At 40.7% G+C, this 121,896-nt stretch overlaps 11 protein-coding genes across 22 annotated transcripts in view; 5 read left to right on the top strand and 6 right to left on the bottom strand.

Moving 5' to 3' along the window:
• Positions 1–237: 237 nt before the first annotated feature.
• Positions 238–19,596, bottom strand: mapk14b (mitogen-activated protein kinase 14b). Of its 4 annotated transcripts, none has more exons than XM_029431149.1 (12): positions 19,165–19,596; positions 12,323–12,452; positions 8,918–8,976; positions 7,409–7,520; positions 6,629–6,658; positions 6,395–6,442; positions 6,155–6,269; positions 5,144–5,248; positions 4,114–4,193; positions 3,000–3,078; positions 2,565–2,738; positions 238–2,433 (listed from the first exon to the last, which is right to left on the bottom strand). In XM_029431149.1, exons 1-12 carry the CDS (start codon positions 19,281–19,283, stop codon positions 2,366–2,368), a joined length of 1,119 nt encoding a protein of 372 aa, XP_029287009.1. In that variant the 5' UTR covers positions 19,284–19,596; the 3' UTR covers positions 238–2,365. The 4 variants fall into 4 exon arrangements, 3 of the variants coding, with proteins under 3 accessions (XP_029287009.1, XP_029287011.1, XP_029287010.1); XM_029431151.1 differs by having other exon boundaries at positions 5,177–5,248; XM_029431150.1 differs by lacking the exon at positions 4,114–4,193 and adding an exon at positions 3,546–3,625 and having other exon boundaries at positions 5,177–5,248.
• A 1,395-nt stretch (positions 19,597–20,991) lies between these two features.
• tmem167b (transmembrane protein 167B) lies at positions 20,992–25,084 on the bottom strand. The gene is made up of 3 exons (XM_029432707.1): positions 24,888–25,084; positions 23,620–23,751; positions 20,992–22,626 (listed from the first exon to the last, which is right to left on the bottom strand). Exons 1-3 carry the CDS (start codon positions 24,895–24,897, stop codon positions 22,544–22,546), a joined length of 225 nt encoding a protein of 74 aa, XP_029288567.1. The 5' UTR covers positions 24,898–25,084; the 3' UTR covers positions 20,992–22,543.
• Positions 25,085–29,994: 4,910 nt separating this feature from the next.
• Positions 29,995–33,715, bottom strand: b3galt6 (UDP-Gal:betaGal beta 1,3-galactosyltransferase polypeptide 6). Of its 2 annotated transcripts, none has more exons than XM_029432679.1 (2): positions 33,411–33,715; positions 29,995–32,852 (listed from the first exon to the last, which is right to left on the bottom strand). In XM_029432679.1, the coding sequence occupies exon 2, from the start codon at positions 32,840–32,842 to the stop codon at positions 31,823–31,825; it is 1,020 nt and encodes a 339-aa protein (XP_029288539.1). In that variant the 5' UTR covers positions 32,843–32,852; positions 33,411–33,715; the 3' UTR covers positions 29,995–31,822. The 2 variants fall into 2 exon arrangements, with proteins under 2 accessions (XP_029288539.1, XP_029288538.1); XM_029432678.1 differs by having other exon boundaries at positions 33,391–33,713.
• Positions 33,716–33,756: 41 nt separating this feature from the next.
• On the top strand, positions 33,757–45,305 carry dnajc16l (DnaJ (Hsp40) homolog, subfamily C, member 16 like). The gene is made up of 15 exons (XM_029432677.1): positions 33,757–35,196; positions 35,465–35,531; positions 35,707–35,852; positions 36,615–36,790; positions 38,168–38,352; positions 38,587–38,691; positions 38,977–39,135; positions 39,289–39,419; positions 39,527–39,704; positions 39,985–40,167; positions 40,291–40,367; positions 40,625–40,705; positions 40,977–41,066; positions 42,917–43,087; positions 43,365–45,305. Exons 1-15 carry the CDS (start codon positions 35,009–35,011, stop codon positions 43,852–43,854), a joined length of 2,427 nt encoding a protein of 808 aa, XP_029288537.1. The 5' UTR covers positions 33,757–35,008; the 3' UTR covers positions 43,855–45,305.
• Positions 45,285–47,932, bottom strand: cdab (cytidine deaminase b). The gene is made up of 4 exons (XM_029432680.1): positions 47,496–47,932; positions 46,530–46,641; positions 45,897–45,954; positions 45,285–45,746 (listed from the first exon to the last, which is right to left on the bottom strand). The coding sequence occupies exons 1-4, from the start codon at positions 47,629–47,631 to the stop codon at positions 45,615–45,617; spliced, it is 438 nt and encodes a 145-aa protein (XP_029288540.1). The 5' UTR covers positions 47,632–47,932; the 3' UTR covers positions 45,285–45,614.
• Positions 47,933–51,460: 3,528 nt separating this feature from the next.
• LOC115008918 (anionic trypsin-1) lies at positions 51,461–54,605 on the bottom strand. Its single transcript, XM_029432818.1, has 5 exons — positions 54,554–54,605; positions 54,248–54,398; positions 53,754–53,895; positions 52,763–53,017; positions 51,461–51,877 (listed from the first exon to the last, which is right to left on the bottom strand). The coding sequence occupies exons 1-5, from the start codon at positions 54,603–54,605 to the stop codon at positions 51,728–51,730; spliced, it is 750 nt and encodes a 249-aa protein (XP_029288678.1). The 3' UTR covers positions 51,461–51,727.
• A 2,799-nt stretch (positions 54,606–57,404) lies between these two features.
• On the top strand, positions 57,405–64,019 carry LOC115008561 (trypsin). Of its 3 annotated transcripts, none has more exons than XM_029432241.1 (6): positions 57,405–57,487; positions 57,720–57,883; positions 59,168–59,327; positions 61,060–61,201; positions 61,948–62,214; positions 63,680–64,019. In XM_029432241.1, exons 2-6 carry the CDS (start codon positions 57,826–57,828, stop codon positions 63,851–63,853), a joined length of 801 nt encoding a protein of 266 aa, XP_029288101.1. In that variant the 5' UTR covers positions 57,405–57,487; positions 57,720–57,825; the 3' UTR covers positions 63,854–64,019. The 3 variants fall into 3 exon arrangements, with proteins under 3 accessions (XP_029288101.1, XP_029288100.1, XP_029288102.1); XM_029432240.1 differs by having other exon boundaries at positions 57,435–57,566; XM_029432242.1 differs by having other exon boundaries at positions 57,481–57,566; positions 57,724–57,883.
• A 3,367-nt stretch (positions 64,020–67,386) lies between these two features.
• camk2n1a (calcium/calmodulin dependent protein kinase II inhibitor 1a) lies at positions 67,387–70,324 on the top strand. Its single transcript, XM_029432640.1, has 2 exons — positions 67,387–68,193; positions 69,002–70,324. The coding sequence occupies exons 1-2, from the start codon at positions 68,025–68,027 to the stop codon at positions 69,073–69,075; spliced, it is 243 nt and encodes an 80-aa protein (XP_029288500.1). The 5' UTR covers positions 67,387–68,024; the 3' UTR covers positions 69,076–70,324.
• Positions 70,325–84,972: 14,648 nt separating this feature from the next.
• ddx19b (DEAD-box helicase 19b) lies at positions 84,973–89,991 on the top strand. 3 transcript variants are annotated; one of them, XM_029432141.1, is made up of 12 exons: positions 84,973–85,213; positions 85,592–85,631; positions 85,776–85,949; positions 86,087–86,222; positions 86,562–86,654; positions 86,870–86,972; positions 87,149–87,263; positions 87,434–87,611; positions 87,755–87,992; positions 88,471–88,633; positions 89,219–89,410; positions 89,603–89,991. In XM_029432141.1, exons 1-12 carry the CDS (start codon positions 85,157–85,159, stop codon positions 89,662–89,664), a joined length of 1,551 nt encoding a protein of 516 aa, XP_029288001.1. In that variant the 5' UTR covers positions 84,973–85,156; the 3' UTR covers positions 89,665–89,991. The 3 variants fall into 3 exon arrangements, with proteins under 3 accessions (XP_029288001.1, XP_029288000.1, XP_029287999.1); XM_029432140.1 differs by having other exon boundaries at positions 85,755–85,949; XM_029432139.1 differs by having other exon boundaries at positions 85,734–85,949.
• A 1,797-nt stretch (positions 89,992–91,788) lies between these two features.
• On the bottom strand, positions 91,789–105,401 carry pusl1 (pseudouridine synthase like 1). The gene is made up of 8 exons (XM_029432142.1): positions 105,156–105,401; positions 105,008–105,068; positions 103,854–104,041; positions 99,686–99,835; positions 97,403–97,573; positions 92,576–92,630; positions 92,204–92,366; positions 91,789–92,006 (listed from the first exon to the last, which is right to left on the bottom strand). The coding sequence occupies exons 1-8, from the start codon at positions 105,380–105,382 to the stop codon at positions 91,942–91,944; spliced, it is 1,080 nt and encodes a 359-aa protein (XP_029288002.1). The 5' UTR covers positions 105,383–105,401; the 3' UTR covers positions 91,789–91,941.
• Positions 105,398–121,896, top strand: part of LOC115008492 (arf-GAP with coiled-coil, ANK repeat and PH domain-containing protein 3-like) — a 62,482-nt gene continuing 45,983 nt past the window's right edge. For all 4 annotated transcript variants that reach the window (XM_029432137.1, XM_029432136.1, XM_029432135.1 and 1 more), the window contains exons 1-2: positions 105,398–105,508; positions 106,678–106,962. In XM_029432137.1, the coding sequence (XP_029287997.1) occupies positions 106,916–106,962 (47 nt within the window). In that variant the 5' untranslated portion in view covers positions 105,398–105,508; positions 106,678–106,915. The remainder of the gene's footprint in view (positions 105,509–106,677; positions 106,963–121,896) is intronic.

The following is a 121,896-nucleotide window of genomic DNA, read 5'->3' as shown; positions in this document are numbered from 1 at the left end:
ACTCTCTCATGGCGACCGGGTCTTCATCCAAAATCAGATGGGGCAGCACCCAACCAGATTCTTCTTCAGTGAGTGTTTTTTTATTGGTTAAGTGATCCTTGGTCTGAAAAAGTTTCAGAAACACTGCCCTACAGGTTTGGTCATCCTACATGTAGGCAGAGGTTTTGTTCTACTTGTGCTGTGCTGCCACCCAATGGTGACATAATGAAAGCTAAAATAACATACAGTACACCGTTACAGGTTTGAAAAATAGTAGCCTTTATTTTCTAATGGTGGTATTTACAGTTGGCGTGCTGTCTTGGTACATGTGATAAAGCACATAGTAATAAAAAGATATGAACACATCTCAGGCAAAGAAAGCATAACCAATAACCAAATTAACTACTGACATTTGGATATGGAAAAGATAAATATCCTATCTAACGTATGAAGTCGTTTTAAAACGACAAAGAACGAGGCTTCAGCATTGCCCTTCAGCATCCAGTGAGTAAACGTACACTCTTTCTTACAAACATGTGCCCTGCTAAATTATTTAAATGAATGACAAATATAGTTCTAGCATTGCTATAAAAACAATCAATATTATAAGAATCACAGAATAACATCAAATCTTGATTTAACACACAAAGAATAAAATAATACATAGGAAAAAGCGATACATTAAAACAAGCTGTTGCAAATGAAATTGTAAAGACACTGATGTTTGGTTGAGATTAGCCAGAGTAACTGAGGATATAGCTTGTATGTCACAAGGTTATCGGACTCCTAAAATAGTTCACATAGAAAAAACATTTGGTCAATAAATGTTTGAAGTACACTTCAGAACAGGGAGTCTACGGTTTAGTGGTTCTGATGTCAATACAAAATCTTGTAATATATATTTTGGCTTTGATGTTTTTTTTATTAATTTTCTTTTTAAAAATAGGATACTTTGAGGGCAGTACCTCAGGGAACACAATAAGATACCTTAATGTTCAAGAACAGCTTTAAACTAAAGAAATTAACTCCAAAATGAGCAAAGTTGATCAAACTAATTAAAACTATATGGTTGTCCGCAACATCTTGATGATATTGTTTGCTCTGATACACAAGCGGTAACTGTAGTCACCGCGGCTTAACTGACGTTTGAGATTGACGATACGTTTGGTTTCTGATACAGTAAGCTTTCCATAAATAATAAAAAGAACCTTAAATTTTGACAAATAATATTCTCTTTACATCGATATACAAACAACATAACAAAAGATCATAAATACAGGGCAGACTGGTGCCCCAAACATTCAATAAACATTAATAGTACTGTGTTTTGTAAATGCAATATGATTAAAGTACATTGTCAGTTGGTGTTGAGGTGGGAAACATCACATTTCAATAAACTAACAAGCCAAATCTGACTTTATCATGCAAAAGTGTAGGTTGTGATAATGGGGACTGTAACATTCCTCTGAAACCGCAGAACAGAAGTGCTTGAAGAAGAATTGATATGGAGAAAAGAGAAGGAACTAAACAAATGTTAAGTAGGTGAAATGGATGAACTCATATTTTGGTAAAAGAAAAAGGGATACTGTAAGCCTTTAAATCCAACAACAAATATGAAGCTTTGAATTTTCCATGTAGAGGTAAATATTTTATATTTAAGCCTATCCTAGACATACTTGTATTAAATTACATACTGTATCTTTTTATATGGCATTTCAGGCTAAACTCTAGTAATAAAATTCATACTGTCAAAGGGGTCGGCTGAGCCGTGACTCAGCAATTATGACTATTACACAAATACGGTAACTAGTTTGTCTGAAGTACTTCTGTACAAATACGGTTTGTCATATTTACACAATTCTATGTGATGACAGAAATAAAATTGAATTTTAATGTGTGAAAAATAAACTTTAGACGCTTGAAAGCTTTCCATCAAACCTTTCCGATAATATTAATTACTGCCAAGTGGTTTTATAAAATACGTATTAGGAGTTACATTGTTCCTACTGACTGACATGTAGTTTCTAGTTTTCTTAGTCAAAGAGGGGATCAATATAAATAATAAATATCTGAGGTAAAAACTCACTAAAAATATGAGGAGATTTTAAAGTCTGCCTCGGCGCCTTGGGATGCAGAGTAACGAAAACAGCAAAGTGGGGGACAAAAGGAACAGGATGTCGAGTTTTATCCCTGATAAAAACAACGTCCCCCAGAGATGAATTACGGCAGGCACTTGCATGTCATGATTGTGTGTGCGTGTGCGTGTGTGTGTGTGCGTGTAGAAAGTGGTGGATAGTCACAAGAGACTCATAGTCCTTAAAGAGTGTTTCTTGGAAAACAAAAAGATGGAAGAAAAGGTGCCTCCTGCTCCTCCTCCTCCTCCTCCTCAGGATTCCATCTCGTCTCCATCGAACGACGGCGGCTCAAAACTGAGTACCTCCTCATAGGTTAACCCTGAGAGACAATAAATAATGTTTGAGGTTATTTATAAATTATTTCTGAAGCAATCTATTGGATACACAACTTGCATCTATCCATTTTCTTCCCAGCTAGTTCAAGTTATAACCCACAATCTGCCAACTTACTCTTCCATTCCTCAATCTCCAGCTCGCGACTTTCAAAGCTCTGGTCGTAAGGCTCTGCTTCAGGCTCGTCATCTGGATCGTGGTACTGAGCGAAGTACGGGTGGGCCAGAGCCTCAGAAGCCGTGATTCGCTTGTCTGTGTCCAGCACCAGCATTTTCTCCAGCAAGTCCACCGCTTAAACACAGCAACGAGAGAACGATGAATATGTGAAAGGCAAAAAAAACATCCATCGAAACATTTATTTTGATTTAATTGAATAATTATTGGTTAGATGTTAAAACTGTTATTACATAGCTGCGGTCAGTATTTTTCATAGTGTATTATTTGAATTGGACAAACATGTATAGTAATTGAGGACTTTACTGATACCACTAGAGGGACTCAGTGAGCCAGGAGGAGTGACAGCCAGAGTATCATGCTGAAAAGGGAACTTACCAAGAGGGTTGGCACCAATAAACACATCAGCAAAGTTCCTCTTGGGCATGTGGGGAAGTGAGTTAATGTAGTTCCTTGCCTGTGAAAAAGATTACCAAATTATCAAAACTATAATGTAACACAGTGGCACTTTGTCGCTCTGCAGCTTATAATGGAAAATCTTTTGACATACCTAACATTGATGTAATACATTTGCCTGGTGCAAAAACTATTATTGCCTTACATCCTTCCAGTAAGGCATGCTTCAAGCACTTAAACTACCACCCAGATCACACTCATTACACAAACATTAGGCCCTAATTGTCAGAATCAATACATGTTACCAATGCCACAGATAGCCTTGCTGAGACAAGCACAGTGAGTCAGAGAGGAAACAGGGAGGAAGTGGAGTGAGAGCAGAGGCTAACACGCAGATGCAAAATATAAAGGCATACTTAAAAACTACACATCAGGTCTAACAGTATCTGCCTGCAAACAGGACTGTGGCTTGGCCCTGATTCCAGCTGGGAGGGGGGCTCGTGGGATGGTGGAGGGCACGTGTCTCACCTCGTGGCTGGGCATCCTGCTTATGAGGGAGGCTGGGGGCGTCCCCGTCAGGCGCATTATCTGCTGCAGCTGGTTTATATCTATAGCTTGCGAGTCAAGGGGCATCATCACATGGTGGTCAGCATGTCAAAGAGCATGGGTGGTTGTGTATGGAGGGGTGGAAACACACGCAGGGTGAAGATCAAGAAGATGTAAGAGGATGAAGACAGTTTCGTAGCTTCGATGTGCAGCAACCCTCGCCTGACTATAACCTATAATGAAGTCTCCAGGTATTTAAAGAGAGATTTGAAAGCCGTATCCCAGCACTTCCCTAGAGGCCTCTCACGGTGTCATGTGGAGAGGTTAGAAGACTGTTGGAGTTCATAGGACATGCTTGAAAGAAGTGTGAATCAAAGCCTTGAGCTAAAGTGCAAGTGAAGCTACACAATTTCAGGGCAAAACAGGTGCAGCTTAGAAGAAGGGGTAGCAGTACAAAGTAGACTGTCTGTCAAACTTTTGCTAAGGCAACAAAAACACAGGCAGGAAGGGCAGCCCCACAGGCCTGGGCGGGATGGTACTGTACACTCACAGACTCCGAAGAGCTTTTCATCAAGAGCTCGGGCCCTGGGGTTCCGACGAGCATCATTATAAGCTTCAACTGATCAATGTCTACCACACACGCATGAAGGAAAACAGAAGGGATGGAGGGTGTTGGATAAGGAGAAAGGGAGGAGAGCTGTCATCGCAGAAGAAAATATTCTTTCATTTAATCAAAAGTAAAAGAAAGAAAAAAAGAGTCAACAACAACTCAAATGCCTTCTGTGTCACACACTGTGATGCATAATTGATGGTTACGGATACAACATGGATGTTGAATGAAGATTGACAGAATCTAAAACTCCCAAATTCATAACCACTGTATCATTTAGTGTGTTAGTGTTAGATTGTTCCGTTTAATCAGGCTAATTTGATTTGATCTACTATACCAAACAAAGCCAGATACATTTAGCTGATCTGTCATTTAAAATATCAGCAATCATTATTAAATTAATACAGGTGTGATTGTCACCATTTGTGTGAGGACACATTCAAAACACACACACACAGTGTTGCAGTGAAAGAGTCAATGGCCTGATTGATCATTCAAAGCAGGAATCACAAACACAATATGCAACAGCTGTGTGAGCAGTTGTATGTGCCAATGTCTGTATTTAAAGGTGTGTGTGTGTGTGTGTGTGTGTGTGTGTTTTAACGTTGTTATGTTCTGCTGCATGGGAAGCTTTGTGGGAGGGAAACATTAAGGTGTACTGCGTCTAAGAGAAGCAGTGGAGACAACAGTGAGTCATCGACTGCCGTGGACTCTTCACTCCGATCACGTACATGCACAAACTCACACACAAACATGCTGCCTTGACTATTCTGGCATGCAGATCACTAAAGTCAATACTTAGTAATGTTTTTGAGTCAGTTTAAAATAGGTGTGTGTGTTCTAACCCCTGTGGTGTTAGACCCTTGAATGCAGGGAACAATAAATCGCTATGCATTCATCTATTTTTCACTACCTCCTCCAGATCTACCAAAAACCTACAGTACATGTTGACTCCAAGGAGCCATTTTACTTTTGCATGGCAATGCCAACGGTGGAAGGATACGGTCTGTGCCAGGGAAGAGCGTCTGTCCAGTAAGTAGTTCGGCCATGATGCAGCCCACTGACCAGATATCCACTATTCCATGTAAGAAAGAAAAACATGCAGCATTGTGAATGGTTAAGAATATGATACAACTTGTCTGTTACATATTCAGTATCAGTTACATTTAATTCATTTCCCCAAGTTCAAGCTTTTCAAAAGCATAGTGCAGACCAATAAAGCGGCTCACGGGACTCGTTAAGGGATTTAACAATAGGTCGTAAAGTTTGTAATGTTCAGTTCAAGGCTCTTCAATACGAATACAACAATTCAGCATGCAATTTGAGAATCTCTGTGTTGAGCTGTGATTGCTGTTTTTGTAAATCTGGTGTTATTTAATTGCGTGCTGTGCATCTGCTGCAAAACCAAAAAGATTAAATCAAACTCCTTTCTTTTATTTGTAATTTTTATTTATTTTTTATTAAGTGCACGAGATAAAAGAAACCAAAACTTGCTGATGAAAAACAAATAAATGCTATTTGGGAAGTATTATTTTCTATTAACAGTGTCTTACAACTGTTGGCAAAGCAAAAAGGCAACATACTGTAACTAATCTATTTATACAAACACCACAAAGCCATGCAAGAAAACATCTTTGGCTGGTGCTGCAACACAACCTTGTGTTGAATCCACCAGAAAATTGAAAAGCTGGCCTATTTTCTCGCCCTCATCATTTCTTATGTGATAAAGTCATAACTAGCGACGCTACAGAAGAAAAACCCAGACATATCTGGTGAAATTATGTTTTTATAAACATAGTAAATCAGTTATGTGTAATGCAGACCAGAAAAACTCTTGGCAACAAGAATTCAGAATTTTGTGAAATACGAGAAGCATTACACACAGATGTCAGCACGCTATTTCAATGTGTGACATTGCACATCATATAATGTAACATTCTGTTTGCAGGCCAAAATATTATGATTAAATCAGTGTGTGCACCTGTCATGTTGTAGTGCATCCAGTTGAGCATGATTTCCGGGGCTCGGTACCACCGGGTGGCTACGTAGCCCGTCATCTCATCATCCGTGTGCCGTGCCAAACCAAAGTCCAGGATCTGAGGGACGAAGTGAATTTAAGAGAGGTAGAGACAGTAAGATGAGGATGATTGAACATCTTCCGCTACACACGAGCATCTAAATCATATACGGTGAACCTTGTTTCAAGTCTACTATATCTCACCTTGAGCTCGCAGTCTTCATTCACAGCCAGATTACTTGGCTTCAGGTCCTGAAGAGAAAGGGAGGCAGGAAGGAAAACTCAAGACGGTGTAACGTTATACTGCTCTCCACCTTTCCCTGTTTATATAAACCAAACACCATATAGGAAGCGAATGACCTCTTCAGGACATTAAGACATGTATAAAATCTGTCAGACTTTGAAGCTGAAATGTATAAAAGGACAGTCAACACTTACTCGGTGGATGATATCTGCAGAATGGATGTACTGTGGGGGAAAGAACAAAATAATGATGATTAAACTTATATTGCCCTCTCATTTTGAACACAGCACAACTGAAAGTGTATTTAATTTGGTACCTACATCAGAGTATGTGTGTGTGTGTGTGTGTGTGTGTGTGTGTGTGTGTGTGTGTGTGTGTGTGTGTGTGTGTGTGTGTGTGAGATACAGTTACCAAACTTCTTTCCCTACTGCTCTCTAGGAACAGGATATGGAAATGTATCTTAAATAATATAATTGTTTTTTCACACATATTGCAAAAGTGAAATAATAAAAGACTGCATATATCAATAACATGTCAATACTAGAAACTAGAAATCAAGTTAAACGATTCAATTATCGTGTCCCATCAGAAATGATGATTTACAGTCACTTCCGTCTCCGGTAACTTCACTTTGGTCCCTCTTACTTTGGGTTACTGTGTCAGATTACAAAGTACAATAGAGATCTTATAATCAGGCACCATAATCTAAACAGGTTACAGAAGGACTTTTAAAAACAGGCCAATTCTCATTCAGTGGGCCAGCAGATGGACTAACACACAACGGTTTCTTAATAAATCTCAAGTGTTTCTACGGCCATGCAACTTTAGATTTTTCAACATACTGACAAAGAAGAAATTAGTATCTTAACTTAAGAACATTACAGATCAGTGTAGTACAACAGCCTACTGATCAACAGTAAGGGGAGTAAGGCACCAGTGTTGAGTTCTAGTGTTACGCTGGGAGCTTCACTGACCTTTAAGCCTCTGAGAATCTGGTAGATGAGGAACTGGACGTGGTCATCGGTCAGCTTTTGGCACTTGACGATGTTGTTGAGGTCTGCACCCATTAGGTGGGTCACCAAGTACCTGCGAAACATACAGTACAGCCAATTAGATGTGCTCTCCAAATGTCTGCACGGCTGTCTTCGTCTTCTGCTTCTTTCTTGTCTTTTCTTTTGTAGCTTTATTTTAATGAACGATTTGGGAAAAGAAATTCTAACAGATTATTTTTGACTGATATTGCGATATGATTCACAATATTGGAAGGAAAGATCATTACTGATCATTTGCATAATTATTCTCATTTTCATTTAAAAATATAAAATGATCATGGTGTGATTTGTTTTACGACAATCTGTACCAAACCGTCTGTAGAATACAATTTGTAGGCCTGGACGTCTCTGCAGCACCACAATACTTAATTCAGAATGGTACTTTGACACATTTCTTTAACAAATATTGCGCCTCCTGCGACTTGGATATTGCACTGGTCCATATTGCGATTTCGATTTGTTTTCTTGCTATCATTACTTATTGTGTTGTTATGTTGAGTTTAGGAAGTTCTTTGTAACTTTTCTTGCGAAAAACTGCTATTAAAATAATGGTATTACTATCCGCAACAATGACTTTATGAAACACTGACTTCATTTACAAGTTGCATTACTATTCTGTGTAACTTTGCAAATATAAAAAAACAGGCAGTGGTTCATGCATAATTCATACACACTAAGATAGGAAGAAGGGGAAAAACTGATGAGTGGGAAAGGGGAAATGTTTCAGTGTTTCACTTATCTTTTCTTGATAGTGGAATGTTTATTTTACAGCCAACAGACGAGCTGAAGAAAATATAATATGTGACGTTTCTGTTGGGCACGTCTGATGGCTGGCCGGTGAACATGTGCACGCTTCTCTTGTAGTGAGATAGGATTGTTTGCACAATTCTTTGCTGTCTTTGTTACTGATCCCATAAAACGAGAAGTGTCACATCTTTCTTGTGCAACTTCAGTGCTGGGGGGGTCTGCTGTGTGTGTAGCTTCATCTCACATTTACCCAAATGTGCAACAAACTGATGATGCCACAGCATGCTGAGAATTCAAGGACTCTAATTGAATATTCTGTGCTCACACACACACGCACATGCACGCGCACACACACAATGCCCACAGACAGTGCCAGATGGCTGTTGCCATGGAGACTAGCTGTGATGTGCATTGTGCACAAGTTGGTCCTACAATCACCTTGGTAAAACCCGACACGTGCTCGACTCACATGCAGTTATGAGCTGCAGGGTTATGATGCGTTTGTAACGGCTTTTGCTTTTGAGTTTTTCTTGAAGTCATCTGCTGATCTGAAGGGTTTCATTGTGTGAGAATGAGGAAAAGGAGCTTAAGACAGAAGTGAGGCAGAGAAAGACAGAAACTAAGGAGACAGAGGCAAAGGAAAAAAGTAAAAGACAGCAGTGAAGGGGTGAGAAAGTGACTTACACATCGTTGAACTCCTCTAAGCTTGTCGCTGGTGTGAAAACGTCTAATAGACCAATCACCTGAAGGGAAAAGGAGAGGTCACAGATCAGAAAACATTCACAAAAACTATTGGATACATTTGAACATCAGCAAGCATGCTTATTATATATTATTATATATGTTTTGAAAACAACCGACATTTCTACCATCTCTATAAAGATGAAGTGCGTGACCTTGATATTATCTGTTCTAAAGTAGAACTTTGTTTCGTCAAACAAGCCTCGCCTTCTTACACTTCTTCACTTCTTACCAGTTTCAAGGACTCATGCTAGATTTTATGCATAGAGAGGTTCACGAGGTTATTCTCACGCTGCTAATAACAACCACAACTGATATGATTTCAGAAGAAGCAGGGGAAATTATCTGTTGAAGTTAGTTCATCACACTGACAGGAAAGGCACCAGCGGTGTTACATGATGTGTCTAAGTGTGAACAAAAGAAGAAAATGTGTCATTCGTTTGGATTACATTTAACTGTCTTCACATGCTTGTTCCAACAATACCAAGTTGTTTCTTATAGCTTTTAAAGTTTGAGAGTGTTGTGTTTGTTTTTATTAACATTTCAACAGCTTTGGAGATTGAATATGTTAAAAGTAGTTTTTAGTTGGTAAACATGTCATTTGCTAGATATTTTTATTACAACGAATAAGACTTGGATTATACGACAGGCAAAACCAAAATGAATATGTAAAAGCGACAGCATGATGGACTTAAATAATAATTCGGTCCACATAGCAGACTTGTTTTTAGGTTTAAACAGCACAAAAAGAGAAAGAGAACAAAGACAGGAAACATAATAGAGGATAATCGTGTGTGTGCGTGTGTGTGCTAGCACACTGGCAGAGAGCAGGCAGCCCAGAGCGCCAACCCTGCCTCCGCCCCCTGGAGAGAGACTGAGGATGATAGGTGTTGTAGAAACACAGGAGCAGCCCGCCCACACAGGGCACACAACCACAGCTGATTGGTGTGCTGATGCCACAACAAACAGCTGATTGGTCCACACAGCCATTCCAAAATCGAAACCTGGGGAGTCTCCTGGCAACAGCGTGAGCACAACACAGAATCCCTCTCTGTAAAGCATAGGTGGGTATTAAAACGCTTTCATGATTTAAGAACACAAAAAAGGCACAGCTTTATGCAATCTCCCCTGTTATGATGAAACAGAACGTGGCAACAACATCCTCATGATCACAAACAGCAATATAACCTTTTAAGGAAGCTGTCTGGACCACCACACTATTTAGATTTTGTTGTGCAAGTCAGTTTTGTACGGACATGTTTATACAACATGGACATCTTGGATTTGACCCATGATATAGGCACTGATTCTGTATAATCCTAGTAAACCCATGTTTGTTTTCTTTTGCCAAATTAATGCACTGAGGTACTTTACCAGTAGTACCCGAGCACCATGCAACGCTAATTCCAAAACTGCTTAACAACAGTGTTCAAGCTGTTCTGGTAGTGAAATAAAACAGGATCCATGAAAATGCATCTACTGTTGGTCTTTAAGGGCTGCTGGGGAGACTTGCCATACTTCTTCGAGCTGCAGTTTCCTTTTTTCCTGTACGTGCGTCAACTAAAACTGCTGTGCTTCACAGTGCCTGCATGTTGACGATACTTGAGAAAGCACCAGTCCATCCTGTCACTCATCAGTTAGCTCTCGTAACAACCTATTTCTACCTATTACAATGGACAACAGCAAACTATTGAGGGAACTCTTTACAATGTAAAATTCCCTATTTTTCCACCACAAAGACCACAGCTCCAATAGAAACTTCTAGTCTTACTCACGCACTCAAACACACCGTTCAGCAGTGCATTTGCACCCACACAGGAACTCATCACCTGAGAAATCGTATCCACTGCTATTACATAACACAAGAGGAGCCAAACTATTTGGTCAAAGTGTTAGCTGGATGCACCAAGAGCACACAGGAAGTAGGCGCTGTGTTTGTGTTTCGTATGTGGGCAAGTGTCTGCATGCGCGGTATCACCTACACATAAACATAGAAAACCAAAACACAAGCAGAGATTGCAAGAGGGGAATTAAAGCCAGTGCCCTAAAGTAGTATAGTAAAATGACATGAGCAGCAACAAAGTGAGAGGACAGGACCAGACAGCTGACGGGACTGCAGTTGTAAACACGCTTTGATCACTTGCAGGACTCTTCTAACAGGATATCACACCGGACACAGACCCCCTTGCTTGAGGCCAGTGTGCTCATGTGTGCGTTTACGCCGCCACACATGAACCAAACACCACAAAAATCACTTTACGTTTCTTTCTTTGGATGTTAATATTTCATAGATCCTCCTATACTTTTCAACTCCTGTTGTCGTGGTGTGTGCAGAAGGGCTTTTACAATCAGCTGGGGGGGGAGCGAGGCATAAGGGCTTTTACAGTCAGCTGGGGGGAGCGAGGCTCAGGGTCGCTGGATGCATGTTTATTGATTTATGCACGTACATGTGGACGATTATATACTGACCTGAATGACTGTCAAATAATGCACACCACTTGTGTATACCATGTATACTTTAGGTCTGTACCGAATATTACGAAGCTTCATTTATAATGTTGACATTCAAATTCAATATTTAAATGCAGTGCAGCTTCTTTTCATTTTGCATTTCTATTTATTGACCACAGTTGCAGATAATAATAATAATAATAATAATAATAATAATAATAATAATAATAATAATAATAATAATAATAATAATAATAATAATAATAATAATAATAATAATACATTAGATTTGTATAGCGCTTTTGGAGAACCTCAAAGACGCTTATAATAATAAAGATTAGGCTACACTCATAATTAGTATTATAATATTTGTAGAATTAGATCCAAACTTTTCCAAATCTCAAGAGAAAGTAAAGTCAAAAAGTCGAAGTCTATTGAAAAGGAGATCAAAATTTAAAAAAATTAAGATAGATAACATTTGCAACATCCCACAAAAATAAGACATTCGGTGCAGCGCAAATATAGATGACATTACAGTGCCTTCAAATAGAGTTGTTTTAACTTCTTCAAAACTGGAAATCTTCCAATAGCACCAAGACCTATTTTAAGTGGATCTCCATGAACATAGCGACAGTCCTGAGGGGAGATCTAAATGAGCTCCAGCTATCATTGTAAGCTTCAAGTCAACAGGGATACAGACATGACACTGTAACCAGCTTCGGCACGTTAGCGCTCACCATGCAAACCTCATGTGCAACTTCATGTGCACATATATACAATCCTTGCTTAAGAGCTTATTTACAGAACAATGCATATCCACACAGGAGTGAGGCCCTGGCCAGAGCTTTAAGTCAGGGCGATGGAGGTGTGAGGGTGCGTTGGTTGCAGGCGACTTACATTCTCGTGCTTCATGTGTTTGAGCAGCCGCAGCTCTCTGTAGGTTCTCTTTGCGTGGATGATGGACTGGAAGGGTCTGGACAACTTCTTCACTGCAATCTTCAGGCATGTCTTCACATCATACACCGAACTGAAAGAAACAGTGTTTACAACTGGTAAGACCTTGATTGTAAGAAGTGCAACGATTGTAAATGCATTAATTCAGGCTTAGAACTGTCATATCAAAACCTTAAACATTTCCCTTTATTTAACTGGAAATGAGACTGCGTAGGTGGACCCAGAAAACAAAGCAAATAAGTACATAACATCGAGCTTTTGGTTTGGTTTCGCTTCTTATTATATTCTGCAGCCTTAGGCAGTATGGGGGAACAGGACTGAACATGTGGCATTGCACCAATTGTTTTGATGACCAAATTAATTGGTCAGTGTATACTTGCTTACAAAAAAAAAAAAAGGAGTTAGACTATCCATTTTTATTTATTGTATCTGTATATGTTCCAGGGCCGTTGGAAATCAGTGATTACGGTTCCATTTGTTAATATTTTATTCTTAACACATTCTAGAAAAAAACTTGCTTGACAAATACAACAGTTGACTTCAGCACATCTTAAATTTGAATCAAAATCAGCACCTGCCCTGCGATTCTGCTGGAGCTGCCATGTGAGTGTGCATGGCCTCATTTAGTCATTATTTACTCGTTTCATTGTAATGATGTAACAGAAAAACATCATTGTCACTTTGGAGGAAGTGTAAAAGAAAAAGAAGGTGTGGCAAAAAGAACATAGACAAAGGAAGTGTAATATAAAAGCTGAGAGTGAAATGTGCTCTACTTCCAATACTGTAAAATAAGCACCGTTACTAAAAACTGTAGAATATATTTAAGATAGATGGTAATTGGTAACCTTCCTTTTGCAAGGATATACAATTGACACCACATGTAAAAATCAACACATTTTGTGAGGGTGGTGGAAAGAGAGGCACATAGGCCTTTCCTCCCCAACAAGTGTGACATTGCTGCATTTCCTGAACACCACCCACTTATAATAAACCACATTCCTTCCAGGTCAATCAGTGAAGCTGCATCGCAAATGGATGATTGCAAAATCAACCCAAAAAAAAGATCTGTGCTCAGCTTTTGCAGAAAAGTATTGTTTCCTCTTCTTGTGGTCTCCCCATGTGGGGAGTGGAAAATGTAACTGAGGTTTTTTCTTTGTTTTTCATAAATGTGATTTTGCAAACCACTGAAGACACAAAATAAATCTGCAGGGAGTTTCTAAAACTCATTCATATATTGGTGAACGCTACAAAACCGATCTGAACCACTGACCTAGTCTCAGCTGCACTGTGCTCCCAGTTAAGAGTTTTGTGCAAGGCCAAGTCAACACTACGTGTTACGGAAAGAGATGACTCATTTTCTTCTGGACATATTTCACAAACTGATCGAGATATTTGAACCGTCGACCTCTCAACCGCACATGACTGGGAATTTTTCAGTGTACAGCGGGATCAATAGTAGCATTAAAAACAAATCTGCGTTGCTGCGCATACATAATAAGAACATTAGGATAAGCAGTGTTTTTTTCTCTCCCACTAAATCAGAGATAATCTCCCACGCCCACTGTACTCCATGTTCTAGGCTTGCAGAACAACTAGTATATGTGTCACTTGTGAGGGAAAACCCACACTCAGTAAACACAGAGTATACCAAAGCTAAATGACAAAACAAGAAGACACACGCACGCTGTCTTTAAAAACTGCTGCTAATTTGCAGGACAAACAAGACGGGTCTAAGCATACACCATCTAATTAGACTGTAATAAATGGAAGTGCAATAACAGAATGGCCATAAAAATGTGGGCTGTAAAAGGAGCAGCGTTATGAGAGCAGGTTCACGGGGAAGGAGTAATGATCGTCAGCAGTATGTTCACTAACAGACAGACAGAGTGAGCACACTGGCAACCGTGTACTTTAAATCACTTGTGGCGATGTCTAAAATAAGTGCCACGTGCTTCCTCCTGCCATCAACTCCCTTTACTTCAGAAATATGGTTAACAAGAGTTTAAAGAGACGGAAATATAAAGGCTGTAGCATCATTTCTCTCTCCTGCAGAAATAAACTTTTACACCAGAGTCAACCAGACAGTGATGCTTATTATCAATATGTATCAAAGTCAGCACCATATTGGAAGCATCAGAATCTGTGTGCACGTTAAAATGATTAATAGTGGGATGAACTAAACCGCAACCTGTTTTACAAGCGTTTAACTTCTTAGACATGTCATACTCAAGTCAAACAAGAATGCCTAACCCCATTAGTGGATTAATAGTCAAACTTCTCCTATGGTCCGACAGAAATAACAACACACTTGATAAGTGATTGTGAAGAGAGAAAAACAAAATCATAAAAATTATCTGTCATCATGGAAAGGACACTAGCAGGTATATGGGCCTGTAGTTATTAAGACTTGTTTTTTTTGTTTTTTTATGGTTATGACAGGAACCAACAAGCCAGTTATGACAGTCAAGTAGAACATCGTGGACTCAAAAGCAACAAGTGGGGAGAAGGGGAACAGTTTTTAATGAGCGGGTTTTTGTCGATAGCTGTAATCAGTTCCGCGTTCCCTGTGGTCACGCAGCTTTCCTGTAGCTATCGTCAGATCTCACCAACACGTTGCAACTTAATCTTCCACAGTAAACATTTTGTTGTGCACACGATGATCTAAAGCACAAGACTTCCGACATAAGGATATTTCAGCTGTTCCACTCACACAGTATTATAAAAAAGTAAACAGGTTTTATTGCTGACCGTTTATCAACGTGCACATGGCACTCATTTATTAATTACGGCTCTGTTTAAAGAAGGCTTATTGTGATTATGACTTTCGTGAAAGTAAGATAACATGCTTAAGATGTTTGCTCGGCAGTACTTTACAGTTTTTGATCATAAAGGCAAAAGGGCAAATTAACACTCGTTTTCCGATCTACTCTGAAAGAAAGCAAACCGCTGGTTCATCGCCCAGATAACCTGGTCACCAATCCTAGCATTCATAAACAACAGGCTACTTACAGAAAAGTTAGTCTGCTAGTGTGTCCACCTACATGTGTTTGTGGACTAATTGTTGGGCTTTTTAAGTTGAAACGTGCACCTGAAGTATTTTACACACTGTAATATATAGAGCTTTTAGGAATACAACTATATATACTAAATTTATATAAAAAAATATCAATTAATTTCATCAACACAGGCTGAAATAGTGAAATTGACTAAATTCAATAACAAGAAGTTGTATTTTGTCTCAGCACCCATGAGATCTATATGCCAAGATGTTTTCGGGCTCTGGTCATGACTCTTACACCAAAATGAATGGTTCTACTCTTCTGACACCACAGATGCATTCAGTCATGCACCTCACATGACTTGCACTAAAGTCATGTAAAATTGCTGGTTTTTAAACCTAAGCCTCCTTTTAGTTTGGAGAGGTGACAAGTCAGTACACACTTCGGAGGTTAAAACCAAGTGCGTCAGCCAGAACTTGTCAGCCAGAACTTGTCAGCCAGAACTTGCCACAATATTGCACCTTTTCACCACATCGCTCTCATCATACAATTATTTCTTAATCATCAAAATACCTAATGCTGTCTCGTAAGACAAAGGTAAAAGGCTTTTATGCGACATGAAGTCCATCACAATCCTGTGAAAGCTGGCAGAATAAACACTTGCTGGGCATGCAAGAAAAAAAGAAGTAGAGAAGTATCACTTTCACTTTCTTGTACTTTCATTCGAGTACAAGACATTTAAGGACACAGAGGAAATAAGCAAAGCACACATTTTTACCATGGTGCCTTAAACTGGGGGCTGTGCAGAGAAAACATTATATTTTATAAATTTGCCAAAAGCTGCAGTTTTAAATGTCAATGTGTTTTGAGAATGTGTTCAAATCCAAAAGCAATCATATGATTGTCTGAGAGAAAACAGGAAAACATGACGTTCTTATAGGAGATGATTTCTGTGTTGCTTACGAAGAAAAGTGAGCTGCTGTAATGACAACATGCAGTGATTATTTCCCCTCTAACATTTGGATTGTAATTATATTTAATATATATGACATTGATTAAAAATGCTTAATAGTGTTCAACAACAAATGTTTTTTATTGGCCTGTGCATATGACACAACATTTGCTAAAGGCTGGGTAATTATTGTTATGGTTTCATCAAAGCCTAAAGTATTTAGACTTTTTTTTTATAGCCATGATTCATTTCCCTGCAGTGAGCTAAAAATGAGCAATTGATTTAATATGCATATATGCCCCCATTGCCCCGTGAGCCTATATGGGTTTTGTGCTTCTTTCATCTCAGCTGAGAAATCTGGACTTAACAACACAAGCACTCAGCACACAGTCCATACTGTAATCCCAGCCAGCACCGCTGTAAACACTTTGTTTCCACACTGACCCTGGATCGCCTCCAAGTCTGACATTTAGAAAATAGAACAAAAACTCAGAAATAAGGAAAAAGCAGACGTCTGTTTTTCTTTAATAGTCTTGTATCTTATACGCGAGTGACAGTTTAATGATTAAGAGCACATAGTACATGCTTTAAATATTAAAACGTTGGGGATGAATTCAAGCCTAGAGCCTGAGGAACGTCATGGCAGCAACAACAAAGACTTTGCCGACTGAGAGCGCGTGTCCAGCTGACCAATAGCTGTGACATACTGGAGCAGGGGCTGTGAGGTTATTTATACATTTCAGATACCTTCTGAAGGCTTTTAATGACAGCCTGATGTTTAGACCTCTTCATTAGCACAATTTATTGTAAGTTCAGGTATTCAAAAGGCTTTGTGATCCTATGATGTTGTTAAGAGATAGGCCGACAGCTCCTTGCCCTGGTAAGGGATCAAATACAGAGAACACTGAGGAATTTCCAAGTAGCTGCAGGTGACCGAGAGAATGATGGTGCTGTAGTGGTGGGACTGAGTATCTTTGGGAATCCTATGATTCGGTTCTGCACTTTCTTGCCTGAAGCAGATTTTTTCATTTTAAAAGGTTAACTGCATTCATTTGAAAGCATGCAACAGTCTGAGGTTGCGTGTAATTTACCAACAAACATCACTGGTTGAATGTTTTTTGCAAAAACAGAAGTAGTTGATGCGTGTGTTCTGGAGTAAGGCAGGGGGGGTGTACGGAAGTATATCAACGACAAAAGATTTAAGTTCTGAGTACTACTCAGTCTGCAAGTCAAGTTGAGAGCAAACGGACAGAAATTTGTGAATGCTTAAAAGTGACAATGAGCCTCCTTCACCCATGTATTTCTTAAAATGGTTTTAATCATTTTTCTCAGTAAAAGTTATTCCTAAAAATTGAAAAAATAAGAAAATCCAAAATCTGGTTGAGAAAAACACACTAGAAATAGAACTTAACAAGAAGCTAACAAGGCCACTATGATAGATGACTAGTAACGACTTTTAAAACAATGTGACTAAAATTACTGTTCCAAATTAGCCAACAAATTCAATGTGATTTTAGTCATTTAGGGTCAACGCATTTAGATTTAATTTAACTTTATTAACAACATACAAAACTAGATTTTTGGCATTTGTAAATAGATTATTTCCTCCACGCCTGCTTTTCTTTTGTAAACTGTGAAGCACCAATGCCAGACATTAAGTTACTAATCAGAGAATTGACCACAGGGTAAATAAACACACTTGTCTTAACTTTTCAGCACTCATTTCGTCTAGATATAAATGCATGTTATTAATATACATCAGAGTATTTAGTCTCACATAGATTTCTATAATAAAGACACTGCATGCATTCATGCCTTACATGTGCAAAGGTAGATGTATGCCCATTCAGTGTTGTCTAAGTACAAAATGAGGTCAACTTCATTCACCACTGATACCTGCAAAAACCACACATACTCAACAGTTGGAGGTGTGGAAGTAGTCAAAACTAACAGTAAAAGTTAAGATGACGGCACAATGCCATCCATGACTTTGGGATGACTAAAAGGCGTCACAGCTGAGGCCACTACCTAACCTCGGGACTATGAGTCATGGGTGTACCACAACGGGAGAAAGGGTGACATCATTCTAGAGTCATCACCGTCGTCGGATAGGCTCCTATAGAAAGCTCTCACTGTGCACGAGGGGGCCTACTTTCTGAAAACCACGTGACCTTCTGGTACTCTGCAGGCTGCACCCTACTGGAAAATGCATAATGTATGCTATGTGCGGTTGTGTAAAGTGCCAGGTTGTACGTGCAGGACAACAATACTATTGTAGTGGAAGGCGATTATTTCGCTAGGTGTTGGTTAACCCTCACAACAAATGAGCACAGATTTTATCTCATGAGGAGGCACACCACTCTGGCAGATGATGCAAGCATAGACATGTTACTGATCATCAGCCTTCTTCTAAAGAAACACTGGCAAACGATTAGGACGCTGCACCTCTAACACTGGGAATCTAGTACAACTTGATCCATGAGCTGTCAGTGTGCTTACTGCAAATGAGCGGTACATACAGGTGTTTACGGGACGAAAGTAAGTAAAACAGCAAAGCAAACATGTGCACAAAAACAAATATAATCCCCACCCTCCGAAGAAGTGCGAGCTACCGCGAAGCGTGCACGATGTGTCATCGGTTCATACCAGCCGTAGTATGAACATGTAAACAAACTGCACAACAGATATTTTCCCTTTCTTCCACCGGCACCCTTTACAGATTGATATGCAGCCCGTGGGGAGGTTAACTCTGACGGGCCTCTGTGGGTGGTTGGAAACCGTTTGGCCGTTGTGCAATCGTGCTGTGTGCTCTCTACTCTGCAACAACTGCTTACCATACAGATCCGTAAGCACCGGAGCCGACGGGAGATAAGTTCTGGTACCGCTCCGGGACCTCCCACACGGTTTTGTTGAGCTCCTGTCGGTAGAAAGTGGGTCTCTCCTTCTGCGACATTCCTACGGATTTACCAGCCGCGCAGCGACACAACAAGCCAGCGGAAACTTCTGCCCTCTCTCCTCTCCTCCCCGTGTGTGGCACGACGTGGTGTGGTGCTGCTCCCTGATAAAAAACTAAAAACTGAGACGGTCCTCAATCACACAAAACTTCAGCCGCCCAGTCGTGCAAATTCGGGGCAGTTGTGCAAAGAAAATCCCCACCTCTCCGTGCACGTCGGGGCGCTTGGAGGCAACTTCCTATACAAAACGCACTCGGGTCAGGAAGCTCAGTCTGGACTATCTTTCGCTGAATTTTTCGCACTGTTCTCGCTTTGCTGGGCGCGCGGAAACGTGAACGCGCACGTCGCTTCGTCACTGCGCACTCCCGGTAATAATGATCTTCTCGCGAGAACTGGGTTGCTATTGGGAAACCAGGGGATGTCCCTGCTGAGGATATGAGTGGGAATCTCCCTCTGTTAGTGAACGCTAAACATATATTACCTATTTTAAATTAAAATAGATACATTAAAATGTAAATTTACAGGTAAATAGGTACATTAATATTTTTAATGTACCTCAGATATAATGAGGTAATACAATACAATCACCCCAGTGTTTAGAAAAAGATATCTGACTGGAGACAAATCAGGTCATGACTGAACAATGCAGCATTAATGCAAAAAGATTATGAGTATACAAAATAATGTACATTGCCTATAATATTAACCCCCTTGGACTTTATATTTTACAACTAAATTACAACGATTTTTTAAATACTGATCAACAAATTATTCAATACCAAAATAATAAATATTAAAATATTAAAGGTAATTGATTGCTCAAGTACCAGTAGGTATATTCACCCATTTATTATTGCACACACCTAAATATGGCCAAGTGTGGTCTTTATTTTAATTAGATGCAACATAATCAGTTGAATCAAAAATCACCTGTGTGTAATCACAGTGTGACAGTGAGTTGATTACAACAGCTGATTAGTCCATTTGTAAAACTACACTATAAGGACAAAGGAACTTTACAAATAGGCCTTTTTCATGGAAGAAAGGTTGATATACCGCAGGAAAAGCACAGGTGTAAATAATAGATGAATGATGGCTGAATTCTTTAAGCTGCTTTCAGTTTCAAGGTCCTGACATTGTCCTTACCAGGACATAACGTTATTAATAACACCTGTGATTTTCTAATGTGACAAATTAAAATGTCTGCAGTGAAAAAGGTCTATCCTAAACAATGACATTGAAAAGCACCAGTCAGGGCTTGGATATTAGATAATTTTCAAAGCAGTAAAGTACAGGGTACAGTAGGGTAAATCATAAACAATGGTAATACAAGTTATAAATCTGCTGATAGCAGGTTGTCCTCAAAAAGAAAGTGTAAAGGAGCAACCGTGTTCATTGGGTGAGCGGGGAGACACTACATACAGATGTTGTTGCCAGCATGCTTCTCCAGTCGCAGTTTGTCAGAAGAACTGTTTGCGAAAAGTATGCGCAAGAATGAACAAAAGGTTTGAATGTGGAAGGAAGTCTTATTGCCTGATGGGACCAAAATATTTTTTACTATTGTGCTACATGCTGTGTTGAGTGGAAGACAAACACAGCATCTCATCAGAAATATATAATGCCCACCACATGTATGGTGGAGACAGACTTATGCTGTTGGAATTTCTAAGGGCTACAGCAGAAATACAGATATCTCGGAGGAAAACCTGAGATGACAATATTTATTTTACAGAAAGAAAACCCCAAACATGAAGTCAATGTTGCACATAAATGGCTTTTAAAAGAACTACATTAGTGACCAAGAATGACTCAGTCCTAATGTGACTTGACTTGAGCGGTTTTGCAGAGAAGCAAAACAGAATGGGGGCTAAATTACAATGATCCCAGGTGGAAATCTGAAGCAGATCTATACACGTGTGACAGACTAGAGGCTTTAACTGCTGTCAAAGCTGCTTCAACTAAATATTAACTGAAAAGGTGAGTTCAGTCAAATACATTCAATTCTTTCAGATTTGTACTTGATTGGTATTGGAGGATTTTTCCCTTTTTGGGGTTCTGTTAATTAGTGTCAAAACAACAACGTAATTACACCCACTTGATTTAAATCAAATCAGTAAATCATGAAAATCTCCAAAGACTGGGGTGAATACATAGTACAGGCACTAAATGTCACATGAGATTTGTTTTTGTGTTTTAAAGACAACACACACAGAAATTGTCTGATTAATGTTTTACTCAAAATTACATTGTATCCCCTCCGAAAAAACAATTTCTTCTTTTAAAAATATAAAATGAGGTGGCAAAATTAAACTTAGAATTACGGTATGTTAAGATGGCATGGGAATCACCATCCCTATTTGGCATTGCATTTACATCTTCAGGCAAGTCTGATATAGCTTTCCACAATATGTTGATATGCCCCTTTTTAAAGTTATGCTTTCTGTGATATTCTACAGTTGTAGTAGAATTTGGGACTCCTACGTGTCTTACAGTTTCATTTGTAACAATTGTAAAACATGTTATCTAGTATTAGTTCAAAGGTAATATAACATACACCTGTGCAAAACTTGTATTTCAAACCTAAAACAAAGCTAGAGATGCCAGCACTGTTGATGAATGGAAAGAGATCCAAAAATAATAATAAATTGTGTACACAAGAACATCTTCATATATATATTAGCTTTGTTTATCTTCCCCTCCACCCTTTTACACAAGAGGTGATACAGAAAAAAACAGCATAACTGGGAGCAAGCACAATTGATCATTTTCAGTTTGATCACACATAACCTCTGGCAAATCTCTATTGGTCATATCTTTTCCAACTATATACAGCTAGGCTAATTTTAAGTTGTATACAGATATAATGTATAAAGCACATACTGCCCTTCAATCTTCTGTATCCTTCAATATAAATATTTATGTGGTGTGGATGGAGACAGCCAACAGTGTTTACCCTACAACAGAATGATACAAAGGGACCTAACAGGCTCTCTCCTCCGTAATAACTATGGAGTAGATTCCGGATGCCCTTCATGTCTGTAGTGCACAAACATTATCGAGGGAGAAGTTATGTACCCATGTCACCAGAAGGGGGCACCACTAGCTAGTCTTTCACATGGGTCCAGAGGGCCTATGGGGTTTCATCACGGCCATGTTATCCAAGAGGTATCCTCCAACAAGGATTAGCACATGGCCACAGGGATGAGTCCATCCCCAGCCTACACCCGTGCAGTATCCTTTCCAGTCCAGTCTGACTCTATCATTTCAAGAAGACAACGTAGAAAGCCATGGCCAAACAGGAAAACGCCACGGCGATGTGAAGCTGCGTCCCGATTACCGCAGCTGAGAAGAGAGATGGAGGTTATGTGGAGAAAATTGCAGGTCAACCAAAAACAAACAGAAAAAGGAGAATATAGCATACCATGTAAACATATGTTATAACCAGCGAGGTGAGTGATGTGGACGAAGACAAGCGTGTAACATTAAGCTGCGGTCTGGAAATATTTGGGCAGTGCCACATTTCCTGTTGTACTGATTATGTATGACAGAACACTACATTTGAAATGAAACAATGACTGAGATTAAAGTTGTTACTTTGAGATTCAAGGGCTTTTACAAGCGTTTACCTTTGCATACATAGGCCATGCATAAAGGGTGGCACACTGGCCATTTTCAAATTCACGATACAAAAATTGATCACATTGTGTATTTTATTTTGTACTTTGAATGTAAATAAGGCGCCAGATTGCATTAAAAGGTTCTATGTGTAGTTTCGAGCCACCTGCTCCAAAGAAATAGGGGGCAGTATTTCACTGCTGCAGGTCCATACAATCTAAATTCATCAATCATCAAAACCATCAGTTATTAAAAAGCCAACTATAGTATTTTAACCAGTCTTAATTTTAGTTTGTTGACAAGTCCAGTGTATGTACTTGCTTCTCCCTCTGTACTGAGGGCAGACTGGCGCTACACTGTCTCATTATCACCTCTAGAGGAACAAGTGGTATTACAAGACAGGACAGAGCGCAGCTAGCTGTTAACATGCTAACTTCAGTAGATATCTCTGCAACACAGAGACGTCAACACTGTTACCTCTTCACATTCTGATGATAATGTTAGTTCATTGTTTTAAGTTAAAATTCTGCCATATCTTACACAGTGAATCTTCAACAAGCATCAACATAGACTAATAGAGCTTGTTTATAAAAATAAAAAGTGCCCACTTTTATATATATATATATATATATATATATATATATATATATATATATATATATATATATATATATATATATATATACATATACATATACATATACACACACACACACACACCTTTGTAAAAGACACCCCACACTCCTTTTTTCTCTGACAGCAGCCAGTTGTTGATACGAGGCACCTTTTTGAGGTATGCACAAGTGCAGATGAACAGCAGCCCAAACACCAGGATGCCATCGAGAGAGTAAACTATGGAATGGAAAATAAAATACATCATTCACGCAGTACAAAACAAAATATGTTAGCTGAATTGAATGAGATTAAAAACTCTTGAATGTGAAAAAACATGTTTGGTTTTTTTACCCACATTGGTTTAGCATCTTAGAACATAATGCAGCTAATGATTCTTTTCATTGTCGATTATTCTGTTTTTCAGTCTATAAAATGGTGAAACATGTTGGTGTTTCCCAAAGCCCAAGATGATGTCCCCCTTGTTTTGTCCACAACTCAAAGTTATTCAGTGTACTGTCATAGAGGAGTAGATAACCCAGACAATATTCACATTTAAGAAGCTGCAATCAGAGAATTTTGACTTAAAAAAATAATAATTACTCAAACCGATTATCAAAAACAGTTGCCAATTATTCCAAGAGTTGACAACTAATCGATTAATCTTCGCAGCTCTATCCAAATGTACTCGGACTACCTTAGAATACACTTCACTCATCCTGTACTACACAGGTTAGTTTGAATTTGTGATCAAATGTTCAGCTTTGAGGGACAGATGTTTCTGATATTGTCTCAACTATTACAGTAATTCAACCAGTAACATATAAACCCTGTCTTGGGATTAATTTGCCATTTACAACCATCTTAACGTTACATGTACAAGTGTTGTTTAGGACTCTGGTATGTCCAGACAGAGCCGCTTGCAGTTGCAGCAACGTTAAACAATCTCGTGCAGCCACATCAGCGGTGGACGAGAACATAACAATGTTGATATTTTTAGGACTAACGTTAGTTAGCTTACTAGCTAACATGTTTGTTGCCTTTTACGATTATTGTTGTGGTCTAGCTATCTGGACTTATTTTAGCATTAGCCACCAATAGCATACGTTAGTCAAAGCTAGTTAGCAAGAAACCTTGTCTAACCTGACAACAGGACAGGGTGTTACCAACATAAGGGGTTTTAAAACACGAACTTTTCACTAAGGATGGCAAAGCGGCGGAATAAATCTATAATAGTAATAAACAAGTGATACAATTCGTACAGACTAACAGTGTTGCTGCCCGGGGCCACGTCTACAGCTAAGCTAGCGTTAGCCTTCCATCCAAGAAGTAGCTAGCCGAACTCCTCCGCTAGTTGCACAACACAGTAAACCTACCATTTGTCATGTTTGCCGTTTGCTCTTTGACGGTGTATTGTGACTGGTTCTTCCTTTAAATTAGCAATCCATCATGTAATATAAAGTGGAGATATAATGCAGTCTACTTTGCTTCGCATTCACTCGGTTGACATTTCCGGTTTCACTGGCTTACGCTCTTCTTTGACGTTTCACGTTTGTTGTTGTCCATCTAGCATTACTACCATCTACTGGAATTTATGAGTTACAGCTCCTCGTACAACAGCCTGACATTGACATGTAGGCCTACCCATAAATCCCTTTATTGATCATTTAAAAAAAATGCACGTCTCAATCATTTGATAGTTGTATGCATCTTCATATACATTTACTTTAACTCAGGCCTTCATCTCTATTTATACAGTATGCTTCAATGTACAGAATTTCCTTTTTGTTGGAAACCTTCCCATGAAATATTTTTGCATGCATGAACGCACACAAGATAGCGAAACAGAGTTATTTGAAAAAAGATTGAAAGTTGTAGCGTTTATGTATATCATATTTCTCCAGGTAATCAATGGCCACGGTCACCATCTATAATGAGGAAATTTAAATTCTGCAGTTATATTGTTGCCAAAAAAATGAACAGGACTTGTTACAGTACAGTATATCTCAAAAGTGAGTACACCCTTTAGATTTTTGCAAATATTCTGTTATATCCTTTCAGGGGATAACATTATCCTACTGAAACTTTGATATAACTTAAAGTAGTCAGTGTGCTGCTTGAATAACAGTATAGATTTATTGTCCTTTGAAAATTACTCAGTACACAGCTGTTAATGTCTAAACAGCTGGCAACAAAAGTGAGTACACCCCATAGTGAACATGTCCTAATTGTGCCCAATGATGTTGTTTTCCCGCCCTGGTGTCATGTGACTCGTTAGTGTTACAAGGATTCAGGTGTAAATGATAAGCAGGGCTGTTAAATTTGGTGTTTTGGGCACAATTCTCTCTGAATGCTGGACAACATGGCACCTCATGGCAAGGAACTCTCTGAGCGGCTGAAAAAAAGGATTATTGCGCTTCACAAAGATGGCCTTGGCTATAAGAAGATTGCCAACACCATGAAAATGAGTTGCAGCACAGTGGCTAAGATCATACAGCGGTTTTCCAGGACAGGTTCCACTCGGAACAGGCCTCGCCAGGGTCGACCAAAGAAGTTGAGTCCACGTGCTCAGCGTCATATCCAGAGGTTGGTTTCCAAAAATAGACGTGCGAGTGCTTCCAGCATTGCTGCAGAGGTTGCAGAAGTGGGATGTCAGCCTGTCAGTGCCCAGACCATACGCCGCACACTGCATCAAATCGGTTTGTATGGCCGTCGCCTCAGACAGAAGCCCCTTCTGAAACCGATGCATAAGAAAGCCCGCAAACAGTTTGCTGAAGACAATGAATCCAAGAACATGAGTTACTGAACCATGTCCTGTGGTCTGATGAGACCAAAATAAACCTGTTTGGGTCAGATGGTGTCCGGCGTGTGTGGCGGCACCCTGGTGAGAGTAGTACCAAGACAAATGTGTTTTGCCTACAGTCAAGCATGGTGGTGGCAGCATCATGGTCTGGGGCTGCATGAGTGCTGCCGGCACTGGGGAGCTGCATTTCATTGAGGGACACATGAATTCAATATATACTGTGACATCCTGCAGCAGAGCATGATCCCCTCTCTTCGGAACTGGGCCGTAGGGCAGTTTTCCAACATGATAATGACCCTAAACACACCTCCAAGATGACAACGGCCTTGCTGAAGAAGCTGAAGGTTAAGGTGATGGACTGGCCAAGTATGTCTCCAGACCTAAACCCAATTGAGCACATGTGGGGCATCCTCAAGAGGAAGGTGGAGGAGTGCAAGGTGTCCAACATCCGTGCGCTCCGTGATGTCATCGTGGAGGAGTGGAAGAAGATTCCAGAAGCAACCTGTGCAGCTCTGGTGAATTCCATGCCCAGGAGGGTTAAAGCAGTGCTAGATAACAATGGTGGTCACACAAAATATTGACACTTTGGGCACAATTTAGACTATGTTCACTATGGGGTGTACTCACTTTTGTTGCCAGCTGTTTAGACATTAACAGCTGTGTACTGAGTAATTTTCAAAGGACAATAAATCTATACTGTTATTCAAGCAGCACACTGACTACTTTAAGTTATATCAAAGTTTCAGTAGGATAATGTTATCCCCTGAAAGGATATAACAGAATATTTGCAAAAATCTAAAGGGTGTACTCACTTTTGAGATATACTGTATATAGACATACTGCACGTGAGAAGGCAGAACAATTTATTTGGGTCACTTAGGTATTTCATTTCTTATTTCTTACAGGATGAGGCCAGCACACTGAACTCTGCCATATATGACATGGAGGCAGCAGAAGGAGGACAAGTAACGGATTAGCAAAGTGGTTGAAAAATGCTGGCTCTGCTGCAGCTCTGAACCTGGGCACACCTTGTGCGGTACATAGGGAAGGATGAGGATTAAGTTCAGCTCCTGCCTATACACTATAATGAGGAGACACCACAGTACGTCCACCCCATTCCCTGAGGTCCACCATGGAGCAATTTGTGCTGACATCAGCCATTCTAGAGGGCTTTCTGTCCAAATAACCTCAGTCTCAGCATACTGAAAGTAAGACCCATTCACCTTTGTATTTACATTACAGGTCATTTAGCAGATGCTCTTATCCAGGGCGACCTACAGTGAACTAACTACAAGGACAGTCTCCCTGGAGCAACTCAGTTGAGTTAAGTACATTGCTCAGAGGCACAATGGTGGCAGCACCTGGTATTGAACTCACAACCTTCTGGTGTTGTATTTGGAAGTCGTACCAGTACAATACTACACCATCACCATCCACTATGTACAGTGGCCCACACGCTGACAAGCACATGGGGCGAGGGCCCTTTCATAGCTGCTTGCAGCTGTAATTTCATGTGTTATCACACTCCCTTCGGTGTGTGTGTGATAACAGTTGGATCCACAAAGCAGAGATGCAAAAGCCATGTTTGTTTTGTTAGTATTTCATGTTGCATTATCCTTATCATTGCATTACATTATCCTAACCCCTCCAAATGATGTTCCTGTCTCAGAAACAACAGAAGTGTTTTCTCCCGCAAGGAACAAGGCTGGAACAAATGATTGTAAGACAGTAAATAAGATTTGATCACAGGACAGTGGAGCACACATGTTCAGATCAGTCTCAGTGTAACAACAGTGAGCTTCTGCTCCTTCTTTTTCTGCATATACTTCTGCAGGAAAACAGACTTTAGCACATCTCTCCTTTAAGCAGGGCGTCTTTACCGTATCACACAGGTAAGACTGGTTTTTATCATTACTTCTGTGGTAAAGTAGTATTTTTTTTTAATCATAACCTGAGAGGGGAAATATTGCCTATTTAGGATTTTAAAAACCTTTATAGGTTTGAAAACTCAACATTTCCAAAGCAGGAAGCTTGCATTACATCACAATAATAATCACAAATAAACAAAAATTCTCTGGTATGACTGTAAATAAGAGAAGTAGAGTCACTAACCTCTTCCTCCTTTTTATCCATTAAACATATCAACTACATAGCTTATTTAAAAAATATATTTATCATCGGGCATGTCTTTAATGTAATACACAACTCCATCCAGCAAGGATTCCTTTTAGTCTTTGTGTGGATGTAAGCGTGTCGATTCCTGTTTGAGAGCGAGTTTTATTTGATAGTTACAATATGCTGATGAGCGGTCCGTGGTCATTTGCATGTTTTGAGCTTCAGAAATGTATATAAGATCTTTGCATCCTTTCAGTTTCCCTCAACCAGGTTCCCAGGAAGTTGCCAAATCTCATCTCAATGTCACAGAGCCTTTCACCAAGAGCTGCTATTCTGTCACAGGTAAGAAAACACTGAGCTCTGTACCTACTGTCTATGATGATCAGGTCTAAGGCAGCAGTAGTCGGGGAATATTTAGTACAGAGCTATACCTTGAATCAATGTAGATGAGAATTTTTATTTTTTATTTTATCAGGACATGTGTGTAGTAAAGACCAGTTGCGACTCGAAAGCTTTAGTATTTCTCCAGATCAGCATTTTCTTCGTCTCCTGCTTCCTGCCAACCGCTTAGGCTTCCTCAGTCCAGCCGACTGAGCAGCAACATGTTTAGGTAGCGTTCAACACTGATCAGTCAAAGGCACCTCACCAGGGGACCAGTGCTCTCACTCGCATGTGTCTGAGAAAGCAAAATAATATGTATATCACTGCAGTTTGTTAGTTTGTGGTTCTTGTAACAGTAAAATATGAATATATGAAAATCCCTGGATTTATCATTAAGCTTCATTAAGAAGTATACACCCGCCTAGTATGTATTTTTGTTTGGATCGCTCATCTTTAGGGATCTATCTTGTTATCAGTGTTTTTTCCACGTGGCCTCAGAGGTCTACTGTGTGCTGGAACACAGACAGAGAGCAGCACAAGCAGAGGTAGCTGTTGGATGTGAAGCTACACATAAAGCAGCAGAGAATACAAGTCGTGAGTGTGTTCGTTCAGAAACAGAAAACCACGCAAGTTTGACTTTTTGGGCAACTTGTGAGCAAGTCTGCAGATATTAGCAAATATACGATCTTATTAAGGAGGAAGTCCAAACACAGATGTTTCCTGTCTTGTAGTACAAGCTGGAGGAGAAGAAGAGGAGCGAGAGCCTGCAGCCTACTGGAGATTGTTTGTGTGAGAAGAACCCCGAAACATACTTAAAACTTTTTCCTAGCGACGACCAGAGCAAAGGAACAAATAAAGACTGTTAACGTAGAGTCCAGACAAGGATTGACACATGCAAATACTTTACATTGGCATAATTAATGTTCATCAGTATTATTGAGACTAAAGTGTAAGAATAATGTATTGTGTAAATTCAGATTGGCAGTTTGGGTTTGGGGTTAAAATTTGTAATAACAGTAAGACAAAAAGCGTATTTTTACACTAGAATATATCATAAATATAATGGCTACACGAGTTACGTTATTGTATTTTGTAGTATTATTGGGGTTAGGGTTAGCAATTCTGACTTTTTAAAGAATCTTACAGCATGTATGCATTTGACTGCGACATATCTTTTCAAGCAATGCATATAGAAGAAGAGAAGTGACAAGAATATATTCTAAATGTTTAATAACACATCCAGGGAACTGAAACTTAGGTTGCATTGAATCGGATGCTGCTAGTGACAACAGTGAGAAATGAGTCATTGTTCACAAAAAATGTAACAGCCGTCGTAAAAACGAGCTCGGACAGATCTTTTTGCAGCATTCCTCAACTGTTGGAGCTCCAACATATCGTACCCTTTAATCAACGGCGTACACATTTCACAAGTTTCGAGATACAGCTACTGACATCACAGGGATGGAGAGCTTAACATCAAAAAAATAACAAGTAATCATTGAGTAATGATTTGTGGACTTTAAAACTATGTTTCCTGTTTAAAAAAAGTGACCAAGTGCCAGCTGGTAGTAGACATCAAGTTTCTCAATCAGAATCTGTGGTGCGCTGCAAACAAACATTCACAACAGCTTGATATCTCCACACAGAAAATGTACTGACCTAACCTCTAAAGTGTGAATGTTACCTTGGAAATGTAAATATCCTCACATGGGCTCCAGTGTAAGGAACAAGGCCTGCTGAATCAAACACATTCAACCATTTTCTCTTACACGCTGTGTGCACCTCCATTGAACCTTGTCGTACCGTTGACCGTAAACAAAAGTTTTACATTTAAAATTGTCCATTAATTCTGTGAATTATACATGACTCCCGCCCAACACGTTTATAAATACAAATTCCACTCACAAGCAGCAACCACAGCCACTGTGCTTCTAAAGTCATGTCAGCACCAGTATGTTGTGTTTCCTGCAGAATAAATTAACAATAAATAAAATACAAATAAAAAAATTGCTTTCACAAAAAGATGTAGACATCATGACAAGGTAAGATTCTCCCGTCTGTGTTTCCCTGTACAATCTACTACACTGAAATAACCTTAAAACATATCTCATAGTGTTGGAAAATATTTAGCAAGAAGTACAGCAGAAGAAGCACAGACAGAGGAGAGAGACAGGCCACCAACGTAGTAAACTGGCGGTAAGCAGAGCACTGACATGAGCACGGGTCCAAATAACAAGGCCAGAGGAGCTTACTGGTCGAAAAGGACACAAGGCTGAAGTTGGCTTCCTGTTCGAGAGTTAAGGGGTAATCTTTTTTACCACCAGTTCCCCATTGTTACATCACTTAAAAGTTGTGAAACTGGAAGTAGACATCATAGTAAAAGCTTTAAACTTTGTAAAACCTCATTCTCTTTGCCAAAACAGAAGAAAGAAAAGTGTGATTTTAATAACTTGTTCTCCATCCAGGTCATAATAAACCAGGTCGAGGTTAAAACAAACAGAACACCGCTTCACTAGATTAATATCAAGACTGTTTAAAGCCCCTTTTCAGATGTGTGAAACTTTAATTATATTTGTGAAAAAAAAGACTCCTAAAAAAAGGTGGACTAGATTAACATGGAGACTTCAGAGACCAAAGGAAATGTCACTGCTTTCCCTCAACGCAGACCATGATGGACCAAGTCTAGCTCAAAAACCAATAACCCTAAATGTGTCAAACCTGTTCTAAATGAACATGAAAACTCTAAAGACTGTTTTAAACCTGATTTCAAATTGGTGAAAACAGAAAAACAATTGAGCTAGACCTGCTCTTAAGTGGTCTACATAACGAAAACATCAGTAACATTTCCCTTTGTTTGTTCCCGCAATAAGAGAAAAGGTTCTCCAAATCTGAAATGGGATTTCCTAGCAACTTTAAGGCACTTACTATGTTGTTGTTGTTGTTTTTACTGACTACTGACTTGAAGACAGGAATAAGAAGCCAACTTCAGGGCCTTAAAAAAAAGCACAAAAATTAAGGAATGCCATCCTTCCTTTGACAACACTGTGAGGGTGGCACACTCCAGTCATACACATAAGACAGTCGCAGCTTGACCTCCTCCTTGCAGAGTCGGCCGTCACGCTGCAGAGTCTGGTGTTTTTCCAACATGTCCTCCAAACTCTGCTTATGTGTCACCAAGTATTTGTTGTTGCAACCACGTGATTTATACTCCGTGTCAAAGCGTGGGTCATGCGTCCGCCGAACATCCACTGGTGCCAGCCAGGCGCCCAGTGACACATCCTCACTCTGCCATGTCTTGAAGTAGCCCCCATTAAGATGCACATAACGTACCAGGTCAGACGAGAGGATGTAGCCCCCACCCAGTGCGTAGGGCAGGTAGTAGTCACACAGCTCCCAAAAGCTTTCCCGCCACTTCCCAGCAGTTTTCACTCGCCCTCTTCCTGAGAAGAAGCCCCAGTATAACCGGTTGGGCTCTTTCACCTTCAGCTCCTCCTTAAGGAGGTCCAAGCGAGCAAATGTGTCATCATCTGCTTTAAGGACAAACTTGAACTCCACATTCTGGTCCAGCCAGGAGTACATGTGCAGCAGCTTGAGTGTTAAATTCTCGTAAGAATCTCGTAACTCAGGCAGTAAGAGCAAGTCCTTGTGCCGCCCTTGCTCTGTGTTAAGGTTTTGAAGGTCCTCGCTGGAAAGCCCCTGAGTTCCTACCACAAACTTGGCCAGAACATCAGAGTCCCGCTTGGCCAGCCAGGTGCTGCGGATTATGCTCCGCCGCTCTGTGTACTTAGGTCCGGTTGTGATGAGGACCACAAGGAATGCTGAAGAGTCTTTGGAGGTGGAAGTGGGGTTATGCTGCTCTGGATGGGATTGCAAAGCATTGGCATGAGGGGCTAGGCCTGGAGGATCCAGGTGGCCTTGTTTCAGCGTTTCTGAGGTACATTTGGCCAAGAAGACCAGAACTACAGCAAAGCTGCACACAGTGCCAATGACCAGGGCTGTCTTATGTCGGCACACCAGACGTATCAGATTCATGGTGCTGAACCTGGGGTGAAAAACACAAAAAACTGTTAGCGTTAATGTAATTCAAAATATTAGGTTAATCACAAAAACACCAAAATTAGACTGCAGCCATGCAAGCATTTTCTGAAAACTTGTATCAGCTGACTGAAAGGGTCAAAGAGTTAGACTTGCCATTTTCGTGTTTCTCATTTTAAGAGAAATGATTAGGTCTGAATGGAAGTTAGTAATCACACAGCACTGTAAGTTTTCTTCAGATCGTTTTTACGGCTGTACAGACAAGTAGACATTTAAGAGCACCAGATAATATATCTAGTGAGTTGTGTATTGTTTATAACCACAAATGGCATTACATACGTCGTAGCACCTTCAATTGCTATGGTATTAAGTTTGGCAGTGAAGTTACCATTATTGCATTTAGCAAAGTAACCTCACCTCAGCTGTACACACACGACTTTGTAGCACCGCCTGCTTGCGAAGATCCACGTTAGTAGTTTAACTGTCCACTACGTGTAGCAGCATTGTTATAAGCAGTAATAAATCAAAGAGGATGTGTTAGTTACCTTAGCTAATTGAGATGTACCTGTCCCGGGAATGATACAGCCGGAGCGGCCCACAGACGGCAGTTTTACAGGGCTAACGCTAGCTACCCAGATAAGACCCTCTGCGCACTTTGTAAGCTGACTCCACTGAATGTAAACACACACAGGCTGCTCATTTTGGTCTAACCCGGAGATGGAAACCACGAAGTTCAGCGGCGTCTGCCCGACAGGTTACAAGGAGCAGGTTAAATCGTTCGCTGACTGAGGTGAAGCCAGGTTGAGTCAGGTATCGATGTATTCATTTTTTGTCTCTTGGTGTAAGTTGTGTGGCAGTGACGAAGAGGAAACGGAAGTGAAGCCCCCGTAAGAAGGTAATTAAAATAACACAAAATGAACACTCATATGACTTGTTTGTTTTCTTTGTATACCCGTTATTGTTATTATTAGAGCAAATTGCATATAACCTACACAAGAGGAAATTAACTAACTCTAAGCCTAACTTTACATTTTTGCCAAAAACTGATATGACAATCACAATTCTGTGTATATATAAAATAACGGAGCAGTAAAAAGTGTATCTTTGTTAAATGTGTCATGCATAATCAGAAAAATCATTTGATAAAGGAGAATGAAAGGAAAGGTGAGCAGTTTGCGGACAGCTGCTGACTGGAGCATGCGCAGTATCGCCAGTGTTGCAGGGTCAAGTTTGAGCCAGAACAAGACCGGACGTTGTATACATTTGCTTCAAATTAAAAGCATAGAAGCCCTTTGGAATGCTGTAAATGTATATAGATTTTTTTATAGGGTAATCATAACCCTGCCAAGTGGCTTGATACGCGTTTTGTTTATCTTTGTACACTAGGTATATTCATAACCAAAAGAATCCACAATAAATGGACAAATTAAGCATTTTAATTAATGCATAATAAAAAGATCAACTTAACAATTCAATAAATAGTACGGATGTCGGGTGTATTTTCTAAACACAATTGTTTTCCTATATGGTGCAAATGATCCATATCAATCATTCATTAAATAACAAATTATTGACACAAGTAGTGTGTAATGTTTGTATTACTGTTATTGTGTACTGTCCAAATATGTGGACACATTGTATTTTTATGCTTTGGCAGCATTGTTCTTGAAACTTTCATGCCATTAAAACTCTTTCAATTTGAATTAGTGGGCATTTCACATATATGCAAATCTGTCATGTGTAACACATTTTAATAGCCCCATATTGTTTGTCTTTCAGAAGTGTGTATATTATCTTACATATGCACATCAGTTATGGCCATTTCATTTCTATTAATTGCCAAAGATAAATCATTCTCAGTTACTTTGACATTCAAAAAGGGTTGAGGAGGATTTTATTGTGAAATATGCAAGCGGAAGCTTAAGGTTTCATTGCGGGCGTGACACTAGCGTATTGCATTAGCTAGAAAAAGAATGGCCTCATCGTAGTAAAATACTAGTATGTCGTCTGTATTTAACGTCATATTCAAGAAGTCAACAGAGCGGACCATGTAAGCTCTTAGCTTGACATAGTTGTCTGATTCAGAAGAGCTTTGTTACATTACTTGACGGGGCAGCTCGGTAGCTAACTGACGTTAGCGTTGGACGAGGACAGCGGCAAGCGATGACGCTCAGGAGGATCCGCCGACATCCTCTGACATGTCCAGTTTTGCTCGCCATCTTTCTGCTCATTTTGAGTGTGCAGTTGGTGAGAGCAGCCTCTGAAAATGACCCCTACAAAATCCTGGGTGTCAGCAGGAGTGCGAGTCAGGCAGAAATCAAAAAGGCATACAAGAACCTCGCCAAAGAATGGTGAGTGACTGACATCAAGTCCCCTAATGGTAGGCCAGCAGCACATCTTGGCTGCAGCAGATCAGCCCTGCTCTTTTACGGCTGTACAGACATGATTACAGATGTAACAAACATATATGAGCACAAGAAAACATGTCTAGTGTGTGTTGGTGTACACCTGAACTGGCGCATGTTATCTTAACCTATCCCAAGCTAGTATAACAGAGCATTTGTAACCCTGTATGACCCAACAGGGATTTATGATGTTCTGTATGGGCTTCTTTTAAAGGCATCCAGACAAGAACAAGGACCCTAAAGCTGAGGACATGTTCATCAAGGTTTCTAAGTCATACGAGGTGGGTGACAGTGCATCACAACATGTCATATACTCTTATTTCATACAAGCTCCAGCTGACATTCATTATGTTTTCTATGTGGCTCACTCAGCCTGTTTCACTTTCTGTGTCTTATAGTCTCTCTGTGGGCATTACAGTCCTTTCACTTGTGCTTTTCATTCTCTGTGGAGAACAGATTCTGTCTAATGAGGAGCGCAGGTCCAACTTTGATCGCTATGGGCAGATGGATGAAAACCAGCCCTTCGGCCAGTCACAGCAACAAGGTTTCCGCGGCTTCCACAACAGCTTTTACTTTGATGAGTCTTTTTTCCATTTTCCCAGGTACAGATTCCAATGTGTGTTGTCTATCATTGAAGTAGATGTCACGGTCAGTTAGTTAGGCTGTCACGTGTGTGTGTGACACTATTGGTAAAGGAGTACATGACTGGTAGACATTGAGCTTAGCTGCTTATTCATGAAGCACCAGAAGGTTGCAAAACATTTCTTCCTCCACATTCCCATAACTGAGTTCCTAAACATTAATTTCCCAGCATGCTGCTGTGTCCAGTCTGTAGTGAGTGGTGTTGGTTGGGCTCCTCCTTGTGTTTAACTTTGGTTATTGATTATAATAAAAAAACAAAACTACTCTCATCCTACAGCCAAGAGTTTTAGTTGCAAGCAGTTACTGTCCCATTCCGAGAGTTAAGCTTAAAGTTGCATAAAGTTCTGTAGTGTGGAAACTTTAAGTTTTCTCCATTTAATACCATTGTGAATGGAATACCTTTTGGATTGTTTGCTTGTTAATCACACATAATAAGCACTTTAAAGACCTCAAATTAAACTCTTCTTACCTAACAGTGGAATTTGAGTAATTAAAAATGAAAATAATGGTTATTTGCAGATGTTATGAGACTAAAAGGAGAAAAACCGATGCACTCTTTTGTGAGTCTAACGAACTAAAGGTTTGTGTTAGTGGAATTTTCTTTTTTCCACTCGGCATGATGCACCAAGACAGTTCACTCTCAGATCATGTCCTGACACCCCTCTGTAGGCCATGTTTTAAAGAAGAAGAAACTTACTGTCTTGCCTCCAACCCTCCTCCAGATCCAGGGACTTTGCGGACAGCAAGTACCTGCTTCACCACGCGCAGTTTAACAGCGATGTCCTTCCAGACAGCCACAAAAGGCCGTACCTAATCAAAGTGACCTCTGAGTGGTGCTTTGCGTGCATCCACATTGAGCCCGTGTGGAAGGAGACGGTGCAGGAGCTGGAGCCGCTGGGTAAGTCTGCTGACACTAGACTCCCATCAGTTCGCCCACAACACTCTCAGGTTCCCGGCTGGTTTTCCGAAAAGCACCATAACATAAGATTTGGTTTGCTCAGTTGCAGGCCATTAGGACAAATGTAATTCCAAGTGTTGAGATGCTTTACAGAGAGAAAGCCATTTAATTAATTATTCATTAGGGTTTATTTGTTCTTCTTGGTTTCCTGGAACAAAGAGTCGAGCCAAGGGAGGAATTCAACCCAATGTACCAATTGTCTGTCACTGGAGATGAATTTAAAGTTGTTGATGTAATTCTGCTTATTAGAAATAAGGTTCCTACAGACTTGGTCTCAGTTTTAGTCTGTGATGGTAATAACTAAGTGGCCTGCCCTGGAAAAATAACCTGCATATGTATGTACCCGATGCTCTCAGTATGGGAGAAAATTGTTTTAAAAAAAAAAAAGCTTTTCTTGATATAAAACAAATATTCTAGTTGAATTTGCAGCTTTGTCAATCATTATAGGAATCATAAAAGTAGACTTTAAGGCAGGAAAGTTGTGTTGGATTACTTTAGATTTTACAGCTGAACCTAATGAAATGGCCTCTGAACGTATATTGCTCTACAATGTCAGCCAGTCTCTGACTTTGTCTGCTATCTGGTGCTGGGCAGGTGTCTTACAGTGTGTATAGACTGTCAGAGATTTCACTGTGGCATCCCCCCCCCCCCCCCTGCAGTACCTTGTCGCTGAAGACCTATGCTTCAGAGTGTTAAAAATCAATATAAGAAAACGTGTTTCAAATTGTGTCTTTCTGCTCATATCAAAGTCATCTTCGGCTTGTGTTCTCTGTCGCTGTGGGATACGCTGGTATGGATGCACAGGATTCTGTTTGATGCTTAAAAGCAGATGTATACATCTTCTATGAACCCTATCCATTAAGCAGCCCCTCACTAATTTTAAAGACTTGGGTTAAAATCCTACTGCTTGGAGTGCTTCTTTCTTGGAGATTTTCAGTGTCTCTGTTTGGTGAAAGAGTATTCACATTTATTGTGTGTCTGTATTATTCTACTGCTCAGTTTTAATATCTTAATTTTGAATCTCTACGTGAACAGCATCCATTGTGGTCTTGTTGGAATATGGGTGCAGTATCTGCCACATTTGCCTGAGACTCATTTGAATATAAAATAACTAAAAGCACGAGTGCCCACAGTTGTGCCACCAGTTTGATGTGAGAAGTAGGAAGGCAACGCTCTGTGTTGTTATGTACAGGTGTTATTGTCCAAATCACTGGAATAACACAATGTGAAATTTGGTTTAGGTGCTATTTTCCCTTCACTGTGAGAACACTCTACTGTATCCGTTACAATAGCTGTCTATTTTTATTATTACACCAGGTGTCGGCATTGGGATCGTGGACCTGGGTTATGAGCGCCGCCTGGCCAACCAGCTGGGAGCTCACCGTGCCCCCTCCATCATCGGGCTGGTGAACGGCAGGGTGACCTTCTTCCATCAGGCAGTGACACGGGAGCACCTGCGACAGTTCATTGAGGACCTGCTTCCCCATAAACTGGTGGAAAAGGTAAACGCAATAGATGTAAAAAAAAATGTATATAAAAAATATTTCTTAAAATTTTGGGCTTGGCTTTTTTTGGGCCCCCTGCCCGATCATAGCTCTAGGCCTGATTTTAACATTAACATATATTTACTAGTATTACTCATCAATTGTAGTTTTACAAAAGGTGAAGTGATGAACTGTTTTTTCTTATTTAGCAATAATGCATTTTTTAAAATCTAATTTCCATTGTTTCCCCAGATCACAGATGACAACTACCTTGCTTATCTGGATAGCTGGCGTGTGGAAAATAAGCCCAGCGTTGTTTTGTTTGACCAAGTCCCTGTTGTTCCTCTACTCTATAAAGTACGCAATGTATTTACACGCACACAAGTGTTGCTAATTAATCAATATCCTTTGACGCTTTAACAGTCACAGTCAAATTTGAATAACTTAATGTCAATAACTGTTTTTGATGGAGACAGAGAGAGAACAATTCAGGGCCAGTTATGGGAACACATAATTCAGATCTCCTAGTTATAACTGAGTTGATATAAAAAACGCCATCTGTCTTCTTTTTCTACACTTTCTTCTCGTATTTATTTTTAATGTATTTATTTTTTACACTCATCTTCCCACTCCACTCTCCAGTTAACAGCGTTTGCCTACAAAGACTACGTCCGTTTCGGCTTCGTGGACCAGGGTGACACGCACAACACTCGGCTACTGCGGCAGTTCAACATAAACACGTACGCCCCCACCATGCTGCTGTTTAAGGAGGATACTGAAAAGCCTGTTGACATCATCCAGGTACAAACATACAGAAGTGACCCCTCCAAGTTCTTTACACGGGGGTTACTGAATTAGCTTACCAGTTGCAATATTTAGCAAAAATTTCACACCTGCTCTACTCAAATGTTTCTTGCTTTACGCCCTTCACACCCCTCATGCTTTCTCTTTCAGGCCAGAGGGATGAAGCGACAGATCATGGATGAGTTTGTCTCCAACAACAAGTTCCTGCAGGTGCCACGGCTGGTCAACCAGCAGCTTTTTGATGAGCTGTGCCCTGTCAAGCAGTTCCACCGACGGAGGAAGTAAGACATTTACAGTCTTTAGCCGCTGGTCCTGTACTTAATATCTCTCTTAAACTGGCCTCTTGTGTAATAAGTTTTAATCAAAGGAGGCTGTGAATTGTTTACAGGTACTGTGTGCTGCTGATCACAGGGGAGGACCAAGCCTTTCTTCCAGGCAATAAGGCCTTCCTAGACTTCGCATCATTTAACCAAAAAGACGTGCTGAGGTTTGCGTACGTCTACCAGCGTCAGCAGCAGCCTCTCTGTCAGGCACTGCTGCAAAATCAGGCTACACTCTCACCTCAGGTCAGTGGCACAAACACAGTGCACACGCACGCATCAATCACATGCTCCTTTTTGTACGCAAACTCACTAACATGCTCCTAATATTCAAGTGTATGACACAAACGCACCCAAAAAAATCCATCATCCAGTATAAACAAACATCAAGGACGTGCAGCCACTGGAAAACGTTTATATCCGGCACATCCCGAATTTGATATGTGTCAGATTACCAATATGTGCATCCTGAGACTCGGCATAGCCTCAGTTTACAGTAAAAGTGCTTTTGTAACACTGCTGACAGGTCGTGATTCTAGAGAGGCGGAGCCAAGCCGGTAAGGTCATGTACCGCTCTGTGAGTGGTGGCTGGAACGGCAGTGAAGAAGATAAGTACCGCCTCCACGAACAGCTGGAGCTCCTTCAGAAAGACCCCACCTATCTGAGCTCAGACGCCACCCTGCCAGAACTCAACAACGAGATGGCCCCCGTAAGACGCCGCAGACACACACTCACCTTAGTGTTGGGCTGGGGCTGCTGAGGGTGAAACTAAATTAACTGGAGGATTTCTTTGGATTGTCATTGTTTTCTGTGTCATTTTCCCCCTCCCCAGATTTTTATTATTCAGTGGATGAATGCTGCCTATGATTACATCCTTCAAATATATGATGACCTTCTCTACTCAAACTGGTAAGAAAACACCCGCAGGGCGCAGCATTGAGTGCAAACAAGAGAAGCACAGATAAGGTGGTGTACTTTCTGAAATTTATCGGAAGCTGAGTCATGCTTCTGCAGCGAGATGTTGCAATAATTACCCGCTGGGGGCTCTGGGTACGCATCATCGCTGTGAAGGCGACAGGCAGACAGTGAGAAGTGTAATTAGTTGATTTGGGCTGCTGTGTGTTTTCTCCCACATGTTTCAATTATTACATTTATCTGTCCTCAAGGCGAGAGATGATGCCCATCCTGTCGTTGATCTTCTCAGCTCTCTTCATTCTTTTTGGCACCGTCATCATTCAGGCCTTCAGGTGAGAGCACACCAGGACTCTTTTTCATTCCGAGACATTTTAATAATACGCCCAATCATTTGAGTTGAAATTACTTTCATTAAAAATGTCGAATACTGACTAGATATGTAATTAAAACAAGTTTTTTGGCATTTGTTTATCTTATTTGCCTTCTAATTCTACATGATTATTCGTGGCTCCAAGTGAGTCGAATCCCTGCTGGACAGCGTCGCCCCAAAGTTTGGCTTTTGGTGTCCACACTGATGATTTCCTTTTTGTGGTGCATTTTCAGTGAGCCAGGTGAGAGCAAACCCCGGAAACCAAAGCCAAAGGAGCAAGGGCAAACAGAGGAAGACGAATCAAGTAGAGCCAGTACTTCAAGGTAAGGCAGTGAAATGAAGTGAACACAAGATGGACACAGAATACAGCAGATAACAGATCAACGGCCCAAAACCTGTGTTTACGCTGGCAACCTACTTTTACCATCAATATGAGCAACGACAGGAGAAAACTGGAAAATAAGGACACCAAAGAACAGTTTAATGCAGGGGTGGGGAACCTTTTTCATGTCGAGGGCCATTTTGTTTTTACAACATCCTTCGAGGGCCATACTAATTATTGAACTCATAACCTTTGCAAAACATTTTTAAGACGCAGCCCATTCATTTCATCTTTCTTTTTTGCTAAATGCAAAAAAGCAACTTTTTTTATCCATGTCTCTTTCTGTTTTATCAGAAATCCTTTATTAGTCCCACAACGGGGAAATGTATCTTGTCACAGCAAAAGAACATATGAAGTAAAAAGGCAGTAAACCATAATTAAATAATAAAAAATAATATAAGTACCAAGTGGTTGATAGAAAATAAAGTGAGTATTGCACATGGCAGTGATAATTGCACAGCAGTGGTGGAACAGTCTGTTCTTGGTGTGGTGGTCTACCTCTCTATCTGTCTATCTTGTATGTTACGCTCTGCAGAGAGCTGCTTGTTGGGCCAAACTCCGCCGAAGAGCGTTAACTTTATCCAAACGCACTCGTTCTTTACTCGTGCTGTTCGGCATGTTTCGTGTTTCACTGCAAGCCCGTCCTCACAAACTAGACAAACTAGGCCTTTTACTTCCTCAAAGAAATAATCGTTCGTCCGTTTCTCCTGGAAAGTGCAACATTCTGCGTCCACCTTTCTCTGTTTTACACTCGCCACGCTGCGTTCACTGATGTCAATGACCATCTCGTTTAATATTGAAGTTTCTGACATGACGTGACCACGTGATGACACGTTCCGCTTGTGTTGTGTTCAAGGACCCTGACCAACAGTCAGTCACCCGTCTATTGCTGTCTAGATTGTTTCATTTGTTTTTCTAGTTTTTTAGTTTTTCTAGTTTTTCTTTTTTTGCGTGTGTTTACGAATTACCTCGAGGGCCGGATCAAATGGTCTCGCGGGCCATAAACGGCCCGGAGGCCGGAGGTTCCCCACCCCTGGTTTAATGCTTGAGCGATTGTTTTTTAAATCGCATAGCCCCACAAGAAATGTTCTCATTAATAATTAAACATGACTCAGCAGTATAGTGTTTAATAAATTCATATTTTCTGTCATGTAGCCGACTGTCCATGTTTGGCTGGCTGGTGCAAAGTGCTTTGCTGTGAGGATCAGGTGTAAAGTTTTATGCTCCCCCTTTGCTCTTCCCACTGTGCAGTATTTCAAACTAGATTGCTGTGATCTTAAAGGGACAATTCATCCCAAAATCAAAGATACATATTTGTCCTCTTGGCTGTAATGCTATTTTTTAATCTAGATAAAGAAGTCTAGAAGAGGCTTGTGACAGATGTCAATATTAATATTTAAAAATATATTATGAGCTCAGGAGAGCCTCTCGTCCACGAGTAGACCCACGCTTCCTTCTGCGAGGTGATGTGGTTGGCGGGTGTAGTTCAGTAGAAAGGAAATCTACATGAAGCCGCTCACACGAGGTCTGTGGATTGTCTTGAGAAACTGGGCCACGATTTCTGAAGAGACATTACTGTTGAGCTTTTCAAATGAATTTCTTCCTCGTTTTGAGCACCAACATGTAAGCACCACATGTAATCATTCCTCTTCTCCATACTGGCCATAAAACAACCCCCCCCCCCCTCCCCCCTAACTCAACTACACTGTAAAAAGACCACAGTAATTCCCATTTTTTCTTTTCCCTCCCTGTAACTTTCCCTTACTGTATCCTTCTCATTGCTCCATGCAGCCGTCCTCCTAAGAAGGACTTTGTGGAAGTGACTGAGCTGACGGACATCACCTACATCAGCAACCTGGTGAAGCTGAGGCCTGGCCACATCAACGTTGTACTAGTGCTCACCAACGCCTCCAAGAATGCCCTGCTTAGGAAATATGCCAAGGAGGTTTTTTCTTTCTCTGGGTAAGTCTCAGCACTACAGGACATTGTTCAAGTTTCTAAAAGTTGATCTTTTTGTCCTTGTGAATGCAGACTATACCTGAACACTGTTTCAGATTTAAAAGAACTATTATTAAGGTTGTGTCCACTTGCCTTTAGTGATGTTGCACTTGCTTTTAGATGATGTGACCTAAAGGGTATATCATGGAACAATATAGACATGATGTACTTCAGTGTGCATCTGTGCCCTGATTGCATATATTGGTCCACTTAATAATCCTAAACTTCTCTGCCACTACAGCACTCAGACCCTCCACTTCTCCTTCCTCAACGCTGATAAGCACCGTCACTGGATGCCATCACTCCTTCGCTCGACCGCTGACGCTATGCAGGGCGAGGGCCATTCGGACGAGGATGAGGAGTCTCCAGACTACGCTGGCCACGTCCTGGCCCTCAACGGCCACAAGAAATACTTTTGCCTCTTTAGACCCGTCTTCACAGGGGACGATGCCAACGACTCCTCGTCTGAGACCTCGTTCTCCTCTGACAGCAGGAGAAAGTCCCGGTCCAGGTCCAGGTCCAGCTCCCACTCCCGATCTAGGTCCCATTCCAGGGAGGATGGGGCCGTACCCAAGAGGGGCTCCAGCAGGGCCACCAGCATAGAAGTCCACCACAAGCTCGACAGGCTGGGACTGTGGATGGAGAGGCTAATGGAGGGCACCCTACCCAGATTACAGGTCCCCGCATGGCCCTCTCTTGGTGAAACCACTAACTCCTCCACAGAGAGCTGAGGTCTAGGTCAGAAAGGTCGGATGGTAGTGGATACACTTTGCCGTCTGATTTAAGTTCCTTTTAGCAAGAAAGCTGCAGAACAATGTCGCATTTTACAAACAATTATTTAAGTTCTCTTTTACAGAGGTAGGTTGCGGCACTGAGCTGTTGCGACCTGTTTACAGAAGGTCTTATTTTATCTGTTAGACAGTTTGAAGCAGATGGAAAATGTTGGCTTAGAGTGAATAGTGAGCTACCACAAACCTTTAATATGCGCTTGAGGCAAAGTGTGCGCTGCATGATCCCGCTTCATGTCTCCTGTACAGAGACAGAAGGAGGTAAAAGAAGAACACACACCACGCACGCACACACACACACACACACACAGGTAGTGGTTGTGTGTTTATTACCCACAAACGATAAGCATCATGGTACAGACTTTAGCTGGAGCTGTGTGTTACACAATAACTCCAGTTCTTTGTGTTTTATTTTCTCTCTTTAACCTTCGTCTCTGTACATTCATTAGGTGAAATCATACAGCTCAGAATAAGCGCAATTGCTTTGCTTTGCTTCAGTCCTTCGAACCACCAAGAGCCTCTAAAATTTGCTTTAAGCCTGAACACATCTTTATAATTGAAATCATGACTTTTTACTTTTGGCAGTATGTGGAAGCAGGTTAAGACAAATAAAGCTTGGAAACTGAGTTTATAGTTTATTTTTAATTTTTAAACTTTTAGTAGCCTTCAGTTGAGATTATTGACCTTTTGTTTGCTGTTGTAGATCTGACAAACCTTTTGATTCGAGGCATTAAGAATTTCACAGCATTGTAAGCAGCAAGAAACTTCTTCAGTCACATAACATTTACATTTGTCAGTATGGTAATTGGTAATCATTGAATGTCATGATGTTTTCTGCTCAGACCAAGTTGCCATGTCCTGCTGCTGTTTAGGGATTTAACATTAACACATGCAACCAGCCTAGTTTAAATATCATTTTGGGTAAGTGGTACTGAAAGTAAAATCTGCCTTTTTGTCTTTTTCTGTTTTATTTGGAGCTGGTTTCACTTATTTGTTTCCTTTTTTCTTTTTTAAGTTCTTGTGAATTGTCTGAATCAAGGGAAAAAGATAAATACCACCATATTATACTTGCCCTTTGCAAGCCTATGCCCTTAAACCACTGTAAATGTCAATGCATGGAATATGTAGACCTGAAATCACTAATAAATGTTTAGTGAATTTGCACTGGCAACTTAAACGCTTCACCCCCCCCCCCCCCCCCCCCCCCTCTCTCCTGTTACTCTGTAATTGAATAACTTTCTGCTCAAAACATACTTGCAGTACACTGTAACTAGTAATTATTTTGTTCTTGTATATCCTTTGAACTTCATTTGTGTATATCTAACTGTGAGAAATGAAGTGTAAATTATTAAAAATCCAACTGTGAGAAATAAAGTGTAAATTATTAAAAGGAACTCCTTTTTAAAACAGCTTATTTATTAAAATGTCTTGATATGATATATCATTTTCCGTCATGCTTCTTTAAATTAAGAAGTTTTTGTATGTTAATGTAAGTAAATGATTCACTAAGGCACTAAACATTTTCCAGATAATAGTTATCTTGATGTTAATATTACAGTATACATAAAGTCAATTTAAATATGTGACGTTTACAATCAGCACATAATACACAAACATATTTAACATAAATATAACTACTGCTGTGTGTGCGTGTTGTGTGTGTTGTGTGCACGTGCGGTACAACAATACAGGCTCAGCACTAGTTAGGAAATTTCAAATACTTTCTTCATGGTCAGGTCTTCAGGGCCGAAGGAGACGGGCAGCAGCTCATCCACAGTCATCTTCAGGTACGAGCCGTCGGGCTTTGACAGGTACACGTCCCAGTTTGATCCAAACTGTGAAGGGAAATGGCATAAAAAGAGAATAAAGCACGTTGTCAAATCCTCTCACTAAGCATCCCTTGTTAATGTGTTTTAGTTGTGTGTGGTCCTGACAAACAGTTGATAATATATCACAGACTGGAAACTAGAAGAATTAGATTTCACCTCTCTTATGAACTGCCTGCAGCCACCGCACGGGGAGATGAACTGGTCTTTAAGGTCGCTGCAAGAAACGTGAGCAGAAATGTAGTTGAGACACAAAACTGGGGAAATGTATTCATGTTAAACACAAAGACCTTGTTTTGGATTCATGACACTGTCTCACAGTGTTGTGACCACTTTAAATCTGTTTTGTATAGTTTCCCCACAAGGCTAATATAGTTGTTATACTTCGTACTGTGATCCTTTGCACATTCCTGCAAAAACACTTCTATAAACGGCACAGCTCTCATTTTATTTTTCATTTTCACTTATGTTTATGTTTTGCACCAATACACCAAAGCAAATTCCTCGTACTATCTGGCAATAAAGCGTATTGTTATTCTGCTTGTCATCACGAGCCATTAAAAGAAGCTTCTGCATCATTTTAGGTGCATCATGTTGATTACTGCTTGAACTTACATCCAACTTTTTTGTACTTAACTTGTTGGTCAACAAATGTTTTACTGTTTTACATAAAGCAGAATTGTATTGTGTGAAAAATTGGGGAAAGTTTAATGACAAAACATAGTAAAGTAAGTCATGGTTTGGTAAAACAGGAATAAAGACTGACAGGAACAGGAACAGGGAACTTATTACCTGGCAATTGCAATTGCCTTGAAATTTCTGTAGCCTTCAGACACTGCTTTTGAGATAGCATTTCTTTCAGCACACACCCCCAGGTTGGAGCATGCATTCTCCACATTGCAACCTGCCAGAGACACAATTATATTTTTTAAGCCTTTGCTTCACTGAAATGAAACTGACACATTAGAGACAAAAAAAAAGCCGGAATTATAAAAAGAGGCTCTATTTACTTGTTCTCTCCGGGTCAAACAGTTACTCAACAGGTCATTGCACTCACAACTGTTTGCCAGCTATTTGATCCCCAGACTTTTCTCCTGAGGTGCACGTGACGGGCTAAGCTTTGTACAGTCCAAGAACATGGACAGGAGAGTTGCGTCTTTGCCTCCTTGTTGATAATGATTTGCCATGCTTGTCAGTGAGTGCAGTGCTGCTGACCCAAGTGAAGCAATGACAAAAGGTCATCTTATTTCTTGGAAAGTTAAGATTTGTCGATACCTGAGACATGTGGGAATTTTATTCAACCAATGGGAATGACTCATCCTGGTGTGTATTTAATGATGGGCTGTTGTAGGGAGTCCAGCAATTCAACTGTCTGTTGTCCGGTAATCATTAACAAAGTGCCGCAAAATGAAACTGATAAAGCAAATGATCAACTTTCTTGTAGTTTGAATGAAATTCTGTTGAATCTCCTGCCTGTCAAATGATCTCAAACAGCAACAAAGAAGAAGTAAAGCCACAAAATAATTCTTAGAGTCAAACACAAGTTACATAATGCCGTAGTTACAATACTGTCTTGTATGGATGTATATGTTTCTTTAAAGTCTACTTGCTGATAATGGCAAAGATTAGTTTTAGGAAAACACTTAATTGATAAGAATGCAGAATTCACTGTTGATATTCAACACTAAATTGAGTTTCTCATGTCAAATATTTATTCTAATCAATCAACAAATAGGCAATGTTCCACGTGTATCTTACCTTTAAACACAACGTTGTCAATGGTCAGGAGGGCAGCTCCCACTCTGAACTTGCTGTAAGGACAGTAGGCTTGCTGCTTCGCCTCCTGAGACTGGAGGATCAGCTCCTTGATTGTTTCCTGAGACAAGTGGTCCATGATTGATCTTGGGATTTGTAAGGCTGTTTTTGAGAGAGTGAATGAGTCTATTGTAGCTCAGCTTTAAATGGGAACGGGACAGAGGGTACGGGGAGAGGGAGCAGTCACAACCAATCAATGGCTGGGATGCCAACATGCTGTCACAGAGGCAATGGGAGGCGGTTTTGTTGTTGACACTTTTATGTTTCCTATCTACTGTGTGTTAGTGTGTGATAGATGATGTTGTGGAAGTTTTCCTGCTTTACTCTGGAGAGATGTATATAAAATCAAATACATGGTGATAGAGACAGAGTTGTCTTTGTGCATTTATTTGCTGCCACAAATTGGCACCAGTTTCACAGAATACAGAGTAGTCTATGGAAGGGCACAGGTTGGAAGAAGACACATAGGCATTTTATACAATTTAGTTTGGAGGCGAGGTGAGGAAAGAAACACAGGGGGCCGGGCCAAACTGCCCTTTGTCTTGTATTAACATGACCGGCACTCCTATGTTAGCATCAAATGGCAGTTGGCTTGTTTAACATAGGAAACTTATATAATTAAAACAGTAGACATTTAAATTGCTATTACATTCCTCTCTTTTGATCATATTTGATCATCAAGAATCTCAATAAAATGATAGATAGGTAACATAGGACATCAATACATACTGGCACCTTAAGTAAGTACATCATAAATATGTCATGGAAATCTAGCTGGGTTTTATATTTACAGAGCCATGAGGTAGATAAGCATTAGTGAGAGGTAGGAACAGAATTATACTTCGGTGTCTGAACATTCAGAATCTGTGTACAGAAATTTACAATCTTCATGTTGTGTTTGGTCCTTGTCTGGGAGTGAAGTGTACTGTACGAATGCTGTGGAAATCATGTTAGATACTAGTTTTCTGATTAAAGGAACAACACAACAGCACAGAAAATTATAAACAGTAGCTAAGTGTGTGGTGTGTGTGTGTGTGTGTGGTGTGGTGCTGGTGGTAGTTTGGCACACTACTTGTCGTCGTCTGTTTCTTTGTTCTTTTCCTGATGAGTTGTTACAGCTTTGCAGTGGCTTGCATGGACCCAAGTAGCACTTTCTGCAACCTTTATTGCCGTCTGGGTGACGAGGAGTTTGAGGTATGGACCCTGCCAACGACTGGTTTTCCAGCTCTTTCTGCGGAAGTCCTTGATCAGCACCGTGTCTCCGAGCTGGAGGCTGTGCAGGGGTCCGTCTGCAGGTGTTGGTAGGGCTGCATTGTGTAGGAGGCACTCCTGGAGTGTCTTCAGAATCGATGCATATCACAGAGCGGAGTGTGTGTGCTGTACAGTTGATGTCATTTTTATAGACGTCTTTAGAGGGAGAGTACATAATAAATGATGTGTGTGTGGGTTGCCAGTCATCAGCTGACACCCACATAGTCTTCAACATTATCTCATCATTAATGTCATCCATAAGAAAATCCTGCTGAAAACATTGAGATGCACCTCCCTCAGCCACATGAACAGTACAATGCAAATGATCATTAGGCATGAATACAGCATTGGAAAGAACCCGCTGATGGGTCAAATGTATCAGTTTTCTTCCCATCAAATTTATGGGACAGACTGATGATAATAGAAAACTGTGTTTAAGAGTTGAGGGAAAAGGGTGGCTGTTATCACCTATATCTGTGCATTTTACTGGCATGGAGAATCTTCTTTAACAGTAACACCCGCAGCTCCAATAGAATGGATGTATCTGCCACTCAACTTACAGTCAGGCAGATCACTAATTTTAACAACAGAGTGAGTGGCACTTGAATCAACCAAAAATACAATATTTTTACCTAGGATGTCCAAAGACAGAGTGGGGAACTTCTCATACGAATTCTTAGCATTGTATTTTACATATGTGCCCACTGGTTTCATAACTTCTCCCTGCAGCTGTTCAATAGCATTGACAATTTGTGTGTATGTGTGTGTTTCACTTCCCTGTTCTGTAGCTTCGGGCGGCGCATGTTCCTCTCCTGTCAGGCTGTGTTCACCGACCTCTCCGATGTCTGTCTGGCGTCAGTTTCCAGCTGTGTAGTCCTGACTGAATTCCTGTTGTTTGCGTCCCTGTTGTCAGTTGCGTCTTTCTGGACAATCTTTGCTTCGTCGGTGAGGTTTATTCGGGCCAAGGCTTCGCTTAGGATGGCGATCTTTCTGTCATTACTGTTCACTGGTAGCGGCAGGATACGATGTTCTCCTTCCGCTTCTTGTGGTGTAGCGGCAGCCTGTGGTTGTGGTCCTGGTGGAGGAGTAGTTGGTGCAGATAGCACAGTTGGGAGAGGTGGGAACGGACAGCCATCCAAGAGGGAATCACGCCGGCCTTTTACAGAGGGATACAAAGAAGCCGTGACAGTGTGTGTGTTAAATGGGTTATGCGGATTGGGACTGAGAGGGACATACGGTGGCGCAGGGGTAAACATCCGACTTTTTACATCTTTCTTATCTTTCTCAATACCAAAAAACAATTTTTCACAATCATTCACATCCAAACATCCTTCTAATTTATAAATGTTTGCAGTGAAGCTCTTTCGGCTGCAATTCGTAAATCTCTTCACACCTCTTCTAGGGAGGGGGAGAAATGCATGCAGCAGCTGCAGCATCTCCAGCTGTGCCCTGTGGCCTCTGCACTTTTGTGAAACTTAAACGTAAACATTAAACTCTTTCTCTTATAAGTCCTTTATTTTTAATTTGCTTTTTAAATGCATTTCCGTCCAAATTGATACATTTGACAAACTGTCTTCACCATATTTCTTCCTCATGACATTTACGATCGGACCCTCAGGAGCGTCTAACTCCCTACACTGTTTAGCACCCACACTAAACTCTCAGGAGATTCTAACTTCCTACCTCAGAAGATTCTAACTTCCTACCTCAGAAGATTCTAACTTCCTACTTCTCGTCCGTCGACGATTACAGTCTTTCACAAAATGTCATGAGGTTTTGCTTAATATTTAAAAAAAAATGGAAATATAACATCTCACTGAGTTTATGGAGGAATTTGAGTTCGTTGGATCATGCGTAGTTAGGTCAGTTCCAGTCAGGCGCTGATCCTCTCTTCCCTTAATTTTGATGTCGAGGTAGAGGAGAATTTCAAGAATTCTGGCGCGACCACCAGCGTCTTGCTGTTCCAGACGAAACTTGCGATGATCCCACTTCTGACACCAAGTTGTTGTGGAAGTTTTCCTGCTTTACTCTGGAGAGATGTATATAAAATCAAATACATGGTGATAGAGACAGAGTTGTCTTTGTGCATTTATTTGCTGCCACAAATTGGCACCAGTTTCACAGAATACAGAGTAGTCTATGGAAGGGCACAGGTTGGAAGAAGACACATAGGCATTTTATACAATTTGGTTTGGAGGCGAGGTGAGGAAAGAAACATAGGGGGCCGGGCCAAACTGCCCTTTGATGCTTGTAAGGTAATAGTTATGTAAACAGAGTATTGGGTGATACACTCAATATTCTGTCTCAGTATGTTAAACAGTTTGATTAAGATTTGGGTGTGTCCTGTCTTTTGTTTTGATCAGGATGCTAAAACATTTTTGGGTGTGTCCTGTCTTTTGTTAGTTCAGTATCAGTCTAATCAGGATGCGTCTGTCTTGTATTAACATGACCGTCACTCCTATGTTAGCATCAAATGGCAGTTGGCTTGTTTAACATAGGAAACTTATATAATTAAAACAGTAGACATTTAAATTGCTATTACAATGACCAATTACAGAGGAGACAATTTGGGAAAATATGTGTCTTTATTGTCCAGCTTCTATTTGAGTCAAATATCCTTGAAATTATCTCCAAAACCTGTGACATGGTTTTACATCACTTCTGAAAAACACTACAGCAAAATAACTATAACACACAAAGTGCATTTAGCTGTAGTTGTAGATGTCAGACTTTTATTACATAATAATCTGAGGCTTCTGTGGCTAAACATTTTTTTTTCACACTCATGGGGTGTATGTTACAGATCGTTTTTATGTTGTATAAAAGACAATAAAACAAATCCATGAGGGCCTCTGGGTCTATTAGGATCCATTCAAATCTTCATCACAGTAGAGTCTTAGCTGAGCTTGTTATTAAGAGTCTCATTATCTGTTCTGGGTGACCCAGTTGATCCATCCGAGGTAGTTTCTGACCTTGGTGTAGACGCCAGGGTAGTAAGCAATGGCACAGCCGATGCCCCATGATACAATGCCCTCAAATTTACCGTTACAAACAAGAGGTCCTCCGGAGTCACCCTAAAGATGGACAAGGAAACCTTTAATTTAAACCTCAAAATATTGCCTAATAATGTTATACATCACGGTTCCTAAGAAATGTTCAGTATTACATCATCACACGTTTTAAGTAGGGCTGTCAAGCGATTAAAAAATGAATCTAATTAATTACAAGCTTTGTGATTAATTAATCTAAATTAATCGCATATTTCAATATTTGCTGTGAGAAGCATTTCAAAATATTCAAATGGATTTTTGGAAGTTGATATATATATATATATAAACTTAAAGGTCAACACGTCTTTTGTTTCAATACTATTTCTCCAATATCTTGTTTTCAATTATCTTAGACAACTAACAGTTTGACATAAAGTGCAATTTAAAATCGGGCATAACACCTTTCATTGCACAATAAACAATATGTTGTGTCTTTGAATCATGTGTAAATCCTCCGTTAGCCCCCTGTCCTCTACCACCTGCAGTCCACTGCAAGACATTTCCTGATGGAGTTGTTAATGTGTCTCAGGTAGACCGACTCATGCTGCGTTTGAACACCTGATCGAGATGTATAACGAGACGGGTCGCTCACTTTAGCATCAGCGGCGGTGCTAGCTAGCTCCGAGCTGCTAAGTGCTTTGCGTTGAGGTGATATTTCAGGCTTAATTAATCGAAATGAACGTGCTAATTCGACCACCCTAGTTTTAAGCTTTATTACATTTTTCCCTTTTTAATGCAAGATTTGTTAACCTTTTCACATGTTATTACTTTAACTGGAGGTATTTGATTATAAGTTCATAACACACACACACACACACACACACACACACACACACACACACACACACACACACACACACACACACACACACACACACACACACACACACACACAACTTTGTGTCTCACCTGACAGGAGTCTTTCCCACCATGGAGAGAGCCAGCACAGATCATGTTGTCTGTGATCCTGTAGTGGTAGTAGTAGTACCGGCAGTTTTTAATGATGTCCACATCCACAGACCTCAGTACAGGTGACAGATTGTAGCTGTTGAGCCAGGTCAACCCCCAGCCGCTGACTGTGCACCGGGCAAGGTCGGCCAAGGGCGTTGAGTCTGGCAAAGAGACCGGCTCCACCTTGGCGTTGATGATAGCTGGACGGTCCAACTGACCCACAGACAACATATCGGTCAGTCAAAACAGAAAGCTAATCCTGAAGATGATTGTTGTCTGCAGCGGTGGAATTAACATTTACTCAAGTATTGTACTTGAGAACAATTTTTGAGGTACTTTTTGACGTTCATCATTTTATGGCACTTTATACTTCTACTACTACTTGAATACATTTCCGAGGGATATATTCTACTTTTTACTCTTCTGCATTTACCTGACATCTGTAGCTATGTTTTGCAATTTCTTTCACATTATTTCTCATACAAAATATTAAGGAGCTTCTAAAACATGATACATTGTTTAGTAGGAGAAAATAAACCTCTTATCTTTTTTTATATTGATAACAAGTAAACATTAAAAATTAAATAAGGCAGGAACATTTCAAGGAGCTTCCAGTCCAGATCAACATTGTAAGATTTTGTTGTATAGTATATATGTATAGTTTTAGCATAATAATCCTAAAGACTAAAGTACTCAAAGTAAAGAATCTGACTCTTGTGAATCCGCCACAAAGGAGAACGACAGTCCACACATCATTCAGAAATGTAAATATTTGTACAGCTATGTACAGTATATCCAAGCCTCAGAGTTGTGTTGCAGGTCACTGACTCACCAATGTCAACCAGTAACCTAATCAATGTCTGAAATCATTTTCAGCTCAAGCCCAGGATCTATATCAAATCCATATCTGTATCAAAACACAACCGTATATTTCACAGTCATCCCCCACCTTAATCAGCATGATATCATTGTCAAACGTCCAGTGTTGGTATAGGTAGTGCTGTATGACTAAGGAGGCACTGAACTTCTGCTCAAAGCCCTCGTAATTGTTGCTCCTGTGCTCACCCAGGACCACTTGGATCATGTGGCTCCTAAAAGAGAAAAGTAGAAGATTGTTACGGTGCTTGTTCATCAACGGCAGATCAGACAATCCAACACTTCTTTCAAAGTATCTTAGACGATTCTAATATTTGTTCTATACAGCTTTGAGATTTGAATTCAGGGTGCAGCATGTTCTTCCATGGACGTTAAAGGAATACTTGACCCACAAAATCACCATTTGTGTATATGTACATTCTCCTTTTGCTCAAGAATTCAAGGTAACACGGGGTGAGCAGTTGATATACAAATGGTCATTTTGTATTCTTTTAAAAAGGGACATATGATGAAAAACTCACTTTTTTGTGCACATGAATTTGAGAGTTTAAAACTGCAGTAACTTACGGTCTCCAACAGTGGGCAGCAGACACCACCCACTGCCGGTGGATGAGGGTGCCTCCACAGTAGTGGTAGTTCATGAACAGGAGGGAGGCCTGATACTTGATGGAGTTGGGTTGTACCACTATACCCCCGACGATTTTATTCCCGTACACACCTTAGAGCCCAGGAGGGGATCAGACACACAGAGGCAGAGAGGTTTTACTCTAAAACATAAGATAAGCTCGTAGTTTTTTACTCAGGTAGAGTTACATGAAGTCCGTTCTGTGTGACTGAAGGTATTTATTGTAAATGTATTCTCAGGGGCCTCACCTGTCAGGCTGAGAACAAGCAGAAGGAGGTGACAGGATGGAGCCAGGTTCATCTTAGTAGCTACCAAAAAGAAAGACTTCTTATTCATTGCATTGCTTCTTCACTGTCACGTCAAGTTTTTTTTTTTCTTCAAGCTTCAATTGATTCATTTGAACTCCAATTGGTTTCTCTGCCCTTAATCCACAGCCCCACAGACAATTAACAACAATACACAATCAAACCCAAATCAATTTGATACAAAGCTGTCTCACCTTATCAAAAGTCAAGTGAGAAAACAGTCCAAGCTACAGTCCAACACACTGGCACACACACTCTCACACACTCCTCTCATACAGGGACATGCAGTAAAGAACTCTCAGGCCTCTTTTTATACTGTAGCCACTTTCAAGTGTCTCTCACACGCAGAAGAGTGTGACCTAGTCTTCTCTTTCTTTACGTCTCTCTTTCCGAGGCTTTTGTTCTGACAGATTCAGCCTATTGTCCAGTAGTGGAGACAAAGTATAAACTTTGCAGAGATGAAACCCAACCAGCCAGTGAAATGCTAGAATATACGCACCACACATGTTATTGGTGTATCCAATGATGTTACAAAAGGCAGGACAAATGATGTCTAAGTATGATATATTTGCCCCCTAGTGCATCAACCTGAGACGTGGCAGGACATAACAGCATTTATTCTTCACTTGAACAGGGAAAAACCTTTCCTCAGAAATCCTGTTTAATTGGCCTGAGAGTTGAACATGTATTTTGTGATTCTGTTTTCCTCACAAGTCGACTTAAGGGTCAACATAAAACAATCAAAGCAATAGAGCGAAATCCATGCCTCAGCCTAGCCTGTTGTTCACGCTGATAAGTCTGATCCTGCAGGGAAACACCGTCTTGTAACTCTTGTCTGCGGTGTCCTTCCTCTCTTTTCCATCTCCCCAGGTGTCACTCTCATTTAGTTTCCCAGCAGTTAGTTTTTTTCCCCCATTCTTAGTTCCCACACACAGGGGTGTTTGGTTTGTAACTCATAGCCTCCATACAGTCTCACTCCCAAAGGTGTCATTCCAGCTGTTAGGGTGAAAGGTGATAGTGTCTCCGCTCTCCCTCAGGTGCAAAGCTGAGATGACTCAGGCCTTTGTGTCTGTGTGTGTGTGTGTGTGTGTGTGTGTGTGTGTGTGTGTGTGTGTGTGTGTGTGTGTGTGTATGTGTGTGTGTGTGTGTGTGCGTGTGTCTGAGAGGAGCATGTGTTGCCGAAATGAAACAGAAAATCAGTTGAGAGACAGTTTATGTTTAAAACAACCAGACATGAACATGTGTGTGTCAAGGCAGCTTACTTTATGCTAAATTCATATATAAATCCAATATTCTAAAACAATGGATTTTGGATTTATAACATTTCCCACAATGGCTGAATACGTGAAGAGAACCTCTATATAAACCATATTGCAATTTTCTGATGGTTGACAAATGTATATTTGTATATTGTGATATCATCCAACCCCAGCTCACACTATGGAACAGACATTCGGGGAAATACACTTATTCACTTTCTGCCGAGAGTTAGATGAGTAGATACCATTCTCACATCTGTCCGTTAAATATGAAGCTAATGTGAAGCCTGTTTTTGTTTTAAAGTAAACTAAAAGAAGAAATTGCCCTAAAGCACTCTGAAGATGACTAATCAACACATTTTATCTTGATTGTTTGATATGTACAAAAATGTAGGTGTTCAAAAAACTAGTTACCCGTGGAAATATGTAAACAGTATGTGATTGGCATAATTTCTTTCTTTCTCATCAAGAAAGCAAATACAGGTATTTCCCAAAATAGCAAACTATAAGTAAAAGTAAATAAAACTACACAAAAGCAGGTTTAATCCGGTGGGTCTGCTATAAACATGTCCCCATTACTCTGGATAATCCACAGACCTCCCTGTAATAAAATGTCATTGGGACTAATGGTATAAAGTTAAGTTTTTAGTTTTAAAAGTCCTGTTTCATTGCTATAAAATGAAATTTTATCGTGTTTCCATCGTGTTACCAAATGTATCTGGATGGTTTGATACCACGGAGGCTAAGTGAGAAAATGTGTTTTTTCGTAACTTGGATGAGCAGACACTTGTCTGACAAATGTCATCACATTGTAACGACTAAACTCAGGTCATATCTTCAAACATTTTCATGAGTCATGTTTGCTTTGTCTGTATTTATAATAGAAAAAAAACCTTGATGTTTGAAGGTGATGGCCGGTGAAGTCGGGCGAGTGTTGGTCGAGGAAACACCTGACAGTGGGAGGCCACACAAAGCCGTCTCTCCCATTCTACTGGGTAAAGCATCAATTATTCAGCTCACTCTAAATGTGGGACAAGAGGAGGTCAGGCGAGATTCTCCTCCCATGCTGAGGATGATGCTGACTCGCCACAAGGCCGATGATGACGATGATAATAGTGATGATGATCAGGCTGGTGATAGTGAGCTATTATCATTTCAGATATGATGATTCATACTCATACAGAGGAACACTGTGTTGTCTTGGCTCAGACGTGAATCTCCCCACAGCTACAAAACAAAGCCACACACGTGCGCACACACACACGCGCGCACACACACACACACACACACACACACACACACACGCACACACACACGCGCGCACACACACACACGCACACATACACACACACACACACACACACGCACACACACACACGCACACGCGCACACACACACACGCGCGCACACACACGCACACATACACACATACACACACACACACACACACACACACACACACACACACACACACACACACACACACACACACACACACACAGTGGGCTATTGAAACATTTCAGCACGGATAAGCCTGGATGATGACACAGACAGAGCGTGCTGATACAGTATAGATGAAGCTGCTCGGCACAGAACCCTGTGTTGCCATGCCAACAGTGTAAGGCCTTTCGACAAGTCGGGAGGGTCAGGAGAAAGAGTTGTGATAGTCCTGGGATGGCAGGGGGGGGGTGCTGAAGGTGAACTTTGTTGCTCTCTTTCCTTTTCAATCAATGCTACAGTGTTGGACCCTGGTGCTGCATGTCATGGTGAAGGATGAAATTAAAATCGTATTTTCTTCCTGAGGAAACTCGAGGATAAAGGTTGATGTGACTGACTTCTACTGTTTCCAGAAAGGAGTGGACGCCCAGCAGACAGGAGCAGAGGACACTGGTTGTCTGCAGTGGTTCAGCTGCTGGCATGGTGTAGGTAGGACAACGGCCTGAAACCTCCACAGCTATGATGCGCCTGCTCGTGACTTTATGTTGTGTGCTACTGGACCTCATGACAGTCCAAAGTAAGTACATGTTTTTTGGTTTTGTGAACTAAATACGCATTTTAAACATCTTAAATGTTAAATATATTGCAGTTTTATTGGTCTTATCTTTTCATTCAATTAATGTTATTGTGATGGCTTTTTATGGAATACTTATGACATGAATATGAAGATCGTTACCTCTGTACGGTAAATAGGGGTGTCGCGATATACAATATTGACGATAACTGTTATATTTTAAATACAAAAGATTGATATCATATTATTATTACAATTCTTTTAATATTGTGTAAATCATTTTGTATAGTTATGGTTATAGACTCTCACTCCCTACACTCGTATTTTGAGTTGAATTATTTTACCAAAAAAGAGACAAAATGCACAATAAACAAAGGTAAAAATGAATTTGACAGATAGCATCATTCATTTATTTATTTTTTTATAGCTATCACGATAATATCGATATTGGGAATTATATTCGTCACGATAATCGTGCAGTAAAAATCTGATATTCTGATAACAAATATTAAGTTAAAGCCAGCAGCCAGTTAGCTTAGCTTAGCATAAACCAAAGGTAACTAAATATGCTTGACAGCACCTTGAAATAACAATTCTGCATTTTACAGAGAGTTATCAAGTTATATCAGTTATCTTGGCTAGGAGCAATAACTTCATAGAGTCTACGCTGGCACATAACCCCTCGTAAAATGGTGAATTGATGTTTTTATACTTTATAATTCAACAAACGAGATTGTGGCAAGAAAGCAAAAAAGCAAATAATGGCACCTTATTCCTTTAAATTGATTTCCTTCACATCACAGTGTCAGTCGTTACTCCTCAACAGTGTTCATCAAACATTCTCGGTAAATAGCCTTTACTGTCTCCGCCTTGTCTCCTACTGTATGTACAATAGTTGAGCTGTTGCATAAGGCAGGCAGGGAGAGTCCCCATTTTAATGTTTCAGAGCCCAGAGTGAGGTGGTGACACTAGAAGGTCAGGTTATATTGAGTTACTTTTATTACGCAGTGGCCTCCCAGGTGACACAAAACCACTAATTGTTACGCCGGGTCAATGGTCTTGAAGGGGGGATAAGGAGAGCCTCACTCTTTATGTTTCTATTTTTGTCTCCATATTTTACAAGATAGACTTTTTAATTAAGCAAGACTGAAATCCATACCTGGGTATTTGTAACTGAAGAGGCTTTTCAGATAAGAGACAACAAATGTCTTCAAGAATCTACAGCAATATTAAACAACTGTAAACCCCTCTTCAACTTGTCCTGTAAATGTTTTTGTTTCCATACAGGCCGTGTGCTCATGCAGGGCCGTATAGTAGGTGGTCATACTGCTGCACCCAACTCCATCAAATACATTGTGTCTCTGCAGAGCACCCGCGGCCAACACTTCTGCGGTGGATCACTGGTTCACAGGTACTGGGTGCTGACAGCAGCGCACTGTAACATCGGGTAAGAATGTTCAATAGTTGTCATCAATAATCCTTTTATTTGTTATTGATAGGTGAACACACACAAAACCATGTTGTCATGATTTCCATGTGGCAGTTTAGATAATTCTTTATGTTGTTATTTTAATTTCAGCTATGTTAGCGAGCATGGTTCTAAGGATGGAAATGTACTACTTTGGTCCAGACTGAAATATATCTCTTTGATGGATCAAGTTTGTAGAGTCATTCATGGTGCCCAGATGTGCCGATCCTCTTTCCTCTTGCGTCACTATTAGGTTGATTCTTTTGGTTTTGAGTGAAATGTCTCAACTATTGAATTGATTGCCATAACAATTGGCACAGACACCTGTGTTCTCCAGATGATAAACACTTAAGACTTGGGTGATTGCATAACTTTAAATGTAGTGCTATTATCAGGTTAAACATGTATTTGTCCAATATTTGGTTTATGACCAAATACCTGAAAAACTAATGACATACCCACCCGAGCTAATCAGCCATTTACCACGCTGAACAACACATGTTACTGGTTTGTACGACATGTTGTCGTACAACTCTCTAGCAGAGCTGCTAGCATGGCTGTGGACTATTAACCCTCTTTCACACATAGTTGCCGGTCTTACACCTTTTCACACAAGCAATGGGGAATAGATGGGGCAAGGGACAGTTCTACAGATGGTAGCAATGCAACACTCATGCATTACCACCAATAAACTCAACATAAGAAGAAGATAATGGAGCTGGATGTAGGCTATGTGTACGCGGCAGAGGACATCTCTTATTGTTTTCAGGAACATGCCAGATGAGATCTGTTACCAATGTTCTTGTAATGTATTTAATATTCAACATCCACAAAAGCCTTGGCATAAATGCTAAGCCGTTAGGTTACAGATTCAAATACCAGCGGAGTCTTGTGATTGGTTTGTTCGCTCCACATGAAAGCGTCCTTTACGTGCTTGTCCCTGCAATGATCCCGATTTCATTCACATTACAGTTGTACCGACATTTTCCCTGATATGTTACCAGATCTTTAGGTGGGAAATTGATGGAACAGATTCCCCTGACTATTGATCCATTCACACATGGCCCCAGGAAATGTTCCTGAACATTTCAGGGATATACTGCATGTGTGAAAGGGACTTTCGTCTTCTACAACCTTTCGTTTTATGAAAGCCAAAACTAGTTAAAGAAGAATCATCAAGCGAGAATCACGGCTGTTTTTCTGCCTCCTCCTGAATAGATCATCTTGAACTTTTTTCAAGGTAAAGATCACTGTTTCTGACACACCTGCACAGGCAGTGACATCCTTCTGGCAGCGGACTCTGTAGAAGTCACTGTGTAGAAGCCAACTTGGCATGATTGTATATTATCAGCAGATGGTCCAAACAGATGCCTTAAAGCAAACAGCCATTCTGCTACGGGTAGGTAACGTCAAAAAGATGCCTCTTGATCAGGACGCAAAGTAAATCTGTATACAGGCCACTGGAAAGTCAAACAGCACTCAGATGCGGTCGAGTCAGCTGACCTTGGCACATCATCAGTGTGTGTGTGTGTGTGTGTGTGTGTGTGTGTGTGTGTGTGTGTGAAGTGTGATCTTGTCTGTATCCTGGAAACTGGCTGTATTTGTGTTATACTGCCCGGTCCCTGCCTGCTGCACACAGTAAGCCATTGTTCACTGGCAGGCAGACACTTCTGGCTTCATGTGTCTTTGTGACTTTGAATATGTCTGTTAGGGCAGAGCACATGATGATAGTGGCGGGCGACTACATCGTAAATACCTTCGAGGGTACTGAGCAGTACGCTAAACCCCGTAGGCTGGTCATCCATCCCCTCTACAACAGGAGCACCAACAATGCTGACATCATGCTCATAAAGGTACCGCAGACACAGAGCAGACATGTATCCACACAACGTAACATTTTAAATATATTGATTAATATTATATTGTGTTGTAACATAAATGTGGACATATATTGTCATTGATCAACAGTTTGTCTTTTTGTGCTTTTAAAAAAAATATTTCATTTGACTTTCAATCCGGGAGAATTACTTCTTATTGACGTTTTCTCAATCAATAGTTTATTTTCTCAGCTCTTATCACTAATGGTGTTATGGTTTAAAGCAGCACAAACACAAAGGAAACTTCACTTTCTGATCATATGGTAAACTACTGATGTCTACACTTTCATACAAGATCATGTTTATTATTTCATTTCATCATCCTTCATTTTATTACTGTTAATACTCAGAGTTGGGATGCATTTGTGTTACTCTACTGTATATCTCAGTGAAACATATGTTAATGTTTATCACACCACCACACCATTGATATATATATATATATATATATATATATATATCAATGAATAAATCAATGAAATATTATATCTTATTTCTTATTTCAAATGGTTTAATGAGAGCAGCGTTTTTAACAACACAAAATTAATAAAAGGCTCTGCATGGTTGGATGATCATTTTTTGGTTTGTCACTACAAAACCATTTCTCGTTGATTCATTGTTAATATAAAAATGGTGGTTAGTGAACTTTGACTAATTATCAATATATCACTGTGTATTTTGATAAGTTTTCACATGTTCATTCTGAAACTCTCTCTGTCCAGTTGCGTGCCCCCATGGTGCTGAACAAATACGTGTCGCTGGCGCCTCTCCCCAGACAGGGGACAGGACTGGTTGAAGGGCTGGTGTGTCGGGTGTCCGGGTGGGGCTACAACAATCTGGGTGTAGGCCAGTCCCCCTTTACCCTAAGGACGGTCGCCGTGCCCATTGTTTCAACTGCAAGGTGTAACAGCAGCGAGTCCTTTTACGGAAACATCTCGACAAACATGATCTGTGCTGGCTATAGGACCGGAGGAAAAGATGCATGCAAGGTACAAGGGACATATCTATCAAAGCTTATTTCACTATAAGGATTTTAAACTGTTTCAGCTGTAAGGCAAGTGGGCGTTACATAGCAATACATCTGCCCAATTGGGACAAACATGATCTTTTGATCTTGGAAAAAGCCATTGAATCCATTTTAAATAATTAACTCTCCAAGGTCCCGGCCTCGGTTCCCAGTGTATATCAAATAGTGTAGGGTCGTCCTCTTTTCATCAGCTCACATGAGAGCAAAACAATAATAAAGTTTTGGGAAGCTCATCCCCATGACAGTACTAGGATACAGTTCATCATGTCACTGTTGGTTCAGCTACAAGCTTTTATTAGGCAGACGTGGCAGTCCACCCTCAGGAGCTGTATTAGTTATGATAGTTACAGAACAGATAGAAAAGCAACCCTCAAATAGCACCAGGACTGAAAACCTTGCTGTAATTTTGAGTCATTTGTAGCCACAGACAACAGCATCCTCAGATTTGTTTATTGTTATCATAAAATAATTTCTGCCCCATACAACTTTTGATGTGAGAAGAAAATTACATGAAATTTAATGTGAGATATACCAGTAGGCTGTATTTTGCCTCAGGTAAAGAGCTGAATGACTAATTAAAATGTGCTATATTTATCCCTGCAGTAGGCAACTTTCTGTGTTTGAATTTCCAAGTGGCGGCAAGAGATTATGATTTGATGAATCCAATCTAAACCGTAATGTGAGAAGACCGTTTAGTTTCTCACGTCTCTGTTGACCTTATTCTTTCCTTATTGTAAAAAAAATGTGGCCATGGCACCTATGAAGTTATCATATTTGTGGAACATCTTTCATATGTGATGAACTCACATGCAAGCACATGTGATTTCCAGATATTTTACACCTCACATGTAAAAACATCAATGCTGTTTGTAATGGTAAAAGAATATGACAAATACCAGCCAATGTGGTTTATTACCTTTGCCAAGTTTGGTTTGTTTGTTTGTTTGTCAGCAGGTTAACAGAACAACTAATGGTCCGATTTTCATGAAACTTGGTGGAAAGGTGCAGCATGGGCCGAGCAAGAACCCATTATGTTTTAGAGCGGATAGGAAACATGGGGAAGATACACATATTATTCTTCTCTTTTTTTAACATAGCGAGATGGGGCATGAAGCGAGGTCTGCGCTCTCCGATTGACCTTCTATTTAAATAATTCACATGATAAAGGCACCTTTCACACTTGAAATATAAAGTTTTTTAAGTAGCTTATTTAAGGCTTATTGAGGAAACCGGATGTTCTTCTCTGTTAAAGCCACATCTTGTGATTTGAGTTCAAATTGACCATCGTACTCTTATATGTCTTGATTGATCAACAATAAAGAAGTGACCTCACTTTGCTCCGACATCTGAAACACGGGAGTGGTAAATGCCTCGTGAAACTTGTAGACTCATGGTAACTCATGGAAGGTGTTGTCTTGTCCTTGCAGGGAGATTCTGGCGGGCCGCTAGTGTGTCGGGGGTGTGTCTACGGTGTGGTCTCCTGGGGCAATGGATGCGGTGATCCTAAGTTTCCGGGAGTCTACACGGCCGTGTCCAAATTCCGGCGGTGGATAGATCAAACCATCTACGGGTCACACCTACGCTGTACAAAATACTGGTGAAGATAATGAAGCAACTGAGATCATAAAAGTAGTCATATATACCTGAAAATCATCATCAAATGTTTGTGACCAACGCGAGATCTGTGGAAAATGTGCAGTGCTTCCTCTAAACCAGGGGTCGGGAACCTATGGCTCTTTCGATGACGTGATATGGCTCGCAGACAATTTTGAGCTGACATTTTTTTAATATGATTAACAAGTAATAAATAATTATACTGTGTCATTTTAAATTAAACATTTAGCAGCAGATTTGTTTTCGTGAACAGCAGAGGAGAAACTGCACAAAGCAAGCAGTAGACCGGGGGTGTCAAACTCAATCACAGAGAGGGCCAACATTAAAAACTGAGACTGCATCTGAGTCTCCCACAGGCACCTTGGCATCATGCATGTCCGTGATCACACGGCCCTGAAGCTGCAGGTTTAACAGTGAGATGCTTCGTTATGTCGCACAAACAGTCCAGCTCACATCGTCCCAGAGATCTGTGGTGTGTTTCCCTTTGCTTTCCAAAAACTTTCATTTCATTCACACATTTAGATACTTCCTAGAATGTCTTTCCTCGAATGGTTGTGCCATGCAATGATTTAATTACCAAAACCGGCGGGCCAGTTATGACAGACATATGATATTTTCTCGTGGGCCGGATATAATAATAATAATAAATTGTATTTGTAAAGCGCCTTTCAAAGCTAAAAGCAATCTCAAGACGCTAAAATGCAGGACAACAACAAAAACAACACCAACAACAACAGACATAAGAGGTTAAATAGGTCATAATTGCCTTGAGTTTGACACCAGTGCAGTAGACACTGAAACGTGCACATAAATTAGATAAATAACGTAAGCGTTTAGATTATTTAATAAAAGAGCACCTGTTCATACAAACACTGATACCACTGTTAGTACTCGGAGACGTGTTATTCTTAATAAAGTTGCATTCAAATGTATTAAATATATAGCTCTAAAAGAAATACAAAAAAAAATATTTGGCTTTTATGACTCTCCCAGCCAAAAAGGTTCCCGACCCCTGCTCTAAACCATTGTTTTCAATACCAATATAAAGGTGATGCATCTCGTATTCTCAAATGATCCAGCTGTAGCTGGTCTCTACCTGCTACAGTAATTGTAGGATCCACTACAGTGAGCACTTTATAAGCCTTCTGTTTATGTAATCCAGTGATGTCAAATTCACAACTATTTTATGGCAATAAATATCCATATTTAGAGAATGTGTGGGGTTGCGTCAGAGTTCAGTGGTGAATGAATTTTAAGTTTGACTTTTACACTCACATGTTCATAAATTATTTTTTGTGAATTTGTGCATCAGTGCACCGTAAAGGGCCGAGAAAAAAATCCCTTTTCCCCAGCGTCTTACTCTAAACAGTGTTCATGAAGACAACATATCTTGCCAAGGTTACAACAGTTTGGGATATTATTTGTTTGTGTTTTTATGCTCTACTCTACTGGCGTGATGTGGGCGGAGCTATGTTGGAAAACCAATCAGGATTTAGCAACATTTGAATCAGAATCTGTTGACAGTCATTTTCGTATTTTTCCAGGCGACTGTCACTCAAATCTGATCAAACCACAACCATGCAGGAGGCCTGATGGAGCAAATTATCTGAGTTTTTGAGTACTATACTCATGAATATTCTATATTATAAAGAAATACTTAATTAGAAAACAACATTTCCAAGGGCTTTAAAGCAACCGCAGCATGACGCGAGTGCATCCACTATCAAGTAATACAGCAGGTGATTTAAAGCGAGACTATGTAACTATTGAAAGAAAAACCCATTCTTGCTCTAACAGATGAAAAGATAAATTCATAGCCAGTGAAACGCACCATGCTCAATTCACTCAATCAGGGGTTTTGCTGCTACATTCTTACTTGGTTTGGTATGGCCAGTTTCTTTTGGTGGCTAATGTGAGCAAACTTTAGATGGACACTGCTGTGAAACTGACATTACTGAGTCACTGACTGACTTTGTGACTGTTCTACACGTGTACTCTTACAATAGCTTTTGTATGTACCATCATTGAATAATGGTTGCTTTAAAAAAAATACCAATCTAATTGTGATGTTGTCGTGATGATTCTGTTTTGCTTGAATCACATTTTTGGTTGTTGTGGGGATGTCGATTTTAGGGTGTAGATATTTGTCTATTTTAGTATTTTTCCTCATTTTGTATCTCTTACCTTCTTTTTCTTCTTCTTCTTTCCTATCTTAATTGACGCTATAATTACCTCCGCCAAAAAGGTTATGTTTTCGGTCTGTCTGTTTTACAGAAAAACTACTTGCCCGATATTGAAGAAACTTGGTGAAAGGGTGTAGCATGGGTGAAGGAAGAACCCAATACATTTTGAACCCGATCCAAATTGTGGGCGGAAACACAAATAATGTTTCACTTACGGAGTCTGCCTTGGCAGAAGTATGTCCTCAGAGTACCATCATATAGTTCTTAGACGTTTCACATCTGTGCGCAGGATTATTTTAGTAGTAGACTAATTTTGGTTCAAACTGTATTTTTTACACTCATCTGTGTACATGAAGCTCTGCATCCAATTGTTTGAGTAAAAACATATATAAAAAGGGAATATTTCCATTTTGTTCAATATGGGCAGGTTTGTTAAAGCTTCGTAACGAATTATAATAGTCAACACAGAAGCCATTTATGACAATATAACCACGAAAAAGTTGCTATTGAGATGTTCTGATATGAAAGGTGAGAATGTGATAAAACAAAACAAGTCTTCTGTAAGTCCACAGGGTGTGCCATAACTGCACCTCCTCTATGAATAGTTGACGGCATATTCTGGGGTATCACCTTTCATTTCATTGTCTGTGTTATGATATTTGGTTAAGTTCTTCTTGAGAAAGGACAATCTATGTTAAAACTGAATACCTGTACACCGCTCCGTGTCCTGTACTGTATGTCTGTTGTGAAGGATCCTTTTGTGCTGCTGTTCCTAGAAGACAGATTTAAGTAAACACTGCAGACAGCAGTGGGTAGTAAACCCAGTGATAATTAGTTTCAACCTAAAGACAATCCCAGGGGGCAGAGAAACAGTTTTCATCTCGTAACTTTACACCTATATTGTGATGACAAAACACCAAAATGTTCTCAAACTAGATCCTAATTGTGTGTCTGTTATGAATCATCATCTTTTTAATGAAAAATATTCAGTGGATGGTCATTTTAGAACAAATATAATTTATATCCTCTCTTTTTATATACATATATATGGAATATCATCAAATCCATGGTCTACATTAGATTAGATTTTGCCCAGGTGTAGTATCTTCGACCCCCACCCAACCCCTCCATATTGATATAGTAGTTATTTTCGAAATTGGGGTGAAACAGATGAAAACCGTGCAGGCCCTCAGTATTAAACTGGAAGTGCGACATGGGGCCAAAAGTCACATCTCTGCCTATGAAAACACTGCCATCCTCTGGTGGGGTTTGATTCAGTGGTCATGCTGAAAACCCCGCAAATAAAATTACTCGCCGAATTTGTAAAATTGTAAAACAGGTTGGAAGATTTCACATCTCAGACTCGTCGAGTGGTGGCGCGTGAACAACGTCTTCCAAAGATCTGCGTATTGGTTCACATTGATGTGCCATCTCTGAATATATAGTCGCCATTTGTTTGATTGCATCTAGATCCCGGCGAGTGGAGCATTGGTACACCACGACTCCACCTGGAAGCATCTCTGGGCTGCACCAGAAAACCCCCGTACAGCTCCCTCGCCAGGTCTCCCGGGATCCGTGTTTTGCATCGCTCCCAGATTTGCATTTCTTCCTCAGATTTTCCGTGCGACGGGTTCAGCCGCTCGAAACCAGCGGGCGCTCCACGGCTCTGTTGTACGTGCGCCTCCATTTCCAAAGCAATACGCGCAGAGAAAATAACCCTCTGGAAATTTTGTATAATGTTGCCGAAGCTCCACGAGCGGGGACATTGAGGACATTTTTGATTTACTGTTATTTCTGTGGCGTACCTACGGAGACAGACACGTGTCTTCGGGGTAAACAGAAAGGGGTAGATCGTGTCAGCAGATAGCATTGTTTTTCTTCCTCGCTTTTGTTTGTTGTAGACGACCGAGTTGAAGCTTGGCGACGAGCTTTACATTTCAGTTTGTGCGCCTTTGTGATAAAGACGCATTTGGAGATGTCGGAAGTGCTGCCTTTCAACGAAGAAAAAATGAGTCATTATGGAAATGAGGGCGACGAGGGACACCTTTCCTTCACCTGTCGTCTTCAAGACACCAACAACTTCTTCAATGGATCACAGAACAAACGTCCGCCGAAACTCGGACAAATAGGCAGGAGCAAACGGGGTAATTGTATAATTAAGGCGTTTTCGTTTGTATGGTGATGTGTTGAATGCGCATATAGGTTACTAGTGGACCATAATTAAGGATGGCTTCGTGTGAAGCCAGAAAGGCAACACCTTTGCCATTGACATGGTCTTCAGTAGAGCGTAATAGCAAAGACATTACATATTGTTTGCATGCGTGTGGGATATATGTTTTTTTTCTTTTACATATTCTATTCGCATTGCAACACAAGTTGGATGCGCAGTGCGTGCTGTTAAATGCCTTCTGAATGCTGTCTAACAGAGTTGTGCTGAATGTCCCCTCCCCAATGGATGGTTGGAATGATTGAGATTCATATGGTTTGTAATTATGATTTTTGTGTTTGCATGATACTTTCAGGCTGTTTGTGTTTTGGCTTTTGTGTCCTGCATTCCTGATGAAACCCAAGAGATGGTCCTCTTAAATTGAGGCTCACTTGTGGTGGCACATGCATGCACAGGCAGATGCACGTACAGTAGTGCCCAGGCATGGACTAACATGGCATACATGTAAGAACTGCATGTGTAGGTGCACAGCGACAACACACGCAGTAATTCAGAGGTGCACATTCACAAATGTGCATCACATACACAGACGCACACAATCATGGTTATCTTTCTCTTTTTGCATACTCTGACTCTGTCACGCATGCACACACCACTCCTTCTCATACAGCGCAGTGCTAATGGTTCTGGGCTTTAATGCCCTCTATGTCAGTTTGGTGGTTCATTTTCGAGACGCTACACCAAGATGAGCTTCCCTCATTAACTCTCTCCCCTGTCATCCACAGTTGTGATTGAGGATGAGAATGGCGACGATGAAGCACAGAAAAATGGAACAGAGAAGACCCCGGCAGAGGCTTAGAGCGCTCGGCGCAACACCCCCCAAATGACACTCTTGAAATTTTTTATGCCGATATTTACCAGTTTTAATCCAAAGACACTGTATATAAGCACTTTCTCTCATGTGGCAGCAAGCAGCACTTCCACGCCCTCCTCTCCCAGTCAGTCATGGCCATCCGGGTGACACACACTGGCAGGGGTGGGAGATGGCAGCAGAGGAGACCCCCAGGTGGACCCCCCCCCCCCCCCCGACACACACACACATACACAAACCAACACACCCTGGATTGCAGGGCTTCGCCATAAATCCAAAAGCAGGAGAAGGCAACAAGAGGGGGGGGGTGAGGTGGAGGAAGGCTGTCGAAATGCAGAAATCAGGGACAGAATACAGAATATAATAAATATAAAAACTAAAGCACACATTTCTCCTATATCTTATCAATTAAACCTATGGTACCATTCTTTCTGCTCGTCATTTTGAATCGAGGGGCAAATAAAAAACAGTTTGTAAATATGGAAAGGGTAGCCCATATTTTCTTGCACAAAGTGGGAAGCGGTAAACTGGTTTGTTCTGTGTTTAAGACTTTATTTATTGATCCTTTAAAATATGGCCAGAGGGAGTGTTCTTTTGTATGTCAAGAAAACTTTGAGTGAATGGGAGTGACATTCTTTCTTCACTTAACAATTCTCGATGTTGCCTGAGTGTTTTTTGTTATACTTTGCAGCTAATGAGTCATTTATATACAGTGTACCTCCCACCTGTTTGTAAGCTTCCCAGGCTTTCACCTGGATTGGTTGATACTGTAACCTGACTGTACACACCCTATTGATAAACTATTTATATTGCATTGTGCATTATTGTGTGTGCCAAATCTCATGAGGGATAATACTGTACCAGAAAACTTGTTCTTTTTTTGTGCTTTATACATTTACTCATAAAATTCAGTTGTTTTGTTGGGTGGCCATTTTTTAGGGCTCTTTCTTAAAAACACTGAGATACCAACTCATGCATGGCAAATACGAAATCATGCATGCACGGCAGAAGTTCTGAAACTCTTGTGTATTCTTGAAGCACCTCGTATACAGCTTTGAATGACAAACCTTGAGAAACAGTCTTAATTCTGCGTTGTACTGTACGATTCACACTGATTTGTACAGTGGCCTAATATCTTGTAATAAAGATTATGACAAAGTACTATTTACTGTTTAGTGTTGATTGTGGTTTAAATAATTCTGTACTAGATGTTGCTTTTTTGTTTTGTTTTTTAAAACTGTAGCAAAAACACAAAATTATATAGTTTTGTATCAGAAAGAGGAAGACACTAGCAAATAGCTTGGCTGACCTTTGGAAATGTTCCTTGTACAGTTTCCCCTGTTGTTATTGGATTGCCTATCTGGCTGCCAAGGGAGGTCAAGTCAGCAATTTCCTCTGTGAGAAGGTGGCATCCCATTCTTTGGAAAATGTGGAAGATGTGGAACAAGACAGAAAATGAGAAGAAAGATGAGCAAATAATTTGAAATCCACACTCCTGATTTGTTCAAAAGGAGAATTGAGACACTCGGCTCGGACGACTGTGCAACAGACTACGATCTCAAAAAGTAGCTACAGTATTGCAAATTATTCTGTGGGGGGTTAACATGTACACCACTGCTTCCCAATGCAATAAATGTCTGTTTGCATCTAAAATCTCAGCTCCTCTCTTTAATCGAGTCCTCTCTTTAACTCCAATGCCAGAGATGTAAATGGTGCAGGGGCACCGAGGCGCGAGCAACAGTGATGAGACGTGACATTTCCAACTCTGCTGTGGTGACTAAATGATTCATGTTGTGTGACGAGCCTCTGTCAGCGTACGGCATCTTAAACCCGGACCACCGGGATGTGTGCTGGGAACACATACATGCAGCAAACACACACACACACACACACACACACACACACACACACTGTTTCTGTTTCAGCTCCAACTGCAGGCGAGACTAACATATTGCTCGCCTCTCTCCCTCCCCAGTCTTGACAGACATGAAAGGGGCTGCCTGGGCTGGGTACCATGGTAACAGATGCACCTTACACTCGATGGGTGTTGCGGTGGGTTTCGGTGCAGAATAGTCTTCCCTGAGCCGCGGCTTGATACCATCGCTATCTTTAATGGAATGTTCTCCGTTCTCTTATCTCTGCCCTCTTCTCTCAAGACCCCCTATTCACTGAGTGCTGTGACTGCATTATCCTGCCAAAATAGTCCCTTCTTCCAAGACGGCAGTCAAGCATGACGATGGCGCCTACTGCAATAACAGCCTCACACAGAATGAGAGGATGTTACATTTAGGGAGTAATAGTGTAGGATTTTGAATCCTTTCATCCAAAATGTTGCAGTAATGGCGAGATGTGATCGACTTTGGCTCTGAGTGTCAGATTATTCACACACAGTCAAACCTGTAGGACTTCACCTGCAACATACTGCAGAAAATCCCCCAAACACATTAACAACAGTAGTCCTGCAGAAATTATTCATTTCAAATGCTACGTTGTGATGCACATTAATTGCCTTTCATTCAATTTGAAGGTGCATTGTTCTTTCTTTATTAAGATTTGCCGCATTTGTTGTTATGTCCTCATGATTTTTGAAACTTTTCTACCTGCTACATTACTTAATTTTGTTGTGTTTGCAACAGATGCACCAGCAATCCATCCTATAGCAAATCATAACTACAAAGGTAGCTGCACATGTTACTCATAGTAAGTAAAATACCAGTCATCAGCTTGTGTCACCATCAGCAGAGCTTTGAAAGGACGAGAGGATTTTCTAGGCCAAGGAGTCTGAATTGCTGAATTGCAGGTGCATCAGTCACAAACACAGCTAAATTAAACTGCATCTCAATAATCATTATAAACACAGAAAATCTGCATTGTCAAAAAGGAACAGGTGTCACACATGCACACACGCCACAGGCGCCAAATGGGTGATTTTCTAAACAACGCCTCCAACTGCAATTTCAAAGAAATGTCGAGAAATATAGAACATTATGAGCCTCAGTGTACAGTGTCTTCTCCTCTGACTGTTGCAATGATTTGATCTATAAACTGTCAACTATCAGTTGGTTGATATCAAGCTGACATTTTTAAAAGTTAAATAACGTCTAACCTAAGTGGATTATGCATTTTACTATAGAGAGACTTACAAACCTATAGCAAGACTTTCAAATATAAAGATTTTAATGCAACATTTTGATTTGGAGGTCTCTGTCCATGCCCATGCTTCAAACGCTGTTTACTAGCCTAGACAACCAATAAATACTTTATTTTCTGTAATTGTTTGGTCTTAAAAGATCTCAGATATTTACTAAATGTTTTGTCAAACTTCAGGTTTGACTTGGAGCTGAAATAATAAAACATGCAGATGAAGAGAAACTCACAGAGATGTTTTAAAAGGCAACAATAGTGATTGTGATCCCCAGAATATGCTGTAAGTATTTCAATAACAGTTACCGAAATAATCAGCGGTATTAGGAAGCAGTGCACCTCCTTTATCGATGCATTTCCATGAAACAATACATTTATGAAAAAGGATAAAGAAAAGATAAGAAATAAAGAAACCGATGAGAGACCGAGAGAGAGAGAGATGTTCCCGAGTTTATCAAATGTCTTTTAAAGTAATTTCCTGATCAATAGTTTGTTGGAACATTCTTGTTATTATGACCACGTCTCCTGGGAGGAACTAAGGCCCAATTTAAAGTTACACATACTGGTGTGCATCGTGACACTGTGCTTCAAATGATATCTAAAGAATAAAAGTACAATCCTGTTGAAATACTGCATTCCCAACAGGGAAGGCCACAACCTTTCACCTGAAGTTCATCACAAAGTATCCAAAAGTCCAGCTCTTCACCTCTGCCTCAGCCACAATCTGCTGTTTACTTTATGATATCCATTTACATTTCTCTTGTTTCATATGTTCCGCTCAAATATTTTGATAAACAGGTGTGAGTGTGAAAGTCTTGAGTCGACCTCGCAAAGATCCACCTACTGACTGTCACATCTCCCTCGCTTTTGACAGCCTCCTTGTCAATTTAATCACAGTCATAATCCAAGAAGACATATTTCTCTGTGCATTAAGAAGAAAATATAGCACATATCCTGCTGACATACGTAACACATATTCATGGATAAACATACAGACGTGTCGAACGCAGGTTGTGTGTTAAACACAAACCCTCAGATGCCAAGTCCGAATGCTGTTATCAACACAGAGATGCAGCAGATGTTGCTCACCTCAGGCTGCACGGATAAATTCAAATTCAAGCTCAGACTTTAGCTGGGTAACCGTCGTTGCTAGAAGAGGCTCAAAATTACCCTGAAGAGTGAAGAGATCCTCCATTATTGTCATTTATGTAAAGGGAAGCTCTCTATTACCCTAGTCAGTCACTACTTGGATGATGTTGTGGAAAATGGGTTTTGTAGTGAGGACTGATGAGAGGCTAATTACCGGTGCTGTGAAAGAGGGCAGACAGAAGTCAAGATCTGGGTGGATGTTAGGTTACATAAGCCCTGACAGGTGTAGAAGAAAAAAGAAGAAGAAGAAGAAGAAGAAGAAGAGAAAGAAGAAGAAGAAGAGAAAGAAGAAGAAGAAGAAGAAGAAGAGAAAGAAGAAGAAGAAGAGGAGAAACATGAAGAAGTGTAAGTGAACATTTCTGTGGTCGCTGACACGAGGGGGAGAACTGCTCCCTGCAAGCTCCCTGTTAGCTACACACACACACACACACACACACACACACACACACACACACACACACACACACACACACACACACACACACACACACACACACACTGTACACAAACTCAGTTGTCATTGAGAAAACCCAGTGCCAGCCTCTTCTCTGGACTCCTGAATCTGACCTTTGTGTCGCCACAGGGAAATACCCGCAGTGACCTCACACATGCTAAACCACTTACTGGGAAAACCACCTCTTCTCTTTCTTGGTGCACATCAATGGGCTTTATATGATGCAGTAATGGCATTTGTACGTCATGCAAATGCCTGAGGCAACATTTGCATTTCATTCCACTGTATATGTGCATTTCTGTGTGTGCATACATGTGCAGATGTTGGTGTATTTATTCAGATGTTTTGCGTGTGTGCATAGATGTACGCACGTATCTGTGTGTACACTGCTGTGTGTGTGTGTGTGTGTGTGGGCCAGCTCAATTGGCATTGGGATCAGGTATTCTCTCGCTGATTCAGACTCTGCTGGGAATTCACAAGGGCAACAGCTGATAAGAGGAAAAGGGGAAATGCAGTCCTGGTTGGAAACATAAATGAGTATCCCTGTAGACACCACACCAGAATATTCTACCTGCTCCTGAGTGGGATTTTGGGGGTTTGACCAAAATTAAGAAAAACCCTGCCTATGATATGATGGTAAAACCCACTTTTGTTGCAGCTAAATTGTGATTGCAGATGACGTCAATCTTTCAAGCAAGTTTACGCTCAGATATCTGTCCAGCTTTTATCTCTAAAAACCTGAACGCCATCCAAATTCTAGCATTGTGCACATTGTCATGTATTGTGCTTGTATGAAAAAAGGTTAAGAGTTCAGGTTTAACAGATGGGACTCTCAGGACAGAGTTATAAAAACTGACAAACTGCCAAAAAAACATTAACATTAAACTCTCTCTCTCCCCCTCTTTCCCCTCTCTCTCCCTCCTCTCTCTCTCTCTCTCTCTCTCTCTCTCTCTCTCTCTCTCTCTCTCTCTCTCTCTCTCTCTCTCTCTCTCTCTCTCTCTCTCTCACACTGTTTTCCAAGGAAAGTGAAGCTGAGGAGGGAGGGAGGGCGTCAGGCAGGCAGATCAGAAGAGAGTGGGAGAGCAGCACGAGAGGGAGATAAGAGAGATGGAGAGCCAGGAGAGAAGGAGGAAAAGAGAGGGATAAACAAAAGTGAGAGTAGAGCAAGAGAGAGGAAGAGAGACAGAGGCTCGATGATGAAATGAATGCCAGGGAGAAACAGTTCAGACCCACCAGATGGTTACTATAGCAACCACATCCCCAGTCTCTCTCTCTCTCTCTCTCTCTCTCTCTCTCTCTCTCTCTCTCTCTCTCTCTCTCTCTCTCTCTCTCTGCCTAGTTGCTTTGTTGCTGCTCTAAGTCTGTGGAGGGAAACCAACGGCTGAGAGAGACAGCTTTTTGGTGCAGTGGCATCGTAAAGCCTCATAAAAAACTTTACATACTTGTGTGCCCACTTGTGTGGATCCAGTGTGACGTTATTTAATGCCTCCTGGTTGTTGATTTCTATCACAGACACCAACTGACGCAGTGGCTTCTTCCTATGCAATATTTCTCTGCAAAAATGTTTAAATGTTAAGGAATGATTACAGCACAGTGCACCAGTGGGGAGGCAGGGGGGTTCATGAGCAGTTCAAGGAAAAATCTCCTGTGACCTATAAATGCCATGTTTTACAGACACACAGGCATCTACTGTATGTACAAATGTGTTGGGTTATATTGCAAGTGTGCATTGCTGTAAACACTGCAGACAGATTGAGATGCTATGAGTGTTCTCCTCAAGCTCAGCTGCAGCGCACTACAGTTTCATACACAGAATGGTCATCGGATGTCTCCATCGAGTTCGTATTCGCCCCTGCAATGAGCAAAACCCCCATTAAACACACATACAAGCATATGCACACTTACAAATGCAAGCTTGCATGGCACCACACATGCAGGCCCTGCACACACTCACACAGATATCTAAACTGGGATGCACAACAAAGGGAAAAGCTTGTGGGCCCCCCAGCTAATCTCATGCATGGAGATCATTTTCAAAGCAGAACAAAATGGTGGGCCATCTCTCGGTGGCAGAGTGGGTTTCCGCAGGGCCCCCGGGGCGGGATGGCATGTAACTGTGTACGCGTGCCTGCTGAATAAAAGATGCTGACCTAGATGGAGATCCGCCATTGGTCACTTAATTTGTCCTACATGCGTGATTGGCCTGTGCCCAAACACACAGTATAGCTGTCCAATCGGCCGAGAGCAGAGGGGTTTGTGTATGTCGCTAAAGTGTCGCTAACTTCTCCGTACATGTTTGCACAGAAATATTGTCATTAACATCGGAAAAAATTAAATACGCGATAATGTGCGAGATAGATTTCAGAATGTATCGTATATATATTGTTAATGCATCATTATTATCAATTTACTAGCCAAATTATTTGTCATTGATCTTCATATCAGCGTCTTTGTATATGTTATTCTCTCACACCCAAACCTATAATAAAAAAAAAATTCTCACCTCTGTAGGCACAAGACAGAATCATGAGAAGCATTATAGTTGCTCCATCATCATCTAACATTACACAGCTCACTGATGCAGATTGGATTCATGCAATGTGCCAGCACCGGACCACGTGGGACTAAACATAGTACATATGTCTGCAGGTCTGTGAGCATGAATGAGCCCGGCTGAAAGGGTGTTTTGTATCAACATTGTACTGAGCCCTTCTACATTATTGATATGCAATTTGACTGCCCGCCATCAATAAATTATTAAGGAATTGAAAATTGTTGAGCTGGTGCTTGACAGCCTTGAAGTCTTTGGCCCCGGTAGAAGAATGAACACGGTCGTGTGATCGTCAATAACTGTTGAACTCCAAACTGCATGAGCGAATAAAAAGTATTTTTAATCTTGTTTTTCATGTTTTTCAAAGGACTTAGGGCTATAAAGCTCACACCTCGTGTTATGTAATTATGCAGCTGTTTATTGAGTGCATTGGTTGGGTTTAGTGAGAGCTGGGTCTCCCCCGGAGAAAGAAAGGGAGGCTGGTTCCAGATGCTCGGTGTTGCCTGGGACTGACACTGTGTTCAATCCTGGAGGCTCAGCCTGTCCCAGCACACTGATTCTTATAGCTTACGTTTGTCACACCTTTGTGATAAATACAACCATATAAACTAAACTTTGGTATCATTCTCACTAGTGAGCTAGAAGGGCACCGAGCGCAGACTTCGCCAAGGCGTATCTCGCAATGCTAACGAAAGTGAAAAATAGTTTGTCTATTCGTCCTGTGATTTAAAAAAGACAGAGCAAAGACCAAAAGGTTGTCCCAAACAGAGAAATAGAGAGCAAAAGGTATACCAATACTACTAATATGTTTAGAAAAATAAATAAAAGAAAGTTATTATTGTGGACATTGTGAAGGACTTACGATATAAACAGATGTTGGTCTCATCAGTTACTGCTTTTGATCACCAGAAACCAAAACCAGGACATTTTATTTTACAAAATTCCTTACTTTGTACATTTTTGTATTTTTAAGATACTGGTCAGATCAGAAAGCAGATGTTTCATCCTTCATTAACCCCGACTAACATCCAGTTTCCATTCTTTTTTTCCCTCTTAAAGCTAAGGTAGGCAATTTATTTTGGAAGCACTTTTAGTTATATTAGTTGAAATGCTCAACATCCTGACAGCAATCATTAATAATGTTCTGACAAAAAGAAGTATTGAAGCTATAGGATATTTAATTCCATGATTACATGTTTTGTTTTTGGCTGCACCACTCATCATCAAATGAAAATATTTGTGCATTTGTTTGTTTTGTGCATTATTTTACCCCAAATTCTGCCTGGCATATCCTGTATATATAAGAATGTTTAAACGGTATCTAAATGTCTGTATAGGAAGTATATAGATCCTATAAATCCTCAAAAAGAGGTATCATCAACAGCATTTTCTGTTGGACCAAGTTAATGTAATCGCAATGTTAAAATCTGAACCTATGCATAAACAGCGTTTGCTTTAAGCACATGGTCGTTTGTGAAACAGTCAGGTCTGTAATATAAAGGCTGGAGCTCTGACTCTGACAACAGCAAGACGTTCCATCCACATTGAAATTCCTTGGTGATGTCCACTCTGCACCATCAGCCTCTCTGGCTAAGCCTCAGGAATACCAACCAGCTGTCAGCCCCTTACTCTCTCACTCTCCTTCCTGCCATCCTTCATGCTAGCTCACTTTCTCTCTCTTTCTCTGTATGCTCACTCTTGTTGACAGAAGACAAGTGCTGCATCACCATTTTAATTCTGGCGTGGGTGTGCAGGTTCTGTTTTTTTCTTCTTGCTAGAGATGCATGGAGCAAGCAGGGAGGCAATAACACAAAGTGAAGGATCAGGGGTGTGAACCTTAATGACTTCTACCAGAAGACAGTGGGAAGAGGAGGTCTGGGGAGAGTCCGCCCTAAATCTCCCTCTCTCCCCTCTGCTTGTCTCTCACCTATGGACCTATGCATTCAGCTCGTCTGTGTTTACAAGATTTCTCTTCCTTTGATTCTAATTAGGCTGATGATGGACAACCGATGACCTGAATGCTGCCATGTTAAAGACTGAGAGAACAAGACAGAGGAGACAGACTTCGACTGCTGTTAGTTAGTTTTACATGCAATGTTGCCGTCACTACAAAGTGGCATCACAACCAACACTTATAATGAAACCATATTGGTAGCCATTATTGAGGTGCATATATTAATTATAGGTAGCAAGAAGTGTGTGACTATTTGACCTTTCAGTATCATTTAGACAGTCAAGTTGTACGAGGAACAGATCTATGACAGGAGGGCGGCCCTCAACATGGGTACAATTCATGTTGTCCATGCTTTAGGTCAGGCCCCTTGTTCCAATCAACGGAAATCTTCTGTCTTGATGTCTTGTTTATTGAGTTTACTATCATATATGACAAAGAAAAGCATCAAGTCATCACATTTGAGAAGCTGGAACCAAGAAAGGTTTGGCATTCTAGCCTTAAACAATTACTAAAAAGATTAACCAATTATCAAAATAGTTGCAGATAAAATTGACTAATAAATAATCAAACAGCATAATTGTTGCAGCCCAAATGATCACATATGATATAATGTTTGGGTGTCCATTCACTGTGATGTGTAGTGTATTGTCAATCCCACCACATTAATGGGAAGAGAAGTTTACCTACCTCTTAAAATGACTCATTAAGGAGACTTTTCCAATATATGTTCTCAGCAATGTTTTTCCCGAAGTCAAATGTTCATTTTATGTTTCCGTGAGTCACTATATTGAAATCACCCACTTAAAGCTTATATCCTTCTGATGTTTTACTCCTTAAAATGGATGGAGACGAAACTGTGGCGTTAACCAATCAGATTTCGAGTTGGCGACACCGGGGCCAGCTAGCAGGCGTACGATAACGTCAGCACGTCCACGTCTTTTAATTGGATACGCACTATTGAGAGGCAGAGCTATGCAGAGCTAGCAAACTGAACTTGAACGAGCTAATTTAGATTTCTACAAGCTGTTTTTTTCAACCCACAATGGCTGAAGGAGGACAAGAGATCAATTTGGTCGCAGATATAATTACAACGCCATTTTCAAGACAAACCTTTCAAGAAAAGCTAGACATTGTGAGAAGAGAACGGCCAACCCCGACACTAGCGAGACTATCACAGCCGGGAAAAGGGTTTGTCCGCCACTTTCAAATCATTAACTACGAGCGGTACCCCCGGCTCACAGCCTCCGAGAGGCACTGCACATTGTACTGCTGGGAATGCCTGCTATTTACAACTGATCGATTTGATGTTTGGAGCCACACTGGGTTTGGAAACTTGAGTTGTCTAGCCAAGGCAGCAACGAGACACCAAAGCACGGCTGGGCACTTACAAGCAACAGTGCTTTTGAAAACCTTTGGGACACCCGAGTGGATCTACAGCCCGCCACTGCCAGCACCAAACAGCATAACCACAAAGTTAGTAACTAGCTTTTGAACAAAGTGAACTGCTGAAGAACCAGATATGTTCAGATATGTAGCAGAGCTACAAGGAGGTGAGTATTGGACTTGCAAATTACCCCATCAAGACATGAACCAACATCGGTCTGGTTGCCAAAAACATGACTCTAAATAAATTCTAATTTTGTTCACATCTGCTGGATATGTATGGATGTAGTCAACTGTTAGCTAACACATGAGCCATATCTACTTTATAAGGCTAGACCTATATCCAATGTGTTTGTAATATTCAGCTTGTTGTGGAGCTCTGCTGCCAAGGTGCAGACCTCTAACCCTGAAGCACCAGATGGTTTGTTACATTGTCATTGGAAACTGTTTGGAAAAGGGCAGGCACTCTCTTGGCAGGTAAATGGATGAACCATCTGTCAATCATACTCTTGCAAAAGCCAGTAGAGAGAAGAGCGAAAAACATTTTTTCCATTGAGAAAAGCCTTCAGTGCCGTTCTCTACTCTTCTTTCAATAAAGAAATACTCTCCAGTTATGGTATAACTGGTGCTACTGCAGCATCTACTCTAACCTCTTTAGGAGGGTCAGGGATAGGGTTAAATCAACTGTTGAATCAACAGTCGCATCTCTGTGTCGCTTCACACACACCTAAACCAAGCCCTTAGCTTGCAGTTGCTCCTCACAGGATGCTGATTGGTCCGATCCACTGTGGTTCAGTCACAAACGCATTACTTGAGGCCTGACAAGATGGATTTTTGTGTGATCTTGTGATATTGTGAGAATCCAGCTGCAGTGTAAGGTAAGCACCTTCTGCACTTGCCGTTCTGCACCTACCCATCAATTGTACCCACAGAATCCCCACCTCAACTGTGCATACAGTAGCTGCTCCTCAGCCCCAGTATGTATTGAGAGCAGCTAGCACTCACTTTCTCCCAAAACGTGTGTTTCTGAGTGATCTAAGCCTGCTACCCTTTGGTCAGTTCTGCCTGCAGTTGTTATGCCTTCATGCCAGCCTGTTGTCTACTGTCCGTCTGCTTTGTAACCCTAATTGAAAAGACTGTATTTTCTTTGTGAGTAGTCATATATTATGAGATCAGTTGATTAATCAATAAACAGAGAAGTCTGCTATGTGACCACAACAAACTGTTTTGACAACACCTCTCCTGCCTCTTTTCTGCTTTTGGGTTTATGTCTTGTGGGTATGTAATGTCCGTTGCATCTAACCTTACATCCAATCTGAACCATCTGGTGTGGATGTCCATCACAGAGTGTAAGAATGGCCTATGATTACGATTCCCTAATTCACTAATTGTTGTTGTATTCTCTTCTGTATTTTGGGGGGCTTTCAGAATAAAAGTCATCTGATAATTGCGCGACACAATCTCACACTAACAATTTTGCCTCCGAACTGAAAGAACACATGTCCACTGGTAAACTGCTAGTTCACCATTTCACAGTTAAAAATCACCTCGAGGCGGATTATGAATGATTGAATGAACAACTGAATTATTTTTATATTTTTGTGTCATACCATTGAAATGGACCATCTCACATGGGATTATGTGACACATGATAATACCACATACAAACAAACACTAAATAAATCATTGCTGCATACCACATACTTTGCATGTTCCAAAATAATAATAAAAAAGAAACAAATTTAAAAAAGGTTAGGCATGTTTTATGCCAAAAAAGAGCAGAGAAAGTATAAAGGCTAACCATTTTTTCTTCATGTCCATGCATTGTACAAATATTCTGCAAAGGTGAGAGTAAGAGTCTTTCCATGAATAACATACTCCCAACAAAAACAAAAAAGGAACAATCACTACCAGCGTAATGTCACACCTTAGTTGGGAACAACTAACTAACTTTTCTTTGTGGATCTCAAAACATTTTTATTTCACTCACAAACAACTCTGGATACTAAAAGAGAAGTATTAAAAATGTACTCTGTACTTACCAACAATGTTTTTATTTTTTCATTGCATCATTTTCATTTTTTTAACTGGAGGCAGATCATCAAGTTTGAGCTCTTGTGTTCACCCTGCTGAAGTGTTACTGTATACATTTTTGGAGAGCATAAGAGAGTGTACTGCCTACATAAACTACATACTGTGCACTTGTGAGCACGAGTAGTGTTTGAGTGATCTTACATTATGTATTTGTGGGCTGAGTGTTTACCTTTCTTCAGATTGTTCACACAGATAACCGATTTCTACTGCGACCACTCCACTTTGATATCCTTTCTGTCATATTCAGTGCTTGAAATGAGTCCTTATGTGGCAATACAAAGTCCTTCTCTCTGTCTCTTCCCAATTCTCTGGAGACCTCAAGCCTTACTTTTACTCTTTCAGTTGCCATGGATACCTCCGGCAAGGCAGCTGATTGGAGGCAACAATAAACTCCGCTCTTTCAAGCCTTTGACAAATTTGTCTCCAAACTGACGATCTAAGAGACTCCCTATATATCCTCTCTCACATGCTGACACACGCCAACCAACGTATGCACACCCAAACATGTACGTACACTTGGACTGACGCACGCACAGAGCGGCGTTGACCGTTGGATGACAGCGGAACAGCGATCAATGTAATCTCCTTCAACACAATCCTAAACCACTGTCATCATCTATCTATCTATCCCAATGGAACTGGGGAAATGTGTGAAATCAATTCTGTATTCATTTAAGGAGCAGCCAGCCACAACAGTCTGCCTCCAGAGGTGACCCCAAGTGTTCCTGCACGGTCCTTAGTGGGGGCCAGCTCTGGTTAATAGCCTGGCTTCCACTACAGCACCAAATGTGGATAACTATGCTGCAGCACTTTACCTAGATAGAGAAAACTCTCAGTTCTGGGGCGCGTATCTATCCTATGTTACAGAGCTAAATATCCTCTTAAAATGACTCATTAAAGAGACCTTTCCAATATATGTTCCCAGCAATGTTTTTCTCTAAGTCAGATGTTTAATGTATGTTTCCCTGGGTCAATATGTTGAAATCACCCACATACAGCTTATAGCATACTGATGTTATACTTCAGAAAATCTACACCCTCAAGACAGTTTTCTTGACTTTGGACTTTGATATCTCCACAGTGGCTGAATGCATTTTTAACCATTCAAACTGCATTTCAATTGTCCTTCTCCCTTAATGATTTTGCAATTTAAACTGTGAAGATCCCCCTTACCAATCTCTTACAATGTGGACCCTGGGAACATAGGAATAACCCCTAATTTTGTACTGTGCACTCAAAGAAATAGTTTGACGTTTGGGAAATACATTAATTTCCTTCCTTCCTTGCCCATAGTTAAATGAGATGATCGATGTCACTCTCATGCCTGCGCCACCAGAAGCCCTTAGCTTAGCTTAACATGGCATAAACACTGAGGGGACCTGCTAGCCTTTGTCGTAACGTGACATAAAATGCTTACTGGCTCACTAATGTTTTATCCAATTAAGTTTAATTCATACAAAAAACAAAGTGCAAAATGACAAGTTGTGGGAAGAGTTATCTAAAGTAATTGATCACTTTGCATGGCCAAGAAATAGTCCCAGAAGTAACTTTAAGTACAAAATGTTGTTTTTACACTTTTTGGACAGAACGAGGCTAGCTGTTTCCCCCAGTTTTGCATTAGCTTCATATTTACTGTATCAATCTTTTCTTTTAACTGACCTAACTAACTAACTAACTAACCCTAACCCTTACCCTAATTTCATTCCAACATGAACCCTAATCTTATGTTTAAATCAAGTCCTTACATTATGGGGATCTATGTCCCTACAACGTATTACAAACACAAACACAAACACACACACACACACACACACGCACACATACGCGCGTGCACGCACACACACACACACACACACACACACACACACACACACACACACACACACACACACACACACACACACACACACACACACACACATTGTCCTGATTAGTCCCACTTGGCTCTTCTATAGAAAAGTAGCTAATGCAGAATTAAGGCATCACTGACAATGATAAAGTGTCCGATCGATCCTTTACAAATGACTTAGGGTCGCTTGAAACATTTTTAACAGCAACCACATTTACGCTTTATTATGCTTTTGAGAAACCTAGTTTAGTGACTAGTATCTATACAACTTGTACATATGGTTTTAATAATGATATGCTGATTTGCTGTTTCACCCAAAGTTGGAGTGATCAGAAATATATATGCACTTCAAAAACTGCAATGATTTACACTTTCCAAGGGAGTTTTCTCCGCATGAGACTCAGCTTCTGGCAATGGTTGAAACTGTTTAATGAAGATGATACACAGGTTGCATCACATGAGTTCAATCATGTTTTTTACTTTGGTCTTGATATTTAATATTTCCCCCCTCATTATTTCAATACAGCTGTCAATGATGTAGTCATTCTAAATAAGCCTTTTCAACAACAACTATTATTTTGTGAAAACATGATAAAATAATTTGACCCCATAATGTTTGCAGTCATCTCAGTGAAGGCTTTGTGGAGGTTTACTCTTAGAAAGTAATGCAAAGTAATCTCAATAGAAGATGATGAAACCAAGCTAGGATTACAAGGACGTCAAAAGAGATTGCTCCTAGTCCAACATGTCTCCGAATAGAGGGATATACAAAACAGCAATACAAGATATATTTTTACTTTAGAAAGCACAATGTTGGAAATAGTAACAAACTGAAAACGTGTTAAAATCCAACATGAATCTAGTTGCCCATGTTTCCTAGGTTGGAATCCAGCCTTCTTTGTTAGGGCAGGTAGACTGCCCGTTTGGATTATAAATAAAAGACCTGCATTATCTTTGTTGTCAGTGTGTGTGTGTGTGTGTGTGTGTGTGTGTGTGTGTGTGTGTGTGTGTGTGTACGTGTGCGTGTGCGCGTGTGTGTGTGTGCGTGCGTGCGTGTTTGTACAGTATTCAGGGTATACTGTGGGTAAGTCAATGCAGAACGTTTGGTGCCACCTACAGGCTCTGCAGAGAACTGTTTCTTGAGATTCAGCCTCCAATCTCTCAAATTTTAACAAAAAAAAGTTCAAATAAGTTTTCATTCATTTCATTTAAGTTATTTGTTGAACTTTTGAATTCAAGAGTCTGTCACAGTTTTTTTTTAATCGAGTGGGAACCTTCGATAAACTGGGAACTTTCAAGAAGATCGGAACTGTCATCGTGTGGCACTTGCATTCTACCCGGACATGTGAGCGGTTGCAACAGTGCCCAGAATTGGTTTGGGCACGCCATTGTGGAAAATAGTTACTTACACATTGCTGACTCCTCACTGTGAGCTCGCTTTCCTAGTTGAATTATCCCGAGTGAAACAACTAAAGAAGAAACTGCTCAACAATGGCTACGGACTCCTGGGCACTGGCAGTGGACGAGCAAGAAGCCGCGGCGGAATCGGTAAACCTTAATTTACGCAACACGAGCTAACGTGTTGTTAGCATGTTTATAGGATGCTTTGGCCTGTTCTGCTACAGTGTAAACGAAACTTAACTGCTCCGCCGGATTTCGTACCGTAGAAAGTGTTCAACGACAGCGCTGCAGGTGAATGTATTAGGTCTCTTGACAGTCTCAGGAAGGTTCATATACATTTAAAAACGGTACTACCGGGTTACCTCTTTTTGTCGTCAAAGCTAAGTTAACTAGCTCGAGCTGAGATGCTGCGTGCTGAATTAGTTGCTAGCTTTAGCCGTTAGCTGCCTAGCTAACAAATGAGTGTGCCTCTGTAGGATTAGCATGTCAATATCATGGCTTATTTTCTTATGTTCCTCCTTACAGATCGGTAGCCTTCAAATAAAAGATAAACCTGAGGAAAATGGTAAGTGTGTGCAACATTAGGTGTAAGATACAATAGTAAAAAAACAGTAACCCTACAAAAGTTTTGGATGTATATACAAGTAAAACATTGTTACTGTTGCAGGCACAGCTGCACATGTAGCAGGCACAACTGCACATGTAGCAGGCACAGCTGCACATGTAGCAGGCACAGCTGCACATGTAGCAGGCACAGCTGCACATGTAGCAGGCACAGCTGCACATGTAGCAGGCACGGTTGCACATGTAACAGACTCCAGCAGTGCAGCTGCAAAGTCAGAAGTTGTGACAGAAAACAAGGCTACAGATGAAGATGACAAAGGTGGGTAATTTGTTATTTACATGCCCCAAAATACTCATCCTCTGCAGATGCTGTTTTACAATCCTGATTGTCTATCATTGAGTTGCTTGGATGTCTATTGAGGTGTCGCAGTCATTGCAATATAACTTGTTTTTCAGATGACAAAGCAGCGCAGTCATTATTGAACAAGTTAATCCGGAGTAATCTTGTCAGTAACACAAATCAAGTGGAAGTGCTTCAGAAGGATCCCAACTCTCCGCTCTACTCAGTCAAGTCTTTTGAGGAGTTGCGACTGTGAGTGAATTTTCTATTTATATTCAGATCACTTGTTGCCCTACAATATTTTGGGTCAACAGATATTAATTATTAAACAGTTGTCAAACATGCTTAGTATTAATTAGTATTAATGACACATTCATGTAGTCAGAGAGGTTGTTTTGGAGCCAACATGTTCCCACTAAGAGCCAGACATAAACGATACTGCAGGAGTGTGCTTTCTGTTTGTCCTTTTACTGGTAGATCTTTTGAGGCGTGTGCACTATCACACTGAAATATGTGTAAAAGGGATGAGATGCTTACAAACTTCAGACTTGGCTGAAGATGTGACATTTGACTAATTTCTCCTGTGTGCAGTAAACCACAGCTGCTTCAAGGCGTATACGGCATGGGTTTCAACCGGCCGTCCAAAATCCAGGAGACTGCCTTACCTATGATGCTAGCGGAACCGTAAGTATACTTTGCACTGTACATAAATATTGTGGAGTCCTCTACCAAGGCATTATGTCTCACAGGCTCACTGAAATCTCTCACCCTAGTGAATCATACCTCTTTTAATTACCTTCAAAATGTAATTAACAGCCCCTTGCAACAGGCACTAATAAATCAAACCAATAACTATATTTGCCGTCTTTGCCTGCAATCTAAGTCTTTGTTTCTTCCAGTCCACAGAATCTAATTGCACAGTCGCAGTCGGGAACAGGGAAAACGGCTGCCTTTGTCCTGGCCATGCTCAGTCATGTAGATCCCAACAGAAGATATCCACAGGTTAGTTTTGCCTTCCATCGCTATTCTAGAAGATCTCTAATTGAAATCTTGAGTTTCAAAATGTTCGGAGTATCTGAGGGCCTCGTTCTACCTGTTTCTCACATTGATTATTATCCTTGATAACTTTAACTAAATGCAATTACTAAACCCCCCCCCATTTTATTTCTCTCCATCAGTGCCTGTGTGTGTCACCCACCTATGAACTGGCACTTCAGACTGGCAAGGTAATCGAGCAGATGGGGAAACACTATCCTGAGGTCAAACTCGTCTATGCCATCAGAGGAAATAAATGTAAGGCTTCTGTGCTCTCTACAATGCTACATCTACACTGTAATAGATGATGTAAATATTTTTAGAATAAAGTTTTGTCGAGTATTTGAATTGTTCCTATTGATGAAAACATAAATGCGGCTGAGAAATGGCTCTGTGTGTTGAATGCTTGTATTTTGTGAATGTTTCAGTGCAACGGGGCATGAAGCTGCAGGAACAGATAGTCATTGGGACGCCCGGTACCATGCTGGACTGGTGCGGTAAATTCAAGTTCATAGACCCCAAGGAGATCATGGTGTTTGTGCTTGACGAGGCCGACGTCATGATCGCCACGCAGGGTCACCAGGACCAGAGCATCCGCATCCAGAGGTCAGAATAATCAGTCGTAGCACATTCTACATAAATTATGTGTCTTTTATCTTGTAAATTGAGATTTCTGAGATGTACATCATCAGAAAATAAATCTAATCCACATCTACCAACCTTTCACTCCTCTCTTCTCTGCCACACAGGATGCTGCCTAAAAACTGCCAGATGTTGCTGTTCTCAGCCACGTTTGAAGAGACTGTGTGGAACTTTGCCCAGCGCATTGTGCCCGAACCTAACATCATCAAGTTGAAGAGAGAGGAGGAGACGCTGGATACCATCAAACAGTACTACGTGTTGTGCAACTGCAGGGAGGAGAAGTTCCATTCACTCTGTAACATCTACGGAGCCATCACCATCGCCCAGGCCATGATCTTCTGCCATGTGAGTTCATTCACTTCATATTCATTCAATTCCTCTCTCTCTAGATATATATATATATATATATATATATATATAGATATAGATATAGATATAGATATAGATATATAAAAATAAAAAAATAAAAACAAGGATTCTCACTTGAACCCCTAATTTTTATAGAAATAAAGAAATGCAAATCTCCTTAAGTGTCTCTTCCGTGACTCTTATCAGAATGTCCAGAAAACATGCTGTTCTCCAACCTTTTGTTTCAAAGCTTTTTAATCCGTGTTTCCCCAATGTGAGAAAATAACATGGCAACACTTGCTGACTTACTGGTTCGGTTTGGTAACACTTTCAACACGGGGCTATCATCACACACTAATTTCCCTGTAAATCAGCTATTGTTGCCAAATTGAGTTTTCACATTTGGTCCTTTGTTACATGAGCATTGTTAGATTACTGGTGAAGTAGTGAGAGCACTTTCTTTTGTGTGATCCAGACAAGGAAGACGGCAGGCTGGCTTGCAGGGGAGCTGTCCAGAGAAGGCCACCAGGTGGCGCTGCTCAGTGGCGAGATGCAGGTGGATCAGAGGGCTGCCGTCATCGACCGCTTCAGAGAAGGCAAGGAGAAGGTCCTGGTCACCACAAACGTTTGTGCCCGAGGTAAGGACCAAGTGTCATCGGAACGTGCAGAATTAACATCATGTCATCACGTGTCTTTCTAGGTTGCTGTTATGTACATTGAAAAGGCCATTTATACACATCTGTTAGGTTGGATGTGTAGCACAGTGAAACGTGTGGATTTAGAAGTTGTTAAAAAAAAAAAGGTTATTTAAATCTGACTTTGAAAAACACCTTCATGCTACCTGGTACAGATAAACATGCATGACTCTAGCTCTGCCTGTGCAAGATATTAGAGTTCATTGCAAAATACCCATTATTACATTATGATGCTTTAATGAAATTGTTGTACATTTTGATGGTAGCTAGATTTTTAGTGTAATTTCAAAAGGGGGAAAGAAGAATTTTATCAAGTGTACCGATTTGGAGAGTCGGGGCAAGTTTCAATAAAAACACATAATAATAATAATAATAATAAATATCCTGTTAATCTCCTTTTTTATTAAATTGAAATGCATTTGGTGGTAACATTTGTTGTACAACAATAACAAAGCAAGTATTTTACTGACAAAGTACATTGTTTTTCTTTTAATATTTTATCCTTCTCTCCATTTTTCTAACATTCAGGTATCGATGTCGAGCAGGTTTCTGTCGTGATCAACTTCGACTTGCCAGTAGACAAGGACGGTAACCCGGACAACGAGACATACCTGCACAGGATTGGCCGCACGGGTCGATTTGGCAAAAGAGGACTGGCCATCAACATGGTGGACAGCAAGATGAGCATGAACATCCTCAACAGGATCCAGGAGCACTTCAGTAAGTATTCAGCTGTTGCACACACCTTCTTATACACAATCAAGTTGATGAAGTTCATTCAAACGGAATATGCTTAACAGTTGTTTAGAAAAAAGAATTACTCAATTTAGGACGATGGTGGCTTTTATTGATCAGCCACACGTCAACCCGCTAAACGATCCACACCGTGTACTCTGGTTTCTCCCTCTGCAGGTAAGAAAATTGAACAACTAAACACAGATGATCTGGATGAAATTGAGAAGATCGCCGGCTAAAGTCGACGGCGCGTATCGCACGGAGGACGCCGACCCAACTCTCCTTCCCCTCTTGGCTCACCAAGGACTGTACGCTCCTACAGTGTTTTACGCTTTTATTTTTTTTAGCTGTTGGAGAAAAGAGCAAAACCACAAACACAGCATATGTTTACACGTGGAATATGTCTCCTCCAAGACAAGTATTTTGTAAGTCTCTGGAACATACCCCATTTCACTCTTTGTACTTCTTTGAATAAAGTCTATGAGTTTATTGCTGTCTATCGTGGTGCTGTAAAAGCAGCCATAGTTGGCTCTGTTTTACTGAACACACATGGAGTTCAAAAACACTATTCTGTAAAGAGATTTAAGAAAAACCCTAATGGATAAATAACCAATTTATGTGCCACAATGTTTTACATTTTTAAAGCAGCAACGTATAATTGAATGTAACCGTGTCGTTTAGACCATTACAGCGTTTACTGTGCTCTTAATTGACCACAGAACCTCAGTACAAAGGGTGAAGTTGGGTATGCTGCTCCGATCGGTAGTTTAATCATTGAGATGGTGATGGTTGGGTTTCAAGGGTCTATGCAAACGTATCAACCTGTAATAGCTATTTTCAAATACTATCAACCTGTATCCACAGGACATAAAATAATCTTGAATTAACCTCAGCTTTAGCATCAGGGTGTGTTGTCAAATGCCAGAACAGGCTGCCTAATGAGTGATAATACACTACTAACTCCAAGTCATGGGCATCAAGATATTTCTGTTAAGCCAGTAATCGATCATCAGCCAGCCACACATCTCTCACGCATGTTATTGATATCATTTGATTACGTAATCAAAGATTGCGGCTGTTATCAGGACGGCTTTGCACCACGGCTGAGCATTAATCATTAGTTTTTTTTTTTCTTCATCTGTCTCATTACCCCTCATTTTAATTCAAAAAGTGTCCATTAAGGTCTGATGTGATCATCAGTTTCCCTTCGTGTCTCACTGTCCCACACAATCTTTTCAATCAGGGTCTCCAGTTTGAATTAAGCGCAGCTACATTCTTCACCCAGACTGTGCTGTTTTAAGGATTGTGAGTTTAAAACATAACGCAATGCCTTCCTCAAGTGCATTATATACACATATAATTTTGTTTCTAAGATATTGAGCTTCATATTCTGGCTAACACTTGAAAATGTGATTATATATTGAATTATGAGCGTCTTTATGATGTGTGAATTATCTTCAAACCAATGCTGATTTGAATTTGAGGACCTATGCCAATCAGATTCACTGTTGCTTCAGCATGGCCGCATGGTTTGTAAACATGTACTAGTGTACATATTAAAATAAATAGTGTGACTGAATCATTAAGTTTGTCACTTTTAAGAAGTGCAAAAAAACATTCCTCATTAGGTTCAATTTTAACAGACTCAGCACTTTGAATACAGTGAGCCTAAATCAGTTAACCTTGCATCAGTGGACGACTACGAAGTTATGGAAACGTTGTGATGTCTGGTGCATTTGATCAACGTGGTGGAACATTAAGGGCAGTGATGGGCCAGTCTGAACCTTGTACAAACCTCATCTGGCTCCCACCGGCACACAGAAGGCTGCTGGTGGCAAATGGACTGTTTACGGACAACTTAACCAAATTAGAAGCAAGTGAGAGTATGCTGAGAATCCACAAGAATGCTCTGTGAAGACTTTCGGGTAAAGAACCAATGTATGCAGTTTTATTTGGACATTTGGATGTATACATTATCAGTGAGTGTGTGCACTTTGTTGATGCATAATGTAATACCTCTGTCCGAGAGCCAAGGACACTCAACGCAGTTTTGGCTATAGAACTTAACGCTCTTCTCCACATGTTATATACCTTGTTTGATAATTGTCAGAACCTACCAAAACCCAGTTCATACATGTATACATAGGACACAGGAGGAAAACTGCCTGACTAGGCTTAAAGCAAGTTGTCTGTTGTAACCTGAAGGTCATGTGTAGACAATGATAGGTTCAAGGCGTGTTGCATAGCTGAGCTGCGTTCATGGACACAGTTTATGTATTCTTAATATGTTTAATTAAAAGAACAAGAAAATGTTATCTGTAAGTAGTCAAATGCTTCTTTAAGTGTGGAAACATTTGTTTAAAACACCTACTGGGGTCATTGACTCAAAGTGAAGCTGCCAGGTTCTGTTTTAAGTAAAGAAAACAATATACAGATACATTCAAAACTTTAATACAACCATTGCATATAGTAAGTAGTACGGAAATAATTAGTCAACATGACTGAATGAAGTAGAATTATTCCTCCGAGTTTCCACTGGAGATAAATCGCTCCTCTGATGTCTGTTGTGAAAGTTGCAGATCTGAGGAGGCAAAGAAGAGGCAACAAATCTAAACATGTCCGCATACAGAAAGAGTTACACACAGATAATAACTCAATATGAAATAATGAACTGCCAAAAGAAATCAAGTCTATATTCAACAAACACCTTACTGGCGGTGTAAACCAAAACTACACTGCACTGTGTGCGTCGCAGGTTAAGGTGAAAAGATTATTCACCCGTCTCTCTGTAGGCCACCTTGGTGAGGAAGAGGCCATCGGCTGGAGCGAGCATGAAGTTTGGGAAGGCGAGAGAGTCCCTCGCCAACAATAACTCGTGCAGCTGGAGCACTGAGCGCTTCCCCCGACCTACAGCCACCAGGGCCCCTGTCATCCTCCGCACCTGGAGCACCGGGCCAAAGCAACCATTACTACTGAAATGATCTCAAAAATAACAGTTTGTCTTTATCTCAGACATTTTAATGCCCCCTCTATGTTGAAGGAACCCTATTCATGAGCCATATATCAGTCATCACCAGCAGATGGAGCTACTTACTAACTGCAACTTATTTACAGACTTTAAATCAATTGAGGACAATAGGAGGCACACACCTGCTTATAGAGGAAAGATCTGGATGTAAAAGTCAGCTCCAAGAACGCCATCTCTCTGGAAAAACAAAACAAACGTGTGTTCAATTTGCACAAATGTGTTTACAACATGTACACAGTATACTGTGTACGATCATTCAACTTCACAGCCGCTTATTTCTTTGCGTTGTCTCGGTTGTGGGATGTAACTAAGTACATTTACTGAAGTACAGTACATAAGTACACATTTCAAGCACTTTACTTTCATATACTCTCACGCCACATTCTGCTCCACTACATTTACATTTGACGGCTTTAGTTATTTTACAAATCAAGAACAGCTGAACTGATAAATCGATTCACAGAAAATGAATTCGCAACTACTTTGATAATTGCTTTATGTACATTACCGAACATTTCATAATTTTCAAATGTAAAGATTTGCTGCTTTTCCTTTAAGAATTTAAAATATATTTTTATGAAATTTGATTTGAGGACTTTTGGCTGTACATAACAAACATTGTGATGGTGTCACGTTGGGCTCTGGGTATTTGAGACGTTTCTCACTACTTTCACTATTTTTACAAACCAAACAATCAAAAAATAATAATCAGCAGAATAAACCATAATGAAAATGATGAGTGAATAGTTTTAATTGATCTCTACCTCTACAAGCATTCTGCTTTTACATCAATGCATGAGTGATAATAACTTAATGATATAATATGCTCAGGCTCTGTACATTTCTACTTGTAACAGAGTCTTTTTACAGTGCGGTAAAGTACTTTGTAGAGAATCAGAATCCTTCTTCCACCACTGTGTTGTCTGCATATTGGGCAAAATGTGCACTAAAGCTTTACGGCACACACGTGTGTAACACTAATGAAACGTTACAACGATAACATCGAGTCCTGAAGGCATAACACACTACTTGGCATCACTGACTGAATGTCCTACACTAACGAAAGGCTAAATATTGCCACAGGGGTTAAAGTGTTATTTCAGAAGCAAAACAATACATTGATTGAGTATTATGCTATATTACATTTGACAACCAGTCACACAAGCACAACTACATAGAGTGTAGATCTGAATGACTAATGACTGGTTGAAGAAAAAAACTAATTAATTTAAATATTTCGGTATTTCACCAGACCTGACCATGTTCTGAAAGTGAATTATTCATTTCATCTGAAAAGGGCTCCTGTCTAATGTCTATTTTATGTTCAGACGTGTCCTTTATCTTTCTTTTGTTGCATATTTCAATGCTTCCCCTCTCGCTGTGTGGACAGAGTTGGAGGCTGATGTGACATTCATGCTCATGCTGCCAGACATCATCAGATAGAGCCGGGGACTCTCCTCATGTACAGATTTGTTTAAATGTCACATGCTGAATACGCCACTGCAGCTTAGGTCCAACTGGATTATGTGTAATGCCATAAAACAATATGAATCTGCTTCTATTGCAATGTGACATTCAATTTCTCTTGCCGTTTGTTGTTTCAACATTCAAGTCACAGCCGCCTTTTCCCCCCAAAACTGACGGACTTTATGTCTTGGGGAGGAAAGAGTGAACTGAGCAAACATGTGAAGAATTGGGGCAAATGTAAATTTGCTGTCTGATTACATTTGACATGTAAAGAGTGCAGAGACAGATTCATACAGTAAGCCTGTTAGCACAGACTCTGGTGAGGGACGATGTCTTCATGTGGATAGATGAAGGCTGTGTCTCATGTTGCACAGTCACACATGTGCATCTGTGTGTGTGTGTGTGTGTGTGTGTGTGTGTGTGTGTGTGTGTGTGTGTGTGTGTGTGTGTGTGTGTGTGTGTGTGTCCTCTGACTAATTTCATGACAGACAAAGACATGACAAAGAAAAGGATAAAAGCGAGGCCTCTGGTTAGAAGTTTATTGACAGAAAGTAATGTTGTAGCTACTTTGATAATTGATTAATTGTTTAAGAGAAGCAACAAGCGCCTAGAGTCATGCTAGCAGCGCTGTTAGATGGTATTTAGGCACAGTGGTGCTTTGAGCTAAATGCTAACATCGACATGCTAACAGATGAATAGAAATAATAATATTAATAAAAGAAAACAATGAAATACAGGTAGTCAGTTAATTAAAAGCAAAGCATAACCCACGCTAGCGACTTTGTGAGGCTGTATGACAGTGGTGCTTTGAGCTATGTGTGCGACAATACTGACAATGGCAACTTATGCTAATACGTTCACACACACAATGTCAAAATGCTGATGTTAAGCAGGTATAATATAGCCCGTGAGCATGCTAGCATTGTGCCAATTAGCACCCAACCCAAAGCTGAGGCTGACAGGAATGTCATTAGTTTGGTATGGGACATGAATATTTGTACCAAATGTCATGGCAATCCATCCTATAGCTTTCCAAACTTTTCAGTGAAGACCACACATTTAAACCTCATCGTGTCTTTAGAGGAAATGTCAGGGGATCACCAAAATAAACAGGATTCACCCTCTGGGGACCACCAAAGGTTATTGAGATGTTTCAGTCTGGACCAAAATGGTGGAGTGACATTGGAAAAAAAACCACAACCATTTAAGCTATTTGAAGGCATCACCTTTGGGGCATTGTGATGGTCCTCTCACTCTTTTTGGACCTTTTATTGATTACATAATAAATCCCTTAATTGAAACAAATAACAGATTAAGTAATTAGTCTAGTATGGAATGTTTTCTTCAACTTGGAAAAGGCGGAATAACTTATTTTCAAGAATACTGTACACGTAGTATGACTTTAATAACGAACACATCCCAAACCTTCCCCTGCATCGTACTTGTATTGATCGCGAGGTGGCTGAATTCTTAGCATCAGATTAAATTAACAGTAAATCCCGACCAGAAGTAATCACAGTCTACAGCTAATGTACCAAATGGCCAACTCAGAGTTATGAAATGGAGCGTTGTTCACTTATACACTACAATGAGATGAAAAATAGAATTTCTTTCCCATGTCGAGCAGAGACCACAGAAATCAGCTTCACATACCAGAGCTCCTTGTTTTAGGAGCAAAACTTTAGTTCAACCTCGTGCCTTTTAACAATTCACAGCTCAGCTCCTTCTCATTGTATCACTGTTACTTAGAATAGAGACCCTTATCAAAAAATAGCTGCAGGCTTTCATTCGTGTCAATTCTGTAGAGAATAGAAGAGGGAAAAGACTAGTTTGATGAAAACGCAACCGTGGACACATGCAGAAACACTATGTTACAGATCTGTAAGCCTGATGCTTGCAGCTTGTTGATGCACCATGTGTGCTGGGGTTAAACACTATGTGACGTTTACCCTGAAAACTGCAAACAGTCTGCTCATGTCCATATTGTGCACCATATTTTCAGGGCAAATAATTAATATCCACTATCCAAGTGGTATTTGGCATGCAGAGTGACCCCCGTGGACGTGTAATCTCCCAAAGCCCACATGGCCTTCTCCCCCCCACCTACCCCTCTGCTAGAGATTATGTTGGATCCTCATTGTCTAAAGTACCTACATGACATACAGTCCCAACACATTTATACCTGTATGATCTAACAACTGATGGCCAGCTGTGACGCATGTTAGATCATGCGTCACAGCTGGCCATCAGTTGTCCTACAATAGTAAGCAGTACTTCCTGTGATGCACCTTTTGTTGCATTAAACAAAAGTTTTTAAAAACATTTAATTTGGAAAAGATTAGTTTTTAGTCCAGATCACAGTCTGCTTGACTTGTGGTTCATCTAAATATCACATCACACACGACACTGAGTCTGACTGAAGCTTGAAAGGGACATTTTATATGCAGAGTTGGCTGAGTGGAATGACTGTAAATGATTCAAACTTTGGCCAACTTCCCAAGCATCAGTTGATGCAAGATTGAGAAACACAAGAATTATGTTTTTGGGAGTGGAAAAGCACATGCATCATTTCTTTATTTTCTTGGCTTTTTTTCTCCAATTTGGAATAATCAGTTCCCTTATGTTCCTGTAACTCCACTGTTGGCCTGGCGAGGCTGCAGAGAGCCACGTGCTATCTCTGCGACAGCCTGCCACTTCTTTTCACCGGCCAGCGATCCTGGGAGGTTACTGGGAGGTTCATGCTATCCCCTTTTCACATTGATTTTCTCATCTTATTCTTGGCAAGAAAGCAAATACCGGTAAAAGTTTTTTCTCAAACGTTTGAGAAAAAACCTTTAGAACTTCTGCAATAAATGAATTGTGAAGCTTTTTAAAATGTTGCCATTGTTTCATCTTTAAGCTACACTAATTCATATTTTATATTAATTTAATGACTATGTGTAATGTAAAAGAGACTAAACCACAGAGAGTTATCACCCAACTCAGCAGCTAGACATTTTAGCTCATTGTTTTGGTTTTACGGCCCTCAACTTCACAGTTTTGGTTTACTCCCACCGCGCTGCACACTACCTGCCCAGCACCAAACAGCAGAAAGACAACGTGAGCCACTAGCTGGTGAACACAGTGGGGCATTCTGCACTTTAAAGAGCCAGTTATTTCCCTCAGGAGTTGGTGGAGAGCAACACAGAACTAAAAAGAAGAGCGGAGATTGGACATACATTCATCAGGTGGACACAAACACGACTAAATTAATGCTAATGTTGCCATGTGTCTGCTGGATGTGTAAAAAAGCTTTGCTAAAATGTTCACAATAACATCTTTATAAAAAGGCAAAATAAGGTCAACGTTGTGTTTACAGCTTGTTTGTCTGACCCCAAGCGGCCAAAAGAAATGTATGTGTTCAGTGTGAAACCTTACATCAAAGCATTTTATTTTACTGCATATGTGCTGACTGTCAGTCTACCTGACTATATACAGCCTACCTGTGGAAATGTGCACGTGCGAAGGAGCTTCCTGGCTGAATGCTGACCACATCCAGCGTCTTCACAAGGCTTTTAGAAGGATCGTCACTGTTGGCTGCCTTGAAGCTGCTGAAGTCATGAGTCCCGACCAGCAGGGCGGCAGCCTCGCGCATGGCTCCCACATCCAGCTCCCTGATGAGAGACAGAAACAGGAGACATTTTTCTATAATAAGTAATCGCCAATTTTTTATGGGCATTAATAACCGACAGCTAAGGTCAACAGACTCCCTAAATCAACTTTTGCAGGCTCATTGTGACATTGCAACTTGACGTGAAGGTGACCTGCATGAACAGAGAGGTCAAGCAGCTGGGATCATTAAGATTGGCAGGTTTTCAGGCCTCCATGTTCCGGCTTTCAAAGTAGAATAATTTATTAGTGACTTATATAATATGAAATTTTCTGATGCACAATACCACGTGAGAGAGCAGAGCATGTCGACAACGCTCATTTGAGGGAGAGTGAAAGTGGGCCCGGTGCTCAGACTCTGTACAGTCTCATGCTTCTGTCACTGCTTGAATATGATCTGACAGTGAGAGAGGTAGAGATACAGCGAGCAGGGAAATGGAGGAGTGTGCTGAGTGAATCACTAATTAAAATCCTAATGCACCAATTTAAAATCTTGAACATGAGAGTTATGAATGAAGATGTGGTGGAGTGCTGCAAAAATGACATTTGTGTGTGTTAAGTGTCGCCTCTCAAGTCAGTCTCCAGTTTGTCCTTTCATAACTCAGTGCTGAAACTTTCAGGGGGAAGTTGGAAAATGGCACACAGTTAACGTAGTATATTATTTTAGTACTTTGGTTCATGACCAAAATACCTACATATAAAACTAATGACATTCCCATCAGCATCATCAGGTGCATGTGTGTTTAGTGCTAATTAGCATGCTAACACACTACACTAAGATGGTGAACATCAGCATGCAATAGCATTTTTAGTATTTCTATTAACTCAAAGCATCGCTGTATACAGCCAGAGCGCCGCTAGCAAGGGTCTTAGTTTTGTTTTGCTTTTAATTAATTGACTAATTCATGTCTATCTTAATTTTTCTTATAGTTATTGATATTTTATCTATTTATTGTGGAGATCAGAGCTGAAACGCCGATTCATTGATCGTCTAACAGAAAATCCATCTGCAAAAATTAAAAACGTAAGTCAATAATCAAATGTTATGTTTATTTCTGTTATGTTTGAAAAACTGATGTCATTATAAATCGCAAAGGAAATTAAAAAATACAAACATTTGTGAAGAGTTTGCTTACATCATGCAATTATTCTTTCAATAATTTCCAAAGCTCTGCTGCAATATGATCCCTGATTATTCTCTTGTTCTAAGAAATGCAAGATTTCAAGACTTAATTCAACGTTAAAATGAAACAGTGGAGATTTATATGTTTTACAGTGGGAGAGATGGGGGGGGGGGGGGGGTTTAGATGACGAGGGAGAGGCAGATCAAAGAGAGAACGGAGAGAGGCTGCTGGGGCAGAGACGCTCAGGGGTGCAAGGACGAGATGGATGCTGGAAATGAGAGAAGGGATAAAAAAAGAAAAGCAGAGACACCAGACAGAGAAAGAAGGGAGGAAAGGAGAAATGCAAAGAGGTAGAGAGAAATAAGTGTAGTGGAGAGAAGGAGAAGAATGGGAGAGGGAATGAGAGAGTGAAAGAAACACAGAGTCAGTAATGTGTGTGGGTGTTGTTCTGCATGCGTATAAGCCCGCAGCTTATCTTGCCCTACTTTTTCCCAAAAAGAGTGGAGAGCAACGAGGAGACAAATGCTCATATGTACGCTCCCTGTAATGGGTTTCTTTACGCTCTCTCCTTCCAATCACAGCTAAGAGAACATCGTCTAAGCTGTGAAGCCCTCACTATTTCATCTGTTTTCTTCCTCTCTTTCTGTACTCCATCCATCTTCATACCCGTCTCCCTTTTCTCCCTCCTCCTCCTTTGTTTGTTTTTGGGATGTCAGCTCAGATGAAAGACTTTGTTTGACTGGCCCTAATTTGCAGTTTCGACGTGGCACGTGTGGATTATTCATGTGTTTAACGCGCCATCGTTTCTGCAAGGCTTGGTGTGGTCTTATGGAGAGCGTGGCTGTGTGTGTCTGGACCTACTTGTTAGACTGAGTCTGAGCTTGATTTTTATTTCTTAAGGGAAATCATCAAACTGAAGGATGAAGGATGAAGGATGCAAAGACAGAGGAGTGAATGAAGAGGGGGCAATCAGTGTATAGTGGGATAACTCACGTGTTGGGGATGCTCCAGCAGAGATGTTGGTCTGTGAGGGGAATCAGAGAGTGATGGGAGATTCCCAGGGCGATCCGGTAGACGTAGGTCCGAGACTGGGCACAGTAACGGGCATGGAAATTCTCAGGCACACGTTGGGCACGGGTGATCCTGGCAGAGTAACAAAACATCATTTGGAGTTAAAGCTGACATCCATTCAGGCCTGAAAATAAACACTTTTCAACACAAGTGAGGCATTATCTAATGCTTACTTTTGATGAATTTAGGAGAAATCTAAACAACGCAAAAAAACAAAATTAGTAAAATAAACACCTCAATATCTATTTCTGATGTTTTCTTTCCACAAGTCTGTGTAGTCTAGTATGTTAGTGAAGCAAAATAGCCCAGACTCTCTGACTAGTGCATGAAGTACCTATAGTGTCTTGCCTTGGATGTTTAAACAAAAACTAAACAACCAGACATCAGTCTTTCATCCCTTCCTCAGATTGAAGCCGTCCCCAGACACACAGTGTTAATACTCTCATTCTGTACTGCCAGAAAGAAAGACTGTGCACAAGTCATTGTCCAAAAATGCCAGAATTGCAGCTTTTTATACAAAAGCACACGCGTTGTCAGAGTCCTTTAAGGGCTGCCAAGAAACCGAAAGGGCCAAGCGCTTATGCTCAAACAGTTAGCATCACAGCTCAGGGGCTGGAGCCCTTTGATTCGACTCCAGCAGGGGCACGGCTAACACAGGACACTTCCTGTTTATCTGTGCAAGGAGAAGCACACAGGCTAAAAAGGGAAAAGATCATATCATAACTCCAATGCAGTCAGACAAAACTTCCTTTTATGATTAAAAGAACCAGTGTGCATCAATGTATGCTACATCTTAATGTACACTGACAAATGTAATTGGCGTTTCTGATCAGAGTTCTGTAATCAGATCTTCTTGCTCAACCACATTGTGTTGTTTAACAAAGATTTACAAAGAGTTTGACTATATTTGACTGTGGTATTACCTTTTGAAATTGTTCAAGCTGCGATAATTGAGTGTAAGTGATTGAGTGAGAATTCGAGTTGCCTTCATGGCTGGTGCTACAGCAATCAACATTATTATTCATTCTAATAAGTTAAATGGCACATAGCAAATCATTACTTCTTTGATGCAGTTCACAATCTTTTTTATCAAATTAAATAGTACAATAAAGGACATCATATTTACACTCATCAACCAGTCAAAAGCCTCACAAATGGAAACTAAAAGGGCATTTGGAGAGCGCAGACCTTCAAGAAATGCATGTATCCGCCCAATGACTGTGATCCGCTTCAAAATTGAACGCGTTCTTCATTGGCCTATGCTTCACCCTTCTAAGACGTTCCATTAAAATCTAAAAATATATAGGTTACATAACCTCCAGGCTTCCAGGTGAGGGAGAGGGGGATCAGGGTTGCTGCATTTTCTTCTTCCAAATGAAAACTGAGCAACACAACACAAAACTATCTTCTTTTACAGGCTGCTTTCATTATCTTTCATTATCCTTCTTCATACGTTCATAGCTGATAAAGAAAGTAAAACACACCATCTCCCTTCAATGAGGCAGAGATGTTGTGTACAGTAATAATACAGTGACGAAGGGGGAATCTATAATGCTTACATCTGTAAACTGAAAGAACAAAGAGCTGCAGCCAGCTGTGCCCGTTTGATTGTGACCACACAAACCGCACTAGCACCCTGTAGTGTTCTTCCACACACGTCTGTGCATGTACAAAGACTATGCACTCATGCATGCGTGTGTGTTAGAGAAAGCGTGACGTGACAAAGAGCGTGTTAGCATGTATGGGTATATGGAACTATGAGAACAATGCTCAAACATAAACACAACGTCTCGTTTTCTGTACACAGCAGTGCACGTACAGTCTGTGTGTGTTTGTGTGTGTGTGCCAGTGCACAGACAGAGAAACTAGGTTACGTTTCCAGGGGAGGAGATTGAGCGCGACACGTGGCAGAGGAAACCCTTGCGTCTGCCTTCAGCGCCTGCTCCGATGTGAAGTGACAGCCTTTTTGCCTTGCCCCCAAACCACACACATGCATAAAATTTTCATAAGCAGTGTACAAAGCATGGCCTCACACATTTGGGAACTGGGGCATTGTTTGGCAATGCCCCAGCAATATTTTGCTACTCAGCAGTTTCCCCTTATGGGAAAAGGACCGTTCATTTTAGGCTAATTGAGGCCCTTTATGAACCCCCGACCGATGAGGCATTTTTTACAGCATGATAGTCTATGTTTAAATCTTGCTTTGGCACTCTATCTCAGGAGGCAGCAGACCAAAGCTACGAGCCGGGAGCATCATTCTGATTGTTGCTGCAACAAAAACGCTTTTTGGTTACCGCTTCCCTCCAAGTAAATGGGAAAAAACTGTTTAGGGAGCCAGATCTGACAATGTGTCTTCGTGACAGGCAAACAACTATCTGAACATAGGGGAGCGCGTATGAACATAACTGGTGGTTTAATATTTCGGCACTGTGTATAGAAGGTATTTCGGAGGTTATGCTTTAAAAAGCCGAAGAAGTGTGTTTATACTCAACTGGTTTCACATTCTAATCAACACGGTAATATCCATTTAGCTAGATAAGTGTATCTGTGCGTGTGAGTGTGTGTGTGTGTGTGTGTGTGTGTGTGTGTGTGTGTGTGTGTGTGTGTGTGTTAGTGGATGCTATAGACCAAAAAGCAGAGCAGGGATAATCCTTTCTAACCTTCGCTCTGCAGGTTTAGGGATTAGCAGGATGCTGGGAGCTTCCCTTTCCCCCCCTCCTCTCTTTCTGTGTGTCTCCCAAATGGCTCGTTCAGTTTCACACTCTCACTTCTCCGTCTTAATTCAGACCGTGTCAAAATCCGTTTGGTTTGTCTCTTCTCACTGCTTTATCCCTCACTATCTGTACCTCTATCTCTCTCCTTTGTCCTTCCCGGTTCCCGTGTCTTTGCTTCTTCTTTCTTCTTCTCTATGAAATGTTGTCTAAATATCACAAAGTATCACAGCAGTCTAAACCGAAGTGGTCATAAAAAAGTGACTTGTGGCTTTTGAATAATACAATGATGTGTAATGAAATGATTAAAATGAGGAGTTGAAAGAAGCACAGTGAGAAAAGAAAATGAGAAGACGGGACACTACCAACCAGGATATTAATTACTTCCTTCCAACTCATGCTGCTCTCTTCCTTTAAATACTCAACAGGTGAACTTATGGCATTTCATCAAAGCTCACTGCTGGAGAAGATATTAAACAAAAACACAGATCCTCGTTCTTTTAGATTTATTACAAGGGGCGTGTCCTCAGTCAACGCTTGCATAGTTGTATGAACATGAGAATAAATGTAAAGATGTTCTTGTTTCCGTTTGTTTCGAGGTTTAAAACACGATGGCCCAGATTTCTTTATACTACAATTAACTTCAATTTGCCAAATGTTTTGTCTTTTCATTCAGACATAAAGAGTGCACACTTCAAATACACAATATCTAATATTTTTGATGGAATTCCTTTATATTGTTGGTAAAAAATGTCACCATATATGCAGAGATCGCCATGGTCACTCCCTTCTTGGTTGGCAAACACACAATAGTCAGTATCTGACATGAAATTGTACATTCAGGTATAAAAATAAATCTAAAAAGAATACAGACTGCATGAGTCTACAGAGAAGATAACTAATATGAAATGATACTTTCTAAAGGGGCAGGGTAACTTTAACACAGCACACAATTATTGTGCCTCCGTGCCTGCGTTAGACGTGGCTGGAGGCTTAATATCTTTTTGGGTTGTTCGTACATTAGTACATTGTGAACATGATATCTCAGGAACGCCTGGAGGGAATTTTCAGAAGATTTGCCACAAACATCCAGTTGGACTCAAGGATGAACTGATTAGAATTTGGTTGTCAAAGGTCAAGAAAAAAAACACATGGATACGTTAACTCTGGGTGTCCATCACAGATATTGTATGGCACTCACATGTTATGACGCAATAGTAAGCACTTTTCATGTCTCATTGTTTGAATTAAATGTCCAGATCACAACTAAACTAAAGATTTTCAGGTGACTGTTGCGGGGGAATGTGGACATGTATCGAGATGTACAATTGGCATGAGCCTGTTTTACATTTAACCTGTGTGAGGAGTTCCTAACTCACCCGATCTGCTCTGCTCTGAGGTGGAAGTTCAGAGCCTCTACCAGAATGTCTTCAGAAAATGGCGGTTTATTGTTCTGGCGTTGGAGGTCAAAGTGAGCGGAGTTAGAGAGGGCGTGGACACCTCTGTCTGTCCTGCTGGAGACTGTCATAGAAACCTGGTTGAGCGGCTTCAGCTTCCTTATTGCATCCTATAAACAGACAGAGAGAACATCAGAGATATTTCTAAAAATGTTTTATAAAATAAAAATTGACAGATAAATTGAGTTTATTAGCATTTATGCATCTATTACGTTAAAAAAAAAGAATAGAAACAGAATTTAAATTAATAATAAAAATGAAAATATGTCTTAACATGATTGTACATTATAGTAATATAAAAACTATAAATGTACCCATGACACATGCACCCATACATGCATACTTATACATATTGTACACATGTACAAATACAACCATACACTTACATACAATCATGCATGCCACAAAACAACTAAATACAACATAAACACAATTTAAAAAAGAGAAAAAGCAATCAAACAATGAAAGAAAGCTAAATCAAAACAGAAAAAGGGCATATAAAGTAGAGCTGTAAACAGCAGTATGGTGTAATTAGAAAATCTGTAATCTTCTTAGCTGTGTTATGTGTTTCCCCCTGTGAATGTACACTTTCTTTCTAATAAAGTCTTCATGCCTTCATTAGAAATACAGTTTTAGAAGACAGTAGAGAGTAGAGAAGAAATGAGGGGAGTGATGGGGAATGACAAGCAATCACCAACACACAGACTGATGGACTGAATAATCTGCAACAGCACCACAAACTTCAGCCTCCTAAATGATCGTTCAGTTCAATCACCACCTCTCTAAAACAGTTTCCACACAAACTGAAGACAATAACCTTCATGGAGGGAGGATGTTACGGGACTGTTAGATTGTATTAGGTTAATTCTCACAGCACCATCTGCCAGTGTGTTATCCTAATGAAAAATGGTAAACAAATGGTATTCAGGTAACTTTACAACAAACTAATGCTCGGATAATTACTTAGTTATCTTGTTTTCTGGTTTGCAGGACTAGCACTGATGTTGGAAAGAAAGAAGGACAGAGGAAACATGTATTGGGAGGACAAGACGACGGGATATACCAGAAAAACGTACCTCCAAGTGGTCCTGGACCCCTTTCCTAACCAGCTGACATGAAGGCACTTTCACTGCACCGCTGCAGAAATAATGTTTATCAAATAATAAATAAATAATAGCACACATTTAAGTGCAACCAGTTATTCTGCAGTATTACATTACCTACCTATATTGTGTTCCAATGTATTGAAAAAAGATGACATAACGTGCCCTGTTGTGCATGTTCTCTCCGAATGTCTTCGACACGTCTTTATCATATTGTTCGCGTTTAAAGGTTTCATTACAAAAATTCCTTTTTACGGTTACAACTTTGACATTAACGCGTCTGTGGCTGATGACGGGGACTAGGAGTCTGTGAAGGACGACTTTACAAACCCTTGGTGAAGCACTCATTTCAGGCACCGGCCAAAAGCGACAGGACGTCGACACGAGCCGCATTTCAGAGTAGTGATATTTGTAGTCCGGAAGAACATTAGAGACTTAAGTTGAAGCGTGTCAGATGACATATTAAGAGGGCAGGTCAGTGTGTCACTTTTATCTGTATTCTGTTGTTTATAATAACTTGATAAAAGAGCCAACGTGTGAGCATGTGTGTCAAACACACTGGGATATTCAACAGTTCACACAAGCTAAACGACACATGGACATCACGTTTGTTTGTTTGTTCGTTCACGTGCTGCCTTTACAACAGTCGTTCTCCACGTTTGCACTTATATATGTGATATATGGTCACTGCCTGTACTGTGAATGAACCACACATTTAAGCATTAATGTTTAGTTTAAGGCGCAACGTTTTCTAAGCAAGGACTCTGCAGCCCTGTCGGTCCCTTTTTGATTGCGTCAAAATCCACAGAGGGGGTGTGTGTCGACGTCATCCTCGACAAGCCGCTCAGCCATCTGCCTTAAAAATCATTGCGGTCAGAGACGATATACAGTGGAGATGGGTCGAGTGCGATAAAGAGAGTCAACACGAGCAACAGACCGGTTCAAGATCATTGGGAGAGGAGTAGGACATACAAAAAGAAAACCTTCTGACATCAATGTTATTAAAACAAATCTTAGCGTAATAATAAGGTTACACTGCACTTTGCTCTTTGATTTCACTTAATTATTGCACAATTTACAGTCCGAAATCTGTGAATAAAGTCTGATTTCCTTAATTAAAGTAAAAAAAAAACAAAACAGAGATTCGTCTTAGAACTCTTAGACTTATTTTTCATAAAGCTCTAAAGGCTGATGTGCTTTAGACTATCAACATGTAGGATATAATCAAATGCTCTGCTTTGTTGAAACTGCCAGATGCTTTACATATGTGTTATATACAGAGCTTTTATTGTGTTTGATGGCATCCGCGTTTTGGCAGAATAATTGGGTTGAATAGTAACCCAATTATACTAAATACTAAAACGATATTTAAAAGATATTACTCATAGTCCCTTGTTTCTAAATTGTATATAGACTGTTTCTAGAGTGGAACAGACATGGGGGGGATGACTGGATGTACACCAGACAGTTTTTTTTAATTAAATATTGTTTGTTATACTGATGTACGCTGCATTGTTTTAATAGAGAGTATGTTGGGAGATTTCTGTCCAAGTCTCAGCTCTTCATCCTCCCATGATTCCCCCTGTTCTCCAGATGTGTTACGGCAGGTTGTAACTAGTCGGCGCTCTCCTCTCCTCTTTCAGTCTCCCCGGTGCAGCTACGCCTCTCGCCTGTCTCGGCAGCAGTGGCAGCAGTGTAGTAGTAATCTGCCTGCCGCGCACTGAGCTCGCATTTTGTGTCACGGTGCCACCGGGAGAGGGGCGACAGACTGCTGCGCGTCAGGGGACACCAACCAGTCACCATCCTTACGGTTCAAGCGACATCCCACCGCGGGCAATGACATTGGCAGACTGAAGTAGGAATACACGAGACAACGCAAAAATGACGGTGGACTTTGAAGAATGTATAAAAGATTCCCCCCGATTCAGGTAAGACTGCTCCTCTCAGGCACATCACAGCGGTGCGCAAAAATGGCACACCTTATTTTACGCATGATTTTTTTTTTAGATGGTGATCAAACACTTCCCGCTCATGTTTGTGGTGACATCAACAGTGTAAATGACACGAGATGATTCGTTCATGTGTTCAACAGCATGATGGCGTTTTTCTTTCATTTTGGTATTTTTTTGCATTTTTGATCAAATCTTCAATCATATTCCTTTTTTTTTAAATGTCATATTTGGTTTGTTATTAAAACACATATTTGCATTGTGATGCATTTGCTGGAAGACACGCGTGTGTCAGTGGCTCCAATGTGATTTTTGAATGAGTGTTGTATCGTAAGCTCAGTGAATATGAGAGGAGGGACACTCATTGCATAGTGAGGATCCATTTTGCTTTAGTGTGAAAATGATAAGTGATTTTCAGCATACTTTAATCAACAATCTGAAGTGCACTGAATAAGAAAGGGGCACTCCTTTTAATGTGGACTTAAAAACAAGTGAGAGTGTATGATGGGACCCTCTAGTGTGTCAATGAGTGTTGGAGCATGGCATACAGGTTGGGTGCAGTCTTTTCTCATGGAGGAGGCCCTGTCACCCACTGGTGGATAGATTTGAGAGGAGATGCCCTTGCAGCAGCAGCAGCAGCAGCAGCAGCAGCAGCAGCAGCAGCAGCTTTGGTGTAGCTGGCAAAGAGGCATCGGGGAAAGGAGTACTCTCTCTCTGCAGGGATGGAGCTTGTATCCTGGGCACAGATCCAACTGTTTGGCCCCTTGCCTTCCCGCTGGAGGGTTGTAGCCACACTTGGTCCACGTGCCAGTCATGCCGATGGGAAACTAGGAGAGGAGATTCTAACAGCTTGTAGGACAGGGATCCCCTCTTAGTTATGCCAGGGAGATGGGCTTGTAGTCTCATTTTTTGAGTGTGTTACTGAGAAGGAGAAGGATGTTTATAGACAAATATTTTTCTCTGTATCCCTGATCTGTTTCTCTATGTCAGCATCTGTTGCCTGTTTGTTGCTTCCCTCTTCCTCTCTCTCAGACACAACTTACCCTGTTCTTTGAACAGTGTGCGTCTCACAGATTTGGGATTTGACTGACAACAGTGGAATGAAAGAAAGAGAGCTGAGAGAGACATACATTCAATTTGCTGCTTAAAATCACACCTCAGTGATGGATGGCTGAAGCAGAAGGTCACAGGAAGAGACATGTTCTGCCTGGTTCCCTTTTCCATGGTATTATAAAGACTGTCTGCAATGGAAAACCCCAACACTGACAAAGGAAGCTGATGTTTCCTAGGGTTTACAAGCAGTAGGGAAAATGTAATGTTGCGTAATACTGTGATCATGATGATGGTGACACAAATCCTTATCCTGGTTGGGATCATATTTGGATTATAATGTTAACATGGAGGATGAGACACTTTGTTTTTCATTCAACTGTGTACATGAGATTATCCAAGTGTCTGATCACCTGTCGGTGCAGGATACTGTAAACAAACACATACACATGAAACCAGAGCAAAGTATTCCTCATGATATAATGATACAATTATCCAGCAGCTATTCTAAATGCCTAAACAACTTCTAATAAATAACGAAGGCATTGACCAAAGAGCAGGTTCACGTGACGCAACCATTACCACAAACTGCCATTTAATTAAAGACCGTCATTGCACAATCTTCCATTATGTTGGGTTTCTTTCTCTTCCTTGTTCTGTCATTCTGGAGAAACAGAAGAAGAGCAGCGAGCCGGTCCTGTCTGTCTTCCCACACATGGTCCTCAGAAAACACTCACACACCCTCTCACTGCAGGTCTTAACTTGTGTCAGGCCTGTTGTATACTTGTATGCATGATTGGGCGAGTGTGAAAGAGTGTTTAAGGTATGTGTCTCGGTATCTATAACACACATCTTTTTGTTCCGTCTCTGTCTATGCTAAACTCTTTCTTTCTTCTCTGCCTTACCTTTTATCAACAGTCACCTGCTGCATTCATTCATTCTGTAACAAAAGCTGAGACGGAGCCCTGTGCACCTGTCTATAGTTGTTGCTACTAAATGGTTGTAATCTGATTCCCTGGAGGCACTTTTGGTCAGTCTTTGTCCTCACTGAGAGTTCACAGAAGTGTCTGATGAGCATTGTTGGAGGGAGCCTGAGATCTACCATCTTCAATGCTTGTGGTTTTATTCTGAGGGCAGAACAGAGACGTTTTCGACAAGGTCATTATTATGAGGTAAAACCAACGGACTTGAACATGATATTTTGATATCAGTCGCGGCCGTAGCACGGTCTTGTGATTATCTTACAACAGTGCAACACATTACTATTTCATTTTTTGTAAATCACCTTAAAGTCACCGATCTAGTGATCCTAAAGGCAAGTACGTAATCTTTTTTTAGAACTTATATCATAACAATGTCGTCAATGAAAGGACTAAATGTAAGTATTATTTTGCACATGTGGGTGTGAGCTGTTGCTTAGCAACTGTAAGTGAGACAAATGGGAGCTCGGAGAAAAGAGGACGGAGACTAAGAATGGAAGTGGAGAGTGGGTGCTTTGAGAAGACGCCATCATTGCTTTTAATTTCCCACACAGCGAAGAGTTTCAATTTGACGAGGAGGTCCGCCTACTCTCTGTCTTGATACAGTTTGTGGGAAGTAAAAGTAAAAGTAGAGTTATTAGTAGTTAGCTTTATTAGAGTTATAATAGTTATTGTAAGTAACTGTGGTTCATGGCGGAGTTGGTGAGGCGCCAGGGTCCAATGTTGAAACCCTCACTTACTGATAATATCAAGCTCACTGCAGGTGTGTTTCCAATGCATTACGGCATCAGTGTCATATGTAGACTAATAACAAAATGAAAACAGGGGATAGGGCTGGGCAATATATATCGATATTATATCAATATTGTGATAGAAGACGCAATATTGTCGTAGATTTTGGATATCGTTATATAGCACAAGTGTTGTCTTTTCCTGGATCTAAAGGCTGCAGGTGATATTTGATTTTCTTCCATATCACCCAGCCCTAATGCTGGATATGGAAGAGTAGATGTTGCCTCGGGTGGCAATGGGTATCTCATCGGGGTCAGTGAGTGTACAGCTGAAGGTTAACAGATCCGGAGAACCATCCGCACCTGTTGGCCTCCTGCTCTCATTTGTTTCTGTCTTTTCATCCCACCCACATACAGCGCACAGCACCAGGCTATCCAGACCGGTTGAGTGAGTAAGTCAACAAGATTCAAAAAGTGACAGGAGACAGACGGTATCTTGCAAATATACTCCTCATTATAAAACAAAATACGACATGTGACATTAGTTCAAGACATTTAGAAACATGTAATCTTATTGAAGCTGTTTTCAAAGTAGTCCACTGCAAAATCACACAGTATTTAAAAGGAAATAGTTCTCTTCAAAAAATCTTCAGTTAAGCCAAAACTATGGGCCACCTTCACCACCTTCATCTCACTTCAAAGTTGCCAAACCTGCTTGTGAGTTGACATCACATTCAGATAATTGTTTCTGGCTTCAGGTTGCTGCATGTCAAACCATGCAGCCAGGAACAGTTAACAGTTAGCTAAAGACACATTTGAAAATCACATATACATTTAGATAGATAATTAAATCTTATATTTATATCTGAGCAATGTTGCCTGTTTAAAAGTTAATTTTGAGGAGGATCTTTCTTGTTCCCACTAGGGCTGAACAGGTTTCAAAACATATCTGATAATGCTGATCGAGCGATTACGATGTGATTCAAGATTTTGGAGGGAATGATCATTTTTGAATTAATTATTCTCATTTTCATTGAACAAATTATTAAAATGATAATGGTGTGATTTTTTTGCAACGATTTGTACCAAGCAAAGATTTATAGCTGCGACCAGCAGCTCTGTGGCTCGTCCACAGAAATGTCCCCACCATTTGGCGACCCTAGGAGGCTGACATTTGGGATACAGGTCAAGTGTTTGTGAGGTTGTGTGTGTGAATGTATGAACAAGTGAATGCATGTTGTCGCAGCTATTGCGAATTTGCACTTGTAGAATACGATATGTAGGCCAGGACATTTCTGCACCACCACCATATGTATTTCAGAATGCCATTTAGGCGCATACTTTTCCTTAAAGAAATATTGCACCTCCTGTGATTTGAATGTTGCACCAGCTAATATTGCGATGTTGATGAAATTCAGATTGAATGTTCAGCCCTCGCACTCTTCATATCTGCAGCACCTGATTAGCTCCTGTCAGTTGTAGACTTCCCCTGTGGTTACAATAGTTAATTAAGGAATAACAGATATGAGGTCACAACTTGTCACTGCAGCGGGTGTGCTTTAAAAAAGGAAGCAGTTCTTAAACCTCACATTCCTTGGCACATTCTCATATGAGATGTTGCTGCTTGTGCTGGTTTACCAGTCCCAGTTTATTAAGTTCCACAGTCAGTAAGGCAGTTAACACAAATCTTTAGCCTTGAAGAGTTATCATAAATACATTCTATTGAAAACATACATCATGATAAAATCTAAGATAAAGGAAATGCAAGAACATTTTAAGATTATATAACTCAGTGAATTGGATTTGGTAAGAGATTTGAAAGCTCTACATAGAAAGGGGCTTTTGGCCCCTCTTATATGTGATTTCCTGCATTATTTTAAAAGCATGGTCAGATTAAAGAGCTTTTTGATGCTCTATATATTTGTCTGGCGCCCTGCTTTCTCTTAACTGTCTGGAGTTTTATTCCCCACCTGCGTCATCATCACCAATAATCCTCCTTTCACACACATCATCATTTTGCTTATCTGAGAATTCCTATTGGTCAGCAGCCTGTGAAATGTGTAAATATGCACCACGCTGCTTTCTCTTGTCAGGGGAGGGGAAGTAGCACTGTTGTTGCCAAGTGTGACTACTCGCTTCGCCGGGCATAGCAACTACCTGTCCCTCTGCCTCGGTCAAGGATGTTGAGAGAGGCTCATATCTGTCCCCTTCAACACAGAAACACAGAGCAGAGAGAGTTGTGTTATTTGCAGAGTAAATGGAACTGTACATGGTGACCTCGAAACGGTGCAGGTGGTTTTATAAGAAAATGCATGAAAGTGCTGAATAAGATTACCTGTTGCCAAAGTAGGCTGACACTGATGTACTGCATCTTTGCTAATGCAATGATGCCTGGACAGTGTCCCAGACCAAAGCTGTAGGAACATGAAGCTTTCACCCAATGTCCTTCTGTTTGTCTTTAACTTGTTTTGGAGGAAACCTCTGTCTGAGGTTGACCCTCTGAACTTCACCAGAAATAGATCCTCTCTGCAACATGAAGTCCTTGGCAAAACGTTTAGAAAGATTCCAGACCACTCACATTAAGTTGCTAATGTCAAGACACTCATTCCCAACCACTCTCCCTAATGCGTCCACGTACGCAGGAGATGTGCTCTGACAGAAAGAAAACGACCGTGCTGGCCTGGAATGCTTTTCCTCTTACCCTCCATATATGGAGCTTCTCCATCCATGGTAAAGCTTTTATCAGTCCTGTTTTTTGTTATGCTAAAGACGACTTTAACAAAATTGCTCTGCTTGAGAATTCTGTCTGTTCTCTAAATACAGAACTTCCTTCAGTGTTTACTGGCAAACACCAGAAAATAGCGAGCAAATCTCTTGCATTTGTGCCCTCCAAGCGTTAGGCTTTTATTTGAAGATATAGGAAGGTTAAACTATTCATTTATGCTGGACTTATGGGTAGGATGTATTTATGTATGTTTAATAATCTCTATGTTGGGCCAAATACATCAGCAGAAGTTTATGATGAATGTGTTTTTAATCTGCACATTGCTGCCGACTGCAAATAATATAAGCGCTAGATTCTCTTACTGTTACATCACTTTTAATAATAATAATAATAATAATAATAATAATAATAATAATAATACATTAGATTAGACTTTTGCCACTGTGAGATGCATATACAGTGTATTCAATATTTAACTGGATATATCTGACCATGTGGTTTAGAATATTAAATCTTAGCAATTTGAATATAGCTTTTGAATATGTCTTTATTCTATTATTGATTTTCTGAACCCTAAAAAAATATGTATACACTGGAAATCATATTTTTAAAATTGATTACTGAAATTTCCAAAGTGGGGTTCAGTCAGTAATTGACATAGACACACTGCTTCATATTTACATACAGTTGTAAAGACACACATGATGCAGTAGTTTTAAATGACTTCAAGCCTTGCTTCTAACACACTCTTGTATTTAGGGATACAGGCTCTTCCAGGTTAGGCAGCAGTAGGTTGAGGATCAGGGAGACAGTGATAGTTTTTAATAAACTCCTGATGACGTTGTTGGTCCTCCTCCTCAGGAAAGCAACCATTTAACCACCAATTGACCTTTCAATCTCTTGTAACCTACAAGTGTCACAAAAAGACAATGAAGGGCATCAGGGCTCGTAAAACTATCTGACATCCTCCTTCAGTTCACATAAATATTTTAGTTCGCACTGTGTTTGTAAAGGTAAAGGACTTGGTGGAACGCTCTGACTGTGAACTGCAGGAAACACGCCTTTCATGTCAGAAGCATGAAAAATTGTGGTTACTTCAAAGGAGTTGTGTCAGTGGAGATGTGGGAAGGAGGATTGGGGTTACTGGGTTTGGCACTCCAGCATCTATGTCTTGTCTAACCCTCTAATATAGGCCTTTGTGGTAGATTTGCGGTACTCTTTCTCTCCTCAACAAAGAAAATTCACTGTTGAAAGACAGCGGATCCGGTTGAACAAAGAGGGCAGCCCCACCCTTGTTGATTTGAAAGCATGTGTACATTGATTTGATGCCCCAAGATGATGTCAGATAAAGTGAGCACACTGCTTCCGTAAATTTCAGCCATGTGGCGTCACGTGTGCCCTGAAGAGGTTTCAAATAAGAAAAGGCAGAACTCAGGAGCTGTCTGCAAACATTTGTTGAATCCATAAATCTTGGAGCCAGTAATAATATTTCAGGAAGAGAGGTTTTGACAGCCCCACAGCTTTCAAGCTGCATATTTGCTCACACAGCATCTTGTGTGGCGACTGACCTGTTTGTATAAAACATGGTGTGCAGTGCACGGATCGCGATTGCTTCTCTGCCTACAAATCTGGAATTCCTCTTGCAGGAGATCAAGTATTTACCAATAAACAGGATCTGATGGCTTAATCCAGAGTGATCAATCATACAGAAGCCCAGTTCAGATGTCAAAATAATAATATAAACTCACATGCAGACTTCGAGCTATCTATCTTCCAGCTCTAAAGCATCACGTCAGAGCAGGTGTGTCACTCCGCCTGTCACTGATGATTGATTAAATTAGCCCTACAACCCGTCAAGAAGGTTTAACAGGGTCTTCTGCTTTATCAGAAATCCTACACCCACTACCGATTTACAACTGCACTAAAAAAAGACGGTACACTGAGTACCAAATCTTTAGCAAATGATGCTGGGTACAAGTGTTGTAACTAGAGCCTATGTGGGGTTTTCACTGTCGTTATCTGCTCTGCTTTTGTGTTGCACGTGCATGCAAACATGTGTGCATGTAGGCTAATCATATTTTCATATTCCTGCCTCTGCCTGCTTGTCAAGCATGCAGTAGTTTGACGTGTTCATGGGAGAACATCAGTCCAACACGTGGACACTTCCACTGAATCCACGCTGCAGCAGATTTTCTGCTGCACGTGTTGCCGGCGGACTTAGTGCCATATATGAAATAGGATTATCAGTAACCACACTCTGATTAAATCAACTGGATAGCCTACACACCCTATTAAAGCTCACACACTATTACCCTGAGAACCTCAATACAATTTCCCGTTCAGCAGCAGTGTGCAGGATAATGTAGAACTGCAGGAATTGGTTTGGCGCAGTTTGTGTCTGATTGCAGTTCAAAGGACATGTGAGCCTTCGATCTGTTGCACAGAGGATTTCTGGACTTGTTGGTGAATATGCCTGATCAGATACCATTCCCCATGGCTTTACGGGTTTATCCATAATATCAACCTGATCTATCCTGGGTTATTTTTAGACCTGTCCGCATGGTACATGTTAATGTTTCACAGGAGATGCTTGAACCACAGTGCAGTTATATTTAGCTTTGATTCTTTTTCAAGGTTAAAAACATGGGCAGCAAGAGTGTTTGTCATGGATTCAATGTGGATACACTGTATGAACAGATGTGCATATATACAGTTTACAATGAAAATGGATTTACCGATTGAATTGAGGAGTAACAACGTCTCCGATTTCATAGAGAAATAAATACAAACATTTAATCATTTCAAGCCGGCAACCATGGATTGTGGGGACTCATCAGACTTGAGTCGGTCATTTGAGGACTTGAGACTTGCTTGACTAACATGGATAAAAGACTTGACTTGACTGTGACTAACATTGATAAAAGACACCTTTCTTTTATTAAATATGTGCATTTTTCTAGATATTGAGAAGTTACATTGTGATTGGGTGATTTCTCTTAGATATGGACATGATGGCTGTGAACATGATGTAATGATATAATGATATAATGATATAATGATATAATGATAACATACTGAGACTAAAGCTGCACGTGATCAGTTGATGATTCATGTACGAAACAAGGAAATAAAGAAGCAACAACGATCCTGTATTGCGGGGTAGAGCTGGTTAGCCACTGGGGTAATGACAGTGTTATAAATAAACATGTGATCATTATGTATACCCCAACCAAATAAAGAGCAGGTGCCTAGTTACGGTTGCTAAGCTAGGACTGAACAGGGGAGAGGTTTAGCAAGCGGTCATTCAATGGTCACAACTGTAATGCCTCTGTACTCAGTTTTCCAATTATGGAGCAAAAATTGATTTTTAGGGTAATAGGCAATTAATTATAACCTCCCAATTAATGTAATGACTTCTTCAATAAAGACATTACCGTCATCAGCAGGAATATGCATCCTGAAAAGAAAGCTTCAGTATTTCTGCCTTGCCTTGCCAACCCGTAAATCTAGCTCAACATCGGAAACATCGGACATTATGAAAGGGATTCTGGGAATTATTTTGAAATGACCTTATATGAAACATTGGAAAACAACAAGGTCAGTCAGGTTTGTGGCAGATGTAGACGTCCTATGCCAGAACAAATGTAATCCCTGTCATGAGTTACAAGAGTGAAACATGTGGCGCAAATTGAACCTTCCCACAGCTCTCAGCCCTTTGCAATCATTCATCCCCACTGAGATCAGGATTCGGGGGGGGGGGGGGGGAGGCTATTTGAGTTTCAAAGCCTGTTGAAACTCAAATCAAAACTATTAAGTGAATTGCCTGCATCTTGTTCCTGGGCTGCTTTCTTTTTATCTTGGCACTACATGGTATTTTCTCAGTAGGAAACGTTTGTCTATCCTTGGGTGTTTTGCCCAGACACTTATTTTGTCTTCACTAAACTACAGATTTCAAAGTCATAATGACTAACTGTGAAACAAGGAGACTGACTTTTGTTTAGCCGGACAGAGTTCTAGCCATGACTGAACTGTGAACCCCAAAACCTGCCGGGTAGAGTTTGCTCCCCAGGATGTCGTTAAATCACACGGGAGGAACCAAGCAGGACCAGCCGGCGTGTAATATGTGGAATGCATCTGTGGTGAGCAGACTGTGCTGACTGCCACACATTTAGGCATGCATGGATAAACCCTCTCAAGACATTAGTACATGTATGCACACATGCATAAAGCTTTTAAACATGTACAGTACATCAGCCAATGGGTTCTCACACTGCAGAATCAAAAGGTCCACGAGGAGAACACGGTGTCTCCAAACAGCTTGATGCATGAACAAAAGTCTCAATCAGAGAAGTGTTTGTCTGCAGAACTTTCAACTTCATGGTGGCTTTTTGTTTGTTTTGGATTCTTCGTACACCATCTTTATAAAATATCAACTGCCGTCCTCGTTGTTTACATCCTGTTGAAATGGCTCACGGCAAAACTTAAAAATGTATCGGGACAAGCCAGTACCACAGGACTGTCTATCCAACACACACACACACACACACACACACACACACACACACACACACACACACACACACACACACACACACACACACACACACACACACATTCTTCAGTTGTTTATCTTTTTATCATTTGAAATCATATTGGGCAAAGAAATCCCAGCCTCTGACGTTGGTGTGACTAATGCTACAATGTTCCTGTAAAAAGAGACTTTTACCCGCAAGTGGATGTTTGTCATCCACACACGATGTGGGTATTATGTGGTTTCGCTGAGCCCTGCTCGCCTTCAAAAAAACAACCCAACTGGTTCAACCAACTGGCAGAGAAAAGACAAAGATAAAGAGTGAGAGGTGTTTTGTCAACATCTGTCGTTCCTCTTACACTCAGTGATTCTGTCTTTCACTGCGGCAGTTGCACGAATTTGTCTTCCTCTTGACATATATCCCACAGGTAATATGTCCTGTTGTTCTCACCCTGTCTTTCTCCTCCTTCTTTTCTCCTTCGCCCAATTATTGGTAATGCGGATGTCAGATGGATATGAATCAGTGTCAGGGCTGTGGCAGCGAGGCGGATTGGGTTTCAGTAGATTACCTGAGTCAGATTGTCTGTTTTCTAACGGGATGTAGCTGGAAGGATGCAGGAAGAGAAGGTATGGCTGGAGGGATGATAGATGGCTGACAGGATAGGGGAGATAATTGATGGAGAGAAAGAGCATAGAGACAGAAAGATGGATTGATTGGACGGATGGACTCAGAGGAGGTGTCCGCTGAGGACAGAAGGGGGAAGTCAAGGGAGCGAAGAAGGATTAATGGTCTCCATCGTTACTGTAGTCCTGGTAACCTGCCGGATATTTCATACATTAACACACTGAACGCGTCATCACGAGCACACTGTGGGCTGGACACACATCCTGGCTGCAAAGCATGAAGGAAAACACACATTGCTGGTAAATTACCACAGAAATAAAAAGGACAGAGTCCTGTAGAGGAAGTAGACATCTGTCCTGTCAAATGGTGCGCCTGAGGTGACAAATGAAATAGTCATGCAGTTCAGTATGGCTCATTGCCAGCTCATGCAATCTCAGAGGAGAGATGGCGTGTGTGTGTGTCTGTGTGTGTGTGTGTGTGTGTGTGTGTGTGTGTGTGTGTGTGTGTGTGTGTGTGTGTGTGTGTGTGTGTGTGTGTGACTTTCACTCTCAAACATCTGGGATCCAGTTGAGCAGCTGGTTCAGATTTTGACTAACTTTCCCTGCCTTTGTTTTAGTTCTGCTCTCTTAGTTTTGTTCTCTGTAGTTTGTTCTTCTGTTGTTTGTTCTTCCTGTTCGCTCTTCTTCAACCCTTTCACTCATCTCTTTCTCTTCCTCCACCCACGTTCCTGTCGCCCCGGGCGGTATATGACGCTGTGTGGAGGAAGCTACACCGGAGTGCGCCAGATTTTTTGACCACTGACTTTAACTTCCGGTGTCTTTAACCAGTTTGAACAGTAATAGTTTTTTTTATTAGTTTCATCTTCTCATTTGCTCCTTGGTAATCTCAGCTACAGTATTTTGAGACATTCATCATTGATCGTTCCCTCGCAGGTTGATGGTACAGGCTCACTGTGCGTTTGGCAGCCCACCAGCCATGATCCTCACTGAATCCCTGCAGGGCTGAAACACCAAGTGTGATTGACAGGCCAATCTCCTATAGAGACACAAGGAGGGAAGATACACTGATTGCTATCTTAAAAACTGATGGATTCCCTTCACATTCCCCGTTTTTGCATTATTCTGCCTGCATCCTCGCCGCGGATCTCTGTGGAATTCCTTGTAACCAAATGAAAACATTCCCGTCTGCCGTGTCAGCAGTCCCGCGCTTTCTTGGATCCATTATTCCCGCCCCCACACACACACACACACACACACACACACACACACTCTTTCGCATGGGGAGTGCCTCCCTCCATTTGTTGGATGGATTGCCCATTGCATACAAGTGGAAAAAATCAGAACAGCTGAAGCAAAGTCACCAGTCGATAATGGACAATATGTCTTGGAGCAGGAAGGAAGGATGTCCATGCTCAATATACCATAGTGTGTGTGTGTGTGTGTGTGTGTGTGTGTGTGTGTGTGTGTGTGTGTGTGTGTGTGTGTGTGTGTGTGTGTGTGTGTGTGTGTGTGTGTGTGTGCGCACATATGTCACGGTAGAGTAGACAGATGTAGCGAGCTGAACAGGGAGGTTCTGTAAAAGAGATTTTGGCTGCAGAGGAGGGAGATTAAGGCTCAACTGTATATGAAACAAGCATTACTAAAAGTTTCATGGTGATTGCAACTTGTGCTTTACTTTGGACTAGAGACCAATAAAACATATCAGAGCATGGGGCAGTTAAGGCTCTATTTTCACACATTGTTTTCCACAAACTGTTTGCATCAAGTAGTAGAGGTGGAAGAGCAAATTGAAACTTTATAACTCCTCTAGAATGGAACAAGACGGTAACAATTGTCCTGGTGCATCGTACTACTTTTGTGGAACCAGCCAACAGCAGGTTAAATGCATTTTTGGTATAACAATAATGCATTCTTTGGCTAACATTAGTTTTTTTTAACAATTTACTAAAAGAGAACTGACACGTAACTGTAAATTCAAAAGAAAGTTTGGAAATTAAATCAAATGAATTCATAATGTAATGAAGAAACCTAACCCATGACACACTGTATGATGTGTGATGTATACACACACATGCACTTAGACTGTTACTGCATACATGTTCCCGACCCCGGCATTCTGTCCTGCATGCTTTGTTTCTCTAGCTGTCGCAGTGTGCGGGGGTCTTGCGTAAGACCACCCCTTGTGTTAATGTAAACCTGTCTCTTCATTCTTTCTCAATCCCTGAACCTTTTCCCCAATTTCCATCCAGTCTCTCTCTTTCTTCTTTCTTCACACCAATAATACCACACGTCCATGTAACCATTAGTTAATACATAAATCATCTTATGTGTTGTAACACATGAATGCTCGATAGCCATCATGGAAATCTGTATTCAGTATTGGGATTGAAAATCGTGTCCTCTGTAAAAGGGTTAGGGTTAACTGTAAAATAATCTTCTCGTGTCACTGCATCCTTAATCCAACATTGGTTGGTACAGGCTGTACTTTAGAGTAAATGACCAACAGAAAGGTAATGGAACTTGCTTTATGGCCATAGTGTTCATCTCATGTATAAATATTATCCCGAAATAAATGTGTCAGCTCTGTGAGCTCTTTGTCCCAGATTGACTTTGTAGCCTCTTCAGCAGATTCCATTTCCTTTCTTACATCACACACACACACACACACACACACACACACACACACACACACACACACACACACACACACACACACACACACACGAAGATAAGGGACCATGTGTGTATGTGTGTGTGAGAGTGAGTGAGTGCTTTATTGAACAGCAATTAATTGAAAACATTCGGGCCTGTCTGAAAATGTGCTGACCGGTCACATAGGATTTTGAGACGGTGGATTACTTCGTCTGTATTGTGTGGTATTCTTGGTGTATTAACATTTGGAAGTGTTACCTGTGATATAACTACGACTCCCCGAAGACTTGGGAACTATATGTCATCAGTGTTTTCTGAAAGGTTATTAGGCCTCAGTATCAAAGTTGACTTTTATAATTAGATATCATTGCAGTCAGTGATGTACATGGAGCAGCTACAACTGGTCAAATTCCAGTTGTAGTACAATTAAGCTGATTATATTAACCTTCAATATGAGCTCACCTTTGCCACCTATAAACTATCCATCTTTCCCCAATATCACATATTATTTTCAGGCATTGGGTGAAAAGTCGGCAGTCTGCTGAGAGTGATAACACAAATATAGACAAACCCATTCATACCTGCGGGACCTTTGAGCAGTTTGGGCCACCGTGCTGCAATGACAGAACATAAATATTCCTGTTGACCTCTTCTGTTTCACCCACATGTACATAAAACGTGCAGCCAGCAAAAATCTGAAATCTGAATCTGAAAATCTGGCTCCCAGTGCACCCCTCAAATTTTAAGTAGGAGTAGGAAGTAATGCTTTCTGACATGTGTTCTATAATGCTGTGTATAGAGATAGAGATCAGTGAACCACAGCTAGACCCAGAAAACCAAAACCAGAACTCAGGTTACTTTATGGCAAAGATCGGATCGCATTGCGTGAGCATAGTACATAATCAGATCAGGTTATTTAATGCCAACAGACAGCCAGAATGTGCCTCTTCCTGAGTTTCTGGCACTGATGGACAATTCTTAGATGAATAAAAGTGTAAATCGGTGGTTGTTTCCTTTTTGGCAGATCTGACTGCGGTGTCAGCAGGAGGCTTATTCCACTGATGTTCGGTCGGTGCTGCCAAAGATAACAGGAGGGAGGCAGGCTGTTGTGCAAAGCTCACTTCTTTCTTCTGGTTCACAGCTGGTTCAAAGCAACATCTCTTCTCTCTCATATCACACAGAGCCAGGAATAGACACGTTAACTTAGAACATATCTTTAGCTCTGCTACTGTAGGTCAATGTGGGAAGAGGGATATAATGAAATATTAACACATTCTGTTTCCATACGAAGCCGTGACCTATTCTGTGTGACAAACATCAACCTTGCTTGGAGGACTTCCTGGATGATGTTTGTGTCCTAATAGAGTAACAATTCAATTTGCAGTCCCGTTGCTCAGATTCTATGGGATCAAGACATTTAGAAATTCTGTAAGAAAATTGGCTAAATTAGAAAATCCACCATTATGCGCTAATAACAATAGATCGACTGTACTCTCACAAATGTCAGCATCAAGACAATAATGGTTGGCAATAGAGATTCAAATAATATTGTCATTGTTATCACATCATCTCAACATCAAGTACTTCAAACCCCATAGTGTTTATAGTTTAACTGATTTT

The sequence above is a fragment of the Cottoperca gobio genome, chromosome 5 (genome assembly GCF_900634415.1).
Source record: "Cottoperca gobio chromosome 5, fCotGob3.1, whole genome shotgun sequence".
NCBI lineage: Eukaryota > Metazoa > Chordata > Actinopteri > Perciformes > Bovichtidae > Cottoperca > Cottoperca gobio.
Note: the sequence above shows the minus strand (reverse complement) of the source record. Positions and strands in the feature narration are given on the sequence as shown.

Excerpts from the sequence above, each read along its gene's own strand:
- pusl1 (XM_029432142.1), bottom strand. The coding sequence starts at position 105,382 with ATGAGTGCTTCACCAAGGGTTTGTAAAGTCGTCCTTCACAGACTCCTA. Across the intron at positions 99,836-103,853 it reads CTCAGAGCAGAGCAGATCGG|GATCACCCGTGCCCAACGTG; the intron begins GTGAGTTAGGAA and ends TTACTCTGCCAG. Across the intron at positions 92,367-92,575 it reads GATCTTTCCTCTATAAGCAG|GTGCGGAGGATGACAGGGGC; the intron begins GTGTGTGCCTCC and ends CCGGTGCTCCAG.
- dnajc16l (XM_029432677.1), top strand. The coding sequence starts at position 35,009 with ATGACGCTCAGGAGGATCCGCCGACATCCTCTGACATGTCCAGTTTTG. Across the intron at positions 38,692-38,976 it reads TTGTTCCTCTACTCTATAAA|TTAACAGCGTTTGCCTACAA; the intron begins GTACGCAATGTA and ends TCCACTCTCCAG. Across the intron at positions 41,067-42,916 it reads AGTAGAGCCAGTACTTCAAG|CCGTCCTCCTAAGAAGGACT; the intron begins GTAAGGCAGTGA and ends TGCTCCATGCAG.
- LOC115008918 (XM_029432818.1), bottom strand. The coding sequence starts at position 54,605 with ATGAACCTGGCTCCATCCTGTCACCTCCTTCTGCTTGTTCTCAGCCTG. Across the intron at positions 53,896-54,247 it reads GCTGCCCACTGTTGGAGACC|GAGCCACATGATCCAAGTGG; the intron begins GTAAGTTACTGC and ends TTTCTCTTTTAG. Across the intron at positions 51,878-52,762 it reads GTGGGAAAGACTCCTGTCAG|GGTGACTCCGGAGGACCTCT; the intron begins GTGAGACACAAA and ends GTCCATCTTTAG.
- mapk14b (XM_029431149.1), bottom strand. The coding sequence starts at position 19,283 with ATGTCGCAGAAGGAGAGACCCACTTTCTACCGACAGGAGCTCAACAAA. Across the intron at positions 6,659-7,408 it reads AGATTCTCAGAGGCTTAAAG|TACATCCATTCTGCAGATAT; the intron begins GTCAGTGAAGCT and ends TTTCCCCCACAG. Across the intron at positions 3,079-4,113 it reads TGAAAAGCTCTTCGGAGTCT|GCAAGGAACTACATTAACTC; the intron begins GTGAGTGTACAG and ends TCTTTTTCACAG.
- LOC115008561 (XM_029432241.1), top strand. The coding sequence starts at position 57,826 with ATGATGCGCCTGCTCGTGACTTTATGTTGTGTGCTACTGGACCTCATG. Across the intron at positions 57,884-59,167 it reads GGACCTCATGACAGTCCAAA|GCCGTGTGCTCATGCAGGGC; the intron begins GTAAGTACATGT and ends GTTTCCATACAG. Across the intron at positions 61,202-61,947 it reads CTGACATCATGCTCATAAAG|TTGCGTGCCCCCATGGTGCT; the intron begins GTACCGCAGACA and ends CTCTCTGTCCAG.
- ddx19b (XM_029432139.1), top strand. The coding sequence starts at position 85,157 with ATGGCTACGGACTCCTGGGCACTGGCAGTGGACGAGCAAGAAGCCGCG. Across the intron at positions 87,264-87,433 it reads TGCCATCAGAGGAAATAAAT|TGCAACGGGGCATGAAGCTG; the intron begins GTAAGGCTTCTG and ends TGAATGTTTCAG. Across the intron at positions 89,411-89,602 it reads CAGGATCCAGGAGCACTTCA|GTAAGAAAATTGAACAACTA; the intron begins GTAAGTATTCAG and ends CTCCCTCTGCAG.
- b3galt6 (XM_029432679.1), bottom strand. The coding sequence starts at position 32,842 with ATGAATCTGATACGTCTGGTGTGCCGACATAAGACAGCCCTGGTCATT.
- camk2n1a (XM_029432640.1), top strand. The coding sequence starts at position 68,025 with ATGTCGGAAGTGCTGCCTTTCAACGAAGAAAAAATGAGTCATTATGGA. Across the intron at positions 68,194-69,001 it reads AATAGGCAGGAGCAAACGGG|TTGTGATTGAGGATGAGAAT; the intron begins GTAATTGTATAA and ends TGTCATCCACAG.
- cdab (XM_029432680.1), bottom strand. The coding sequence starts at position 47,631 with ATGGACCACTTGTCTCAGGAAACAATCAAGGAGCTGATCCTCCAGTCT. Across the intron at positions 45,955-46,529 it reads AAGGCAATTGCAATTGCCAG|CGACCTTAAAGACCAGTTCA; the intron begins GTAATAAGTTCC and ends CGTTTCTTGCAG. Across the intron at positions 45,747-45,896 it reads GCAGGCAGTTCATAAGAGAG|TTTGGATCAAACTGGGACGT; the intron begins GTGAAATCTAAT and ends TTCCCTTCACAG.
- tmem167b (XM_029432707.1), bottom strand. Across the intron at positions 22,627-23,619 it reads GTGGGGTGTCTTTTACAAAG|CTGCGGTAATCGGGACGCAG; the intron begins GTGTGTGTGTGT and ends CTCTCTTCTCAG.